This window comes from Macrotis lagotis, chromosome 5, assembly GCF_037893015.1.
Source record: "Macrotis lagotis isolate mMagLag1 chromosome 5, bilby.v1.9.chrom.fasta, whole genome shotgun sequence".
NCBI lineage: Eukaryota > Metazoa > Chordata > Mammalia > Peramelemorphia > Peramelidae > Macrotis > Macrotis lagotis.
The window spans coordinates 124,300,339-124,430,152 of NC_133662.1; the positions used below are offsets into that span (position 1 = coordinate 124,300,339).

At 34.2% G+C, this 129,814-nt stretch overlaps 1 long non-coding RNA gene across 1 annotated transcript; it reads left to right on the forward strand.

Annotated features, from left to right (window-relative positions):
* Window positions 1-42,392: 42,392 nt before the first annotated feature.
* Window positions 42,393-101,466, forward strand: LOC141489871 (uncharacterized). Its single transcript, XR_012469014.1, has 4 exons — window positions 42,393-42,477; window positions 62,360-62,492; window positions 75,482-76,082; window positions 101,337-101,466. It is a non-coding gene; the product is annotated as an uncharacterized LOC141489871 (long non-coding RNA).
* The last annotated feature ends 28,348 nt before the right edge of the window (window positions 101,467-129,814 follow it).

Genomic DNA, 129,814 nt, shown 5'->3' on the forward strand with positions numbered 1-129,814 from the left:
CTGTAATAGATGCACTATTGAAGTCAATCTTAAGCTAATCACACTGTCTCATTGATCTATAATTTAAAAGATGCTTTAATTAAAAAATAGAATAACAACATTTTGAAGATAAATAACTTTGAAAGTTCCAAGAACTCAGATCGATTTGATGACCAACATAATTCTAGAAGAGTGATGATCATGAACCATGCTAGCCATATCCTGAAAGAGAGGGAATAGCCTCAGTTTCAGAATGAGATGAATAAATTTTGGACTCAAGCAATGTGAGAATTTTTTTTAAACTATGCATATCTACCATAAGACTTTTTCTTTTAGTTTCTTTTTTTAGGGGAGGATGTTATGGAAAGAAAATAGGTTCTTAACTAAAAGTAAAATTTTAAAGAGTCATCTTACAATTCTATTGATATTTGGTTTTACATAACACATTTTCTTGGTACAATCCTCCCTTTTACAGTAAACTAATATATTGAAACCATGATTTCAAAAAAGAAAAATAGTTTAAAAACTTTATCTTTCATGATAAATGAAAATTTTCATTTTAATTGGTGGTCTCTCAATTGGTGAGAAAACACCTACTTTTACAAGATTGTTTCTTTTTTTGTAAACTCTATAAAGCTTATCTCTAAGTAGAGCTCCTCAGCCAATAAGTGTATGATGTAAGCAAAAGTTTATTTGTAAGTCAGTTATTTGGAACCCAGAGCACATTTCCCCATGGAAATCACATTATATATGGTGATTAGATTCCCAGGATAGCTCACAAAAACCTATTTAGGTTAAAATGAACAGTCACAAGGCTGCCCCTGACCTTGGGAAAAAAGCAGAGTTTTTCCTCACCAGCTGTCTCCTCTTATTCCATATGGGTACATGAACCTTAGTCTAAATAGAAAGGGGAGAAGTCACCCCTTTTCTTTCACATAGGACTCACTTGCCACTTATGTCCCCTGCGAAATGTCACTGGTGCTGGAAGGTAACATTATTAGAACATTGTTTCTGTGTGAAAACATAGGAACTATGGCTAGTTCCTAACCCAAGATGTCAGAAATGAATATCATCTTTCCTGCTAAAACCAAAGTAGAGGGATGAAGTATTCTCTTACCTCCTTGGGGATAGGGCCTCACTGACAGAAGGAAATCTGCAGTAGTTGCGCAGAGTAAATGGGAAGATCTGAAGAATGTGTCAAAGAAGTCAAGTTCACCTGGGTCAGATGTTTACATGTAAAGGTCATAAGTATTTGTAGTTTGGAATAACTAGCACATATTTGGGGAGTTCTTTATTTTTAAAAAAATTTGGGGAGAATCATTTTGTAAGATTAGAATGCTTTGGCTAGCAGGATAATCATCTTTTACTGAATACTTTTTTGAGTTGACAAGACTTTCTGAGGGTCAAGTAGTTAATGAAATTCTTCATAGGGATTTGACTGGTAATTCCTGACTCCAAGTACACTATAACATAACCAATCATTTTGTTTTGTTTTAAAAATAGATATAAACCTTGATTTAGAACTGTGTATTGTTTTATAGAAATGAAAACATTCTAAAAGGTATAGAGCAACCAAGAGAATTTTTAAAAAATTCCTTAAGAATTTACAAAGCAGTCATGTTAAGACATGTTAATATAAATTCTATTACTTTAGTTTGGTATCTTGAACAATGCTTCATTCCTATCAGTCATCTTCTCTCTCCTATCACAACTCTTTAAAAGAGACAGTCAGCATTTAAAAATCCAAAGAATTTTGTGGAAGAGAATTTATACCATTTTGAAATGCATGCTAGTAGCTATCCTTTAAAGCCACAGCTGAGAGACCAAAACTAGAAAGACTGATGAGGGGAGATGAAATCTATCATTCGCATAGCAACTACTATTTGGAGAGCAATGATCTTATATGGAAATGATCATTATTTCTAGCTAAAAGAGAGACCTTCATGGCATGTTCCATGTAGATCTCTCTAGTTTTTTATTGAAAAAAATAGAAATGTGATTTTTGACTGCCTATAAAAATAAAAAATGATTTTATTGAATAGCCAAAGGTTGAATATGGTTGTATCTATGTCTTTATTTTTATGTCTCTAAACTACAAACATCAGGGGGCATTCATATTTTCAAGAATTTAAAACTGTTACTGAATACAGAACAAGAAGTAAGTCATTTATCTTTTTGGCCCTAAAAATTTTTATTTTAATTCTTCTTTCCCACTACTCTCAGGAGTCCAGTGTCCTAATTGCTATTTCCAGGCTACTTAGGACTTATAAAGCAACAGTCCCCTGGGCCCTGTGTACCAATATTCTGCTCTCCTTTGCTAACCCTAGTAAAAATATAACTCTTTTGTTTCCTTGTGTTCTTTCTTTATGCTAATGGGATAACATATACTGGTAAGTTTGTGTGTTTCCTAGTTTCAATTTTTTTTCTTCAGTGGAAACTTGGTTCAAGAACAAAAATGACTAGGTTAAAGTCCAAGTTCTATCATGTATGTGACCTTGGACAATTTATCTTACCTTTAAGGGACAGATTCTCCTTAATAAAGTTAGGATCTTGGTTCATTGATAGACTATTATTTATTCAGACTTAAAGAAGTGAATTTCCTGGTGAAAATTCCAGGTGTTGCAATTCAGTTCAATTCAGTCTAATCTATTTCAATCTAATTCAGTTCAACATGCTTTCTATCAACAATATGAAAGACACATCTCAGGTACTGGGGGTTAACAATAAAAACAAAACTATCTCTGCTCTAAAGGAACTAACAATTTACTTAGGGGATTACAATACATATAGAAGAGGGATAGGGACTAGACGTGTGATTTCATTGCTATAGAGAATTCTCAGATGAAGATGCTCCCTCTAGTGATGTAGCTTGTTAACTTCTCTGCAATTTATAGTGAGTCATGCCACAGGCATGAGAAGTTGTGTTCTACCTAGAGTCACACAGTCTTGGGTCTAAGTCTTTCTGGCTGAAGCTAGCTCTCTACTTTGTCATACAACACATATATATGCTAGTAAATACAAAGTATCTATAAAGCTATTTCAAGAGTATCTTCTAATAAATATGAAATTTTATGGAAAAAAGTATCAGATTTTGATTGAAATAGCGAGTCTATAAAAGGGTGTGATGTACAATAAAATTGCAAAAGTAGATAAAAGTTACTTGTAGCTTCCCCTGGGAGGGGAATTGAGGAAGAATTTAAATAGGCTGATGATTTTGTATTTTTTTTCCCCTAATAAGAAAGAGGGAACCACTGAAGATTTGAAATGGTTGGATACATTTTTTAGTATTATCAGTGTTATTCCTGTGATAAATATATTTAAATTATTTCCAAGTTGAGCAATGAATATTTAGCAGGATTCGTTGTCCATAATTGTTTTTGTCTTTGATTTAAAAAAATAAATTCCTTTTTATTTTTCAGATTCACATTCTCTTCCTCCAACATTTTCTTTTCCTCTTTCACAAAGCGAGAAAAACAAAACCTATTGCAAACATGTATAATGAAGTAAAATAAATTCTCACATTATTGACCATAAGAATTGATCAATACGTATTTGGTGATTGATTTATAGAATTCTCAAGTCAAACCCTTGTCTACTCCTTCCATGAAGAGAGTCCATCATTGTTATCAGACTTATTTATCTCTTTGTTCCTAAATGAATTTTGAGTTGGAAAAATATCACATTTTCTGAAGAAGCATTGGCAAATTTCTTGGCAAAGCAAGCTTGATTTTTCAAAATAGGTCATGTTTCCATATATATATATATATATATATATTATATATATATATATATATATATATATATATATATATATGGACTATAACCATGGTTTAGCTTCATCTGTTGTCACCTACACTTAAATTACTTTTGTAAAGCCCTTGATGAACCAGACGAAATGTCAAAAGAGAAAAAGAAATTATAAGGTGTCATGGTCCTTTGTATTCTAGTTGAAGAGTATCAGTCAGCTATAGCTCAAGGTGAATGGGAAATGATGGTGGTGTTCATAGTAGTTCTCACTGAAATGAGCACCTGGTTTATTTGATTTAGTTTTTTTCCCTTTGTAAATCTCTCTAGGCCAATCAATCCTCTTCTTGCCTCACTTCATACTTGTTGGAATAAAAAATTAACTTGCCTCTTTTCTGAAGCTATTCATTACTTTCTATTTTCTTCTAGTTAGTGAGCTTCAGTGTTATTCAGTAGTTTTAGTCATGTCAAACTCTGTGATCCCATTTCAGTTATTTGTTTTTTTGCAGAACTATTTGAGTAGTTTATCATCTCTAGCTCATTTTACAGGAACTGAGGTAGAATCAAATGACTTGCCCAGAGTCACACAACTGATAAGCTTCTGAGACTAGATTTGAATTCATAAAGATGAGTCTTCGTGACCCCAGGCCAGTGTTCTGATGCAATGTGTCCACCTAACCACCTCAGTCAGTAAGCTAGTAGACCTCAGAATAGTACATTTAAATCATTAGTGAAGGCAATACTTTCCAGAAATGAAAGACTCAACTTTGATTGCTACATATATAAATAGTAGAATTCTCATGTAGAACTGCTGCATCATGGGGTACTTTAGAGCATCTGGTGGGAGGAGGTCCTATTCAGGTTTTTCAATTTCATTTTTCATGGGAGGATTTAATTCAAAAGCTTGTGGTTTTTCCCCATTATGATATAGTTAAAGTCTAATAGAAGTCTTGGATATACCTCAAATGAATTAATTTCTTTTCACTGGAACTTTTATTAGCTTGAATATAGTCTTAATTTTCAAATAATCTGTTTGCTACCAGGGGAAAAAAAGAAAATACTCAAATGGTGCTGAGGTGATTTTCTTTGATAGACTGGAAAAGAGGCCTATCCTCCTTCCTATAATCTTCTACATGCTAAGTTAATATCATCACTGCTAATTATGAGTCCATAAGATTGAGTGACATCTGGTTCTACTTCCAACTTAGCCATCATCTCCTGAGTAGATATGGACTGACAGCACCTTCAGAAGGTGCTATATAGCCATAGCTACTAGAAAATAATAAAAAGAAAGTTTGTGCTACCAAAATCCTTGGCATTTTCAAAAGATTCAACATCAGAAACAGATGTGATTTCAGCAATGGCAATGACTTTAAGGAGATATCATATCTATTTTCCTTTGTATCCTAAGGACATTGAGATCTAATTAATTTTCATCTGATTTACAGATGAAATTTTCTTTATACATTGCCTCCTCCCTTAAAAGAAGGGCCTGTCTTTCTTTTATGCTTCTACTGCACATAAAACTGCATGCTAAATTTTGTTCTTTCTTTCTCTCCCCTCCCTTCCTCCCTTCCTTCCTTTTTTCTTTCTTCCCTCCTTCCTTCCTGCCTTTCCTCCTCTCCTTTATTTCTCCCTATCTCTCCTTCCCTTTATCTTCCCTTTGCTCTATTTCTGCTTTTCTTTCATATTTTTCTTTTTAATCATGAAATGGCATTTACTAGAGCATGCTTAGTAACATGCTTTAGATGAATAAGCGTGCCAATTTCATCATGAGCCGTCATTAAGATCTCAGTTCAGGGTATATTATCCCAGTGGAAAGTTATGAAACAACAATGTCATGGTCTGTCAGGTTGGATGATTTAGTTTCCAAACCCAGAGTAAGTAGAGCAGTTTCCTATCAGGAGTTTCTGTGAATTAAAACCCTTTATCTGATTGAACATTATGAGCAGGATTTTTCCATGGGCATACTGGAGCCACTTCTGAAACTTTTATCTCTCCCCTTTATTCAAAGTCATTTCCCACCATATCAAGAAGCACCCATCCACAGAGACATCAAATGTTTTTAGAATTTATTTTCCTTAAAAAAAATGACAAACACAGAGGAATGCTTGACTTAAATGATGCTAGTTGAATTCAAGGCATACAGTAGTATCTTATTTTGAAGTGCTAGTGAACTCAACCATTTCAGAATATTACATTTATCCTGGAAATAAATGAAAAAGTCTATGCAAATCTGAAGTATTCATCAAACTCTTGACTCTAGGAAATATGCTTTATTCACAATCTGAGGCCTTCAAATCAAGACATTAAAAACACACATGTCTGGAAAAGCTTGCTTATGTTTTCCTAGGCCCTAGAAAATTTTCATAATCATAATGGATACTTGTATAAGAACAAAATACTTACTTAGCACCTCAAGTATTCTCAAATGTGCTTGCATACATTGTATTTGGTTCTCAAGATAATCCTGTAAAGTAGGCATTGTAGATAGATATCCACTTTACAGGTGAGAAGAATGAGGCTGATGGAGGTTACATGGCAGATGACTCAGTCATTTGAAACTATTGCTTCCCACTCCAGGGCCAGTTACAATAAAATGTAAATTCTGAGGCAGTATGGTAAATTGAATAGAGACCTAGACTTGGAATCAGCAAGACAAATGTTTAAATCTTGTTTCAGATGCTTAATAACTGTTTGAACCAGTGCATATTAGATACTACTTAACTACTCTAGGTCCCAGTTTCTTCATCTATGCAATGAAGAGGTTGGACTCAGTGACAATAAAGGGACCTTACTTAAATATTGAACTAAACTAACTGCATTTGATATGTCATGCTATATGTGTAATAATCATAGTTGAGTCTTTGAGAAAAGTTCATCTTTGTTGTTCAACTATTTCAGTTATGGGTGACTCTCTGACCCCATTTGGAATTTTTTTGGCAAAGATACTCGAATAATTTGTCATTTTTTTCCCCAACTTATTTTACAAATGAGGAAACAGAAGCAAAAAAAGGTAAAATGACTTGCCCAGGATCACACAGCTAGAAGATTTGAATTTAGGTCTTCCTGACTCTAGACCTGGTGTACTGTGACATTATTTCATCTTTAGGAAATGTAATGTAAAAGGAAAGTTCATGTTGTGTTTCATAGAATCATGGAATATAATATTTGGAGGAATTTCAGAGATCATATAACTCTAATTCCTGCCTAATTGATGCAACTCTTTTACTCTGGATCCTTTTGACTCAAAGAGAAGATCCATGTGTTGTAGTAGCTAAAGGGGATTGGTTGTCCTTGGCTCTTTCTAAAGAAAGAGCACTTTGTACGAGTGAAGGGCAAAGGTATTCCTGGAGGTGCAATGCTGAACCCACTTCATCTTCCACTCCCACTCCTTTGCCACATTTTGCTTAGGAATACATAATTTGCTTTTACCTTTACTTATTACTTCAGCAGAACTTATGATCTTCTTCTCTAGGCTCACTCTATGCTATTCCATCTCTGGGTTCTAGTTAGCAACAACAATAATAATCATAGCTAGCATTTTTAAATATACTTTAATGTTTGCAAAATACTTTTACCAATATAAATTCATTTTATCCTCTTAATGACACTGGGAGAGAAGTACTATATTTAACATGCTCATTTTAATGAGACAGATGACAGTTAAGTGACTTGTCTGGGGTCTATGATCACAAATTTAACAAGTGTCCTAGGCAGGATTTGATTCCTGAATCCTGGACCAGGGCTCTTTCCAATTTAGGAGTGCTAGCTTAACCCTAAAGCAAAAATAGCCCATTTATAAAGGCTAGTGTGAATGTTGTTTAGAACTTAGGAATTCTAAATAAAAGATGTATATATACAAGAATCTGAACAAACTTCAATGGTTAACATTAAAAATTATTTTTTAGCATTCAAAACAATAAATTATTGTGATCCCTCTCATTCTGTGAATATGTGATGTATAAGTGATGCACAAGTATATTTGAAATGTTCTTTTTGCAGCCAATCACTCCTAACCTAGCATAATCACCGAAAGGATGCTAGATGACTAAAGTAGAATGTTTGTCCTTCAATGAAAATCAAAGAGCCTTTAGAATCAATGTGGCACAGTGGAAAAGGAAAGGGGTTGAAGAATTAGAAGATCTGGTTCTAATTCCTGTGTGATTTTTGAGCAAGACTATGCACCTTTCTGTACTTTTGCTTTAATATACTATAAAATGTAAGATCTACAGATCCTTGAGGTATTTTCTAATGATAAAATGTTGGCATTTCTGACTTCGCCTAAGTATCTGTGTGATTTGGGGCAAGTTAATTTAGTTATCTGTGTTTCAGTTTCATCTATAAAGGGGAGTTAGATAAACTGATCTCTAAGGTATTTTTTAGTTCCACCAAATTAATAATTTTGTGATCCTTCCCACCTTACCAGTGATGTTTACCACTGTTGACAAATTGTTGAGTGCACTGATGAGTCAGGGTGGCATGTATCCTTTGCCCACATCTCTAGGAAGTTCAGTCACCAACCTGGCTGACTGCTAAGCTTAGCTTGGCTTACTTCAGCAGCCTGCCTGATGTTCCAAGTTCTTCTAAGAGGCCCTTGAATGTTACTCATTCAACTAAAGTTTTATTTGAAAAAAAAAAAGAAAAAGAGTCAAATATATACTTCAATGAATCTTCGCTCTTATTGATCTGACTTTTCATTCCAAAATTGCACTTTGAAATACATTCATGCCTGCCAGTCCTGTGCATTTCTTCTTCATAACTTCCAAGAGCTTATTGTCTGATTTCCACTCTGAATAAAGACTTTTCAATTTTCACATTTTCTTTTTTCTTAAAGTTTCAATGATGTCTCTTGAAATGTCACCTTTATTTTCCAAGTATTTCTCCACATCCCTTCCCTGAGAACTATTACTTACAAGAAAGACTATTTCTATTGTTTAATAGAAAACAAGCCAAATTTCATCAAAAGTAAACATCTCCTCCCCCAAATCTGATATATATATATATATATATATATATACATACATACATACATACATAGCTACATATTTATTATTTGCCACCCCTTCAAAGAAGCAAACTTTTTTTTCAATCTCTTTTTTGTGGGATCAAGTTTGTTTATTGAAGGGCAGCTACATAGCACAATGTATAGACCACTGGACTTGGAATCAGGAAAAAGAATCATGGATTCATATGCAAGCTCAAATGCTTACTAGTTGTGTGATCCTGAACAAATTATTTAACTTCAATTCCTCAACTGTAAAATGAGGATTCAGTTTGCTTCCATTTCTCATATGTAAAATGGGACTGGAGTACAAAATGGCAAACCTCTCCACTATCTTTGACAAGAAAATCTCAAAAATGATCATGAAGAGTTACACCTAACTTAAAAGACTCAACAACAGCCAGCAGCAAATGGATCATTAGAATTTTACAGAATTTAATTTTCATTGTTTCATTGTTAATGTTTTGTTCTTTAACATTGTTGTATTCAATTGCTGTTTTCCTCAGTGGGCTTATTTCATTTGTTATCAGTTCCTTTAAACCTAAGGAATGAAAACTGCAATCAAATCCTTATTCACAGCCTTTTATCTTGGTTTAGTTGGCACATATGACTCAACCATTATGATGATTATTGAGTAGGTGTGGAGAACTTCCAGTAACATGTCAAAGGGTATAACACATATTCAAAAAACAAAAACAAAAAACAAAACCCTTTCTTGCAGAAAAAAAAATTGTACAAGAGTCAGTAAGAGCTGCTTACTGATAACTGCCAAAGAATTAGAAATCATATCTAGCCTGGGCACCACTTAGTTCTATGTAAATAGAAGTAACATCCAACGTGGCATGTGTGGTCATTTGAGAAACTTTTTATCTTTCCTTTTCTCCCAAACTTTCATTTATTAAAGTCATGAGAAGAAATGTCTGAGAACAATAGATAATTAACATAAAATTGCTTTCCCATGACTCCTGTTTAACAATAGGCAGCCAATCCCTCCCACCATCCCTTTTTTAAATGTAGTGATACTACTAAAGAAAACTGAGAAATTGACACCTGCATTTGTCTCTTTTATATTCACGTGTCACTTTTATATTCACTCAGAAAATGTTAATTCTTCATTCCTGGGGCAGGATATGAGAGTGATGATTTTTCCCTGCACAACTGTGTGAATTTCTGTGATTTGTCTGAGTCCTAACACAGGAGCATATCATTATCGTACCTAAAACTTGGCCAAGAACCTTCACAGGTATTTTGAAGCAAAGTATTTTAAAGCCTGCCCTTTTAATAGAAAGAAATGGAAAAAATGTCCATAACGCATCTGATTTCATATTCCGCCTTAGATATTTCTCTGCTCTTTTTTTTCCTCTGGTTTTAGAGGTATTAGATTCTTTGTGACCCTAAGAAGGCCCTGAGGCAAGTAGGGTTGAGTGACTTGCCCAGGGTCACACAAATAAGAACTGTCTGAGACCTGATTTGAACTCACAAAAAGAAGTCTTCCAAGCCTGGCATTCTTCTTATGGTGCCAACTAATAGCCTGGTTTTTTGTTTTTGATTAGAATTCTATTTAACAATGCTGTTTTAGTTATGTCTTTGCATAGGTTATATAATGCATATTACTGGTATATTATAACTTGTTAGACCCCCAAGATCAGGGTATGCTTTCCCCTCCTATATCCTTTCCTCTGATTCCTCTTTCCTTTGTTGTTTTTTAATGTACTTTTTTTTCTGTCTTCCCTTTTGCTTTCCTTATCCATCCTTACTAATTTTTTTTCTCCATCTTACTGACATCTTCTTAATCTGTCTCCTCTTTTCATCCTGATCCCCATGGTATCTCTTATGTTTACTTTTTTCTATTCACCCTTCTCTTTTTCTCTCAGTCCTCTTTCTCATTATACACATTCTAGAATAAAATGGATATAATGAGAAAGGGGATGAAGAGCAATAAAGTAGTGGCAAGGGATACCAAGTAGGGTAAGCTGCTGTATTTTCTATAAGCTTAACTGATTTTTGTTTGCTTCTCAAGAATAAGAACTAACTCAGGCTTCAGAGGAGGTAAGTTTAAATTACAAGAGTATATGATGACAGGGTAAAAAGTTGAAGTGATAGAGACAGTATATTCTGGTAGAAGACTGGAATTGGGGTCCATCAGGTTTGCATGAAGGTAATCTAATGTCCTTTAAATACCTGGGTCAATTTTTATCTTTTTTTCCTAAAATCAGTTTATTTTGTGACTCATTACCAAACATACCAAGCCCATTGTTTTGAGCAAATCACACCCTCCTTCAACATTACTCTAAACCTCCTGATATGTCAAATATCAGTTCTGTCCATGAGTATAAAAACTCTTCAGCACTTGCTTTCAGCTTACCTATATATGTTGATTTTTGGTCACACCCATTAGCTTTTCTTTCCTCTCCTAAGTCTGAGTCTTTCAGCAGCTTTTCCCATGACTGAAATAGTCTCTGTGAACCCACCCCAAATTCTGCCTCAGAAATATCTTTTTTTTTCTTTCTCAGGTTAAGTAAAGAATATTTATAATAATCACTCCATGGAACCCATGAGCCCAACTCTCTTCTTTATTGGAAGACATAATTTGACATACAGAAATATAATAGAAAGTGAATTTATTTAAGATATGAAATAATAGAAATAATAAGGAAGGGTATCACTTTTCTACACATGTAAACAAATAGGTCTAATGTCATACACATCTTCAAATGTGTGATATAAAAGAACATTTCTAGAGTAACATTTTAAGAGGATGAGTATTGAGGAAATTATTCTTTAGTCCATAGATGCTTAGGGAGAGAAAAATATCAGTCTTCATCTTCTCTTAGTATACTTTTAGTGATCAGCATATAGCTGAATCAGAAAGTACATGGAGAACAGTAGAGTTTAAGAAGAATGGATAAATGGGTAGAAACGAGATCTTGAGAATTTGAGTATAAAAGATCCTGGAGTTAATAGGAAGCCGGTGGGGTTTATTGAGTAAGAACATCACCTTGCAGCTTAGTTCAGGATGGTTTTGAGTAAGGGAGAGACTTACACTATTAAAATGTACAGGTATATGACACTTAGGGCTCTCACCAGAATGGTTGTGTGATTGGAAAGAGATGAGATGAAGGTAGAAATTACAAGATATGAAAACAAATCAATTATGTCAGTGTGAATGAGGAATTGAGTCATCGTACCTTGATTGGTCATTGTGACCAGATTGGTGACAGATTGGTCATTGTGAATGAGGAATTGAGGATGATAGCTAGAATACAAATCTGAGTGACTAGGAGGGTAATAGTGCCCTTGATAGTAATAGAAAGTTTGAATAAAAAGAGGATTGGGCAGGGGGAGATGAATTTTATTTGGGACATGCTGAGTTTGAGATGCCTATTACAATTGGTGAGATAAGCTTGCAACTCAGATAAGATATCATGGTTCTAAATATAGGTCTGAGAATCATCTGCATAGAGATATAATTGAATTCATTGGAGCTGATAAGATCACCAAGCAAGACACTTCAGCTGAAGAGAAGAAGAGGGCCCAAAACAGACTTTTGGAAGATTATCAGGATTAGTGTGCATGACCTGAATGAACTCTAAAAGAGAGTGATTGACAGTATCAAAGGATGCAAAGAATCAAAAAGGATGAAGATGAAAAAAACAAAAGCTATTATATTTGGCAATTAAGAAATCATTGATAATTTTGAAGAGAGCACTTTCAGTTGAATTATTGAGTTCATAAGTCATATAACTAAGACTTTAGAATCAAATGAAAGGGGAGGAAGCAGAAGTTTAGTGTAAATGGCTTCCTTAAGGAGTTTAACTGAGAAGGGGAGGAAAGATAGGGACAATGGGTAGTGGGGATAGCTCAATGAAGTGAGGGAGTTTTAGCAATTGTGGGAAGAGAGACATAAATGAATATGTTGCAACAAGGTAGAGGCTAAGATCAAAGATTAGAGATAGTGGGAATAATAGAAGAGGCAGTTTGCTGGCAAAGTTAGTAGGTGATGGGATTAAGTTCAAATATGTAGAGGAATTTACTTTTGCAAGGTAGGAAGGTAGATTACAAGCATTTAAGTACTTACTATGTGCCAGTCACTATACTAAATACTAGGATATAAAAGAAAGCAAAGAAACAGTCTTTGAACACCCTCAAGGAACTTATGTTCCTATGAGGGAAGACAACACACAAAAAGAAGTGAAAGGACAAGGAGGGGGAAGGGTAGGAAAACTGGAGGAGTTATGAAGAAGGATTAATTTTTTCCTATTTATATAAAGCTAGGTCATTCTCTAAGATTGTGTGAAGGATTTTTTTAAGGGAGAAGATTGTTAGCCAATGAATGTCACTCATTTTTTATGATGAAGCTATAATATCCATTTCTCCTGAGAAACATTCTTTGATAAATGCAGAACTTTGTATAGTCTGAGAATTTTCATTATTAGTGTTACTGTTAAAGATTAGTTATTATAATCTCTGTTCATACAAAGTTGAGTTCTATGTTTGTTTACTTAATAGATTGCAAATTCTTTGAATTTAACTAACCTTCAAAATATGCTGATAATTCTCAATAAATATTTGTTTATGATGACAATGGAAATTCTCTTTATATAAATTTATGGGAATAAAAATAGCCATAATGTTAATGTGCCAGTTTATAAACGCTACTTTAGACAACAATTCTGAGAATTTATAGTCATGACTTTTTAAGAGTTATTCTCTATAAAAAAGACTTTTCTTATTAGTGTCTTTATCCAAGTGAGCTGATATGAAGTTCCTCTTTCTAAATGTGTCAAGGTAGTAATTTATAATGACCATCAGAATGAAAGCAGCACCTGCTCAGTGCAGCTCATTTAGGAAAAGAATACATTTCTATCAAAGGACTTCTTATTTTTTTATTCATTGGAACAATTCTTTGTATCAGTTTCTGGCTTTATTTAAACATCATTATCATATGGGTATTGAATGTACCTTAGTGAATACCTCACTTGGGGAAGCCAGATGTTTGGGTGTCATGCCTGACAAGTTTTATTCTCTGATGTTGTACATATGCTGGATTCCTCAAATAGCCTGCTACTGAAGTAATTAATATTTATTTAGATTTGAAAATTTAGTATACTACTCTCCTTATACTATACCCCTAGGATGGACATGTGGATTATTCTTCTAACTTTTTATGTATTTATTATTTTGGCTTAACATTTTCTTTATCTTTGGACCTATTTTTATCTTTTTTTCTGAAAGATTTCTTCTTGATTTTGTCTGTTTGATTTTCTGCTTAAATTTTTAACTTTCTGTCCCCATATACATTTTCCTCTTCCTTCTTGAATAGAAATGAAAGTGATTATAGAGATTAATTAATCCAACACCATTTAACAGATATTTTTGAAGAAAATCTCAAAAAGATTAAGTAACTTACCTAAGGTTATATGTAAAAGTAGCAAGACAGATTTGCACCCAGGTTGTCTGATTGAAGACCAGTGTTCATATGTTACACAGTCATACTTTGATACTTTAGAGATGTTAGGAGTCTATCTTCTAATCCATCTTTGGCAATATTACAATAATATTGAATACAATAATACTTTTAGGGCATTTAACATGACTTCAATATATAATTGGTATCATATTTTTTGTCTTCTCAATGGGCAGAGAAGGGTCTAGAAGAAGGGACAAAATTGGGCGGCTAGGTGGCCTAGTAGATAAAGCACCGTCTCTGGAGTCAGGAGTACCTGGGTTCAAATCTGGTCTCAGACACTTAATAATTACCTAGCCGTGTGGCCTTGGGCAAGCCACTTAACCCTGTTTGCCTTGCAAAAAAAAACCTAAAAAAAAAAGAAGGGACAAAATTTAGAACTGGAAATAAAAATTTAAAAAATTGAGATTGTGAAGTTACACTCTAGCTATTTGGAAGTATTCATGTTTGTTTTGGTATTATATGAAGAGGGATTTATTTTTCCTTCTTTTAGTTCATTATTTCTTAATAACAAGCATTTTTATTAATTAGTCCTATTTCCCTATTGAGAAATAAAAAAAACCCCACCACAATACATAACTAAATATTCCAACAAAACGAATCCCTGAATCAGCCATGTCAAAAAATATGTTTTATTCTGCACTTTAAGTTGTTCATATTTTATTAGGAGGCAAGTATTGTTTCATTTTCATCTCTTTGGTCTTTGGGCCTTCATTGAATTAATCAAAGTCCTAAAAATCTTTCAAAGTTGTTTTTCTTTATGATGTTGTAATAGCATGAATTATTCTAGCCCTAGTCTAGAATATTGCTCTGTATCAGTTCATACATATCTTCTAAGTTGCCTCCAAAATTGTGCAGTTCATCATTTCTTATGACAATAATTTTCTGTTACATTCATATAACACAATTCTTTCTTTATTTTCCTTTCAAAATTAGCAGGCACGGCTTAAAGACACAGATCATTTGAGGTAATTTCCCCCCTCCCCCATTTGTCCTTTTTCTTATCTCTCTTTTTTCTTTTTGGTGGGCAATGGAATAAGGATCAGTTGCTTCCACTTCAATGCATTCAGAAGAAAAAAGAATCTTAGCTATTCTTTTTTTCCTCTTCCTTCTCTTCCCATTGAGTTGAGGAGCCTGTCACTGAACACTACTGCTCCTTTTTCCTTCTCTTGAGCAGTTTTAGTCCTCAGCTTGGTTTATCTCCTTTTCTATAATGGCTGAATACATGAGGCCTCTCAGGGTCTAGGACAGGTATTGATTAGTAATCTTTTTCCATCTTCCTTTCAGAAATAATTGTGTCTCATATATTTAGGGTTATTGTTAAAAACTATTTTCATTGCCCAGAATTCAATTCTGATATTTGTGTATGGTTGAACTGAACTAGTATGGGATAAAACATCAAAATAGACCATTTTGACTGGAAAATAGTATGTAGGCTATGTAATAATGTGGCATACATCTGGAAAAAAAGTTGAAGTCAGATTGAAAGGACTTTAAATATCAGATAGAAACCTTTGTGTTTTATCTCAGGGACAATAATAACCAGCCACTGAATCTTTTTTTTTTTAACAGTAGAGTGACATGATCATATCTCTACTTTAATGACATTAAATTGGCAGCTTTGTGGGGATGGATTGGGGAAAGGGAAAGATTGATCTGTAACTCATTTGAAGTACTAATAGCTAGCATTTAGATAGCACTTTATGTATACCATATCATTTGATCCTCAAAGCAGTCTTGTGATCCAGGTTCAATTATTATCCCCAATTTACAGATGAGGAAAGAGACAAAAAGAGGTTAAATGACTTTTTTATGATCATTTAGCTTGTAAATATTTAGGATGAGATTTGAAATCAGGTCTTCTAGATTTTAAACCCAGTAAACTATTGACAAATCATTGAACTGCGACATACGCAATGTGCTCTTCATAATTTACCTTGTTTCAGTATTCCAGCTTTCAAATAGAAATTGAAGTAAATTCTAGCTATATATCTAGCATGAAGATTTATGAAAAAAAGTATAGAAAGTTAATGTTCATAAAAATGAATTATTAAATGATCAAAGCTTCAAACTGATCAGGATCACACTGAAGCATAGAGAGAAATTGATTGCTGCAATTAGTATAGATATTTAGTGAGAAGTAGTGGACAAAGAAATAATCCAGAGCTTAAAAAAAGAACAAAATAAAGATTAGGGCCAAAATTGCAAATATAGAGAAACTACCAATCAGTCAGTTAGATTTATTGCTCAGTTGATCAGTATTTTAAAATATATAATATCTTTTGGTTAATTACATATTGAAAAAAATTTCAGTCATTCTAGTAGTTAACACTTGTATTATTAGTTTAAAAAGTTTTTCTTCCATGGATTTTTTTCATAAAAGGCTCAAAATAGTCTAAATATTTTTAGTACTTGAGGTGCTCATATGCCAATAGAGAATTTTTGACTATCAAAATGTTTCTCTGAAAATCAAAATTATCCCTTACGCACCTGCATAGTATCTAACTTTAGTAGCAAACTATCTCCATGAAGCCAACATGTAGAAACCAAATACTAGGACTGATCACTCAGAATTACCAAGTCAAGAAAGATATCAATTATATTTATGAATCTAATGAAAAGTGATGATCTGAGAATCTTTCTTTGGAGGAATTTATGGTGACCAAAAGCAGAGTAGCATGATGGGAAAAGTAATCATTTCTTGGGTAGTAACTATACCACCATATGGAGATATATAGGACATGCCATTTGAAGGTATCAACTCCTGACTAGAACACCTCTGGGAGTGTCTGATACTGGATCAGAGACTATCTTTTTCTTATATTTCCTTTCTTGGTAGAAAATGGGTTTAGGATTTGAGTTGGCCATGTTCAGGCAAGTAACTTACTGATTAGGGAAAGAGCAGAGAGTGGTATAGCCATGGACAGCATTGTCATAAATCTGGGAGGGGGGCATATTAAGGCACTCTCTTGGAGAATAGGGACTAAATTAAATTGAGTAGGATATTAGTTCAGTCATTACTTTCTTCACAATTTATAGTCTTAGAGGATTATCTGGAGCATTGATGGGTTAAGCGCCTTGTCCAGACACATATACACAATATGTGCCAAAGACAGAATTTTAACCTAATTTCCCTGACTCTGGGCCTGACTCCTCATCCAATTAACCATTTTGCCTATTAAATGTAAAATGTAAAATGGTTGATGGTCAAGTGAGCTGAATGGGGTAGAATAATAATGGAAATTGTGACAGGCTGACATTAGATGAGTGGAGGCTGAAGTTAGGGAGGAATGTTGACTGGAAGAATCTCTTTCTATGCTTTATCCTTGATTCCACTAGTTCCATCAGTACTACTGAAAGCCTTATAAAACTCAATTGATAAGTCTAGGGCTCAAAGGTAGTAACCAGGGACAGACAGTGAATAGAAAATCAGTCCTGGTTTCAGTTATATCAACTCATTGGACTTAGATCAATTGGAAAATCATGAATGGAAAACCAATAAAATAGTTGTCATTTCCCACTGGGAAAACAGTCAATTTTACTCCTCTTCAGAAGGCCCAGTTTCCTTAATTCCTCAAAAGAACTTTTTTCTCTTCTTTGAATTAACTTTTATTCCTGAAACTCTTCACTGCTGCTACTGCTCCTTCAGATTACTACTCTTCAATTTCATGTAGAAATCTTTCTTTCAGAAAACTTATAATGCAGAGAGATGTTCTTTGAGTATCTTGCTCACTTTTAAAAGGGAGACCAGACTGTACTTTGAGCAAATACTTTACTATGACAGAAAGATAAGCTTGTCTGTAACCCATGGAAAAGTTGCAGGATTCCTTCTAGCTTCTCTTGACTTCCTCATCCCCAGTTCCTAGTTCATGTTAAGAGTCTTGTAGCCAGCTCCTATTGGGAAATGTCCTTTTGTTAACAGCATATTACCTCATTAGTGCCTTGACAACTTTATCTACCAAGCTGCTCATCTTTTTCTAACCATATTCTTTTTATTCCTCATCCTTAAGGTTTTTTTTTAATTTTCTGGTCCTCTCTCTGATAAAATTATTACTTATTCAACTCCTCCATCCCTTTGAGTCCTTCTTTCATATTTTGAGTCTGCCACTTTGAATTCTACCAAATTTCTCCTTCTCAATTAAATAATTTAACCCTTTCCCTACAATTTTCAATCCTTCAAATATCTTTATAATAGCTTTTAAATAGCTTTAATAGCTTCCTTTTATTCTTTTCTTTTAGCTCAAGTTCTTCTGCCTTTTATCTCACTTTGGAAGCAGAAAAATTAACATTAATTTATTGAAAAAATCTGGGAGTTTTAGGGAAGAATTTAACATTTATACATACCTACCGTGAACCAGGCAATTTTCTAAGTATAAATATTATCTCATTAGATCCTAATAACCCTAGGAGTTAGGTACTTTTTTAAATTCCCATTTTAAAGTTGAGGAAAATGAGGCAAAAATTAAGTGAAGTATCCAAGACTTAGTTTGAACTCTGACCCAGAGCTCTCTATCTATTGCACAGTCTAGCTAAAAATGAATCAATAGTGTGATATGAGGTTTCTAAATACTAAGGACATTTAGACTGTATCAAGAGAACCACAGTATCTAGGACTAGGGAGCCAATAGTATAGTCTCTTCCCTTGTCAAGTCTCATCTGGCAGATTGTTTTCACCTCTGGGTACCACATTTTGTGATTGGTATTAATGAACTGGAATATCCCTAGGAGAGAAAGTAGGAGGGTATCAATATCATATTATATGAGAATTGATTGAAGGAGCTGGAGATGTTTTGCCTGAAGATAAGAAACTGTGGGTGAGAGGAATGATAATTCTTTTAAAGTACATGAAGGGCTATCATGTGGAAGAGAGATTGGACTTGTTATTCTTGGCCCCAGAAAGCAGAGCTGGAAATTACAGTTGGATTCAGGTTCAATCTATTTTTTTAAAAAAGTTTATTTAGTTATTTTCATTCATATGTATGTGTATATTACAAAATTTCCTGCCACTCTCCTTTCCCACCTTAGATCCATTCACAACTCCACCAGCAATGCATCAATGTCCCAATCCTCCCACAACCTCTCCAACATTGATCATTTTCCATTTTTCTCATCTTGGTCAATCTGATATGTGTGAGGTGATACTTCAGTGTTGTTTTAATTTGCATTTCTCTAATCAGTAATAATTTGGAACATTTTTTCATATGATTATATATAACTTTAATCTCTTCATTTGAAAATGTCTATTCATATCCTTTGACCATTTATCAGTTGGGGAATGACTTGTAACCTTTTAAATTTAATGCAATTCTCTATATATTTTAGAAATGAGACCTTTATCAGAACTCCTAGTTGTGAGGATTGTTTCCTAGCTTTCTGCTTTCCTTCTAATTTTGGCAGTATTGATTTTATTAGTGCAAAATATTTTTTATTTATTATAGTCAAAATCATTGATTTTTCATCATAATATACTCTAATTCTTGTTTGGTCATAAATTTATCCCCTTTCCATAGATCTGATAGATAATTTATTGGTTTATTAATTTATCTATAGTGTCACCCTTTATGTCTAAATCTTGAACCATTTTGACTTTATTTTGGTATAGGATGTGAGATGTGGGTCTATGAAAAGTTTTTGCCATACTATTTTCTGGTTTTCCCAACAATTTTTGTCAAATAGTGAGTGCTTATCCCAGAAACTGGTATCTATGAGTTTGTCAAATAGTAGATTGCTGTGGTCATTTACTATGATTTCATTTGAACCTATTAGGATCCACTGATCAATTCTATTTCTTAATCAGTACCAGGCAGTTTTGATGACTGCTGCTTTATATGATAGTTTTAGATCTGGTAGAGCTAATCCACCTTCTTTTACATTTTTTTCAACAGTTCCCTTGATATTCTTGCCCTTTTGTTGCTCCAGATGAATTTTGTATTTTTTCTAGCTCAGTAAAGTAGTTATTTGATAGTTTGATTGGTATGGCAGTGAATAAGTAATTTAATTTGGGTAGAATTGTCATTTTTATTACATTAGCTTAATCTAACCATGAACAATTGACATTTTCTCAATTATTTAGATCTGACTTTATTTCAGTGAGAAGTACTTTATAATTGTGTTCATACAGTTTTGGGATTTGTCATGGGAAGTGGATTCCCAAGTATTTAGTGTTTTTTATAGTGACTTTAAATGGATTTTCTCTATCTCTTGCTCTCGGTGGGTTTATTTCATTTCCAGCTACTTTGCTGAATTTGTTCATTATTCCAAGGAGTTTTTAGATGGATTTTATTGGGTCCTCTAGGTATACCATAATATTATCTGCAAAGAGTGAAAGCTTTGCTTCCTCATTGTTGATTCTGATTCCTTCAATTTCTTTTCTTCTCTTATTGCTATAGCCAGCATATATAATACTATATTGAATATTAATGGTGATAATGGACATCCTTGTTTCATCCCTGGTTTTATTGGAAATTCTCTGAGTTTATTCCCATTACAGATAATATTTGTGGATTGTGTTAGATAGATACTATTAATTTTTTTGAGGAATAGTCCATTTATTCCTAAATGTACTAGTGTCTTTAATAGGAATGGATGTTTTATTTTACCAGCATCTATTGAGATAATTATATAATTTCTGTTGTTTTTGCTTTTGCTATTGATATGTTCAATTATATTCAGTGCTTTCCTTATATTGAACCATCCCTGCCTAGCAGGTATAAATCCAACCTGATCATGATGTATTATGCTAGTAATAACTTGCTGTAGCCTCATTGCTAAAATTTTATTTAAGATTTTTGCATCAATATTCATTAGGGAGATTGCTCTATAATTTTCTTTGTCTGTTTTGGTTCTTCCTGGTTTAGGTATCAGCACCATGTTGGTGCCATAAAAGGAATTTGACAACTCCTTCCTCTCCTATTTTTAAAAATAGTTTATGTAGAATAGGAATTAATTATTTATTAACTGTTTGGTAGAATTCATTTGTAAATTCATCTAGACAAGGAGACTTTTTCTTAGGGAGTTTATTGATTGTTTCTTCAATTTCTTTTTTTTCTGAAATGGGATTATTTAAGTAATCTATTGTGTCTCCTGTTAATCTGGAAAGCTTGTATTTTTGCAAATATTCATTCACTTCACTCAAGTTATCCAATTTATTGACATACAGTTTAGCAAAGTAGCTCTGAGTTATCTCTTTAATTTCCTCCTCATTCAGTTTCACCCTTTCATTTTTGATACTGGTAATTTGGTTATCTTCTTTCTATTTTTTAAGTCAGATTAACCAAAAGTTTGTTTATTTTATGGCTTTTTCATAAAATCAACTTAGTTTTATTTGTGAGATCAATGATTTTCTTGGTTTCAATTTTATTAATTCTCCCTTGATTTTCAGAATTTCTAATTTGTTATTTAATTGGGGATCTTTAATTCTTTATTTTTCTAGCTTTTTAAGTTGTATACTCAATTCATTTATCTCCTTTTTCTCTATTTTATTCATATAGGCATTTAGAGATATAGAGTTTGCTCTCAAAACTGCCTTAGCTGCATCCCATAAATTTTGGTATGATGTCTCATTAGTATCATTTTCTTGGATATGATTATTGATATTTCTATTGTTTGAAATTTGATCCTACCATTGTCTAAGATGAAGTTATTTAATTTCCAATTTGTTTTTGGTTTATTTTTCCATGGCCCTTTATTACATGCAACTTTTATTGCATCATGGTCTGAGAAATGTGTATTTATTATTTCTGCTTTTCTGCATTTGATCAAAAGATTATTGTGTCCTATTACATGATCAGTTTTGGTATAGGTACCATGTAGTGCCAAGAAAAAACATATATTCTTTCTATCCCTATTAAGTTTTCTCCAGAGGTCTATCATATCCAAGTTTTTAAAGACTTCATTCACCTTATTAACTTCCTTCTTGTTTATTTTGTGGTTAGATTTATCTAGTTATGAGAGATGGAGATTGAGATCTCCCACTATGAAAGTTTTGTTGTCTATGTCTCCTTGTAATTCACTCAGCTTTTCCTCTAGGAATTTTGAGTGCTATACCACTAGGTGCATAAATGTTTAGTAATGATATAGTTTCATTACCAATGGTGCTTTTTCAGAAGATGTAGTTTCCTCCCTTATCCCTTTTAATGAGATTGATTTTTGCTTTTACTTTAACTGAGATAAGGATTGCTTCCCCTTATTTTTTTTTTACTTCAGCTGAGGCATAATATATTTTGCTTCAACTTTTTATCATTACCCTGTCTGTTTCTCTATGCTTCAAATGAGTTTCTTGTAAACAACATATTGTAGGATTGTGGTTTTTAATCCATTCTGCTACCCACTTCTGTTTTTAATGGGACAATTCATCCCAGTCACATTTATAGTTAAGAGTACTAATTCTATATTTCCCTTTATGTAATCTTTCTTCATTTATATTTTTCTCTTTTCTTTCTTTGTATTCCTCCTCATCAAAATTTTGCTCCCTTTCCCCTTTGAGTTTTCTTTTAAAATTTAACTTTCAGTTTTTTTTTCACTTTTACCTTTGCCTTCCCTTTTATCAATCCCTTCTTCATTTATTTTTCCCTTTCCCCATTCCCCCTTCCCTGTAGATTAGGATAAATTTTCAAACCCAAGTGGGAATGTATCTTATTCCCTCTCTGGACCAAATCTATTACATAGAATTTACTCAGTTCATACTCTCCCTTCTTTCTCTGTAAAATTATAAATATTTGTTCCTCTTCACTTGGTGTTATCATGCTAATACTATTAATCAGATATTATCAATCCTAGTTGATTTCTTGATAAACTCATATTATCAAAGTATTATCACAGATTGCTTGATTGCTTGATAAGCAAATTTTATCCAATTATATTTATAATCATTTTTTACCTTACCCCCTTTTCAAGTACCCTCCAAGGTCACACAGTCTTCCTCATGAGTCAAAGTATCATCCAAAGCCAAATCATTTTTTGAATTATTTGTGCCCCTCTCCCAGGTCTATTTTCTCCCCCCACCCTGGGTACTTAACCCTTTGCTAAGTGAAGGGGGGGATTACGTCAAACTAATTAACTGTAAGAATCTTAAAGATCTCTAAGTACTGGGAGGCTCTGGATGTCTCACTTGAGAACTATATAAATGATTATAAGTTACAGAGACACTGACTCAGGCCCTCCCAGTTTATGATGCCCTCATTGCACAAAGTGCTAAGCTTTGCCAGCACATCAGAATTAAAGTGGTTCAAAGGATATTGAAACACAAATTTAAAGTTACCACACCTGCTTTTCATCAGGACTTTTTTGTCTCTATCATAGTGAATGGATCAAATACACACATATCTTTTAAGTCCAATCTCTTCAGTTATATTCAACCTTTTAATTATCTTAAATCAAATAAAGTTCTCAAGAATAAGAAGTGTTCTATATTCCCCTTTATGGTTGTATACAAATTGATGGTCTTGACTAACATTTGTTTTGTTTTGTTTTTTCCTTCCCCTTTTCATTTACCTTTTTATGTAACTCTTGATTACTGTATTTGGTGATTGAATTATCTGTTCATTTCTGGTATTTGTGTCAGGAAATTCTGGAATTCCTCTATTTTGTTGAAGATCCACCTTTTTCCCCCGACAGTTATATGCTGAATTTTGTAGGGTAGCACATTCTGGATTATAATCCCAGGTCTTTTGCTATCTGGTATACATTATTCCAGGTCTTCTGATCCTTCAGTGTTGAAGCTGATAGGTTCTATGTGAAATTGATTGTGTTTCTTTTGTATTTGAATTGTTTCTTTTTGCTGCTATATTTTTCCTTTATCTGAGAATTCTGGAATTGGCTATAAGGGTCTTTGGAATTTTTATCCTGGGATCATATTCTGGAGGGATTCTGTGAACTTTTTCAGTGGTTATATTGTTTTCTTGCTTTTGCAATTTTGGACAATTTTCCCTTATAATTTTATGATGATTATGTTTCCAGGTTCTTCGTTATTAATCTAGACTTTCTGGTAATCTGATGATTCATAGATCATCTCTCCCGGATCTATTTTCCAGGTCATTCATTTTTTCCTAAAAAGTACTTCACATTTTCTCCAATTTTTTTATTAGATGGAATTTTATTTTGTTTGATGGAAACTTGTAGTCTTGTAGATTCATTGGTTTCTATTTGTTTAATTCTAATTTTTAGGATTTTATTTTCTTCAATTAGCTTTTGTGTTTCCTTTTCCAGTTGGTTATTTATACTTTTAATGGAATTGGTTTCTTTGGTCTATTTTTCATAATTTTTCTGAATGACTCTAATTTCTTTTTTCCGTTTTTCTTCTTCCTCTCTTCTTTAGTTTTTAAATTCTTTTTCGAGCTCTCCAATGAGCTTTTGTATTTGAGTCCAATTTAGACTGTTTTGAGACTTCCCCTGTGAGTGATTTTTCACAGATTTCTTCTTCAGACATGGCTTTGCTGTCATCTTTGTCTTTAAAGTAGTTTTCTCTAGTGAGTGCCCTTTTAGCTTTTCTGCTTATCTTTGTTGTTTTAGCTTTGCTCCTGGGGTACAGGGAGTGTAGATCCAAGCTTTTATTTTTGCTGGGGCTGGGGTCTGATCCCTGGCTTATTGTTGGCCAAGATGTTGCCTGTGCAGTCCAGACCTTGCCTTTGCAGAGGTTTCCTCTTTTATGTCCAGGTTCTGACTTAGCAATGGTTTGTTTCTGACCCAGTTCTGTCTTTTACCCTGGTGTTCCCAGGGTTCAGGCTTTGCTTGGGTTTGAGATACTCCTAGCTGGCTTGCTATCTAGCTGCTGGACCTCTGCTGTTGTCAAGCTGTCAGAACCTGGATAGCACTGTGACTTCTGCTTGTTTTTCTGCTCTCCCGCCTGCTGGACTTTACTTCTTTTCCTCAAAGAGACAGACCTTTACTATAGATCCTCTATGATGTCTACCATTGAAAACTTTTTAAAATCTTCTCTTTTTCTTGGTGGTAGCTGTAGCTTGAATGGCACAATAGAGGCTTCATTTATCTTTGGTAGGGAAAAGCTCCAGGAACATGTTAGCTTCACACTGCTATCTTGACTCTGCCCCAGAGATCCCAGGTTCACTCTCAAGAGGAATATTTTCCTAAAATTTTGAGCAATTCACAAAGTAGAATGGGCTGCTTTGTAATTTGATAGATTTTTATCCCAGGATGAGGTTCTCCAAAGTCTAGATGATCATTTGTGGGGATATCGTGGTCAGAAGAATTCTTGTTTAGGTATAAATTAGATTAGATTTCTTTGGAATGTGTAAAGATTGAAATGAATATATTCTCTGATTTCTACTATTTTAATTTTACAATGTCATTGATTTTAGGCCATATTGATTTTTTTAAAGATTTTATTTGAGTTTTGAGTTTTACAACTTTTCTTCCAATCTTACTTCCCTCCCCCCCCACCCCCCATGGAAAGCAATCTGTCACTCTTTATTTTGTTTCCACGTTGTACATTTATCCATGAGTGTGATGAGAGAGAAATCACATCCTTAAGGAAGAAAGAAAAGTATAAAAGATAACAAGATCAGACAATAAGATATCTGTTTATTCCCCTAAATTAAAGGGAATAGTCCTTGAAATTTGTTCAAACTCCACAGCTCTTTATCTGGATACAGATGGTATTCTCCATGGCATATAGCCCAAAATTGTCCCTGGTTATTGTGCTGATAGAACGAGCAAGTCCATCAAGGTTAAATATCACCCCCATGTTGCTGTTAGGATGTACAGTGTTTTTCTGGTTCTGCTCATCTCGGTCAGCATCACATCATGTGAATCCCTCCAGGCTTCCCTGAATTCCCATCTCTCCTGGTTTCTAATAGAACAATATTGTTCCATGACATACATATACCACAGTTTGCTAAGCCATTCCCCAATTGAAAGACATTTACTTGATTTCCAATTCTTTGCCATCACAAACAGGGTTGCTATGAATATTTTTGTACAAGTGATGTTTTTACCCTTTTTCATCATCTCTTCAGGGTATTGACCCAGTAATGGTATTGCTGGATCAAAGGGTATGCTCATTTATGTTGCCCTTTGGGCATAGTTCCAAATTTCTCTCCAGAAAGGTTGGATGAGTTCACAGCTCTACCAACAGTGTAATAGTGTCCCAGATTTCCCACAACCCTTCCAACAAGGATCATTATCCTTTCTGGTCATATTTGCTAGTCTGAGAGGTGTAAGGTGGTACCTCAGAGAAGTTTTGATTTGCATTTCTCTAATGATTAATGATTTAGAAGTCCATATTGATTTTTAGTGATAGCTTCTGCTTAAACTCACCGTGATGGAAAGCAATCTTCTACTTTGCATTGGCTTAAAAACTTGGTTGAAAGGGAATAATGTAATCATTCCTAAAACTAGCCCCTGGGACATTTGCTTGCTTATTTGTTTAACCCAGAACTACTGTTTATGGCTAGAAATAACCCACCAGCTTAAGCTGGAACTACTTCCCTCCAAAAGATGTTTCTGCCCTTATCTCTATTTGTGAAATTATAGTTGACTTCATGAAGATTAAACTAAGAGTTTCTAGTCACCTACCTAATATTCTAAGAGATAGATGAATCTAATAAAGTAATTAACATTCTTTGAGGGCCATGATCATTCACACCTGAAGACAAATCTATCTTTCTCAGTTCTAGCCAATTATGACATTCCCCAATTACCCAGAATATCTCCTTTCTTGGGTTTTCCCTTCTCATCAGGTTTGCTGATCTGACCGAGGTGGTCAGTTTGACTCATTTTTAACAGTTATATGCATCACTGTTAATAAACTGATCTTGCTTGGAGAAACATGCTTCAGTTTCTCTAACTCATTTTATTCCCTTACTTGTTTCCTCCTATAACTTCCAACTGATGCTGTACTTCTAACAAAACCAAATGAAATTAAATGAATGAAATATTGCTGTTGCAAGTTGAAGAAAAAATTAAGAAAATGCCATAAAAATATAGAAACAGGCACAATCTATAACCTTAGTCTTAATCTCCCTCTTGATCTCCTAATCTCCAGTAAAAACTATGACTTATCTTAGTATATAAATTTGTATCTGTAGGTTCTCAGTATCACTGGAATGAAATACTTGAGAAGAGGTGGTATGTCAATGAAAACATGCTGGACATAAAGACAGGAGATCCATGGGTAGAAATACTGCCTCAAGCTCAAATAGCTAGCTGTGTTATTATGAGCAAATCATTTAACCTGAGCCTCAATTTCCTCATCTGTGAAATGAAGATAATAATACTTATGCTACCCCAAGGGTTGATGTGAGTAAAGTATTTTGTAAACCATGAAGTACTATGTAAATGTTAGTTATTTTTGTGAAGGAAACTTTGAAGATAATAGAAGAAAAGAGTATCAATTTATAAGGTAGTATGGTAGCCAGGAAGATATTTGAAGGTATCATTTAAAGGATCATTATAGTCCCAAGTGCTTCTCACCCAATTTGGTTGTAATAGACAAGCCATCACATTTACTGGTAGACTTTTCAATTGCAACACATTATAAACCAGTGATGAGGTATGAAGAAGGACACCTAGCAACTAGGCAAAGGAAAAAAAATGAAAGAATATAAAAGTAGAATATTGAAAGATTTTTTTATTCTACTTAAGACATCAGAATAAGAATTTCAAGGTAGATTTTCCAGCAAATAATATTTAAAAGAATTACATGAAGTTTATAAGGAAAGCATTATCTGAATAATAATTAACATGTCCTGTCAATGAAAACTTTTGTCATCTATCCCTTCCTTGAAAAAGAAAAGATGGAACAAAAAGGGATGCACACCCCAAATATTATTGTAGATAAAGTGTGCCTTGTTTCTGTATAGAACTGGTTCCCATGTCAGGGCTTTGTTTATTAAACTGTAATCTACATCTCAGAAAGGAGCCTGGAAATAAGGGTGCAGGTGTTACCTTATTCCACTTATGTTCCCAACAGGAAAGTTGTTGTGTTTTGCTGGAAGCATGTTTGTTGAACTCAAGGAACCCATGCACAGATTATGTCATATTCAAGTTAATTACAATGTACTTTCTTAGCAGCGGGAATTTTCTAAGGTAGAGAATTTGGTCTATTGTGTCAATTTATAGAGGTGACTAATTATTTTTGAATATATCTATTTCAGTTACTAGTTTGAACACAGATGTAATAGGTTTTTTTTTTAAATCCTGAATGGTCAATGCTATGTCTTGATTGATATGAATGAAGCACACACAAAGTGGTTTTAGGAAAATATTCATTTTCTCTGTGAACTGGTATGCTCATTCATTCAGACAGTTAATAAAATTTCATTAAGTGCTTACTATATACCAGGGACTTTGCTAACTTCTAGCAATACAAAGAAAGGCAAAAACAATTCTTGGCCTCAAGGAACTTACATTCTAAGGATGAAACAACTTCTAAATAACACCTTGTAGGTACCTTGACTCCAAAATATACAGAACTTCAAAATACAGACATTATGGAAGGTAATCTGAAAGGGAAAGGTGTTAGCAGATGGGGGAGCTAGAAAAAAGGCTTCCTCTAAAAGGTGACTCCTCCAAAAGCATTGAATGAATCCAGGGAAACTAAGACATGAAAGTAAAAGGACAGCATTCTATGCATGAATGTAGTCAGTGTAATGAAGATAGGAAATAAACTATTGTGTTTACTGAAATGCTAATTCAGCAATGTTTTAGGAATTACCTCTATATTATTAGTCATTGCACACTATTTAATAATAACAATTAAAAAACTCAACAAAAATCCTTATATGACTTGTCCAATTGGATAATTTCAATATTATTTTCTTTTATCACCATCAAATCAATGATAGTTACATATGTTTTGTATATAGTTATTTCATGTGTTCTTAAACAAATGGGTGCTTGATAATTTTTCCTTCAAATCATGCACACACACACACACATTCGCACACACAAACACATATAGTATATACTCTTTAAAAGTAACATATTTAACATAATTCAATTAACAAGCATTTATTAAGCTCTTATATAATAAACATGGTGCTAACCACTAACCACTAAGAAACAAAGACAGAAATCAAAAATCTCTGTCCTTAAGAAGTTTACATTCGATTTTAATGAAATAATGTCTCTATAGAAAATTTATATAAATGTATACAAAGTAATGTTGAGGGGATGACACTGGAACTTGTGTGGATCAGAATAAAATGAGGTGGAAGAGGCAGAGATGATGACAATGATGATTATCAAAATAATAAAGACAAATAGTCTTCAATATCTATCTGTTATTCTGGTTTCTCATGTAGCAAACAGTGAATATATTTCATTTGAGCTGCCTCAGTGGCACAAAATAGCTGTATTTACCATGAAAGAGATGCTTGTCATGGCAGAGACTTAAAATTGTCTCCTGCTGCTAGATAGTTGAAACCCATTTTCCCTGAAGTAACTTCTCCATTTTCACTTCTCAGAACAGACTGCATCAGCACCCCTAGAGACTTTTACATCTTCCCTAATAAATGAAAAGTTTGAATCTGAAGTCAGGTAACATTTTTGCCTTAAAGCACTATCTTAAATGGATTTTTCTTTCCTGCTTAAAAGAAAGTTAGTGAAGATTTATTATAAATGCTCTCTGGGGAGATCTCTTCTAAAACTCTTCCTCTTAAAGAGGAAGTCACAAAAATTAGTGCTAGACTCTCCAGATCACTTTGTGGGTTTGTAATAAAGTTATTTTAAAAAATTAATGCTATATTTTTAACATTACTTTCATTTCTCAATATATCTCTCATCTCTCTTGGGATTCATCTGAATACAATACATATTTACTCTGGAAATTTGAGAAGAAATTAGTAGTAATTCATTTTTAATGGACCAATTCCTAAATTAAGAAAAAAAAGGTAAAGCGAAACAGTTTGTTTCTATTTCAGATTATATTTATAGTTTCCTACAGTTTAAAAATCTTTATCACTGTAAGACATAATGACCAATTTGAGATCTATTTTATAAATTATATTTGACTTAAATGATTATTTTTATTATTTACTTCATTTGCCTTTTTTGAGACTCTGCATTTTTCAATCTTCCTAGATTTTCAGTCATGAGGGATTTTAGGGACAATTTGGTATCTCTAACTTCTGATTCCCCCACCCCCAAATTACAGATTGGGAAAGTAAGACCTAGAGAGAGTAAAAAAAAACATGTCTTGGTTTTGAAGCTAATAAGTGACATACTACATTCAAACCTAGTTCTTCTGTCTGACTTAAGATCTTTCTATGAGAAATTGCACAATTTTCAGACAAGCTTTTAGCTTTTTGTTCATGGTAAGTTAGATAGACTTTCTTTGGTTTTTGTCTTGGTTTTCTTCTTTGATGCCCTCTAAATTGGATGGTTTTTTAAAAACTGTCATTATGTATAAAGAAATCTTGGGTAGAGCAGTTAGATTCTCTAAGCATTGGTTGCTTTTTCTCTAAAGCGAAGGAGTTGGATTAGACCAAGATATCCTAATAAAGAGCCTGTGAACAGATTTCAGTGGCACTATGAAGCTGAATTAGGAAAAAAAATGGAAAGAATATGTATCTTCATTTTACTCACCTTTGGTTTCCTTTATAATCCTAAGTATTTTATATTTTTTAAAAACTTTATTCAATGAAGGAATTCATAGGCTTTACGAGACTGCCCAAAGTGTTCCTTAATAAAAAAAAAATAGCCAAGAACTTTGGACTGGATAGCTTGAAAGCTCCTTTCTATGTCCAAGCATTAGATTTCTATGCTATAGCTGATTATACTGACATTCTGTTAGAAATCAAATTGTTGATTTTATTGGTCTCCAAAGTTGGGGTAGAGAGAGCAGAAATCTTTGAAGACTTATAGTACTTGGGTAGTGTTTGGTCAATCCATTGGGTTGGACAGTTTCAGGGACTGTTTCCAGAGTAATTCCACCACTCAGTTCAGTTATCATTGCTCCAAACTCTCCTACTCTTCCCTTGTCTTACTATTACAATGTAAGTTCCTAACCTCCTTCGTTTAGCAGAAAGTGTCAGCATTTTGAAAGTGATTATAACTGAACTATAACCCAGATACCTGAAACTGATAGGACAATAATGTTGGGCAAATTTCTCTCCTCCCTAGATTATTCATATCTTGCATTCAGATTACCTGATGATTTTGACAGGTTTCCTTCAGCTCCTTTTGGCTCCTAGGCAGTAACAAATAAGTATTCTGTTGTCTCTTCTTGACTTCTCCTAATCCTAACCTTTCATTTTTGATGAGATAGAGAAAATTATAACATGAATTTATATGTATAGGTTGTGAAATTTGGTTCAGAATTAACTTTCCCTCCAAATTCATCCCTCTTCCAAACTTTCCTATTACTATTAAGGTTGTTACCATCTTTTTAGTCACTCAAGGTTCATTTCTGATTACTCACTTTTATTCTTCCCTCATACCCAATCAGCTGCCAAACACTATTTTCTCTAGTACACATATTTCTAACAGTTGCTCCCTTCTTTATATTCATACTATATCCTAGTTCAGATCTTTGTCATCTCTCACCTGGGCTACTGCAAAAGCCTTCCAACTGATCTCTCTGCTTCAAATTTCTCCCCACCCTAGTCCATCCTCCATACAGGTGCCAAAGTAATTTTCCTAATGATGATTGGATTTGATCATGTAATGTCACTTTTATACTCAATGAACTCTGGGTACTCCTTTTTGATTCATAGATTAAATATAGACTGCTCTGTTTAGCATTGAAAGCCCTTAACAGTCTGGTTCCAACCTGCCTTTCCATATTTCTTATATCTTATTGCCTTTCCTATATGTTAAGATCCAAATAAAATGGCCCTTTTGTTCTTCTTCACATAAGATATTACTTTTGTCTCTGTGCCTTTGCATTGGTCATCCACTATTCTCAGAATGTATTCTTCACTGATCCTTGTCTCTTAGCATCTCTTGTTTGCACATAGCTTAAGTACATATCCTAGAGGCAGTTTTCCTCTCCCAATTATCATGTATTTATTTTGTGTATATCTGGTATATACTTATTTGTGGAATATATATGCAATATCTATGATATATATATATATATATGTATATATATGTGTGTGTGCTTTATAATAGATGGTATATTCTTTTTCATAATATATGATTATTTATGCATATATTTTATCTCCTCTTAGTATGTAATTTTCTTGAGGCCATGAATTGTTTCATTTTTGTTTTTATATCATCAATACCTCACAAAGTGTCTGGAATATTGTAGGACCCAACTAAATAGCTGCTGGTTGATTGACTTATCATTGAAGGGAACTTTGAAATTGAAGTACTCACAGATCTATTTGGAAACTTGAGTATTTGAAAGTAGCACTTTCTTGGTTTCAACATTGCAGATTTAGTTTAATCTCCAGATTAATGAAGCAAGCATAAGGCACACATCTGAAAAAGAAGATATGAGAAAATATATGCAATGTACTGCAAATATATTTGAAGACTTCTAGAGTTAATTATTGGAAAATGCAAATATTTCACTATGAAATATTTATTTGTAAAGTTATGCCAGAAAACAAAACAAAATAAAGATTTGAACTCTTCTAAAACCTTCAAAGATAACATGTGCCATCTTTTCTCCCTACAGAGATTCATGGTTTATCTTCTGGCAAAGTACTTGAAAATGCTTAAAGGCATTATGCGTTATTATTTTGCAAAGAGCAAGTTTCTTAATTTGCTGGCCTGTTCTATGCAAGTAGTTCATAGTAGTAAACTATGTAGTAGATATTTAGTGATAAATTTATTTAATCTCTCCTTTTATTATAGAAGCAATGTTTTATAACAATCTTTTATATCACCTTAATACCACCAATTTCTCTACCCCCCATTCCCTACATGAGAATCATCAAAAATAACAAAGAATAGATAATCAATTGAGGGAAAATTATTCAATAAAGTTAATACATCAATCAAGTCTTACAATATATTCTGTGTTCTACATCTATGGTTATCTACCTCTGCAAAGGAGAGAAATAGGTGCATTCTTATTCCTCTACTACAGAGACAAGTTTAGTCATTATATTTGTATAACATTCAGTTTTGATTTTGTTATTTTCATACTTTCTGATTTCGTTGCTATAGTTATTCTGTGTATTATTTTAATGACATAAAAAAAGAAATTGGGAAACCTTTTTGGGCAAAGAAATCAACCTTTATTTAGAGAAACAAAAGTAGGTTCTGCAATCTATCCAGTACAGTTTGAGACCTCAAGCTACAGAATTCAGTTATTTATAGTTCCTGTTTGGTGTAATAGGGTTGGCTAGGGTTCAATTAGAAGACCTATCCTATTTTAGAAGATTTGACATTTGCATCATTCAACTTGTCACAAGTATCTTTTACATAGTAAATCAGGACATATGACATCATAAACCTAGGCAACTCTGTATATTTTAATATAAAGATAATTATTATGATGGCATGATTTAGTAATTATATGCCTTCCTAAGGTTGATACAGTATTTACCTGGGACTATAGCACATTGGTTATGCAGGCTTTTATCCAGGACTATGTTCTTTAAATCATAATTACTTCTTTTCCTAATGAATATAGCTGATAAGAGATTAGCAAAGCAATACAGAGCAAAGCACTAAAGGCATTAATTATTGACGTTTTTCCTTTCACTGATTTTGATTACTTCATCTTATACCAGTTCTTATAAATCTTTCTATGCCTCCTTGTATTTTTCGTATTCTTGTATAACATTTATGTATTAAAATCTATCCAGCCATTCTTTAACAGATTATGAGCATATACTTTATTGCCAGTACTTTGTTACTACAAAAAATGCTACTCTATATATTTTAGTGTATGTTTGGACCTTTCTTTTTTATATTTGATCTCATTTGGGCATATATCAGTGGGATTTTTGAATCAAAGGGCATAGATATTCTGGTCACTATCAACATATTCCAATTTGTTTTCCAAAATGGTTGGACCAAGTCAGTGTTCCGTCAAAATGTATTAATATCATCATTTCTTACAATTTTTCCAATTTGAATATTTCTCTATTTTCATTTTTGCCAATTTGCTACATATAAGCTAAAAGGCAAATTGTTTGATTTTTTTTAGGGTTTTGCAAGGCAAATGGGGTTAAGTGGCTTGCCCAAGGCCACACAGCTAGGAAATTATTAAATGTCTGAGACCGGATTTAAACCAAAATACTCCTGACTCCAGTGCCAGTGCTTTATACACTGCGCCACCTAGCCTCCCCTGATTTTTATTTCTTTTACTAAAGACAATATTTCACATGTTAATAGCATTAAGTTTTATTTTTTGAGAACTCTGTTATATCCTTTATTTTTTCATTTTTTGCAAAGCAATGGGGTTAAGTGACTTGCCCAGGGTCACATAGCTAAGTAAATAATGTGTCTGAGCATGGATTTGAACTCAAGTCCTCCTGACTTCAGGACTGGTGTTCTATCCACTGTGTTACCTAGCCATCCCAAGCATTTATTTTTGAATGAACTTGTGCTATAAAGAGTAAATAGCTGTTTAGATATGTTTTCATTATTGTGTATATTTATATTATGAACATGTGATTATCACCCACAAAACTTCCATTTCTGCATACTTTAAAAACTGGGAAACAGCAAAAAAAGCTGAAGTTACAGATTTTCCAGGACAAGAGTATCAGTATGCTTTGAAAAATTTGTAAAAATTAATTTATCAGAATATATGGTTTTTATCAGGGAAGATGAAAAATGATTAGTTGAATTTTAACAAAAAACTTTTTAATAATTAGTGAATCTAATTGAAAAAAATCATGCTAAAATAAATGTCAATGTAAAAAATAAATGTATCTGAATTCTTCTATTTGATACCATGGATCATTTTGAAATACCATTTCAGCTATGACAACCTTTAATTCAATTTATCAATAAATTATATTTATGTAACACTTATAAATATATCTATAATATATAGATATAAATATAGCTATATCTATAATAAATCATACTTATATATCATTTATAAATATAATTTATAAATCTATGTATATGTAATTTATAAATATACATATATTGGAGTACATATTAAAATATTTTACTGAAATGAATGTCTGATCAAAAAAGTTTGAAAACCCTCATTTTTTGAACAAATTAGAATTAGATATGGATTTATAACCTTTATAGTTCCTTGAGAAGAAATTGTCTTATATATCTCTCTATTTCCAAATTGTTCATTTTATGTAGTATACTTAATATTTATTGAAATCAACTTGAGATTATACTTGTAAATTGCTCTATAAACCTTAATGTGCTATGCAAATATGAGCTATTCCTCCTCCTCCTCCTCCTCCTCCTCCTCCTCCCCCCTCCTCCTCCTCCTCCTCCTACTACTACTACAACTACTACTACTACTGCTATTACTACATTGTTATCATTGGGTTTTTCACTTTATTATTTTTAAATAATCTTTTAAGTAAAATATTGGATAGTAAATGTTGTTGTTGTTGTTGTTGTTTGTCCTTCATTTCAATGAGGGCCAATGACATCATAGGTTGATGTCTTCACTTGGATTTAAGTGGGTTTTTTTCTCAGTCATCAAAGTTCAGTGGCAAACCAGAAGTCAATATTATGGATAATGGTCTGCGTTGCAGTGGATGACCTTGGTATCTTTGATGCCTGACATGCTGTAAGCATTTCACAGCACTTGCTTCAGTCACCTTCATTAGCTAGGTATATTAACTTTCAATTTACTCTCATACTTGCATCCTGCTTGGGGAAGTCTTCAAAAACTTGAGGCAAACATTGCTTTAACTCATTGACAGATTTGAGTACTGTCAGTTAGTCTCAACCTAATTTAGCCCATCTGCCAAGATGGTTTACCTGTGTGGCTGCTGTGTTTCTTTGAGTCACAGGTGAGAGTTGGGCGAAAGGTAGATACCAAAGATAAATGAGCAGCCCTGGAAAGGACTCAATAAGCTCTTAAATCAGAAGTATTAGTTTTTCTTGAACACTTCATCTACCCTTGGTTGGTAAATAGAAAGTTAATATACCTAGATAATGAATGGTGACTGATATTTAGTTGAAACACAAATACATAGTTTCCCTTATTTTAGGAGGAGTTATACTTTATATTTAAGAAATAAATATCTACTATTATGAGACCACAGAAAAAGTATCAAATTATCTTCTTTTTCTAAAGATTACACATCACTTGATCATATGATAAAATGTTTTATAGATTAAAATTAAGTTAGTTTTCCTTTGTGTCTCCCTTATATCACCCAGTTTGCTATGGTTGAGGCTATAGGATTGGAGACTGGAATCATGCAACAGTCTAGTTTCCTTTTTACCTTCTCCTAACTTTAGATAAAAATTCCTTCACACTTGTATTCCTGCCATCTTGGAATAATGGTCATTCTTCTTGCTCACTCAATTTTCTTTAGAAAAGGACTCTTAAAGAATGACACCCAGTCTGGTGTAATGGGGAGAAAAATATCTTTAGGAAACAGAAATATATAGATTTAAATTTGCTTCTGCTATATATATAAGCATATGGCTGTGGAAAATTTACTTAATTTCTGTAAATTGCAGTGGCTGAATATCTGCTTTGACAGAAGAAGCTTTCCCATTGGGTAATTGACTTTTACTAAAGAAATTACATTTCTTGGTAAATGTTTAGTTAAAAAAATTGCTTATGGTACTTAGATTTTCATTTCAAGAAATATAAATCTACAGCATAGTGCCTTATTATCAGATATCATCTTGTTATATTAGCTGCAATAAATCAAAAAATATGGATTATATAGGTGCTTCTTCAAATGTGTCAAAAAAGGGAAGTCCTTCAAATCAATATGTAGAAGTCTCAATTCCTCTGTGTTCTTATTACTCCTTTATAGGGTAGGGAGGGAAAAAGCATTTTTATATAATATCTAGTATGTGACAAGAACTTCTAAATGACTTTCAAATATTGTCTCATTTGATCACCATAACTTTTTGTGGTAGCGCTTTTATTATTATTCTCATTTTGCAGTTGAGGAAATTGAGGCAAACAGAAGTTAAATGACTTGTGCAGGGTCACAAAACTAGCTAGATTAGAACTCAGATTATCTTGATTCCAGATTACCAAATGAGTACACCTAGATGCCTTATGTAACTATCTGAAATCTTAGAATTTAACTATAAAAATTATAATTTTGGAGTTTCAGTTAGTATTATAATAAAGCAATTATAATTTGAATGAGAAAAATAAGCTCATTTAGGCTATGTGGATGCAATGATGCACAATCAGTTTAAAGGAAATGTTTCACAAAGAACTGAAAGCTTGTAGTATTTGTGTAAAGTGAGACAGCATAAATAAAGACCAAATAATGACATTACTTTCAGTAATATATAGTTTGATATCACCCTTCATTTGGAAAGTTTCCAGAAGGATGTTTTAAAAAATCATGCTGTTATTGATGATGATAGCACAATGCAACTAGAAACAAGAAATGACAAATGGCATCTTTAAATGAAGCTACAAGAAGATAAAATAGTTTTTAGAAACATATGGAAGTTCCTAAATAAGCAAATATTTCTAGTGACATGATGCTAATAGTAATATTGGCATCTTAGTTAATGGTTTGTGTGTATGTGTGTTTTTTTTTTAAATGGTGTTGTCATCCTGCAGGCCAATTCTATCATCTTACTTTGCCAGGCTTCTGAGCTCAATGATTTTGACACCTAAAGAAGAGGAGAGTAGTTTTTAATTAGGCCTTTTAAAAAAATTGCTAAACATAATTCATAATTGTGTACCTTCTGGTATGTTCCATCCTTCTTCCAGAAAGAGCAGCTTATCATTTAAGGAAATTACAGAATCATTCTCTGGGCTATAAACATCTATCTAGTGACTTGGAAAGGCCTTTGTTCAATATTTGCTACCCAACTTAATTTGGAGATTTCTTTTCTCATAGATAGCTTTAGTCTATAAGGGTACATCAAAAAAATCAGAGAATATTCAAATATGGAAGCACAAAATAGGAAAGATCATAATGATATCTAATTTTTATATATTATAATGTAGATATATAGTGCTTTGAGTCAGCAAAAAATTATTATAATTTCCATCTTTCAGATGAGAAGACAAATGTTCAAAGGTGAAATGACTGCTCAGATTTATGGATAGTAAATTGTAGAGCCAGGACTTGAACTTCAATCTTCTGTCTTAAGTAATGTTTCTAATATACCCTCTCTCTCTGCCTTTCTGCCTTTCTTCTCTGTTTATCTCTGTCTCTGTGTGTCTGTGTGTCTGTCTGTCTGTCTCTTTCTCTCTCTCTCTCTCACACACACACACACACACACACACACAATTTTGAGTGTTTATTTCAGAAATAGATTGGGAATATGATTAGGTTGACAGATATTTAATACTATGACAGAAGTACATCATTTTAAAAAATATTTTTATTTTCTCAAATGTATGTAAAAATAATTTTCAGCATTCATTTTTGTAAAGTTTTGTATTCCAAATTTTATTATACCCTCCTCTTCACCCCTCCCAAAGATTATAATCACTCTGATACAGGTTTCACAGGTGCAAGCATGCCAAACATTTCCATATTAGTCATTTTATATAAGAAGACAAGAAAAAAAAGAGATAAAAAGAAAAATAGTTTACTTCACTCTGCATTCAGACAGCAATTCTTTCTCTGGAGGGCATATAACATTTTTCATCATGAATCCTTTGAGATTGTATTGCTGTGAATAGTCAAATCATTTGCAATCCTTTATCGTACACTATTGCTATTACTGAGTATGGTGTTCTCCTGGTTCTGCCCATTTCACTTTGTATCAATTTGTGTATGTCTTTACAAGGTGTTATAAAATCATCCTGCTGGTCATTTCTTATAACACATCAATACTGATATAGCATCCAAGACCTTCTTCATGTTTGGATTCCTTGAATGTTACTGCATATTTGATACATATTTGTATCAATATCCATTCAAAATCAAGTTCATAAACCCCTACCTATGCATTATTTCACAGATAATCAAAGAAGACATTATTTAAAATAAAAAGACAGTTAATGAAGCAGCATAACAAATAAGTTACTCAGTAACAAGAACACTGTATGTTGATCAACTATCATTAACTCTTCTCAACAATATAATAATTCAAGACAATTCAAAAAGACTTATGAGGAAAAATTCTATCTATATCAAGAGAAAGAACTGGTGGAATCTGTTTTGTTTTGTTTTGTTTGGCCAGGCAATGGGGTTAAGTAGCATGCCCAAGTTTACACAACTAGATAATTATCAAATATCTGAAGCTGGATTTGAACTCAGGTCCTCCTGACTCCAGGACCAGTGATCTATCCACTGTACCACCTAGTTGACCCAAACTGATGGAATCTGAATCCAGATTATAGTATCCTATTTTCACTTTTTTTGTTTTTCACATGGTTTTTCCCCCCCTTTTGTTCTGTTTCTTTTTTCACAACATAACTAATGTGTTTTTTCATTATTAGACAGGTATAACATATATATGTATGCATATATATATATATATATATATATATATATATATATATATATATATGATTGCTTATTATCTTGGGGAAGGTGAAAGGGTAGAGAAAAAGTTGGAACTCAAATCTTTCAAAAATGAATGTTGAAAATTATCTTTACATATAATTGGAAAAAATAAAACTCGTGAAAAAAAACATTTTGTCTTTGAATTCCTAGCACCTAGGTACTCAAAGCAAACAAGCAACAACAAAAAACAAGTAAGTAACAACAAATTTGCTTCTCCTTTATACTCTTCTAAAGACTATTTCAAACATCTACGCACTGTTGAAAGATATGGAATATACATCATGAATAACCTTGTATAAGGAACCCATAAAGAAAGGAAAAGCATGGCCATAGAAATTCATGTTCTGATAGCAATATCCCAGCTTGAAAATGCCTCTACCTGCAATGCTGCTGCTGCTTGCTTTCCTGCAGAGATGGCAGTATCTTTGGCAATGTCATTTGTTTGAATGCATAGTTATGCTGCCATCTTCTACTGTTCAGCTGCTGTGTGCCTTCTTCTCTTATAAGGAGAGGGTTCTGTCAGATGTTTTGCTTAGAAGGAACCATTTAGCCAACTATCTAGACAAGCCCTTAGACACAACTTCTTTTAATCTATTCTTTCCTCTCCAAGTTCTTTGTCTTTGAATCAGAAAATTAAAAGCAACTCGTGTTTTACTCTTATGCTCTCCCCATTTTAATATAAAATACCAGCATCTTAATGTTGTTCAGTAAATATTCAATTTCCAACTCTTCATATCTTAACAAAGATAGTTGAATAGTATACCATTTTCTCCAGTTGAATTTATAGATGAAGGTTGAATGATTTACCCAAGGTTTCCCAACTAGAAAGTGTTTGAGGCTGGATTTTTAATTCAGGTCTTCCTAATTCCAGGCCATGATTCTATCTGCTGCATAGCCTAACTTCTTAGCCTCTTAATAGCAAGCATCTAATTTTATTATAAGAATTACAGATGTGGGTAAAATTTAGATATAAAAGAGTTGCTTTTGAATCATTCATTGCTGTCAACTTGTGTATGTGATTATGCTAAGCAGTAGGAATACAAAGATGAAAAACAATATAATTCCCAGCTCTCAGGGAGTTTATCATTTAAAGAGGACAAACTAATGGCACTGATATTTCCAGATACCTACCCTGTCCTCTGTCATTGTATTACCCATAAAAACAGAAGCCATTGCCTGGGCCCCTTTCAGACATTTAGATTGGAAACTTTTTTGATTCATAATTCTAATAGCCCATCTTTTAACTTAGTATCAATAATTATAAGTACTTAACTTTGTAGGTAGAGAACAAAGCTATTCAGGAGAAATTATACACAGCTACTATCTTTGCAAATATTTCTGATATAGACTGAGCATGAGAAAACAGCTAAAGTCTATCACTGAATTATGTTGGTCAGAGATGGGGGAATGAAGTGTTTCATATAACTGGAAATCATCTTTACCTGATTCTTGTAAGCATTCTGGTGCCAATATCATAATCTCTCAAAAATTATTATGTAGGGAGAAGAGTGTAACCACAGATCCACCTATTTACTGTCATGAAATAGTGACCTTGTCTTCATCATACAACCTTACTGAACCCCTCCCTTGCACAGGTCATTAAACATCTATAATCTCTACAAATCAGAGTTACTATCTACCTAAGCAAATACTTTATTTTTGCCTTTCTACATCTTGCATTTTTATCATATTCAACTTAGCTTAATGTTTTTGCTATCCTCAGTCTTCCACTGATTTCCCTTTTACTGTGACTTGTAGAAAAATCTGTGATTAAGAAGCTCCTTTTCAAGGACTTTTATAATTTGGGCCCACTCTACCTATTTCCCTACATATTTCCCATTGCTATCCAATATATATCATCTTTTCTAGATTACTTGGTTTCCTCATTGACTTAGTAGTAAGCCATATGTATTTGTACCTCCTTAATATTTTCTCTTGAACATGGAATATCTTCTTTTTATATTTATATCACACTCAACCTTAAGGCTCAGCTCAAATTCTAAATGCTACATAAAACTTTTCCCTTAATTACCCTATTAATATTGTGTATCATTGGCTTAGATGATGATGATATTGATGATGATAACAACTAACATTTGTAGAGAGTTTCAAGGTTTATAAGTCACTTCACAACTATTATCTCATTTTATCCTTATAATATTCTTGTGGAGTTGATGCATTATTATTCCCATATAGTAGTTGAGTAAGGGATTTCTGGCTAAGGTGATGGAATGAAGAAGGAATACTCTGAAGCTCTCCAAGATTTCCCCTACAAACAATAAATAAACATCTCAGAACTGATCTAGGAGTAGGGAAGACACTTACCAGTATGACAGCAAAAGTCTTCCTTACTGGGACAGAAGGGAGCAAGTTCAAGAGAAATAGTAGCAGTCAGCCTCACATTAGGGGACTTTCAACAAGACTATAAACCTGGGGCAATTTACCAGTGAGGCCCCATCCTCCTGAAAAGCAGTAGCCTTCAGGTAAGTGAGCAGTTTGTGCCCCACAGTAAGATACCCATTCAGTGACTCCACACCTAGCACAAACTACCACTGAGACCTTGACCTTATTTATGACTAGTAATGAAGCCTTGTCTCTGGGTTGACTAACAGTGAGACTCCACCCCTGGGATCCATCAGCAGAGAGACCCCGTTTCCATAGCAACCCAGCAGCCAAGCTCCATCCCGGGGCCAGACCAGTAGCTATACCCCACAAACAGGAGAGATCAACAAGGAGACTCCCACCCCAGTACAAGTCAGAAGGTAAATCTACTCTCCAGAGAAAGCAAGCAGTTAAACCCTGAAACCTGGTGAAAGCCAATAGTAAGATCCAGAGTCCTAACACAAAAATTTTGAGACAATGCAGGACCAGAGCCCAATTCTCACATTAAAAATACCAAGTCACAAAAAAAAGACAGAAAAGTGAACAAAAAACAAACAAAAAAAGGAGCTTGACTATAGAAAGTTACAATGATTGGGGAAGGGTCAAACATAAACTTAGAAAGAGACAATTATGTCAAAACAGCTACATGTGAAGTGTCAAAAAATGTAATTTAGTCTCAGGCCCACAAAGGATTCCTGAAAGAGCTTAAAATTTTTTAAAAAATGAATTAGAGGGGTAGCTGAGTGGCACAATGGATAGAGCACTGACCCTGAAGTAGGGAGGACCAGCATTCAAATCCAACCTGAGACACTTAATAATTACCTAGCTGTGTGGCCTTGGGCAAGCCACTTAACCCCATTTGCCTCGCAAAAAAAAAAACAACACCCTAAAACATGGATCCAAGAGAGATAATAAAAAAAAAAACCTTGAAAGAAAGCCATGATTTAAAAAAATGACTGGAAAACATCTTTTCAGAAATTATCAAAGAAAACTGACCTGATTTATTATAAACAGAGGAAAAAACAGAAATTGAAGTAATACACCATTCAACACCTGAAGGAGATCTCAAAATGAAAATTGTTAGGAATATCAAAGGCAAATTTCAGAACTCACAGACTAAAGAGAAAGTATTGCAAGTAGCCAAAAAGTAGCAGATTTGGCAATCTAAATGAAATGAATGATTATCTATAAAAATATAAATTACCTACATTAGCAGAATAAATAAAATAAATAATTCAATATTAGAAGAAGAAATTGAGCAAACTATCAATGAACTTCCTAAGAAAAAAATCCCAAGGAACAAATGGATTTACAAGCGAATTCAACCAAACATTTAAAAAAACAATTGATCCTATAATACTATGTAAATTATCTGAAAAAACAGGTAAAGGAGTCCTACTAAAGGTAAGAGAAAATGGCATTCAGAAAAGGGATTTAAAGTTTGGGTTCTTTGGGGGTGAAACACAAATTCTAACTGAGGAGGGTAAGAAAGCTTGACTTTTAATTCACAAGTTGCACAAACTCTTTACAAGTTGCTACAAAACCTTCACAGATTACCTCAAAATTTAAAGATTAGGTTCTTTAGAGTAGCAGGAAAGTAGTGAGAATTCTTCCTGACTCCCGGGCCAGTGCTCCATGCACTGCACCACCTAGCTGCCCCCTGATAGTGAGAATTCTTAAATGACAGTCTGATTAAAAGATGTGATTAAAAAGACTAAAGTACTTAAAAGGAAAAAAGGAAGGAAAAGAAGCTTTTATCAACATAGAACCAGGCATATGGAACTAGGGTCATATTGGTCCAGCAGCCTGGACTAGACCATATGGAATCAGAAAAGAAAGAGAGCAGCAGTATGGAGTCCAGGAGAGAAGAAGAAGGCTGTTTAAATTCAATTCTGTGGTTGGTGGAACAAGGGTGGTGCCTGAGGAATGATTTAGTACCTGGCTCCAGGTATTTTCCAATGTGCATGCTACAGGGCTAATCTCCTGGGAGGAGGAAAGGCTAAGGCAGCATTCAATGCACTTGGGTGATGTTGCATGTACTACCTTCTACAAGCTACAAATTAAGCCTTCTCCTGCTTGAAAGGGTATGACCAAATGTCTAATAGGACTTAGGAACTAGAAATCGCAAATAGTCATTACAGAATGGAGAACACCCTCCCCAGTAAAGCAAAGTTTCAAAAGATTGCAACATTTCCTTTGAGTCCTATTTTACTACTAAAATTCCTTTTATGACACAAATATGGTGCTGATACCCAAACCATGCAGAGTCAAAATAGAGAAAGAAAATTATAGACCACTTTCCTTAAGGAAAAATGAGACAAAAAATTTAAATAAAATACTAGCTAAGTTATTATAGCAATATATCAGAAGGATCATCTACTACATCCAGGTGGAATGCTTGACAGGTTCTGTATTAACTATCAGCATAATTGATCATATCAGCAACATAACCTACAGAAATCATATAATTATTTCCATTACATGCAAAAAAAGCTTTTGACCAAATACCATCCATTCCCATTTAAAGCAATAGTGAACATGGAAATTAATAGAGCTTACCTTAAAATGATAAGTAACACTTACCTAAAACCATCAGCAAGCATTATCTGTAACTGGGATAAAGTAGAAACCTTCCCAAAAGTATCAGGGATAAAACAAGCATGCTCATTATCACCACTATTATTCAATATTGTATTAGAAATTCAAGAGAAAAAAAACAAAAAATTAGAATAGGCAGTGAGGAAGCAAAACTATCATTTTGTAAATAATATAATTTTATACTTAGAAAATCATAGAGAATCAACTAAAACTACTTGAAATTATTAAAAGCTTCAGCAAAGTTGCAGGATATAAAATAGTTCTACATAAATCATCAACATTTGTGTTTATTACCAACAAAGTCCAGCCACAAGAGATGAAAAAAAGAAATTCCATTTAAAATAACTGTAGACAATATAAAATACTTGGGAGTTTACCTACCATGGTAAAACCCAGGAACGATATGAATATAACTATTAAGCACATTTCACACACAAAAAATTAGATATAAACAACTGGAAAAAATATTGATTGCTCATAGGCAGGCCTAACAAATAAACAAACAAACAAACAAACAAACAAACAAACAAATAAATAAATAGACAAATAAATAAATAGACAAATAAATAAGTACAATAATTCTTCCCAAATTAGTCAATTTATTCAGTGCCATACCAATCAAAATGTTAAAAAATATTTTAAAAATAAAAATAAAATTCTACTGGAATAACAAAAACTCGAATATGTCAATGGGGAAAAAAAGATGTAAAAGAAGTTGATTTAACCATGCCAGATCTCAAACTGTATTATATAGTAGCATTTATCAAAACAATCTGGTACTGGCAAAGAAATAGAATGGTGGATCAGCAGAATAGATTAAGTACAAATTGCTTTACAGTAAATGATTATTGTCTAGTATATAATAAACCCAAAGATCTAAGTTTTAGGAACAAAAATTCACTATTTGACAAAAGTGTCTGGAAAAATGAACTAGAAAACTGGAAAATGGTATGACAGAAACTAGGTATAGACCAACATATCACAACATATACCAAAATAAGTTCAAAATGGGTATATGATTCACAGATAAAGAGTGATATCATAAGCAAATTTGAACAGCATGGAATAGTTCATCTTTGTGATTTTTGGACAAGGGAAGTATTTAGGATGAAGGAGAGCATTATAAGATATAAAATAGATAATTTTGATTTTAAAACGTTTAAAATTGCACAAATGAAAGCAATAGAAACAAAATGAGAAGGAAAATAGAAAACTGGAAAAATATTTTGCAACCTGAATCTCTGATAAAGGCCTTATTTCTCAAAAATATAGATAACTGAGTCAAAAGACATCAAAACTATTTATAATCATGGAAAAATTTCTAATCATTATTGATAAGAGAAATGCAAATTAAAACACCTCTTAGGTTGCTACTTCACACCTATCAGATTGGTTAATTTGACAAAAAAAGAAGATGATAAAAGTTGGAGGGGATATGAGAAAACCGAGACACTATTGCATTATTGATGGATTTGTGAAATGATACAACCAATTTTTGGAAAGCATTTTAGAACTATGCCTAAAAAGTTATAGAACTGTGCATACTCTTTTATTCAGCAAGATTATTGCTAGTTCTATATCCCAGACATTAAAAAAAGGAGAGAGGACCTATTTAATATAAAGAATATTTAAAGCAACTCTTTTTATTAAGAATTGGAAATCAGAGGCAAGTCCATCAATTGGGGAATAGCTAAACAAACTGTGATACCTCCTACCTGATGAAATATTATTGTGTTATAAGAAATGATAAACAATAATTTCAGAAAAATCTGAAAATACTTTGATGAACTAATGCAAAGTAAAGTGAACAGATTCAGAATTTTGTACAGAGTAAGAACAATATTGTTCTATAAAGAACTATGAAAGACTTAGCTATTCTCAGACCATTGAATCCAAGATAATCCCAAAGAACAATGGTTGAAGTATACTATCGAATCCTGAGAAAAAAAACATACTGATTGAAAACAGGTTGAAGTATCCCATTTTCTACTTTCTTTCATTTTTTTCTTTTATTTGAATATCTTTCTATAAAATTATTAGTATGGAAAGTTTTACACAGTTGTATTTGTATAACCTATATCTGATCACTCACTATCTTAGGGAAAAGAGAGAGTAAGGAGGAAGAGAAGAATAAAATTTGGAATTCAAAATTTTAAATGAAAATGCTTAAAAATTGGGAAAAATAGACAAGGAAACTGATATAGCCAGTGATTTCCTCAGGGTCATATAGTTAGTAAGGACTGGAACTCGGTTCATCTGGACCTCCAGTCCAACACCCTTTTTACCATGTTATTTAGTTGTCTCTAAATAAATTGTTTAGCAAATTTGTAGATTAGAGAGCTAAGATTAATCAGCTAGGCAATAACAATTTTTCATATTTAGAAAAATATATACTTTGCTTAAAATAAATTGTAAAAATTAGATAAAACTTCATTTGAAAAAAATTACAAGGGTTTTTGTTGTGTTTTAAACTCAATATAACTTGCTATCAAAAACCTAATGTGACATAGGTTCTTCAAAGCATTGTTAAAGGCATCAGGATACTATACTATAATTCTATTGTTCTTCTCTGGTCAGGCTACATCTGAACTGCTATATTCACTTCTGGAAACCACATTTTAGGAAGGACATCAACAAACTGGAGAGTCTTTAGGAGATCATCTGAAAGGACTAGAAATGAAGATTGCAATGAAGGATGTAGAGATACTTAGCCATAAGAAAGAAAATTGTAGGACTTGATAATTGTCTTAGATAGAAAAGAGATCAGGTTTCTTATTTTCCTGTTTTATTGCTACTTCTTATTACCAATAATCTAAATTATTCCCTAAATATGAGTGTTCCCCATTACTCTGGTTTGGATACTCTTTTCTTTTCTCTCTATATTGTTTTCTCATTTAGTGGCCTCATCAGCTTCCATAGACAAACCATCATCTTTGTTCAATTCTACAAACATAGCCCTGGTTTTTTCCTTGAGCTTCAATTTCACATTACCAACTGACTATTATATCTAATAATCAGAATTCTTTAGGCATCTCAAAAACAGCATCCAAAATTGTATTCATTCTAGATGCTCATAAACTAACCTCTTTTCCAAGTTTTCTTATTTCTTTCAAGGTCACCACTATATTTTTAATTTCCCAGGTTCACAAACTCAGAACTATCCTTGTCATTATTCCCACTTAAGCAATTAGTTTCCAAATCTGAACATTCCTTTCTCTTCAAGTTGCATCTGTCTACTCACTACTCACACAACTACCATCTTAGTTCAGGTCCTCATCACCTCTTTTTGGACTTTTGCAGTGGCCTTTTTATTGAGTTTTCTATCTCATCTTTCCCACTTGAATCTATTCTTCACCTATCTGGAAAAGTGATTTTTTTTTTTCTTGAATGCCAACCTGGTCATGTCACTTCATTGTTCAATAAACTCTATTGACTTACTGTTCTCATTAGGAGCAAATATAAACTGTTTTATCTTTTTTCTTTCCTGAGGTTTGTTAACCAGAATTATAGACAAGTCTGAACAAATAATTGTTTTGTGTAAAGGCAAGATTATACTTTCTGTTGCATTAGCGGTATTGATCTTAATGCTTCCTACCATTCTCTTACAGTCCCTTACAGTCTTTTCTAACTTAACTTCCTTAAATATTATACATTACTACCTTCAACATTAACTTCTTGCTTTCATGCCATCTCTTAGTTCCATGATTTCTAATTTATATATGTTACTTTCCCCCTTCCTCATCAGAATGTAAACTTCTTGAAGTTAAAGATTGTTTTGGTTTTTTTTTTTTTTTTTGCTTTACTTTGTATCTGTAGCACTTAACACAGTGACTGGCACATAGTAAGTGACTAATAAAAGCTTGTTTGCTTGAGCTTCCTGTCTATGAAACTACACTCCTCACACTAATTACTATGTGTGACAGCCAATTAAGAATCTTTCATCTATAAAATTACCTAACCCTTTTTTGAAGATTCTTTCTATTTTTAGCTTTTTCCACTTCTCAGTAAAAATTAATTACTATGTTTGCCCAATCATGAACAAACACTTCTTTTTACACATTCCAAAACTACTTTCCTTCAAGTCTACTATGATTGTCTGATACTTCACAATTTGGTGAACAAATCTGTATCTATTCTAATTGTAAGCTTCATAAATTTATACTTTTGAATCTCAGCTTTACTTTTCCAATGTAAAAATACCTTACATTTTAAAATCTACCTTTTCAGGATAATGTCTCAAAATAAATGGTTATTTTATTTACTCTTCATTGACTCCCAGATTCCTGTGACTTTTGACATAAACACATCCTAGAAAACTTAAAAGGGTCTACAGGGTATTGTCAAGGATGTAATTATCACTGACTTTGTGATGCCAATCTGCTATTTGATCACCTATCAGTCATTTGCTGTACCCTAAAACCTCAGGCAGCACAATGTTATACATAAGATTTCTTTAGAGGAACATGCAAAATAGTGTCAAAATACTGTTCTTTCATAAAGAGTTTCACATGAAAATCTTGTTTCCTCTAATTTTAAGGCCCTTGGTTCCAAAACTGCTGTATATAAACAATACATACCTTTGAAGGGGTTCTACTTTTCTTTCTTTCTTTCTTTCTTTCTTTCTTTCTTTCTTTCTTTCTTTCTTTCTTTCTTTCTTTCTTTCTTTCTTTCTTTCCTTCCTTCCTTCCTTCCTTCCTTCCTTCCTTCCTTCCTTCCTTCCTTCCTTCCTTCCTTCCTTCCTTCCTTCTTTCTTTCTTTCTTTCTTTCTTTCTTTCTTTCTTTCTTTCTTTCTTTCTTTCTTTCTTTTTTTTGGTTCTATGGTCTTAATCTAAAAGAAATCCTTGAGGTATTGTTAAAGACATCAGAAGTGGCTGCTTTATGCTCTTGAACTTAACTGTCCCCTCACTCTGGTTATGTTAGGAATATCTCCTTTAAAGATCCTTTAAGCATCTTCTTTCAGAATGGTGTGTGACATGATATTCCTAAGTACAAAGAAGAGGTGACTCATTTATGCAAGAATATAGGCATTCTTCCTCTGGTCTGTTTCCTTGCAGTAGGGTTGACAATATTGTTTGAAGAGATTGCTTTTGGAGTCACACTAAAACATTAATTACCTTCCCCAGTGCCAACTTTTCAGAATAATTGGACCCTTGAATCTTATCTTGTCATGTCTATCACTTTCTTACTAGGGACATCCTTTTTTACTTATCTTGTTGAGGTCAGCTTTGTGCTAGGAACCACTTTTGTTGCTGTTACTATCCTTTTGGCTGCATAGTTTAAGACCTGACAAGAAAGATAGAATACAAACTCCTTCACTTCTTTTCCTATGGTTTCTAGGGGTAGTGTAGAAGCATGAATTCAAGTCTCCAAGTCCCTGAGTCTTCACTGTCCCATACTTAAATTCTCTGATTTAACCTATTTACTGACAAGCTGATGATGGTGAATTAATTCTTTTCTACCTCTGAACCTCCTTTAGAATTTTCTACGGTGTTTCTTGTCTTGTTCCTTTAAAATTGACATCAACTTATGTTGGTGGAACTGTGGGCAGAGGGGTAGCCTAAGAGAATGGTACTTTTTTTTTTTTTTTTTTTTTTTTTTTTTTTTTTTTAGTTTTTTGCAAGGCAATGGGGTTAAGTGGCTTGCCCAAGACACAGAGCTAGGTAATTATTAAATGTCTGAGACCAGATTTGAACTCAGGTAGTCCTGACTCCAGGGCCAGTGCTCTATCCACTGTGCCACCTGGCACAGATGGTACTTTTTGATAAAAGTGGTGATTGTTGCTTTCTTCTTCTTCTTTGATAAAAGTGGTGATTTTTGCCTTTCCTATATGTGGCAACATAGACTTTTCTTTTATCCATGTCTTTCTTGAGGTTTGTTAACCAGAACTATAGGCAAGTCTGAACAAATAATTGTTTTGTGTAAAGGCAAGATTATACTTTCTGTTGCATTAGCAGTATTGATCTTAATGTTTCCTACCATTCTCTGAGTTGTTTTTTACCCCACTCCACTACATTAAAAAGATATATCCTTGAAGTAGTAAATCAAAAGATCCCTTTTCTAGGTTACAGAAGTTCAAGGTCCACCTTTTGGTAGGTGAGACTGGAGAAACTAAGAACAAATTGAGATGTTTATTTCTTAGAGAGAATTATAAAGAAGTGATAATGAGGAATTTATCACCCGTTTTTGAAACAGTATCTGAATATAAGACAAAATCAACTAAGCCTTAAATTGTGAAAATAACGGGACAACTTGGAGGTAAAAGAAAAAAGAAACAAACAGTTATTGTACAAGTGCTGACAACAGTGAAGTTGAAAATGTGTGCTTGAAAACTTTTACTTTATTTCAAATGAAAAGTGAACTAATTTTTTATATAAAACATGAAAAAGCATATCAAATAGTATGTCAGCAAATATTTAATAAGTACCAACTCTGGTAGACACTTTGCATGAAAAATATGGTTCTTGTTCATATGGAATTTGTATTCTATTGAATATATATGCATTATGTATTTATATACCTATATATGTAAGTATTTGTAAAATAAATAGAAAATATTGTTTGCCCATAAGAGCTAGGGCAACTGGAAAGGCTTAGTGTAGAAACTTACACTAAGTAAGCTTTGAAGGAAACTGAATTCTAAGAACTGGGAATATGGAAAGCACCCAATTCAGTCTGAGGAGATAGTTAAAATGCATGGAGACAAAAGGAATGTAGTGAAAGAAAACAATTTTGACTGGATCATGAGTTCATGAAGGAGAAGAATGTTTGATAAGATTCAAAAGACAGATAAGAACAAAGTGGGGAATGACCTTAGGTGATAGCAGGGGAGTTTTCATTTGACATTAATGAAAATAGGAAATATTTTTCCAAAGTTTACTGACTTGGAAAATAACTTTGGAAATCAGACAGTCAATATACATACATTAACAACAAGTCCCAGGCACTATGCTAAGTGCTTAGGATACAAAGAAAATCAAAAGACAATCCCTGCTCTCAAGGAGCTCATATTCTAATGGGGGGGATAATACACAAGTAACTATGCATAAATAGGAAATATAGGAGATAAATCAGGGATACTCTAAGAAAGAAGGAAATAAGATTAAGGAGTATTTGCAAAAGGTGTATTTTTTTCCCTTAAGTCTGAGAGGAATCCAGAGAATCCAGGAGACAGAAATGAAGGGAGAGGGAATTTCAAGCACGGGAGGCACTTAATAAAACTAAATGGAATTGGCAATGTCCCAGGAATATATCCTAAGCAAGGAACAGCAAGGAAGCTAGTGTTCTTGATCTAGAATATGATGTGAAAACTGGGAAGATAGGGAAGGGCCAAGTTATCAGGGGTTTAAAAAGTCAACAGAGGATTTGTATTTTATTCTGGAGGTATAAAGGAAGAACTGGAGTTTATTTAATGGGGTTGGGGAGTGGGGAGTGTAGGAAGATGATTTTATTAGATCTGGCTTTTAGAAAAATCTATTTGATTACTAAGTGGAGATGGACTGGAATGGGATAAGACTTGAGACAGAGAGACCAGAAGGCTAAGTGAGGAGAATTCATTGGAAAGAGAGGAGATTTGAAGGCAGGAAACCATTTAGGTCCCCTTAGTGCTGTAAAATAATTCTAATATCTTTGTCTGCATGTAACCTCTGGGTAGCTACCAGAGATGAGACATAATACATGGGATTTATTAAAAATATTCTCTAGAATTTTCTTTTTAGTCTAACCCCCTTTTAACTTTAAAAATATCAGTAGAATTGGAATTCTTGAGGTTTTTAGAGATATTGATTAGTGTACTGGTTTGGCTGCCAGCCACCTTGAAAAAAACGAAGTGCCATCAAGGTGGGGAGGTACCAAAATGGATGGCAACAGAAGTCCATAGTAGACATAGTAGAACTAGGAGGACTGTTCCAAAAATGTATCTCATATGCTCTGTCAAGAATGGTGAGGTATATTGCTCAATAGATTTTAGTGGAAGAATTGAAGTAATTATAATTAATAGTAACTCCAACATTTGCAAAAACAAATCTCTTTCTCTTTTAACAATTTCTTAGCCTATAATTACACAAACTGGATGTATGTGCCAAAGGAATACAGAGAAAAAAAATCATGTTTTTTTTTTGGGGGGGGGTCATTTATTTGACATAGCTCCTTTATGGAGTCATTTAGAAATATGTGCATATGCCCATACCTATTTGAATACCTTACTTCTCAGAGTCTTAACTGAATTAAACAAATTTATCCCCTTTCCCCTTTTGTGTCAGAACTCTAAAACATTATAATCTTTTATTTTTGCATTTTGGCTATGCTCGCTGCTTCTGATCTCTGCTGGCTTGTTATTTGGCCGTGGCAAAATGTTTTGCCTCCAGCATCACTCACTTCTGTCACTTCATTACAACAACCATTGCTCTACCAGATTGCCTGACACAGAACCAGCCATGTCAGCATTGCAGTGCCTTCATGATAGGCTCTTGGCTATAGATCCTGGGTGTGGCCAGAGTAAAAGTGGGAAGAGTGAAATGTACAAATGAGGTTTTAGCAAGAAAAAGAACTAATACTAGGATGTAGGCAAGAGAGGTTGGAAGCAAAGAGGGCAGATGAGAGATGGGGGAGGCCTTGCCTCAGTGGTCATGGGTTGTTTTTTTTTTTGTTTGTTTGTTTTTGCTTTTTAGGTTTTTGCAAAGCAATGGGGTTAAGTGGCTTGCCCAAGGCCACACAGCTAGGTAATTATTAAGTGTCTGAGGCTGGATTTGAACCCAGGTACTCCTGACTCCAGGGCCGGTACTTTATCCACTGCACCACCTAGCCGCCCCATGGGTTGTTTTTTTTGTTTCCTTGAGGGAAGTGGAGTTTTGATTGAGTTGGAGGGTAGGCAGAGATTATTTGGAGTCACTCAGTGAGGTGATACAGAGTCACTTACATGTGCTCCCCCCAATTAGACTATGAGATCCTTGTAGGTAGAGATTGTGTTTTTTTTTCTTTCTTTTTTATACTTTTTGTATCCCACTTTGCTTAACATAGTGACTGACACATAGCAAGAACTTGATACATGCATTTTGACTGTTAACTGAGAGAGGGCAAGAAGCAAGGGAACTCAGAAAATAGGAGATGATGGAGGAGTACATTGTAAACAACCTACTTTGCAATTTTGCCTAGGGCTTTAAACATACTATGTCATTGTTATTTTTATTGTTCATATTTTCATGTTGCTAGTGCAGTAAAGATGGCATTTCTTATTTAAAAAAGAATATACAAACTAACAAAAGATTACTTTACAAAGCTAGAAAAAAATAGTAACAAAATTCATCTGGAAGAACAACAGGTCAAGATATCAAGGAAACTAATGAAAAAAATGCAAAGGAAGGTAGCCTAGTTGTACCAGATCTAAAACTATCTTATAAAGCAGCAGTCACCAAAACTGTCTGGTAGTAGCTAAGAAATAGAGAAATGGATCAGTGGAATAGATTAAGTGCAAAAGACATAGCAGTAAATTAATTTATCAGTCTACTATTTGAGAAACACAAGGCTCAAGATTCTGGGATAAAAATTCACTATTTGAGAAAAACTGCTGGGAAACCTGGAAAACAGTAAGGCAAAAACTTGGCATAAACCAATGTTTCACACCCTATACCAAGGTTGAATTGGCTTTAGGACTTAGGCATAGATGGTTATATCATAGACCAATTAAGAGAATAAGGAATAGTCTATCTGTCAAATCTATGGAGAGGAGACATGTTTATGAGCAAACAAGAGATAGAGAACATTATAAATTGCAAAATAGAAAATTTCAACTATATTAAATTAAAGAAGTTTTATTCAAATAAAACCAATGCAAGCAAGATTAAAAGAAATGCAAAAAAGCTGGGAAACAATTTTTACAACTAGTACTTCTGATAAAGGACTCATTTTTAAAATACAGAGGGAACTAAGGTGAATTTATAAGAATACATGCCATTCACCAATTTGATAAAAGATATGAACAGGTAATTTTCAAATGAAGAAATTAAAGTTATCTATAACCATATGAAAAATGTTCCAGGTCTTCATTGATTATGTAAATTTAAACAACTCTACCACCTCACATCTTTCAGATTAACTAAAATAACACAAAAGGGGAAATGATCAATATTGGAGGGGATGTGAGAAACCTGGGACACTAATGCACTGTTGGTGGAGTTGTGAACTGATCCAACCAATCTAAAGAGCACTTTGGAACTATGCCCAAAGGATAATAAAATTGTATATATCCGTTGAGTCAGCAACAACACTACAAAGTCTATATCCAAAAGAGATCATATTAAAAAGGGGGGGAAAGATCCACATAAACAAAAATATTTGTAGCTACTCATTCTCTAAACTGGAAACAAAGTGGAAACTGAGGGGACATCTATCAATTGAGGAATGGCTGAACAAATATTGGTATGAATGTTATGGAGAGCTATTGTTACATAAAGAAGCATGACTGACAAGACTTTAGAAAAGCCTGAAAAGATTTACATGAACTGTTAGAATCAGGAGAATACTGAATCAGGAGAATGCACACTAACAACAACATTGTGAGATGATCAGCTATGATGTATGCAGCTCTTCTCATCAGTTTAGTGATAAAGGATAATCCTAAGAGAACTATTAAGAAAAATGCTATCCATGTGCAGAAGAGAAAAAACTACTGAGTGCGAATGCAGAGCAAAGAAAACTCACTTTTTGAAACGTTTTGTTAAATTTCTTTTTCTCATAATTCCTCCCCCATTCTTATTTCTAATTCTTCTTTCACAACATGAAAAATGCAGAAATATGTTACATACATTGTACGTGTACAATCTGTAACAAATTGTTTGATACCATGGGAAGGAGGGAGGGAAAGGAGGTTGGTTTAAAAAAAAAAAAACTTGCAAAAGGATGAGTGTTGAAAGCTATCTTTTCATGTAATTGGAAAACAAAATAAAAGCTTTGTTGAAAGCTTTGTTTATAAAAGGACATAGATAGTTGAACTTTTTTAATCTTTAGGGTTAAGTCTATATGAAATATTCTTTTCCAATCATTCAATTGAATTGTGAAAGTTAAAAAAAATCTGAAAGTGAATATGTGTGTTTACGTTGCATTAGATGCTCCTTGAAATTAGGGGTTGTAATCTTTCTTCAAAGTATCTTAATTGTATATAGTTCATAGTCCCCAGTGTGCTGTTTTATATATAATCTTAGATACTTAAAACAAATTAAATTGAATTGAATTATTTGAGTTTAAGATAAGGGTTCATAAAAAGAGCAGCTTAAGCCTGTCATTTTAAATTGCAGTTATGATAAAATGAAACTTTCCATCAAATACTTAACCTTTTGAAGCTGTTTATTTTTAAATTTGTTTTAAAGTATGATGGAGAAAAGGGGAAATTGCAAATGAAAAAAACTCTTGCATAGATTTTGGAAACTACTGGTTGTTTCAAGTAGCAATAGATAGGAGTTTAAGTAAGGCATATAAGAAAGGTAGTATTGTTACAGTCTCCTCATAGTGATCAAGGACATTGTTGTTACATAGATTTCTTCTGATAATATAATATAGCAGAAATAAAAAGATTCCTCAATAACAATCCTCCAATATGCATATTGAAGGAAGTCAAATGATTTTCACAAGGTTATAAATTATCTCCAGAGGCTATTGCAGACTGATTTGTTAGCAAGAGAACAGAAGGAATTGATGAAGACTTGTTGGTGAGAATGGATTTTTCAAAAGATATGAAAAAGGATAGACAGGCATTAGCTGGCTGGAGATGCCCTTGCCAAATTGAAATGAGGCAAATGAAGAGAGTATGCTGTTTTGTAGGCTATTTTCAGAGCAAAGAGGGTGATGTATAGGCAAGCACAAGATGGATCCTTAGTCAGATGAGTGCCTTTTCCTTTCTTGTTGGTAGGACCCAAATGATACAATTCATTTTTAACTTGTTACTTGACAAATATGACAAATGTCGCGACATTTTTTTTGGCAAGACAATCTTCTGAGGTAGGTAGTAAAGGTATTACTCTCATTTTAGAGATAAAGAAACTGAAGCTCAAACAGGTGTGATGGACTTGTTCGTGGTCACAGAGTTAATAAGTATCAGATCTGGGTAGAAATAAAATAGTGAATTCTTGAATTATCCATTTGCCTACAACTTCTGGAGATGCTAATAAGAGGGGATTTTTTTGATTCCTAATAACATAAGTAGAAAAAACTTTATAAATTACCTCCCTAATTGTATAGATGAAGAAACTGAGGCCTACTTAAATAAATACATCTGCACCAAGATCATATGAATAGTAAGGTTCTTTGTTATCTACTTACTTCTTATTCTCTTTTTTTTCATAATTATTGAGAGGCCACCTCTTAGTTATGGGTCCTAGATTCCCTTCTCTTTTTCTTTTATACTATCTCACTTGGAGATCTAATGAGCTCTATGAGCTCTATGAATCCTCTGCTGAAAACTATCATGCCTTCTTAGCTACAAACCTGTATCATTTAAGACATACTGAACTTGATATCTCATAGGCATTTCATACTCAGGTCCAAAACCAAAATTTAATCCCCCCCCAACCCTTTCATCTTCTAAACTTTACAATCTTTACAATTGTTGTAAAGGGTATTGCCATCTTCTCTATCATTCAGGCTCATTTTCATTTTCTAGGTTATATGGTATTAAGAGTTTATTTCCAAAGAATTCAAGGATGCCTCTATTGTCCAGCTCTATAAAGGTAAATGGAATAGATTGTCCTGTGACAATCATAGGAGTATTTCTCTTTTAGTCATTGCTGGTAAGATTCTTGCAGAGTCTTCTCATTAGGCTAATGCTTCATTTTGAAGATGATCACCTCCCTGAGAGACAATGTGCCTTCAGAAAGGGTTGAGAAATAGTTGATATGGTGTTTGCTGCCCAACAACTCCAAGAAAAATGCCAGGAACAGAATAGAGGTCTGTATACAACATTTGTAGATCTGACCAAGGTCTTTGATACTGGCAGTCATGGGGTTTTTGGAAAATTATGTCAAAATGCGGTTGCCCGGAGAAGTGCATCAGTACTGTATGTCAGTTTCATGATTATGTGTTTGCCTGAGTTCTGGGCAGTGGACGATGCTTTCAAGATTTCCCAGTCACCAATGGAGTGGAACAAGGATGTGTAAATGCTCCTATTCTTTTTAACATGATGTTTTCAGCCATGTTAGCAATTGCATGCCCTGAAACTGAACATGGGCTCAAGGTCAGGTACTACACTGATGGCAAATTTTTCAATTTGTAAAGGCTACAAGCCAAGACAAAAGTGGAGGGAGTATTGGTGCATGATCTTCTATTTGTAGATGTTTGTGCACCCAGTGCAGCCTCTGAAGTTGAGATGCAACAAAGTATGGATCAATTCTCCGCTGCTTGTTGCATGTTTTAATTGATTTTTATTGATTGATCCCTATGCTCCCAGGAAGGTACATGACTATATATTTAATCCTGATATTTCTCCTAATTTCTAGTCCCACATTACCAACTGCAAAATGAAAATAATAATATCTACTTTACAGAGTGGTGAGTGAGGATCAGATGAACTTATAAGACTTATAAAGAGTAAAGCACAAAGCAAAGTGCTTGGCATACAGTAGGAGCTTAATACATGCTTTATTTATTTTCCCTTCCACCTCTACATACATGCTATATTTTGAGCTAGATGTTTCAAACGCTTTTCAAACTTAAAATGTCTTATAAACTTTTCCCAGAAGTCCAGCCCTCTTCTTTCCTTTCCTATTTCTGTTGAAGAACCACGTTATCCTCCTCTTAGTAACTCTGATTTACAACCCTCTAGTGTTCCTAAACTCTTCCCAACCCCAGATATCTAGTTTGTTTGCCAAGTCTTGTCAATTATAGCTGGATAATATTTCTCACTGATGTTCTTTTTAGTCACATGGCTATCCCCTATTTCAGTCCCTCTTCATTTCTTGATTAGACTAATTATAATTGGTCTTCCAGACTTACATCTTTCTCCTGATCTTTCTAATCCATTCTCCATATCCTAGCCGAAAATTACATTTCTAAAAGGCTGCCTGTGTCACTACTTGGCTCAACAAGCTCCCTATTACATATAGGATCAAACACGCATGTTTTTGTTTGACATTTAGTCCTTTACAATTTGGCTTCAACTTACCTTTTCAGTCTTATTGTTATGCTTTTTTCTCATTTGGTGTACTAGATAAACTAACCTTACTATTCTTTTTACATGACAGGTGACCTACAATTTTTACTAAGCTTTTTCTCCATTTCTAGGATGCAGTTTCCTAATCTCTGCCTTAGAATACAAATTTCCTTCAAAATTCAACTGTCCTAGATGCTAATTTATTTCTTCTCCAAATTATTTTGGTTTTATTTTGTTATGCTTATGGTGTTTTCCCCAATAGAATATTAACCCCTTGAGAACAGGAATTATTTAATTTCTTTTCATATCCATAGCCACAGAATGATATCTACCATATAGCATGTATTTAATAAATGCTTGACTGAGAGTGAAGCTAGATTTTGAATCCAGTCCTTTGACTTCACAATACTCTTTCCATGACTGCACCATAATGCCTAGCTTAGTGTTCTCTGTACCAACCAACCTTAAGAAGGTGGAAGGTGCATTCGAATTTTGAAAGGAAGGATTCTCAATTTGTTCCAGGGGACCCACCTAATAAATGCTATGGAAAATTGATACTACCTAACCCTATGTATAGACACATTTAGTATCTGGACAGGTGAGTGAAATTTCCTTCGTTTATAGCAACATCGGCCGGAGTAGTAAATTTCCACACATTTATTGAACATTTTTCCAAAGCAGAGCTATCCATTAGGATTTACAGTACAGCAAGATGGTTGTGGCTTCAAAATCTTAGTTGATGACTGAAATAAGGGAATGGCAGATGACAAGTTATTTCTAGCCCTAATCTTAAAAATGTTTATTCAAATATTAAGGAATCAAAGAGGTTTTGGTTTGGAAATTATCAAACAAATACAAAAAAGATCCTCTTCCTGAGAAGTCCTAAGAATGATGTTAAGAACCCACAGTAGTTTAGGTATTCCAATCTTGATGTTACTTGATAATGAAACAATTTAATCTTCTACAAATGATGGGCAAGGCCAGGTAAACATGAAAAGGAGAATCTGACTAAATAATTTCATTCTTTACAATTATACTTGCTTAGGATTTCAAAAGTGGATTTTGATTCTATGATCTTTACATAGTAGAAAGACAATGGTAAACCAATGTTCATCTGCTCCAAGGGTCCAGGTGAAAGTTCATCAGTGATTATTATCAGAAGAGTGAATCGGGATCCTCAGAAAAGTTTGTTTTCAGTTTATTATGAAACCGAGATGATTGAGGATATATGTTCCTCCGAATACTTTAATTGCTGCTAACTGATGAGGAATAACTGATATTAAAAAAATTCCACCTCCACAAACCTTAGCAAATCATTAAATGAACAAGCTCTGATTAATTCCAATTAATATTAGAACTTGCAGATGTGAAGCTTTAGACTGGTTCTGGGATTGTGATAACTGATTTTCAATTATATTCTCCAAAGTTTATTTGCTTAATTTTGTTTCTTTCAAATCTGGGTCTAAATATTACCAATAAGCTCACAAATTCTGTAGACTCAAAATCTCAGACTGTGAACTTTGAATTTTTGCAAATAGTTTTCATCATATTATTTAAGACTTTCTCGACAGCAAAACCCATAGTAACCGTTTACTTTTTAGTGAAGCTTTAGGGTTTGTAAAGCCTATATATTTAACATACTACAAAAGACAGCTCAGATTTAAACTTTAATAACTTCAAACTGCACTGACATCTCTATCTCTATATTATAACTATCTCTTTATGCTTTTCTATTTTAGATATAGTATATTTTTCTCATTGATGACATTGATATAGCATTGTAGATATATTATCTTATCTGATCTTAACAATCCCAGGATACATCTCCTGTTTATATATGTAAACTGAGACCCAAAGAAACTTAAGAAACTTTCCCTAGGTCATACATGTGACCAGTGTCAGAGGTAGAATTTGAATTACTTTAGAAATAGAAACATCATGGGCAGCTAAATGGCTTATTGGTTAGAACTCCAGTCCTGAAATAGGGAAAACCTGAGTTCAAATATATCTTCAGACATTTAGTAGCTGTGTGACCTTGGGCAAGTCCTGATTGCCTCACATACAAGTTAATCTCCAGAATTGTTTTGCATCTGACCATTGGACCCATATGACTCTGGAGGAGAAAGTGAGGTTGGTGACTTAACACAAAACACAAAGACATGGTATTACCTCCCTGATATCATCATCATCATCATTATCAACATCATCATCATCGTTATCATCATCATCACCATAATTAGAAATTATTTCTTCCTTCAAGACTAGCATTCCAAATCTGGTCACATATTTATTATGGCTGCTTTTAGAGTCCTATATTAGAAATTATTGGAGTATTCAGGGAAGGAATAATATAGTTAGAGAATTAAATTAGAAGATGAGAAGTTTATTCTTGGAAGAACTAGATTTCTGCCAGAAGAGAAGTAACAAATATTAAAAAGCTTGAAATGGAAGTCTAGTCTATTGGAAAGTTCATGGGACTCAATTAGACAATTTGAGTTCATTCCCCAATTTTTCTAATTTTTAACTGTCAACTTGTGCAAGACTAGGGAAGATTCTAAGCCCTGTAAAATGAATATAATAACATTTGGAATACTTTCCTCTTGGTTTTTGTGAAGATTGAATGTGATAATATTTATATTTATATATATATATATATATACACACACACATATATATATATATAATGTTAAAAGTTATATATAAATGTAATTGCCTATGTTTGTCATTACCACTCTTTGATTCAAATCTTTAAGATTTTTTTTTTGTTTTTCTTATTTTTTGCAAGGCAATGGGGTTAAGTGACTTGCTCAAGATCATATAGCTAGGTAATTATTAAGTGTATGAGGTAAGATTTCAATTCAGGTCCTCCTGATTTCAGGGCTGGTGCTCTATTCACTGTGCCACTTTGCTGCCTCAGTCTTTAAGATTTTAATTACACTGGTTGGATATTTCTATTACTGAAATACATGGCAACCCCTCTCTACCTTAGAAAATGTGGTAGAGTATAGTGGCAAGAGTACTGGATGAAGAATGAGATCTGACTTTTAAGGTACTGTCATTAATTGTATATCATCTCAATCTGAGTCTCAGAGTCTTTAGCTATGAAATGGGTATAGTATACACTGAATCCCTCATAGTATTCTTGTTGGAAAAGTACTTCCTTCCTATTCCTTGAGGTGCTAGATAAATGTAAGTTATTGCTGTCACTGTGGCCAAAAGAATTCAACACTGGGAGGTAACTAATGATAAACCTCTCTGAATTTAGTTTGCCTGGTCTTCAGATAACAGATCTGCAATTTGATATCAGGTTAACATTTAAAGTCTTTCTAGGCCCAACCTACCAGAGTTTATGCTCTCTTAGCATTGTCTTTATGGAATCAGAATTATCACTCTCAGTATCACATCTCTGGGTCTTTCCAAAGGCCTGGAATGCATTTCATCTTTATCTCCATCAATTAAAATCCATAATTTCTTTTAAAAATAAACATGTCACTTAATATATGAAGTTTTTTCCTCCTTATGTTCTCCAGATATTCTTCCATATTACCTTCTATTTATTTTGTATGTATATTGGAAACTGTGACATGATAGATCGAAAGCTAACCTTAAACCAGAAGGACATGGGTACAAGTACTATCTCTGACACCAACTGAGTGACTGTGGGTAAGTAACAATCAGTTAGTCTTCTAGAAAACTCAAATGCTATGAGACAGGGGCAACATGTGACACAGGAAATTTCTTCAACTGGGAGTTCCGATGTTATCAAAATCACACAATAGTCCATAGTCCCTATTATTATGCCTTGTATTACACAAATCAGTATGCATTTATTAACAACTATTTTGTGTTAAGTATGACAATAAGTGCTAAGAATATTAAGAATATGGAAAAGCAAATGACTCTCCCTGCTTTCAAAGAACTAATTATTTATGCAATTGTTGGCTCCATTGATAGGTTATAAGCTACTTGATTTTAAGAACTGTTTCATTTCTATCTTCTTAAATTCATCAACTATTGTATGTACAAAATATGCATTTAATAATTTCTTGTTGATTGGTTCAATGTAAACAATTATTACCAGAAAGTCGCTATCAAAATAGTCCAATGGTATGAGTTGCTGTGTTGAACTGGGAAGGAGGAGTGAGTTCAAGAAAACTCCCTTTCTTATTCAGCTGTATAAATGCATCAGATATTTGCTAAAAGTGCAATGACCCAATTTTCTGATTGAGGAACACAGGGTTTTTTGTTGTTTTTTATTTGTTAGAGAGTTTTCACTTTTCTTGATGTCATGTCAGTTAAGAAATGATCATTATCATAGACTATTTCTATAGGTCTCATAATCTTATACTCATTTTGGCCTTGGGCAGGAAAACAAAATACAAAGGATTAGAAACTACTTGAAAAACACAAGGAAAATCTAATTCTGTGTTAGGTGAGTATTTTAGATTTTCTTTTTGGAAAGTACTAATGATAAGAGGTGGAATTTTTTTCCCTTAAAGAATGATAGTTATAAAGCCTGATGTAATCTATTCTGGTTTGGGTACAGAAAATACAGATCCTTGGAGAGATATTTTTTCTTACAAATAAGGAAAAACATATCCCAACTGAAAGATGAGTTTGAGAGTAATTGCTTAGTGACTGACATTAGATCACTCATCATCCATTTTTATGAACAATTAAGTAAGTACAAGGATGAGATGAAGAAGATTTATGAAAACATCTTGAATTCCTTAAGGCTGAAAACATTTTTAAGACTGGATCTGCTTTAGCTGGAGCAGTTATTTCAAAGACCTGAAATTTTCTCCATGGTGTTCTAATTTCAGAATACTAATTCACTTTCCCTGTCCAAGGCAATTGCTTGGCTTCTATAGCCCTCTGGGTGAGACAATTTTTCTTCATATGCACAAAAGAAAAAAAAACAAGCAAAGCCTCATCTACTTAATGTGTGAGATGATGTCTTGTTTTATTTCTAGATATTGTTTTTAATTAGCTTTATGAAGTTGTCTTGTCATGTAAGGTCTTAATCCATAATGGTTCTTTGGAATAAGAGTATTATCTTTTTAGCAGGAGTGCTATTTAAGTGACTGTGTGTACTATGTTTATTTACATGGTTGATCTAAATACAAAGACAAACTCACTTAATGACAGACTCTGCTACCCACAACCATGCCTCACTAAGATAGAAGGGAGGAGAAGACTCCAGTAGGCACCCTAAATGGGGAACTATACTGGACCAGATGTACTTTCCCCTTCTAAGAATTTCTGCAGCTGTGTGGGGGCTGAGGAAGGGTGGAAGGAGGAGAGAACTAATGACACTTATCTTGGGTGAGTGGGCACCAATATCTATATACTTTAAAAAGAAAGTGATAAGTAATTGTACTTCCTATTTAAATATGTGACCAACTGCTGTGCCACTTTTGAATCCATGTCAATGCAGGTGCAGCTCAACCCAGTGGGCATGCCCCTGGCAGCAAGCTCTGGATCCCTGCTGATAAATTTGGTTGAAGGGGCAGTTTGTCATTAAATGTGGGTTAAGAAACTGAGAATATCTCTAAATAAACTCTTATTCTAGTTAAACCCTGTTTAGAGGGATAAGGATGAGGGAAAGTGGAAACAAGCTAGCAAAGCAGCCTATTTGGGAGAGTGAGAAGACAGAAATAATTCATGTTTTTATAAAGTCTTACACTAGATGCACTAGCTACATCAAATGACCCCAAAATTTGATTGGTCCTTTGTTGTATTCTTAAATTTCAATCCTTCGATTTAAGACTTACAAAGTGTTTTTGACAGTTATTTGTTGTGATGGATGGTGTCAGTTTTATTTATTGCCTTTTCATAGTTGGGAAAACAGAGACTCAGTGAGATTGGGTGACTTGCTTATTAAAAGTGTCTAATGTGGCATTTGGAATTGAGTTTCTTGCTTCTAGGTCAAGATTTTTTTTTAATCATAATATCAAGGGGTACAATGGAAATAGTTTTGTGGTGTGGCATAATGGGGAAAAGGGTGTAAAATGAAGGTGGGGGAGGTCACACTAAATTGGCTCAAGTACCTTACAGATCAAAAGCCGTTATCTTATGAGGTTGCCAGTAATTGATTATGGAGACCAGGGTGAACAATAAATCTAAACAATCAATCAATATTTATTAAATCTATTATGTGCTAAGTGCTGGTGATACAAAAGGAGACAAAAGCTAGTCCCTGCCTTCAAGAAGCTCACAATGTCATGGGGGGAGACAATATACAAATGAATATATACCAACAGGTTATACACAGGATAAGTGGGAAAATAATTAATGGAGAGAAAACACTGAATTAAAATGGCTTAGGAAAGACAATATTTGGCAGGTATCATTACCAGCACTCCTTCTGATTATCTATTACACAGGAGCTGCTTGCATACAATAAAAAGGCTGCTTTCCTAGGCTATTTGGAGGTGATGTCTAAGCTCAGTCATTAAGGGAAAGTAAAGTACATTCCGGGGATGGGAGAAATCTTGGGCAAAAAGAGAAAGAGAGAGCAGGAAATAGTATGTTGAATTTGGAGAATAATTAGTCATACAGTTTGGCAAGAATGTGGAGTATATTTATGAAGGAGAATATTGTCAAATAAAGCTGGAGAAGAATGCCATGTTAAGGATTTTGCACTTTGTTTAGAAGAATTGGGCAACTTCTGTATTTTTTAAAGCATGTTGATGTCATGACACTTATCTTAGGAACATCATTTTGGCATCTGTTTAGAAAATGGATAGGGTAGTGAATAGAATCAGGGATGCCAATTGTTGTTATTGTCTAAATCTTTGACCCCATTTGGGTTTTCTTGACAAAGATCCTGGAGTGGTTTGCTATTTTCTACTCTAACTCAATTTACAAATCAGGAAATTGAAGCAGACAGAGTTAAGTGACTTGCCTAGGGTAATACAATTAGTAAATGTTGGTATTCATATTTGAATGAGCCACCAAGTTGCCTGAGGAATATTAAATAGGAGACTTTTAAAATAGTTCAAGGTGAAAGGTGAAGAAGGCATGAACTAGGCTGGCCATACCTTTGAATGAAGAGAAAGAAATGGGTGCTATCAATGTTTTGAAAATAAAATCAATAGGCAAATGTTTAGGGGAGAGGGAAGAATCAATCAAAGTTGCCTCTGAGGGTGGTGGTTCTAAACACAACTAAGGAAGTTTGGATGACAGTTAGTTATAGGAAGGAAGATGATCAGTTATGGTTTGGATGAATTAAATTCTAAATGCTATTATGTAACCATTTCCAACAGGTAATCAGAGATACAGGATTAGATCATCAGAGAGATTATGTATAGATACAGATTCTGAACTCATCTTCAAATGGATGATATTTGAACTCATGAGAATGAGTGGGATGATAGAGACAGACTTACAGAGACACAAAAAGAGAGAGATAGTGACAGAGGAAAAAAGATAGAGCTGGACAGAGAAGAGACAGAGAGAATAAAATAAAGAAGAAAAAATCATGCAAGACAGAACCTTCTATACACACACTCAGTGGACAGGAAACTGATTATGATTTAGAAAAGAAAACTGAAAAAGGTTATTAGTCACATAAGAAGAGACAATAGATAGAATAGAGCAATGCCAAACAAACCAAGAAAGGAGAAATTATCCAAGAGAAAAAAGATTGTCATTAGTATTAAAAAGTATAGAAAACGATGATGAAGATGAATACTGATATGAAGCATTCTTCTCACTTTGTAGAAGGAGAGGACAAGGGGTTATAAAATACTGTCCATGTCATTGAACACAAGTTTTATGGGTTTAGTTGAATGAAGTCAATAAACCTAAGATTTTCTTTTTAAAAGTTAGCCTTGACAGAACAACTTTAGTTGAGTAATAAGGCTATAATTCTAGATGCAAAGGATTGAGAAATGAACAGAGAATGAAAAAATGGAGACAGTAGATATGCAGTATACTATTCTTTCTGGAAGGGAAAAGAAGAGACAAACAATAATTTGAAAGCATATGCTGAATTTAACAGGTTTTGATCTTTGCATGTGTTTGTGTATCAGTCTGGAAATTATAATAAAGAAGGTGGCAATGGCTCAGGTTTGATAGTTGCCAAGGTGGCAGGTTGAGAAGGTAAAGTTACAAGTATAGAGGACAGTACATAATTAAACTGAACAACTATGCATTTGAGAATGTGAAGTGAGTATCGAATTCCTTAATTCACATTCTCAAATGTATAGTTGTTCAGAGTAGAATTTTGAAATGGCAGAGCAGGGAGAAATACAGGGACTAGACATCAGTGAAGACAAATAATGGGATTAAGAATAAGAGAAATGGAAGAACATGAAATTTTTGGAAAAGGGAAAATTCCAAGGTCTAACTTATGAAAATAATTTGAATTGATAATGTGATTGAAGCTGTAACTACCCCAGGAACTGAGTGTGGTAAAATGGAAACAGAAGATGAGAAATGGATGAATGTTAGTTCACAAAATGAAGGCAGGAGTTGTAATGGAAGGAGAGATAGATAATGCAAATCCTGAAGCAATAGGAAGAAAGATCTGTTTGCTGGTAGTCACAGTAAGATATGGATAGGGTGATCTAGATGGATTGTGTGAATTTCAAAGGAGTAGCTGGTTTATGAGAGGACATGATATACGGAGATCAGTTGAGGGAATTTGGGGTAAGGAAATTTCAATACTTCTATAACAGTATGTCATGTGGAAGAGGGGAGAAAGTAGATGGCACAATAGAATGTTTGATGTGAAGAGTCACATTTTGGGGCAGTTAGGTGGTGCAGTTGATAGAGCACTGACCTTGGAGTCAGGAGTATATCTGAGTTCAAATCTGGCCTCAGACACTTAATAATTACCTAGCTGGATGACTTTGGGCAAGTCACTTAACCCCATTGCCTTGCAAAAGCAAACAAAAAAAGAGTAACATTTTTATTTGGTAGCAATTGTGGTAGGGATGGTGGTGGTAGGTGAAACATAATTCCAGAGATCCTAACTTGGATATAGGTGTACTATAAAAAACAAATTTTATCTAGATATGAGGAGAAACTTCCTGATAATTAGAGTTGTCCAAAAGCACAATGGGCTGTCTACAGACCTATTTAGAGGTATTCAAATGGAAGTTGGGTGACTATATTTGAAAGATATTTTAAAGGAGGCATCTTGTTTCAAGTTTTGGTTAGACCAGAGTTCCTTTCCAATTCAGATCCTATAATTTGATGATTACAGAATAATATTCACTTTAAAAAACTGAGTTCTGTAATTTGAGGAAAAGTCAATCTAATTTGAATTTTCTTCCCATTCTAGGAAAAGTAGAATGGTTATCCAAAGGATGACAAAACTTGGTTGCTGGATTAAAGTTTGTTTAATATGTTGTAACTAGTTGGATTAGCTGGAAAATATAGGCATTGTCAAAATAAAATATATCAATAATTTTAAAAAATAGATATAAGAAAAAATTAAATAAATTATAGAAATAAGATGATACATTTCTTTGTCTAGGTAATTGCTGAATGGTAATTTCAAATGATTCCTATTAAGAAAGGGAATAAAATATGCTTAGGAATGTTCAGACATGGTCAAGATGAAGAACAAATACTGGATTGTATTTTTTTATTCCTTGAATGAAAGAGAATCTATGCTATCAAAATGGGAATATATATTTTGCATGCTTTTGGAATTTCAAAAATCATCATGTTAAAAGTGTTCTCTAATCATGAACTAGATGGTTTGGTAAGATAATGACTTGATAAGGATTAGTTCAAATGAAATCTTGAAGTAAGCTATTTTGTTTATGTTGTTTGTTTTTTAGGCTTTTGCAAGGCAAAGGGGGTTAAGTGGCTTGCCCAAGGCCACACAGCTAGGTAATTATTAAGTGTTTGAGATCAGATTTGAACCCAAGTACTCCTGACTCCAAGGCCTGTGCTTTATCCACTATGCCACCTAGCCGCCCCCTGGAGTAAGCTATTTCTAAAGCTCATTCAGGCTGTACTGTTTTTTTCAAGTTATCTTAGATGGGTGTTTGTCAGTTATGGTTGGGTGGAAAGGATCTGAGGGTATATTTTTCTTAGCCAACTCATACTTGTGGTTCTTTGAATGTAATAAAAGTGATAATTGAGCTGTTTAACTCAAGCATGAACTTTTTTTCCCCATTGAGCTTAAAAAGGACCTTCTCTATCTTCACTTCATTGAAGAAGTGCATTTGGAAGAAAGTTGAATACTCTTGAATATTTGATAGCCTAAGAAATAAAATTTCCTCCCCATTTCAAATAAGACAAAAAAAATTGAAAAACTGGGCAGTGAGGTGGTATAGTGGATAGAGTGGAGTAAGGAAGACATCTTCTGGAGTTCAAATTTGGCCTCAGGCACCTACTAACTCTGTGATTTGGATAAGTCACTTAACTCTACTCAACTCACTTTCTTCAATTTTCTAGAATTTCTATCAAGAAAATCCCAAATTGAGTCACAAAGAGTCAGGCACACCTGAAAAATGTCTGGATAAAAAATTGGAAATTAGGAAAATTATTACTATATCTTTAACTAATTAAAATTTTGTATTTAAGATCAAGATTCAAGTCTTGAAAAAAAGGTAGCTAACTAAGAAGAATATCCTAGAGTTGTTCAAAAGCTATGAGGTTCACGAAATAGCTGAATCCCTGGTGAATTCTTATTATTGACTAGAAGGAAATTCTACAATATTCTTCTCCTGTGCAGTCAGAAAATTTATTGAATTGCTCCTGAAAGTGTACAGCAAGTCATGGAATCTTCCCAGAGGCAATTATGCTATACTTTACCAGGGAACTTTTCTAACTCTTTCCCTAGTGTGACAGGATTTTTAAATGAATGAAAGAAAACAGAGTGGTGAAGTATAATTTCAATGTTTTGATCTTAGATTTAGTTCCCACTCACAAAGATTGTTTAGAATTATTGGCTATATAAAACCTCCTAGATTTTCATATACCATACTCTCTTAGATTCAATGCTCATCTAGAGAAAACTTTGAGGAATGAGCTGAGCAAATTTGAAAGAGATAATAGAGGCTGATGCTGCATACCTTATCTTTCTTTTCTTTCCTTCTTATGCCTCCTTCCCTCCCTCCCTCCCCCCTCCCCCCTTCCCCCCTTCCTTCCTTCCTTCCTTCCTTCCTTCCTTCCTTCCTTCCTTCCTTCCTTCCTTCCTTCCTTCCTTCCTCCTTTTAAATTCCTCTTTCTTAAATTCCTTTACACAAGCCAATCTTTTGATAAAGATTTTAAAAGCCATAAAAGCTATGGTGTCTGACATCATATGTTTGATAGAGTCTTTGATAGAAGCAGTCATAATGAAAGTCAATTACACAGTTATTATGTATCTGTTACATACTTGATACTGCTCTGGTGATAAAAAGCCATTGTCTTCAAGGATTTAACATTCTATTAGGGTAAGAGAACATACAAAATGTATACAAAATAATTTTCTAGGGGAGGGCATTAGCAGCTATCCTTGATAAGGGGGCAAAGAAAAGAGGGATCAAGAGAGTTTTTCTTACTAAATTTTTTGAAATCCTCTAGTCAATAATTTTATTTTACAGATAAAGAAATTAAAGAAGAGAGTAGTTAAATGATTTGTCTAAGGTTACAAACAACAACAACATCAATAACAACAACAAAAGATTATATCTAAAACCCAAAGATATTTTTTCTCATATCCATTACTCATCTCATGCTTTAGATTGCATTTCTTTGCATAAGCACATTTCTTTTCTCATATGTAGTATCATCCTTGACAGAATTGTAATCCAGTCAATAAGTAAGCATTTTTGAGCAATTACTATGTCAGACACTAAACTAAACTCTGGGGATTCAAAGAAAGACAAAAACAGTTCCTGTCTGTAAGGTACTCATGCTATAATGGGGGAGATAAAATACAAATAACTATATAATATTCAATATGTAATATTGAAAGGTAACCTTAGAAGTTAAACGCTAAAAGTTACTTTTTTTTTTCCTATTGAGGACAGAGTTACATGGGACTAAGGCTCACTGGATGTTTTAGAATACCTCTTTATTGGACTAAGTTTCTGTTTAAATTGCATACATTAAACTTTCTATAGTGCAATAATTACAGAACATCTCTCTTATAATTTACTTTTCATTGTTTTCCAGAACATTGTGACATTGGAAAACTAGTCAATTTTCTATATAATTGAGAAAGAACATGATGGTCTCAGCTGTGGGTGTGGAAGGTAGAGATCAATGATTGTTAATTCCCTGCACCCTTGCAGGCTGCTGTCTTTAATATAGATTAGGGTTATGCCTCCATTATAAAAAGAAGTCGCTTGATGACATGATTCTTTGTTATCATTTTGTTTCAATTCAGCTACTACTCTGAAATCTAATCTAGTCCACTTTCATCAAATTTGGATTCAAGCTCCTATTGTTTTTGGATTATCTGGTTACTGATGTTGTTAAAGCTAAGAAAATACACTAATATTGACTAGTCAACAATGACCTCCCCCCCCCATTCATATAATATTTTATTTCACTTTTCTCTATTAGACTGATCATTAATATTGCATATCCTGTTTATTTATATTTATGGCATATAATCCTTCCATTTGCCAAACTCTAAGCTACATAGACACAAGTGATGCCTTATTTAAACGTTATAGCTCCCCACAGAGCATATAAATAGCATATAGTACTTGGCAAAGAGTAGGCATTAAAAAAATGCTTGTTGAATGTTGCCAAATATTCTCCACTTGTGTTCATCCTTGCCCCACCTGCCACCCTTTGCTCCCTTGTTGATAATTTACAATTATCAAAACCAAAAGGCTGGATCACAGAGACCTCTCCATTTCTCCTAAGGCAGAGGCAGATATGGGACTGGCAATACTCCTCAGTGCTACCTTAACCTAATTAAAATATGACTAGGAAATATTTAACAACAACAACAATGAATATATAAAAATAAAATAAAGCTTAGGAAACATTATTATATGATTTTCTAAGTTGATCTGTGCTTTAGTGGTCTCTGTTTCTATTTGAGTTTGACACTAGTATTAAGAGATTTACCTGCTCTGAACCCATATTTGAATTAGGTTTAGTTCCAGGGGAATCAGAACACCCCAAAATAGGGTAGGCTCTTTTCTTTATACTTTTAGGCTTATCACACAGATCAGCTTGGTGGTATGCTGGGAAATGTCATGTATTGCTTGGACTTGAATTATGTCAAGAGTCTCCTCCAAATGGTTGGAAGAATGATACTTAATGTATAAATAGAAAATAGGTATAGGATAGTCATTTGTTTTTTTACTCACAAAACAAAGGCCTAAAAGCAAAACTCTCACAAATGAATGCTAATAGAAAAGTTACCCATGAAGTAATAATGATAATTATTACAATTATTATAAAACTTTTATGTTTCCAGTAACTTGGAGACACATATCAGAACATGAAGAAGTTTGTAGGTCTATTAAAAAGGCATTTTATTCTTTACCTTGTTCTTTACTATCCCCTTGAAGACAGCTGACTTTTGGCAAGAATGGACAGAGACTTAGGCTATAAGGTGTTGAAGTGGACTGAATACTAGATTTCATGTCATGAAGGCCTGAGTAGGTATGAATGCTATCTCAGATATTTTCTAGCTGTATGAGCCAGGGCAATTCACAGTTTCTCTTAGTTTCAGGTTCATCAAATATGAAATGGATATAGAAGTGACCACATATAGTTTTGTGAGGATCAAATTAGATTATATAGGTAAAATACTTTGCAAAACTTAAAGTGTCATATGCAAGCCAAATGTTATTATTTATAATCATTATCACCATTGTTAATAACTTTAGGTGGTACAGTACAAAGAGAACTGTACTTGGAGTCAGGACTACCTCAGTTCAAATCCTGAATTTGTCCTATATTAGCTATATGACTCTGTACTAGTCATTTAACCTTTCTTGTTCTCGGTTTCTTCATCTACAAAATGGGAGGCTAATAAGAGTGCTGTTGTGAATTTTAAGAAAAATAACACAATTGAAGTACTTTGCAAATCTTGATCAAAAAGAGTCACGTAAGATGGGAATTGGTTGCAATTTCTATCAGTGGAGGGAACTCACAAAGTGAGTCCTACTTCATACTTAGACTTTAATTCAAAGCTTATATAAGGAGAATATTTCAAAGATATGTTGGAAAATAAATTTAAGGAATAAGAGGATACTAGTGAATTACACAGAAGCATCATTAATAACTTCTACACTATATCATGAATATTTTCTGAAGGAAAAGTCAGGAGACACAAAGCATTGAATAATATCAGCAAAATGAAGTTGATTATTGAACAGAAAATTATTAGTTAGCAATGGGAGATTTCCAAATCAAATGTTGGTATATATTTGGATTAGTAATTTGTTAGTACAATGGATTGATACCCCAAATAAGAATAAAAAATGGGAAGACTTTCTGATATGAAGTTAAAAATAATTCCACCTGACCTATGTAAGCAGGTTATTGATATTTGAAAAAGGCAAATGAATAAGAGAAACAAAATTTATAGAGAACATTCCTATTTTACAAGGAAGTTTAATTGATATAATTCAATTACCACAAGGAAATCAAGTAAGCTTTTATAACAATTTAGTCAATAAAGACTTGATTTCTTTGCTAAATGATATCAAATGCCAGTCAAAAGCAAAAGTAGTTTAAAACAAAATTAGAAAATTTCTCCAAAAATTTTCATATGAGATTTTGTTCACCATTAGGTTTAGTTACCACACTTGAAATTTTGCATCACAATTTCAGATGTACTTTCATGAGGAAGTGGCAATGGTACTAGAGAAAGAAAATAATATATTTGGATGCAATCCAAAGTATATATTTTGTTGAGGTCTATGATAGAGATGACATAATTTTGAGAAAAATGAGGGAATTAATTATCAAGGTTTTTGTAAGATAGGAAGATACCAAATGTGAATATATTTTGAAGATATCTATGATGAAAGTATCAGAAGAGAAGACCTTTGCAAAATATATTTTATAGCAGACTATGTCTTTATAGTCATATAATGCCTAAAAGGTAAAAAGAAAATAAGATTTCACTGAGCTTATTATTTTTTTTAAAAAACTTTTAAATTAGTTGAGGAAAATATAATCTTCATAGCACCCTTTCTGGGAATTCTTCAATTGCCAGTGGGAAGCTTTCTAATTCTCCCTTTAGGGTTCTGAGGATAACCTTGAATGTCTGGTATTTCTATTACTATCATTCATGAGCCCCTGTTTAGCATGCTTTCCACTTATTAATCAAGCTGTGAAATTGTTTAATATTTGCAAGTGTATTTGCTAAGAACATGTACAAATGATCAAAATTATAAAATAGTTCTCCAATTTGAGCATATTTCTCCCTTCACATATTGTAACTCTGGGGAGAATGAACTCAAACTGAAAAGATGGTGCCAATAAAGCATGTAAAGAATATATTTGGTCAAGGAGTATATTCTGATTCCTAGATCTGGAAGTTTTTATCCTATTGTTGAGGCCCCAAAGAGTTCCTCCTGGGTGTGACTCTGTACTGGGCTCTAAAGTTTTGTGTTCTTCTTAAGTCTTTAACTGAAATTTCTCTGCCACAATAACCAGGATCCCTAAAGCTACTATCATTTTGAGTAGATCTTTATATTTCCACCTGGAGATGCTTTTTCTGTTACTAGTCCACCACTCTTATAAAAAGTATGACTGGAAAAAGATATTGAAAATTTGTATGATTCAGGCTTAGAAGTGGGTCATGAATTCATATATTAACTTTACCATCTACAATTTGGGTGATTTTGGAGAAGCCATTTGTCATCTTTGGACCTCAGTTTCCACATCTGGAAAATGATGTTAATGGTTAAATGAACTCTAAAGCCCTTTCCAATTTTAAAATCCTATGTAAATACCTGAAGTAAATAGTACATTACTACTTTTAGCTATTTGCATTTAGTAGACATGCCTCAGAGCTAGTTATATTTTTAGATGGTAGTGGCTATAGGAAATCAATTGAGACTGGAAGTGAGCTACAAGTAAGAGAGATGAGCTAAAAGATATCTGTGATAAGGATAATGAATGATAAGTGCATTTAAATAATGATGCTGCTGAAATAATTCCACATTTTTACTTGCCAACTAAGGGGATTGAGGGATTTTATATAGAGTTCAGAACCATAAAGACTTTTGGGAGGATACAGTAGGGAAGTGGACTTAAAAGTTACACCATGGAACTTGCCCTCTCATTCACCAAAACACATAGTTTGTTCTGGTTATTTGTATGGATGCCTTAGAATCAAACCTGCTGGTAATGCTTTTAGTTAATTAGTATGCTGTGTGGGTTGCTTGGGGGTAGTTAGATGTTGTGGTAAATAGAATGACGGGCCTGGAATTAAGAAAACTTATCTTCCTGAGTTCATATCTAGCCTCAGACACTTAACCCTGTTTGCCTCAGTTTCCTCATCTGTAAAAAAATGTGCTGGAGAAGAAAATGACAAAACACTCCAGTATTCTTTCCAAGAAAACCCCAAATAGAGTTACAAAGACTCAGACATGACTGAAAAAATGACTAAACATTTTACTTTGCTAGAATACTAATTGACAGATCAACCAGTCAATGATGGGGTTTGTACAGATATGGAAGGATACCAGTTCATTCTTCTCTTTCTCTTTTCTCAATAGGCATGCTCTTCTGCTTTGGGAATACCACAGAACTACCATGGACAATGGATCCAGACCAGAATTTCATTGTTGCCTAGTAAAGCCCCATTGATTATTCTTTCCTAAGGACATGAAAACAAGTTCCATGGAAACTCCAAACAATGCCCAATCTCACCTTGGTGAATCCACAAACCAAACACATCCTCTATGGAGACCCCAACAACTCCCAGTTCCTAGAGAAACCATCCCACCCTGCCTCCTATATCCAATACCCCTTTAAAGACTTGCTCTCCTCACTACCCACCACTGGAGTCTGTTTGGACTGAGCCTGCTGTACCTTCAATAAACAGCCTTTGCTGTTTATTTATAGTGCTATCTTCATTTTTACAGAGGGTTCACCGTTGGACCTTTCATTTGATGCCAAAACCCAAGAGAGGAGTAGCAGGGAATCCTGAAGGCTCCTTGTCAGTAAGCCATGAGCTCTGAGCTCTGGCTAATACCTTGATCTTGCCTAAGGGAAGCCTTGCAACCCTCTCTTGAACCCACTGAACCCTCCAAGGAGGACTGCTATCAGTCCTCCCACTCATCCAAGCTACTTCAGAAAATGAGACTAATTTGAAAGGTAAGAATCCTTCCCAGGCACTCCCCTTCCACCCTTCCAGGACACGCAGAGTGTTCCTTGACAAAATCCTAGCTAGGTGGGGAACTGCCTCGATACAGTGAAACCAAACTGGGACACCTCTTTCTTTTTCTGTTTAAACTGAACTAAATGACTCAGCTGGTAGGGATGCCCCCTTTGTAGAGTGTTAGTTCTAGCCACTGGACTACTCTGTGGACATTAACTTCTCCTAGTACCTGTCTTCATGAGGACTTTAAATTCCAAAAATACCCCAGATACTCCATTGGCATGTACCCTACAAAAATCTGAAACAGATCTCCAACTTAAGCCTGAATGGCTTGTCTTTTTTTCCCCCCACCATATAGTGGCCTCATTATAAATTGGATAATGGAGAGGCATGACCACTTGAGGGAACTTTTGACTATGCTATCCTCACTGACCTAAACAACCTATGTAAGAGGCAAGGCAAATGGAGTGAGATTCCCTATGTTCAGCTATTTTTTTGGCCCCCTTCTTTATGTGAATCCAGCTCCACTACCTAAATTCTTCTCCGTCAACCAGAACCTCCCAAAAGTGGTACATCAGACCCCTTCAGCTCCTTCTACAACTCCTCCAGCTGATCCTTTGGAAGATGCCCTCCCTTTCAGTCCCACTTCACTTTCCCCCTCCTTATGCTCCTTCTCCCATACCTGATTCCACCTTAGGTCTTTCAATGAGTGTGGTCCCATCTCTTCTTCCTTTTGTACTGAGCGTTCATCTTTTGACCTTTCAGATACTATTCTTACTTCATATCTTCCCTATTCTCATATGTTTGGGTAATGGAGGATACTTTTCATTGAAATTGATGGAGGTCTCTAATGTAGCTGTGGTCCTAATGTGATATTTCTTGAGGTCAAATTTGTTAGCTTTATGGCACAGTGGATAGTATTAGATTTGGATTCAAGAATATTAATAGCCAACAATTGTATACCCCTTTAAATTTCAGAAAGTGTTTTACAAACAATATCTTTATTCTCACCAAAGAACTCTTATAAGGAGGTACTATTTCCATTCCTTCTTTACAAATAAGGAAAGTGAGGCAGACAAAAATTAAATGACTTGTCCAGGATTATGTAACTGGTGTCTGAGGCTTGATCTGAGTTCAAATTTTCCTTCTTCTAAGTCTTTATCTACAGTTCCACCTAGTTGCCTCAGAAGAGATAGATTCAAATCCTGCCTTTTTTTTTTCATTAGCTGTGTGACATTGAGACAACTGTGTGGAATTAAAGAAAAAAGTGAAAATAGACCAAAGAGAGGTAGCTAGTTGGCAACTGAAGTTAGGAAAACCTTAATTTAAATCCAGTCTTGAACAATTACTAGTTTTTGGCCCCTGGGCAAGTCACCTCTTTCAGACTCATTTTTATTTGTATAATAGGAATAATAACATCTACTTCCCCAGCTTGTCATGAGTTGAATAAGGTAATGAATGCAAATTCCTTTGTAAACCTTAAAATACAAGAAAATTGTCAGTTATCATTATTATTCTTCAGATATTTTTATTATGTGACATCCAGTTTAATAAATAGCAAAAATTAATATTTCAGGGTCTCTGTAAGACTTGTACATTGCCCCATTTGTGTAACCATTTGTAGCAGACTTCTTTTGGTGGGCAACAACAATCCACAGTTGAGAGAATTTGCTTAAGATAAATCTCTTGGCTTATGTTACATTAAATTAGATCAGATCAATTTTTTTTCATTCTTAATTCCTTCCACATCCCATCCTGATGCTATTGGAAGAAGATGCCTGTAAACATTGCCTGCTCCTTTAGGGAGATGAACAGATATGAACACAAATGTCAAACAGGTTTTGGGGAAAGGAGCTCTTTCTTTAAAACAATCAGCCAGGGGAATACAAACTTTTTTTTAATGGGGATACTTATGGAAAGAAAAAAAAGAAAAAAATAAAAACTAGAGTATCCCAAAGCAATTTAGAATTTTTAATACCACAAACTTGCCAGACCTGTATTTTAACCTCTATGAAAAAACTGCTGTCACTTCAAATAAACAAAAGGGCTCTACATGCAAACATATGCTTAGGTTATTAAGAAGATGGGAAGCTAAGTAATTGGTACAACACTTGTAGGCCACCTATAGGTATATTAATTCATAAAGTTGATTTCCTATGCGTATATGTCAGTACACATGAATACACATGCAGATCGGCTGGGCCATCTGTTAAAGCTTTTAAATGCCAGGAAATGTTGATATAAATTTTCTTGACCATGCTGATTTAGTGACAATCTGTGACTCTTCATAACCTTCTCAACAGAAAAATAAGCCAAGGGAGTGTAATTAGGAAGCCTCTCATGAAATGTAAGTGCTTTGTTTGAGCAATATCTTCTTCCTTTAAACTTACAAGGTACTATTGACTATGCCACCTACCACATATTACTTTGCATTTTTTTGTGTGTATGTGTGTTTTAACCTGTAAATATATTACCATTTATTTAGAATCACAGAATATTAAAACTGATAGGAATCTTTGAGCTAACCCAGTACAAACCTCTCATTTGACAAATGAGGAAAATAAGCCCCAATAGCTAAAATGTCTTGTCCCAAATCACACAGTTAGAAACTGATATGGAACTAGAAACCAGTTTTCCTAATTTTCAATTCAATGTTCTTGCCCTACACACCTAATTGTAAACTCCTTGAAGGCAAGGGCTATATTTAATACTATTTAATACGTGTGTGTGTGTGTGTGTGTGTGTGTGTGTGTGTGTGTGTGTGTGTATGTGTATGTGGAGAGAGAGAGAGAGAGAGGTTCCATTTCACCGTGCCTAACTGTACCTCACCCATTGTAGCTATTAAATTTCATTGACATGTGCTCAAAATTGCCAGCGACTTGCTATGGATTCACAGAGTAGATTAGCTACAATTATGTGTCTTATAGTCTAGTGGGAAGATCTGACCTTTTGGCAAATATGAATAATGTAATTCTTTATCTTTGCTTTCTCTAATTTCTAGTGAACTGTTTTGTATAGCTTATGTTCTTACTAAATGTTGAATTGAACTGAGGCAGAAATGGGAAGATGAATGAAATCAGTAAGTCATTTTTTATTCTTGGATGCATTGTAAGTATAGGACTCATTTTTAATTACATGAGATTCATTTAATCAAATGTGTATATTGACCAATTTTAATGGTAAAATGAAAAAGATACAATGGGGAAAGTCTTGTAGTTCAGGAATCTATGATATCATTAGAGTAGCAGACCTATCAAGAACACTTAAATTTTTTTTTTAGGTTTTTGCAAGGCAATGGGGTTAAGTGGCTTGCCCAAGGCCACACGGCTAGGTAACTATTAAATGTCTGAGACCAGATTTGAACCCAGGTACTCCTGACTCCAGGGCTGGTGCTTTATCCACTGCACCACCTAGCCGTCCCCAAGAACACTTTAAATTTTAAAGACCTTTTTAATAAATTTTTTAAGGAAACAATTCAAAGATCAACATGGGAAAAACAGCAAATATTAAAAAATCCATTACTTGGCCCCTCTCTGGCACTAGGGAATAATCTCTGTGTGCCTTGGACCGTTGCTACCAGTCACAGGGAAAGACAGGATGCCTTTTTTAAAATGAGTAAATAAAATTTTTCCGGGTGTATTTTGATTTACCTGTTGTCTCATTTCCAAAGAACAGGTCTTTGCCCTTCTTTTAAGAGCAATGATAAATGATAATACTTTTTTATTAGCATCAATGGAATACCTGGGTATAGTAATATTTTTCTTGCAACGACCTTGTGAAATAGATAGTATAAGTATTATCCCAGCTTTATAGATGAGGAAATTGGCCAAACAATTGGAAATGCTGCATTCCTTCCTTTTCACCTTCCCCCTACATGTATTCCTGAAGATAAGATCAGGTCTTATATTAATTTTTGCTCCAAAAGTTGCATTAGGGCTTATTTTCAGGGGATGTCTGGAGATAGGCAGTCATTCCTGTGGGAATCATTATTTGATCTATTTTTCTCTCTGTAAGGAAATTCCTCATGTCTTTAGCATGCTGAATGATGGCTGATTTCAGACTAGCAGACCTCTTTGGACACCTTACAAAACTAGTGACAACATTAAATGGAGCTACTTCCTTATAACTGCTTGTGTACCAGGCTTTTTCATTTTCAATAGCATAAATGCCTAAAATCTGCTCAATCTTCTTTCTTGCCCTTAGAGATGATTAGAGATGAGGCTTTCTTTCCATCCAGACCTTATCAAGTGCTGTCCTTATTCATGTATTGTGTCTGTGGTCTGATTGGTCATTTGGCAATAAGTTAGTTAATTGTTTACATTGGCATTTACCTCTTGTCCAAAGGTACCTATTTTAATTATTAATATCAATAATATTATTTAGATTTAATGATATATTAATATTATCATTTTTATTAAATATATTTGTTGTGTGTTGCAATGGAAATACTAAATACATCTGTCTGACTGATGATGTTAACTGGGGCTTATTTTTGGGATAAGGCTTATATTATGAGGATCCTGAAAAAATAATACTAGGTCTTATTTTCTTCCCTTCTCCTATCTCCTTTTCCCCTCCTTCCTTCTACTCATTATCATATATTCTGCACATAATTATTGATGATTCTCCTAAAGTGTAGGTCTGATTATGTTTTTGTCCTAGTCAGTAAATTCCAATGGCTTCCTTTATTCATAGGATCTCCTCTGGCTTTTTTTTAAATCCTTCGTAACTTGGCTTCCATATTCTTTTCCTATCCTAGTCACCCTAAATTTTCCATTGCTTCTTTCTATCACAGAACAGTCCATCAGAACTGTCCTTTTTGATCTTTATACATGTTATTCTATCTTCTATCTTTGTGCCTTTACACTGACTGTTCCCATTCTGGGAATGCACTCCCTCCTCACATCTAAGAAAACTTAGTTTCCTTGAAAACTCACCTCAAGCATTACTTTCTATATGAGTCCTTTTCTTATCCTCCCAACTACTACTGCCTTTAACACCCAAAACTATCAGGTGTGTATATATGCATATTTATGTATAGTATATGCATTGTGTAGTATATACATTGTGTATAGTATATACATTGTTTTGTCATTTCAGTTATGTCTTACCCTTTGTGATTCTGTTTGGAGTTTTCTTGGCAAAGATAAAAGAGGGGCTCATCATTTCCTTCTCCAGTTCTTTTTACAAATGAGGAAACAGATACTCAGGGTTAAGTGACTAACTCATAGACACAGCTAGGAAATGTCTGAAATCAGATCTGAACTCAGGAAGATGAGTCTTCCTGATTCTAGACCCAGTGCTCTATCCATTAATACACAAACTCCCTTTTTACATCTAGTATCTAGCACATATTTGGTGCTAAAAAATATTCATCATTTGAATCTTTTCTTCTTTTTCTACTTCCATTTCTTAGTCTGTTCATCTCTTTGTTGCAGTCATAACAAAGGAAAAACTTCAGAATGACAATAATGCAACATAAAATAGACTCAAATTAAAAGTAGGATATGGTCACTTTATTTAGTCAATGGATTGTAAAATTAACCTCCATTGCTGCACCCAAGTGGGTGACCCCTAAGAGGACTTCTCTGCTCTTGATCTATATATTAGTCTATACTGTTTTCAGTTCTGGTGGAATTTACCTTCCCCTCTAATGAGATGCATTAGACTCACTTCTCTCAAATTCTTCTATATTACCCCTTCCATCCCCATAACACTTCTGGGAAAAACTACTTCTAACCTAGTTTTTGTCTTTTGTCTAGATTCTATTTGAAAGTCAGGGGAGTAAAAAATACGATGTAAATTAGGTATGGCATGGAGTTTTTTAACTCTTTCCCCACCACACAAATAAAATGCTAATAGACACAAAAGAATACATTCAGTAAACAAACAAAAGACATCTTTTAGATACTGTGTGTTCACAGCTACATAGTAACCAGAGAGGGGATAGATCAAGTCATCACTCCCTCCTCACTGTTTTGAAGACGTGGTTAGGTATAGATCTACAAATGGAAGGGAAGAAATTGTTAAGGGATAAGTCATCCCCTTTTAAATATCTGCTGAGACATAAGATCTTCTTACATCATGGTTAATAAGAGACTAGCTTCTTTATTCCAAACCTAAGGCAGGTACATGTGCTTGGTCAGAAGAAAGGTCAACTTTGCATATACTCTGTTCAATCCATGTTTGTCAACACAATCTAGAAGTTCCAATGACTAGGTTAGTTTCTGATATATAGTAGGCACTATTTGTCAAACTTTGGTTTTATATTTTGAGAGTTTTGGGGAAAATTCCCTAGAAACAAAGTTATACTTCCCAGAAATGAGCGTCAGATAGTTTAGGGGAAAAATTAAGAAATAAAATCTGCCCAAAAGATTATGGAATTTGATATGAAACTTTCTGAGCTATATAATGGCAGCAGGATTGCTTATTCTTGCAGGGGATGGTTTGTTAGACTTTAGTTTAATTCACTGACCTCCTCCTAGGTCTCTATGAAGTATTAACCACCCATGTGAATGACCCTGAGAATTGCATTTGACTCATATGCAGCTGGCAACATATACTGTGTGGATTCTTTGTCATGTCTATTAACTGTTTTAGACAGTTTTTAAAAGCTTTGTTTCCTTATATACTTCCAAGTTACAGCTTTATACCATCTCATTGGTTCCTTCTATGACTAGGAATTCATCATTGTTCTTAATTTAATGAAATTCTATGATTATAATACTTTTCTTTATGTAGTTCCAGAATATGGGAAGCCCCATTTTTCCTTCTGGTACAGTGTAATGAAATTTCCATACTTAACATCAGGCAATGGACTTTAATTAGCACAGTCTCATCTCCTTACACAGCAACATTACATGTCTAATTGAATTTAGCCTGTGTATATTATTAATGATACTAATCAATGAATAGGTGACTGATACCTATATCTTCCAGCTTCTGTGGCTTTTTAAAATTCCATTCTTTCCCTGGAATGCTCTTCCCATCCATCTCTAACTTTTGCCTTTTGACATTTTACCCATGATTCAATGTCACCTCCCTTTGTTATCTTGATTATTACACTGATTTACCTAGACAGAATGAACTTTCCTTTTTAAATATCTTATTACATTATACTACAGAAACTTTATTTTTATTATTGTGAACAGGTTTGTGCTTACAAGTGTGTATTTTTGCATGTTTCTGTGTAATATTTATGTCTGAAGATACAGTATTGGGTAGGCAAGGAAGTTTGAAGCTGGAGTCATGAAGTTATTGTTTCAGTGTTGACTCAAATACCTTTATAGCTGTTTGATCTGAGAGAGTTGCTTCATCAATCTGAACTTCATTTTATTCATCTCTAAAATGAGGTTAATAATGCTAACTTCAAAGGATGAAATAAGATAGTATATGGGGAACTTCACAAACCTCAAATCATTATATAAACATGAATTACCTTAATAATATAATGATTATTCTTCATGTCAGACTATAAGCTCCATGAAGGCAGGATTCACATTTTCATACTTTTTGGGACATACTCAGTACTTATAAAAAGAATTGCCCATAAAAATCCCATGATATGTGATTCTTGTATGAATAGATGATTATTTGATTTGTTTTTTTCCTTTTTATAGAAACAAAATTTACTGAACTAAATGAAACTTTCCTTGCCTCAATCCCTTCCAGTTACACACACACACACACACACACACACACACACACACACACACACACACACAGACAAACACACAGACACAGACACACGGTCTTACTAGCAAAAAAGGCAGTAAATTAGATCAGGATGTTTTATTATTGATTCAGTTATATTTTTTCTACCTATTTTAATTTTTATTCATTCTGACCTTTCCTCTGTCCAATTAGATTTAACAAAAATCAAGGAAAAACTTTAAAATTAAGGAAAAGATGTTCATTTAAGACAGCTCAGGACTGAACCATTTAAATGAATAATTGACAATGAAAAAATGGGAAATGGATAACTGAGATATTTTGGATAATATTGGACAAACTTTTCACTGTCAAGAATACTAGAACTACTTTGTTTGAATTCTATCATCACAGTCCAAGAAGGGCTTTTGAGGAGGTAGAAATGACAATGAAGAGGGAAACAATCAACTACCTACCTTATTCTCTTCTCTTTCACTCCAAATTCCCTAGTTCTAATATTCTCCTTTAAAGTTCTTCATACCATGAACAGTGCTCTTGAGAGTTACCCTTGCTTCAATGTTCTGGTGCTTATAACTGATTTATGTGTGTATGAAGAACTGTGTTGGAAGTGACAAAATTAATAGTCGTTGAGGGATATCTGAAGTAGAGGAAGATATAAAGGTGAGTGGAAAAAAAAATCCTCAGAGAAAACAAATATCAACAAATACCAATCTTATGCAGAGTCAATATAGAAAATGATAGTATACTCAATGAGGATAGTAGTAGTAAATAAACAGGTCTTCTAAAGTTATGCTCAATATGCATCACATTTTTACTGTTCCACAATTGACTAAAAAATATAAAGAGCATGATAGCCTGTGTTTATATTTATTATTTGTTGATTATGAAAAAAGATGATTTAAAAATATGAAACATTGTCTTAATGTTTGCTTTCTAATTTAGGGGCATCTTACCTGACAATAAAACTTTTAAAAGTTCTTTGAAACAAGCAACAATAGAAATAATCCTGTTTAATAATTCTTTGGTCATAAATACAAGACAACACATTAAATGGAGATATATATTAGACAACATCATCTTCTATCATTGTGGAGGAGATACAATACAAATTTCAAGGTGAAGAAGGATTATTTATGTTTGGCATGGTCCTTGAGATATTCCTCTTTGCAAAGGGCAAGTTGCTAAGTGTATTATGTCCTGTAACATTTCAGAGGAGGTTCCTAGGCCCAGTGGGGACAAGGAGGAGAGTGGTTTGGACTGCTATCAGGAAATTGCAAAGCTCCTTTAATGATCCTCAATCTTCTCCCAGAAGCAAAGGTTCATCTTTTTAATACCATTCTTCTACTGGTATTTCTGTATGATTGAAAGAAATTAGATTCAAAATTTTTCAAGGTGCAGATAGTGAATATCATATAGTGGACAATGGAGAAGTTGATGGTGGGTATGGAAAAGCTTCAATAAAAAGCAATGAGAAATTTTGAAGGATTAGACTAAAAGCTATTATATATGATAGATAGGTAAGATGGGTCTGTTCACATGGTAAGGGAAAAGAATGACAGAAAGAAAATGTGGCCTCTCCACTGATGTACTTTTCATATCAAGAGAAAGTGAGGAAGGGTGACAATGTGTTCAGTGGATCCCTTATAGTGAACTTCTCAGAATAATGGGCAAGAGTCACATAGCCTAGGTGAATTGTGTTCTGATCACTGGAGGGAACTTATAATAAAGGAGATCAGAAATTCATTTGAGATCTTTTGATCTTTGGTGATTGAGGGATAGTTGTTGATTTTATTAAGATTACCACTCTAATTGCCCTTCAAACTAGGCATTCTTAATTGCTCATCATCCTGACATGTACTGGTTATTATTTTCTATTTCATCTTTATTTTTCTTAGAAATTAAATATTTTGCAATACCCTTCACCATAAGAGTATCTGACATTAAACTAGTAAACATTTTTGTCATTTGTGATTGTACCTTTTGTCCATTTTCACCTTTCCTTATTTCAGTTGTGGATTGTACATACCTGTGTTGACAATCCAATTATAAGTATCATAACTTAAATTTTCAGCTATGCCCCATGGGTCAGAATTTTCATTATTTATTATCACTTTGAGTTTCCTATTTATTTTGCATGCAGTGTCAGATGGTACAAAGACATAGAGCACACTAATTATAAAAGGAATAGGGTCTACCATGTCTTGCAGAATAACTTCATTTTCTGTCTTATTTTTTATGTGCTAGGAATAATAACTGATGTGTTTGTTAAGCTAAAAAGAAAATTTATTTTTCTCTCTCCCACCAGCTGTCCTCTCAGCATCCTTACTGATTTAGTTCAGAACCTGTATGTCAAGCTCTGATGATTTCAAGCTCAAAAAGACTGGTACACAATATATTAGACTTAGCCACTATCTAGTATAGGTCATTTGATTCAAGTGACTGATTTTCTCTTTCAAAAGACATCTGTCACGTTGAACTGCAAAGGTGCTCTTCCTCTCCCTTAGTATGGGTATCAGATGGCTAGTCAGAAGCTACTGCCTTAGGTTCTTTCTTTCAGTGTCAGCCTCATCATAGGCTGCTTTTGTTTGTTAATTCCATCACCCAAGTTTCCTAGCAGATGAGCCCCTTATTTCAGTATAAAGAAATAAGTGAAGTTTCATAAATAGATCCCACTCTCAGGGAATATAAGATTGGTCTGACTAAGAGCCAAGGGCCACCACCTACAGCATTAACCATCTTCCTGTCTTGCCTCCCTGACTCTTATAGATGGAACTCATTCAAATTGTGCTATTCTGATTGGTAAGAACTCATTATATCTAGCTGACTCCATATCCAAGATCATATTTGACTCGACCATATTCTTGTCCTGCTATCGATACATCTCTATGTTTTTTCCCTGCTGACCCCAACTTTCTTAAACATTATCCATCTCATATACTAGAATAATAATCAAATCATCAATATCATTATTTCTGGAAAGGAAATGTGCTGTTTCTCCATTTATTACCCCTGGGATGTTATAGAACAGCAATAAAAACAAAATCAAATCCTCTTATCTAATTTCTAGTTTCTTGCTTAAGCTAGATTCTCCCCCAATTAAAACATAATCTCTTTGAGGCCAGGGACTCTCTTCTGTATCTGTATCCCCAGACTTTACCTTAGTGTCTGGAAAATAATAAGTCCTTAATAAATATTTTTCCTTCTTTCATTCATTCAGTTACTTATTCAGGAAAGATAGATTCACATGGTAAAACAGAACAAAACAAAACAATTCAGATTGAATCTCCAACTGCTATAAATTGAGAAGGTCAGGAGCCTAAAATTCAGATTTTAAACTGTGTCACAAAATAGGCTGACAGCATAACATAAGGGAGAGAAAAAATATTTTCCTATTTCTCAACAAACATCTACTATTATTTTCAGCACATAAAAATGAAGTTATTCTGCAAGACATGGCAGACTCTCTTCCTCTGCTAACAATAGCATATAGCTATGGCTGATGACATCCAAAGTCATTGTAGTGCATTGGAGAGACGCTTGGTCTTAAAATGAGAAAATAACTAGGGCCAAGAGAGTCCTCCAGCTCCCTTCAGGTTATTTACAGTAGCACTGCTTCAGGGCAAGTGGTGACTGCTTTAATTTCCCTAGAGGAACTGGGAAGATTCCGGGATATAAGTATGGCTTGGTCGAGTCTAAATTAGAGGTTAGGAGGAGCATGGAGTGGTTGGAGTGAGCCCCCAAACTTTTGGCAGGAACATTGCTGAAGTTATTATCTCTGTTTTGTCCATCACTGTGGGCCAATAGTAGTGGCCAATAAAATTGGCATTAGCCCCATAGAATTCAGAATGTATGATTGTGATATTCCATTAAGTCTTATTTGAAAAAGTGAGGTCTAATCACTCCCCTTCCCAGAAGTTATGATAATGTTTGTCCTTCATTTTTCAAAGTAGACCATGACACTAGGAAGATGATGCCATGCCATGCATGTGAATTGGATTTGAGAGAGAAGGGGTTCTAAGTCCCCAGCTTCACTCTGGAGCTGTCTTGGTGCAGTAGCCAGATTTGAATCAGGATGACTGGAGACAGTCCTGGATGCAAGGCAATCAGCGTTAAATGACTTGCCCACAGTCACATAGGCATTATCTGAGACCGTATTTGAACTTAAGTGTTCCTGACTTCAGGGTCAGTGTTCTAACCCTTGTGCCAGCTAGTTACTCCAGAAGTACTTGAGACAAAGAGGACAATGAATCCATAGAAAATACACAAAGACTGATAATGCAAAGAGATCTATTTTATCTTGAATGCTTCGATGTTTTTACCACTACAGTAGGAAATATAGGTTGCTAGGTGGTACAGTGGATAGAGTACCAGCCCTGGAGTCAGGAGTACCTGAGTTCAAGTCTGGCTTCAGACACTTAATAATGACCTAGCTGTGTGGCCTTAGGCAAGCCACTTAACCCCATTGCCTTGCAAAAAACTTAAAAAGAAATTAAAAATAAAAAATAGAAAAATAAGAAATAAAACAATTGAGGTGGGGTTGAGTGGGTAGGGGAGTAATAGAAGTAGAAAAATAGAAGCTGCTATCAATAGCTAAAAAGTTAGAGCCAGTCAATGTACTGTGCTCAGTGGCTCTAATGATTGATGTATTGCTGTTCTCTCAATGTCAAAGAAACTCAGAGTCAGAAGATATTTTGTATTTAGAATCAAAGCATGATAGATGTAGAGCAGATGTATCACTTTTGTGGGTATATGATGGACCCTCTTGGTAGTCTTATTAAGTCTGTGGGACCCTTTTCAGAATAATATTTTTAGATAATTGAAAGATATGCTAAATTTCAGGTAGAAGTTAGTAAAAATAAACAAAATCCCCCCCCCCCATGCAGGTCTATGTGCTGCATAAAATCTATTCACATATGCAAGGTTAAGGACCACTACTTTAGTAAAATCTTATAGATCAAAAAGTCCAACTCTTTCATTTAAAGGCACAAAAATTGAAGCACAGAAGCAACCTGCTTCCTATTACATAACTAGTATGAATATGATAACAAATATTCTTCATTCAAGTTTACTGCCCTGCAAAATACCCCATTCAATTCTTGAACGAGGAATTGTGAAGTGATCCAAACATTTTGAATAGCAATCTGGAATAATGTCCAAAGACTTATTGAACCACCTATACACTTTGATTTAGCAATGCTTCTATTTAGCCATTTCCAAAGATGATTAAGGAAAAAGGAAAAGAACCTTTATGCTCTATATATTTATAGCAGTTCCATTTGTGCAGGCAAAGAACTGGAAATTGCACAGATACTCATCAATTGGGGAATGACTGAACAAGTTGTAGTATAGAATTGTGATGGAATACTACCATGGTATAAGAAATGATGTGCTTAATAATTTTAGAAAAATATGGAAAGAATTTCTTAAATAATGAAAATTAAAATGACCAGAACTAAAAGAAAATTGTATACAATAATAGTAATATTGTATTAACAATGACTTTGAGTCATTTCCTCCTCTAGTTCACTTTACATATGAAGAAAATGGGATAAACAGGTTTAAGTGTCACACAGTTAATATGTGTCTGAGGCTAGATTTGAACTCCAGAAGATGAGCCTTGACTCCAGACTCATTCCTTTATTCACTGCACCACCCAGCTTCCCCAAGCAACTCACACAGCATAATAATTAACTAAAATCACCATCAGGTCTGATCTCAGGGCTCCAAATTCAGCACTCTATCCTTTGTTCCACCAAGAAGTCCTTTAATATAGGCTCTTATTAGGTCATACTTTGATTATTATATTAACATATATAATACATATTTGATATATTACATAATACTATGATACATTATTATACAATATGATGTTGTCATTTGTCCATTCTCAAAATGGACCATGACACCAGAGAAATAATGTGCAGTGAATTGGATTTAAATGAGAGAGGACTATGGAGAATAACCAGGTTTCCTCTCCTTAGTCATCTGAGTCTAGTGGTCAGATATGGATCAAGATGACTGGAGAGGGCCCTGGATGCACTGGGAGACCTTGGTCTTTTTAAGCTAAGGCCTTTAGCAGTTCTCAGTTTGACTGAGGCAATGATTAAGGCTGGCCAGAAAGAAAAAAAAAGCAAATATTGGCTCCTTTGGAGTAGTCAAAAAAAATCAATCTGGGAGGGAAAGTCTCAGGGTTTTTGGCCAAAACAGAAACCATTGCTATTTACATTCACTCTGAATCAATCAAGGCCCAAATAATATCAAAGTAAGGCTTTGCCTGGCATATATTGTTGGCCGATCAAAGAAAGTCAGAGTAATTTGGGACTGATAAACCCCTAGATATCTTGCCAGGTTTCAGGAATCAAAATGTTTGGGCAGAGCATCCACAGGTAAAAGTGTATACAAAGAGAGAAAGGAAGAAAAAAATTAATTGTGCTGCCCAGCTGGGCAGCAGTGGGACAACTCGTGTGTCCTCACATATGCATTTGAAGAGAATCATGATAATATTTGTACATGTGTATGCATACATGTATGTGTATGCAAGCATATGTGTATGTGTGTATATATTTTCTAATTGGACTCCTAGTCTCTAGTTTGCTCTGAATTGAACACACACACACACACACACACACACACACACAAATACATTTTCCCTGCCTTAAGTATCTCTCCACTTCAGTTCCTAGTTCTATCAGGCACCAAACTGTAGGTCTATTGTATCCCCACTAGACTCCACCAACCCAATAAACTCCCCAGCTCCTATCACTACTATGAATTTCTCTGAATTTTAAAGCTCTTCATATCTGTCTCTAGTTTGCTCTGAATTGAACACACACACACACACACACACACACACACACACACAAATACATTTTCCCTGCCTTAAGTATCACTCCACTTCAGTTCCTAGTTCTATCAGCCACCAAACTTTAGGTCTATTGTATCCCCACTAGACTCCACCAACTCAATAAACTCCCCTCTCTCCTAACTATCACTACTATGAAGTTCTCTGAGTTTTAAAGCTCTTCACATCTCTGGACCCTTCCTATTTTTAAAGATTTTTTTTTTACATTTTTCTCTTCACACTTGTCTACTCACATACGATACTCTTATTTTCCCTTCTCCACTACCTTGTACAGATCTGCCTCTCCCTCAGGCATGGACTTCTTTGATTTCTTAGTTATACCTTAGCTTCCCAGTCTTCAAGACTCACATCAAATTTACTTTCTGTAAGAAGTACTACCGTTCAACCCCTTTGGTTCTCTCCCTATCCACCTCCCACCTGTCGCAACCTGCTGCTAATTTTGTCTTTCTTAGATTGCCTTCTATCTACTCTGTAGATATCATACATGGCCTTAGTTATTTTACATGTTATCTCTTCCATTAGAATGTGAGCTCCTTGAGGACAGGAAATAATTTTGATTTTGATTGTATACCTAGGGATAGCAGAGTATCTGACATATAGGAACTGCTTAATAAGAACTATTTTATTCCATAGATGTTTATTGTATGTTTATGACCCAAGAGCTTTAGTCCTGTAACTATAATGCTGTCCTAGGAATGACTGACAGCTCAGACCAGTGGGGTTTGGCCTACTTTGAGTCCCATTTAACTTAATCTAGGCTATCTTTGTAGGCTATTACAAATTTTACTTGAAGATAGATTGGTTATTCCTGATGATATTTATATCTCTATGGAATCCACTGAGGAATTTTCATAATTTACTTTGACTTCTTTTTGATGATTTTTATTCTAGCTTGCTCGTTCCCTGGTGGTAAACCTTATTCAATAATTCAATGATTATTACACATTAGGTAGGTATATCTAGGAATTAACAGCAGATGGGGAAGGTTGGTAGGGACTGGGAAGGGCCTCTTACAGAAGGTAGAATTTGAGCTAAGTCTTGAAGAGTGGAAAGCTAAGATGTAGATGAGAGGTCAGAGAATTCCATGCATGGGAGAGAGGCAATTCTAAGCAACAGGAAAGGTTAATTGAATATTATTTAATATTATGATTCAAGTTTTTTTTTTTATTCCTGGAATTTTCTTGTAGTTACTATGCTAACATAGGTCAGAAGCTCTATGAATATTTTCTTCATTTTCAAATAGATTCCTAACTGGTACATGCAGCTCAGATTCACCCACCTATTCAATTATACAAGAATAAAATGTATTCAGATCTTTTGACCTAACCCACATATAAGTAGCTCAAAATTTGCAAGAAGAATATGCAAATGCAGACAAAAGTCCTGCTTTCTCATATTAAGAGCTGAGAGACAACTGACAAAATGAAATATGAACACTAGATCACCAACATTGTTCTCTGAAGGATGGAAACTGACCAGAATTATACTTTTTTGGGGAAAGGTTTATTGATCTTGTTTTTGATTCTACCAATGGTACTTCTCCCATTCCCTCCCAATTAAAAAAAATCTGAGCAGCTAAATTAAACTGCATACTTTAGTGTTCCTGACTATACTTGTAAATTTCCATTTTTGTAGTTTATTGCTTGTTAACTGAAAGAAATAATTTGGATTTTAAATTTAGTAATTCGGAACAAGAATCAACCATTTTACTTGGCCTATTTTCTTGCTTTTTAGTGATATCTTAATTTATATTGTTGCAATCACAGTGCCTATTTGTTGTTTGGGTTCTATTTTTTTCCTCTTAGGTTGGTACATTGGAATGAAGAGTTGAGCTCATATTTCACTTCTAATATATCATGTGTGACCTTGGACTCCTTATCCTCCTTGGACCTCAGATCCTTAAACAGTAAAATGAGTGGTTTGGATTAGTTGTCCTTTGAGGTATCTTCCATATTTAGAGTTATTATTGTAGGTCATATAGTTTATTTTCCAGTTGTTTTGTCTTCAAAGTTAATATTGCTGGGAATATTTTAGTACTTATATCTTTCTGTCATTGACCACCTTAGAACATATTAGAAGTGAGATTGTTGAATCCAAAAAATAGTTTTGTTTTGTCTTTTTCTTAATTCCAAATTTCTTCTTTTTGGGGTATGCCATTGCTAAGAACCAAAAGAATGACTTTTAATAGGTCCTTTCTGAATAATTAATATCTTAGATAATGTACACATGTTGAAGAATTCAAGTAAAATGCCTTATATAGCCCCCTCCCTTGTTCTGTTCCTAGATGACCAGACAATTGCTCCTGTGAATTTGGTGGATGCTGTGCTTCTCTAGCCAGGACAGAGGTTTACTAGATTTAGTAAGGAACCCTCCCTCTTTTCTAACTTGTTTCAAGCTTTATCCTCAGGTACTCCAGCTTTGATTTCTAGCTTGCCAGAACAAATATATCTTACCTTTCAATTTACTCCTTACTTTTCAATTGACTCTTAGGAACCTACCTGTTATTACACTTTCATTCAGAACTCTAGCCAGCTCAACCTTGTTCCATTTATTCTGGGCAAAGAATAATTCTGATAACTTTTCATTCTGCTGGATTCCTCAAAATTTATTTTTTCAAACTTTTGATTTAGAAGAAATTATTATTGTGATTTTTATTATCTCCATATTTAACCCCTCTTTAACTACCACCTTCATTTACTTCTTCCTAACTAGTAACAAGAACATTTTAAAATTTTAAGGATATAATATTTTGATGTCTTTAATTGGTGATATATATTTATTTTGTTTCAAACTAGAGTGTTTTATAGCTATGATGGAGCTGAGGGGAACCTTTTTAACTATGTCTGAGAAGTCAATTCAATGTAACAACGATTCCAAAAATGAATATTTGCAAAAGCAAGCTTTAATCCAAAGCCCTAGTGGAAGATCCAATAGATCTCTCATTGTGTTCCTTCTAGAGAACTCTCAAGAGTCAAGAATGATTGTAGGAATCCTCCAGGAATTTAGTTAAACATTTGTTGAAGTCATAGGAACCAGTCTGGGCTCTAGTATAGACACAGACACACATAGATAGATACACGCAGACAGACACAGATACACACACACACACACACACACACACACACACACACACACACACACACACAAAACTCTCCATTCCTCCCCAATTTATAAGGTCCCATATTGCCTGGCAGCCTGTTATGTAGTTCCCAGCAAATACTCCCTCCCTCCTACCCCACATATACTAGGGTTCCAAAGTTTGCCACCTCTTGCAATTGGTATTGATCTGGGTCTAGTCAGAGTTTAGGAAGTATATTTGGATAGTGTTTAGACTAGAGTTATTTGTCATTACACGACTTTGTTCCAATTCCAAGAAAGGCATTGGATTTTGAGGACTTCCATAAGTCTATAGGTTCTATTTTCTGAGATCTGATCTCCTTTAATCTCTCATGTATCTTGGCTTTCTTCCCTTCTTGCAGTAACTTTTAAGTCATGTCAATAACAGTCAAGTAATTTACTCTTCAAACTTCAAGGTAACTTGTTTCCTATCTATAGAACAATAATGAGAAATTATCTCCCAAGATATGAAACCTATACAGGTACTTGCCTGTTTTATAATAGCAAGTTGAATTCATTAGCATTTAAAGAATGACCTGTGAAGTGCATTCAGAAGGACTATTTGGGAATGTTGTAATCATTTGAAAGCCATTTAGCTAAAGAAAAACATGATTTCAGAAGTGACAATAATGGAAATAAGCATCATGGGTTCAAATGTGGATATAAATATTGTCTGTATTTTCCATTTTGCCTTATTTCAGGTCTTATGTTTTATTTGGCTAATATACCTTTATTCAGTCATTGAGCTTGTTTTTACAGATGTTTCAAGTAAACTTATATTTGGCCTTTCCTTCTCCTCTACAGAAACTGTTGATTTTCAAACCAAAATACAAGACATTTATCTTAATTAAATTTTATCTTACTAGCTTCAATTCATTATTCCAGTCATTTGAAATATTTTTGGATTTTCTTTGATATTAAATAAATTGAATATCCCTCCATGATTTTTGTCATCTTCAACTTTCTAAGAATATTGCTTAGTTCTTTATCAAAGTTATTAATAAATATGATGATAACAGAGGACCAGTGACAAATCTTTGATGTGCTCTACAGAAGATCCCTCTCCAACTTGACATTGATCCAGTCTTTTAGATCTATTCATTCAATAAGTTCATAAGCCAATAAAGCAACTTCCATCTATCTCAAAAATCTTTACATGGTCTTCTGTTAGCATGAAAGACACAGCCAAATGTTGGTTGCAATTCAAATATATGATCAATTCCTGCCCTATTCTCAGTTAAAAGGATATCATGGGTTACAAGGGAAGGGAAAGATCAGGGAAGAAGGGACTGATAAAAGGAAAGGTGAAGGTATAAGTGAAAAATAAAAAGAAATTAAAAAAAGTTAAGCAGGAAAGAAGTAAAATTTTAGTGAGGAGGAATGAGGAAAAGGAAAGAGAAAAATATAAATGGAGAAAACACAGAGGGAAATATAGAATTAGTAGTTTTAATTATAAATGTGAATGGGGTGAATTGTACCATAAAATGGAAGTAGATAGCAAAATGGTTTAAAAACCAGAATCCTACTATACGTTGTTTACAAGAAACATATTTGGAGAAGAGAGATAAACACAGGTTAAAGATAAAAGGATGGAGTATATCATGCTTCAGCTGAAGTAAAAAAAATGAGTAGTGATTCTATTCTCAGATAAAAGCAAAAATTGATCTCATTAAAATGGATAAGAAAAGAAACTATATCTTCTGAAAAGACACCATTGGAAATGAAGCTATATTATTACTAAACATGTATGTACCTAGTGGCATAACATCTAAATTTCTAGAGGAAAAGCTGAGTGAATTAAAAGGAGATATAGACAACAAAACTTTAATATTGGGGGGGTCTCAACATCCCTCTCTTAAGAAGGAAGTTAAGAAGGTAAATGAAATCTGAGAAAACTTAGATATAAGAGACGCCTGGAGAAAACCATGAAAATGGAAAAGATATAGCTTTTTCTTGGCAGTACATGGCACCTATACGAAAATTGACCATGTACTAGGGCACTGAAACTTATAATCAAATGCAGAAAGGAAGAAATAATAAATACACACACTTCTCAGACCATGATGCAATAAAAATTACATTTAATAATAGGTCATGTAGACCAAAAACTAATTGGAAGCTAAATGACAATGAATGGGTAGATCAAACACCAAATAATAAAAATAATCAATAATTATATCCAAGGAAAAAGATGCTAATGAGACAAAATACCAAAATTTATGGGATGCAGCCAAGAAAATTTTGAGGGGAAAATGTATATCTCTAAATGCCTAGAGAAAGAGGAGATCGATGATTGGGTATGCAACTAAAAAAGAGGAAAAAAAACAAATTAAAGATCTCCAATTAAATACCAAATTAGAAATTCTGAAAATCAAGGGAGAGATGAATAAAATTGAAAGCAAGAAAACTATTGATCTCGTGAATAAAACTAAGAGTTTGTTTTATGAGAAAACCAATAAAATAGACAAACTTTTGATTAATCTGATTAAAAACAAGAAAGAAAACTAAATTACTGGTATCAAAAACAAAACAGGGTGAACTACCCACCAATAATGAGAAAATTAAAGATATAAATAGGAACTACTTTGCTGAAGTATATGCTAATAAATTGGATAACCTGAGTGAAATGGGGGAAAATGTACAAAAATGCAAACTGCCTAGATAAAGTACTTCAATAACATCATTTCAGAAAAAGAAATTGAAGTAATCATCAATAACCACTCTAAGAAAGACTCTCCAGATGAATTTACAAATGAATTCTAGCAAACATTTACAGAACAAATAATTCCTATTCTACATAAACTATTTTTTAAAATAGGAGAAGTAGTTCTGCCAAATTCTTTTTATGACACCAACATGGTGCTGATTCCTAAACCAGGAAAAATCAAAACAGACAAAAAAAATTATAGGCCAATCTCCCTAATGAATATTGATGCAAATATCTTAAATAAAATTTTGACAGTGAGATTATAGCAAATTATTACTAGGATAATGCAACATGATCAGGTAAGATTTATACAAGTAGGCAGGGATGGTTCAATATTACTAGAACACAATATTATTGAACTTATCAGTAGCAAAACCAAAAACAATCATATGATTATCTCAATAGATGCTAAGAAGTCTTTGATAAAATACATTCCTATCAAAACTACTAGAAAATTTAGGAATAAATGAAATAATTAATAGTATCTATCTAAAATCATCAACAAATATTATATGTAATGGGAATAAACTTAGAGCATTTCCAACAAAATCAGGAGTGAAACAAGAATGCCCATAATCACCATTACTTTTCAATATAGTATTAGAAATGCTAGCTTTAGTGATAAGAGAAGAAAAAGAAATTGAAGGAATCAGAATGGACAATGAGGAAGCAAAGCTTCTACTCTTTGTAAATGTTATGATGGTATACTTAGAGAACCCCAAAAAATCATCTAAAAAACTCCTTGAAACAATTATTATCAAAGTCAATAAAGTAGCAGTATATAAAATAAACCCACATTAGCCAGTAGCATATGATTTTATATATATGTGTATATATATATATATATATATATATATATATATATATATATATATATATACCACAAAGCCCAAGAGCAAGAGATAAAAAGAAAAATTCCATTTAAAGTAACTATAGACAGTATTAAATTCTTGGGAATCTACCTCCCAAGACAAACACAGAAACTGTATGAACACAATTATAAATCACTTTTCAATCAAATAAAATCAGATATAATTAATTGGAAATATGTCAATTGCTCCTGGTTAGTTCAAGCTAATATAATAAAAATGACAAATCTACCCAAATAAAATCACCTATTCAGTGCCATACCAATCAAACTACCAAATAACTACTTTACTGAGGTAGAAAAAATAGTAACAAAATTCATCTGGAGCAACAAGGTCAGAAATAGCAAGGGAACTGATGAAAAAAAAAAGTTAAAGGAAGGTGGTCTAGCTCTACTAGATCTAAAACTATACCATAAAGCAACAGTCATCAAAACTACCTGGTACTGGTTTATAAATAGAATAATGGATCATTGGATCAACTCTTTTGAGCCTAGGGTAGGTTCAAAAGAAAGCATATTAAATGACTACAGCAGTCTACTGTTTGACAAGCCCAAAGATACCAGCCTCTGGGATAAGGAGTCACTATTTGATAAAAATTGCTGGGAAAACTGGAAAATAGCATGATAAAAACTAAGCATAAACCCATATCTCACATCTTATACAATATAAGGTCAAAATAGGTACAGGATTTAGACATAAATGGTGACAGCAAAGATAAATTAATAAAACAAGTACTACTCTATCGGATCTATGGAAAGGGGACAAGTTTATGACCAAACAAGAAATAGAGTACATTATAAACTCCAAAATGAATGATTTTGACCATATTAAATTTAAAAGTTTTTGTACTATTAAAATAAATACTGCCAAAATTAGAAGGAAAACTGAAAGCTAGGAAACAATCTCCACAACTAGGCATTCTGATAAAGGTCTCATTTATAAAATATATAGATAATTGCGTCAAATTTATAAGGCTACAAATCATTCCCCAATTGATAAATGGTCAAAGGATATGAACAGTTTTCAAATGAAGAAATTAAATCTATATATAACCATATTCAAATATGCTTCAAATAATTATTGATTAGAGAAATTCAAATTAAAACACCTATGAGGTATCACCTCATACCTATCAGATTAATAAAAAGGAAAATGATCAATGTTGGAGAGGTTGTGGGAGTACTGGGGAGTACTGTGGGAGAACATTGATGCATTGCTGGTGTAGTTGTGAACAGATCCAACCATTCTGGAGAACAGTATGGAACTATGCCCAAAGAACAATAAAACCATTCATATACCTTGATCTAGCAATTCTAATTCTAGGTTTATCCCCAGATGAAATCATAAAAAAATGGGAATAGTTGCACATGTTCCAAAATATTCATAGCAGCTCTTTTTGTAGTGGCAAAGAATTGGAAAATTGAGGGGATGCCCATCAATTGGGGAATGGTTAAACAAGTTATGGTATATGAATACTATGGAATATTATTATTCTATAAGAAAGCATAAATGGTCAAACTCTAAAGAAGCATAGAATGAGTTACAGGATCTGATGCTGAGGGAAGGGAGCAGAACCAAGAGAACAACGCACACATTAACAACATTGTGAAATGATCACCTTGATGGAACCAGCTCCTCTCAGCTCTTCAGAGAGCTAGGGCATCTGTAATAAGACTGGCTATGGACAATGCTATTCCCATCCAGAGTAAAACAAAACCAAAACAAAACAAAAAAAAAACTCTTCAGAGTTTGATGAACACTTTATAAAAATGATCTCTTATGTATTTCTTTCCCTTAATCCTAATTCCTCAGCCTGAAAATGTTTATCAAAAATACGTTTGTAAGATGTTAACCTGTTTACCACTGAAGGTGGGGGTGGGAAGGGAAGGTGGAAGGAAATTTTGTAACTTAAAAATATACATATGCATGTGGGAAAAAAAAGTTAAGAAAAAAGGAAATCCTCGAATGATTTATCCTTTTTTTAATTGACATTTTATTTTTCCAGATATATGTTATAAAAGTTTTCCAACATTCATTCACATGCATATGTATATTTATAGGTTACATATTTTCCTTCCACCCTCCCTTTACATGCCCCTCCCCTCAGTGGCAAATAGTCAAGTTAATGCTGAACATACACATTTCTGTTAAACTTGTTTACATATTAGTCATTTTTGGTATGTGGAATTAGGATTAAGGGGAAAGAAAGAAAACTATGGGATAGGAAAGAAATACAAAAGAAAAAAAAATTTAAATAAGTGAATGTATTATTCATCAGATTCTGAAGGGTTTTTTGTTTGTTTTCTTGTTTTCTTTTTGTTTTTCTTCTTCTGGATGGGAATAGTATTGTCAAAAGTCTAGGGTTGTCCTAGGGTTGTCCAAGCTCCAGGGTTTGTCCAAGTTCCCTGAACTGCTGAACTGCATTTAACAAAGCCGATCAACTCACAATGCTGTGTTAATTTGTATGTTGTTCTCTTGGTTCTGTTCCCTTTGCTCTGCATCAGTTCCTGTAATTCATTCCATACTTCTCTAGAATCTGACCATTCATAGTTTCTTATAGAATAACAGAATTCTATAACATTCATATATCATAACTGGTTCAGTCATTCCCCAATTTTTTTTTTTTTAGTATTTTGCAAGGCAGATGGGGTTAAGTGGCTTGCCCAAGGCCACACAGCTAGGTAATTATCAAATGTCTGAGACCGGATTTGAACCCAGGTACTCCTGACTCCAGGGCCGGTGCAGTCATTCCCCAATTGATGGACATCCCCTCAATTTACAATTCTTCGCCACCACTAAAAGAACTGCTATGAATATTTTGGAACATGTGGGATTTTTTCCATTTTTTTATGATTTCTTCTGGATATAGACCTAGTATGGGTCAAAGGGTATAATCAATTTTATTGTTCTTTGGGCATAGTTCCATATTGCTCTCTAGCATGGTTAGGTCAATTCACAGATCCATCAGTAATGCATCAATGTCCCAATCCTCCCACAACCTCTCCAACATTGATCATTTTCTCTCTTTGTCATCTTAGCCAATATGATAGGTGTGAGGTGATACCCACATAGTAGTTTTAATTTGCATTTCTCTAATTGGTATTGATCTGGAACATTTTTTCAGTGTTACATATAATTTCTTCTTTTGAAAACTGATTGTATTCTTTGACCATTTATTAATTGGGGAATGACTTGTAACCTTATAAATTTGATTTATATATTTTAGAAATGTGGCCTTTATCAGAGCCCCTAACTGAAAATTGTTTCTCAACTTTCTGTTTTCCTGCTAATTTTGGCAGCATTGATTTTATTAGTGCAAAACCTTTTTATTTTAATATAGTAGGGAATGATTTATTACTGATTTTTCATTATTCCCTCTACTTTTTCTAAATATTACAAATACCATATCTTTAGAATTGTCTTGGAATTTTGTCAGTAATCTAAATTAAGATCATTAGCATTTAATTTGAAGTTTCTATAGTCTGTTTTTTAAAAATATAGTGATTGTTTTTTATTCCTCATACTGTCCTGTTCCTCAGAATCTTTCAAAAATCAAACACAAAGGTTCAAGTTACTTTTATTAGATTTGTTTTTTATTCAAGAGTTAAAGATATAATTTATTCAGGCCTGTTCACTCTAACCAGTTAATTTGAGATATGTTCTTACTATCCTGTTGTTTCTCTTGGTTTAACTCTTTTAAAATTATTTTTATTCCAAATTTTCCAGTCTAAAGATAAAGATAATTTTCCTTGATAGAGAAAACAGAAAGAAAATAAGAGTGGAAGAGTTTCTCTCTCTCTCTCTCTCTCTCTCTCTCTCTCTCTCTCTCTCTCTCTCTCTCTCTCTCTCTCCTATCACACCAGATCCATTCCAGACAATAGTACTATAATTTCTTTGATTTGTCATCTTCCCTGAATGAATTAAAATGATCTTATTTTGTTATCCTTAGCATTTATCATCAGCCTCTTTTTATTTTCAGCTTTAGCACTTTTATCACTATTTTTTCTTTCTTTTTTATTTTCAGGAACTCCGGGGTTGAATGGCTTTTCCAGGGTCACACAGATAGTAGACAGCTGAGAATGGAATCGAATTCATGTCTTCCTGACTCCAGAACCAGGACTCTATCCACTGAACCACTTAGCTGCTCTATATCACTATTGGTATGGTTATCATGTTGCTCTTTTTTTAATCTAATTTTTATTACTTCATTTTGCTTTCATCTTCTGCAAATATCTTTTAAAAAACCTGCCTTGGTTATTGATTTCCCTAGGTATCCATATCAATTTCCCTAGATGTTTTCTCATTTTTTCCTCATTAATTTCTTTTTTATTTGTTTTAGAATTTCAACAATCACAAGATAACATTTATAGCTAGATGGACCTTAGAGATAAAATAGTGCAGCCTTCACCACTATCCATTTCTTTCTTTTTTTTTGGGGGGGTTTTTGGCAAGACAATGGGGTTATGTGGCTTTCCCAAGGTCACACAGCTAGGTAATTATCAAATGTTTGAGGTTGGATTTGAACTCAGGTACTCCTGACTCCAAGGCTGGTGCTCTATCCACTGGGAAACTTAGCCTTCCCCACCACTATCCATTTCATGTATTTGGAAGCATCAGCAGATAAGGCTTAGTCAAAATAAGAGACTTAGTTAAGATGCTTGAGGGTTCTTCATTTTTGTTTGACTGACTTCCTACATATAATTTTAAGCATAGGGAACTAGTTTTCTTTTCTCCGAACTTTTAAAAATATATTTTCCCAATTCATATACATTTATATATTAATATTCCTAATTTTTCTTTTTCTTATCATAGATTCTGAGATGGAATGATAACTTCCCTTGAAATTTCAGTTTTCTCAATGAGAATCAGGTGAAGTATAACATCCTGTTCTCACTTTTGAAGGATGAAATTATCATTAAGCAAGTCAAGAAACTTTTATCTGTTATGCTTTTGGTAGAGAGAAAGTACACTATATGAGTAATTGGAATGTTCCCATTACTATTTGATAATGACTCTGTGATCAGTGTCATGAACCACTCATTTTCTTCCTCCCTTTATATAGGTGGTTTGTAATATAGTATAGTCTATTTATTTCCCCATAGCAATATCATATTTATTTCTCTCTCATCTTAATCATCAAAATCTTCCCCTTTCTTGTTCCTGAATTTTCTCACAAATATCAATGGAAAGTCATGCCTTATTCAAAAGTAACATTATTTTATAAGAATTGTACCTAAAATATATTAACCTTTGTGGAAATTTTTGAACCTAAAGGGGAAGTATAATGATGATAATTAAAGAGTGTTCTTATATCACAGTCTTTGAGGCCAATTTAAAAGGGGTATGTCTTATACATGGGGAAATATGGTAGATTAAATGATAGAATAACTAGACTCAGAGTTTTGAGCACCGGAAAGAAGTTTATTTGGAGATAGTTAATTCATGAAGTATTGAAGGGTTCCTTGGTCATTGTCTGTTCAGTTTTTATTAATGCCTTGGCTGAAGGTATAGATGAAATAGATTTCAGATTTGCAGACCTTATGGAACTGGTCTTCATTGACTTGTTATTTTTAGTACACAATTTCTAACTTGCTAAGATCCTCTTATCCAATGTAATGAATTTCATATAAAGAAGTGAGAAGTTCATGTATTTTCACTCATTGAATTAGGCTTTGAGTATTTAAAAAATGTTTAGTGATATTATTTCTAAATTCATATCCTTTCATTTTCTATCTCCAAAGAGGATTTTTATTTTTCCTCTGGACAAAGATATTTGTTTCTAAGGATATTAAATGACTAAATTGGTATCAGGGTCAATATCTTTTAGTCAAAATATTGGTTATTTTTTCTTGTAATGAGGAAAGGAAACACTTAATAAAAAGAAAAATTTGTATAACCTTCAATGCTATTTTTATAAACCCAATACTTAATTATTAATATTTTCATTATTATTTAAGACTTACCCTTATTAATGCATATTTGGGCTATATATTGTTATTTATTTTGCTTTATTATCACTGCTATTTAAACATTTATTCATTTAACAAATAAAACTATGTTTCTCTCTTGTTAAGACTTCATGGTATTATCACATTTTTGCAGTTTTTAAAAACATAGTTTCCATGATTTCTGAGTTTGAAGAATCCTTCTCTATAACCTAACTCAAAAGAGTCTCAGAGTGATCATTAAGGTTGAGAGTTGAAGTCTAAGAAAAAGCACATACATATATATATATATATATATATATATACATACATACATACATACATACATATATACACAGATTAATGCCTATCCTTTGGTCTCAAAGAAGACCATGACATCAGGGAGGTGATACCATGACAAATACATCGTATAGATTTGAGTGAGGGGGTGCTCTGCGAAGTTAACAGACTCACTTTCTCCTCTAGTCATGTGGATCTAGTGGCCCAATATGAGTCAGGATGAACGGAGATGGCCCTGGATGCGAGGAAATCAAGGTTAAGTGACTTGTCCACGGTTATGGAGCTAGTAAGTGTCAAGAGTCTTGAGGATGAATTTGCATTCTCTTCTTCCTGACTCCAGGGCCAGAGCTCTGTTTATTGCATGACCTAGCTGCCCTTTTACACACACACACACACACACACACATTACATATGTGCATATATGTGTGCGTGTGTGTACATTTGTTTATGGAGGTGTATGTATTTATATACATTAGTTGTATATATAGGCATGTGTACACATATATGTGCATGTATATATGTATTTTTGGAAGAGTGAACTTTTTCTAGAACAAGTTATAGTTGCATCTTGAAGCAGGGGTTAAATACTGAGCATTTCTGGAGAGACATATGACTGTAGTTGATATATGTTCTCTAATATGGTCAAAGAGAGGAATAATTGGACAGTTTTTCTGAAGTTCTCAGTTAGGAGAAAGGAGCATTTCCTAAGCAGGATGGATAGGGTCAATCTTAGGTATTAACTCATGAGTAACCCCAAGTGCAAGAGTTTGGGGATAGTGTTCTCTTGAGAGAAAGGAAATGTTTTAGTTAATGCATTACATGGGGAGAGAGGATTTTTCATATGATTCCTAAAACCAGTTGGAGTAGCATCAAGGGTCGAAAGTCACAAAACAGGTAGCATAGAACATGCAACTCGTCCTCTGTTATTACTATGAGTTATTCATATGTGGCTTGTCTGATGGGAAAAAATCTAAGGGACTATTGCATGGGTAGTTATACTGGTGGAAATGCTAAATTTATTCTCATTCTTAGTAAAGTCCACATCATGAAGTGGTGATGAGTATATAGTGTATAGTATAGCTTTTGAGTGTTTAAGGCAGGTTTTGATCTCAGGTCTTTCTAACTCCAAGAACAGTATTTTGTCATGTAGAAGATCTCCATGGCTCTTTCCAGAACTCAAATTTTATGATTCTGTGATCTAAGTAGGTCTATGTGGTTTATGTCATTTGTGAGAAGGAAGGGTAAGAAGAGACAGGGAGACGTAGAATTAGTGCCTCAATAAGAAGTGGGGAAAAAGTCCTCAATATAACCCTGAAAAGTTACAAAATTTAAAAAGACAAATTAAAGTTGATGTTGCTTTGAAAACTACAAATAAAAAGACTTGGTAATAAGTAAACCTATAATGTTTAGATTGAGTTTAAAGTGGTATGATAAAATAGCATTGTCAGTAAAACAGTTTATGTTCTTTGGAGAAAATGTAGTTACACATGCCAAGTAGCAATGTTTAATTGTTTGATTTCTCCCTAGATTGTTTTCTCCATCTGTACATGTTAGTGAACTGAGTAAAACAGAACCTCCCTTTATGAACTCCCATCAAGGTCATAGGTTGGAGTCAGAGCAGGTGTACAAGTTTTCTGACATGGCACATCTATGAGATCTCTTTTAGACCTTTAGCTTAATTCATTTTCTGTTTTGCTGTAAAAAATAAATACTCAAAGTAAACAGTTAAAGAGGAAAGAGGGAGCTGTCCTTGTTTACATTTCATAGAAAAGTTGTTTATTCAAAAGTAAAGTCAATGGATGGAGACTTCAGGAAAAGTAATTGAAGGAAAAACTTAGAACATAACAAACTGCTGTTGCTATTGGGTCCAGGTTGACTTGGTAAATGAGAGTGAATTTTATTTCTACTCTGTCACCATGCTAACTAGGAAACATTAAAGAGGAATTTTAAAATTTGCAAAGTATGTTACAGCTGCTGTTTCGTTTTGTACTACCAAAAATCCATAAAGTAGGTGCTATTATTCTATTTCCATCCTATAGAGGTGGCAAATAAAGACTAGGAGAAGTGAAATAATTTGTGCAAAGTCACAGAGCTAGTAAATATCTGAAGCTGGATTTAAACTTGGTTCTTCATTAGTCAGTCAGTTAATAATAAATATTTATTAAATACCTACTGTGTGCCAATCAAAATAACTTTTACTAGCCTCAAAACACAATGTGAAAGGCACTGTGCTAATTGCTTAGGATACAAATACATGCAAAAGTAGTACTTGCTCTCAAAGAGCTCACTGCCTTATGATAGAGAGAACATACAAACAAATGGGCTTCAGGCAAAATTGTAAATAATCAAGAGTGAAAAGGCACTATTCAGTGGGTCACCTTATGAACTTCATCAAACTATCTAGAAATGAAGTTTTGTGATAGTCCCACATAAGGGAGGATTGATGTACTCTTAAATCTTAGCATCTGGGGCGGAGCCAAGATGGCAACAAGAGAGCAATGTCTCTTAGAAGCTCTCTCATAAAACTTCGATACTAAGGACTCTAACTAAAGTTTTGAGAGACAAAACCCACAGAGGGATGCAGTGCAGAAAGGCTCTGCTCCCCAGGGTTGGAGGGGCGGCCTGCCAGAGGGGTGGCCCCCCAGAGTGAAAGAACTTCAGCCTCCTAGAGGCAGCCCCAGGGCACTGGGAGCTCCGGCTCACAGCAGCGGGGTAGTTTCCTGAGCTATGGGGGAGCACCGAGCACAAAGTCGGGGAACGGGGGACCTCTGCCAGAGCGAGCACGTGGAGCCCAGCCCTCAGGGCACACAGGAAGCAAAGTGGTCTTTCCGCAGCCCAGATCCAGGAACAGAAGCAGGCCGAGCTGGTAAGCAGGAGCCCCCAGGTCATGAGCCCATTGAACCTAGGGAGGAGAATGAAGAGAGAGAGACTGCCAAGCTCTGTCCTCTTCCCCTGGAACAGGACTCTGGGGTTCTGACCACATTCAGATCACAGTCTAGGCCCCCCATAGAACAGCAGTGCCCCCTCCACCACAGCCCCATGGCAGAGGGGCACGCATATGGTCAATCACAGACCAGGAGGGAGGACAGAGCCTCACACACTGAGAACCTTGTGGGAGTGTCCCAAAAGCTCAGGAAGCACCCCAAAACCAGGCTCAGGCTGGGAAAATGAGCAAGCATTGAGAAATATTTTGCATATGAGCCCAAGAAGTATCAAAATACTCAGTCTGAAGATGAGGAAGCACAAGCTCCTGCATCTAAAGACTCCAAGAAAAACAGAAATTGGGCTCAGGCTGTGACAGAGCTCAAAAAAGACTTTGAAAATCAAATGAGGCAGTTAGAAGAAAAATGGGAAAAGAAATGAGAGAGATGCAGGAAAAACATGAAAATGAAGTCAGCAGCCTAGTCAAGGAAATCCAAAAAAATGCTGAAGAAAATAGCATGCTAAAATTCAGTTTAGGTCAAATGGATAAAACAGTTCAAAAAGTTATTGAAGAGAAGAATGCTTTAAAAAGCAAAATTGGCCAGATGGAAAAAGAGATAAGAAAACTCTCTGAGGAGAACAAATCCTTCAGACAAAGAATGGAACTCAGGGAGATTGATGAATTTATGAGAAACCAGGATTCATTATTTCAAAACCGAAAAAATGAAAAATTAGAAGAAAATGTGAAACATCTCATTGAAAAAACAACTGATATGGACAACACACTTAGGAAAGATAATTTAAAAAATTATTGGAATACCTGAAAGTCATGATCAGGAAAAGAGCCTTGACATCATTTTCAAAGAATTACTACAGGAAAATTGCCCTGATATTCTCGAAGAAGAGGGCAAAATAGAAATGGAGAGAATCCACCGATCCCCCAGAGAAAGAGATCCCAAAAACCAACCCCTAGGAGTATTATAGCCAAGTTCCAGAACTCCCAAGTCAAAGAGAAAATATTACAAGCAGCCAAAAGGACACAGTTCAAATATCGTGGAGCTGCAGTCAGGATCACACAGGACTTAGCAGCAACTATATTGGAAGCTCGTAGGGCTTGGAATATAATATACCGGAAGGCAAAAGAGCTTAGAATGCTGCCAAGAATCAACTACCCAGCAAGGCTGAATGTCCTCTTCCGGGGAAAAAGATGGACTTTCAATGAACCAGGGGAATTTCAAATGTTCCTGTTGGAATGGCCAGAGCTAAGCAGAAGGTTTGGTCTTCAGATACAGGACTCAGGTGAAGCATGGAGATTGAAGGAGAGGGGGACAATATGAGGGACTTGATGATGAACTGCATGTATTCCTGCATAGAAAAATGACACTGATAATACTCATATGAACCTTCTCAGTTAATAGAGCAGGTAGAGGGAGCTTTTATAGTTGAAGCACAGGAGAAAGCTGAATTTGAAGATAAAATAAGGTGTAAAAATGGAGTCAATAGGAAAAAAAGGGAAATGTAATGGAAGAAAGAAAAAGGAGAGGGGGGAATAGGCCAAGATATCTCATATAATAACATTTTTTTCTTTATTACAATGAGCTATTGCAATGATATGGAAGGGGGGAAGGCAAGGGGGAAGGAGGGAATCTTCGCTCTCATCAGAGGTGGTTAGGAGAGGAAACAGCATATATACTCAATGGGGTACAGGCATCTGGAGTAAGAAGGGGGGGGCAGGGGGAAGGGGTGGATGTGAGTGATGGAAGAGAGGATGGACCATGGGGGGAGAGTGGTCAAATATAACACATTTTCCTTTTTTACTTCTTGAAAGGGGCTGGGATTGGATGGCCTGTCTGGGACCATAGGGCCAGGTGGATGCTGGGCCTAAGGGGTGGCATGGGGGCTTGGGGCCTCTTGGCCCCAGGGCCAGGGATCTGTCTGCTGCGACACTCAGATACCCTACAGCAGTGTCAGAGTGAGAGGAGAGAGAAAATATAGTACATGGTAGTGGAGAAATACAAAAGGAGGGAGTTGCGATCAGCAATGGCAACAGTGGAAAAATATGGAAATAACTTTTGCCATGGACTTATAAAGAATGTCATCCACCTGTGACAGAGTTGTTGGTGTTGGAGCAAAGACTGAAGCACATTTATTATTATTATTATTTGGGGGGGGGTGCAGGGCTGGGTGGCCTGCCTGGAGCCACATAGCAGGGTGATCTTTGGGTGTCTGAGGCCAGATTTGGATCCAGGTGCTCCTGGCTCCAGGGCCAATGCTCTGTCTACCACCCAGCCACCCCTACTATTATTACTATTTTATTTTATTTTGGGTCTTTTTTCGGTTTTTGCAGGGCAGTGCAGTTGGGGTGGCTTGCATGTCACATGGCTGGGTGATTGTTGGGTGTATGGGGCCAGATATGGGCTCGGGTGCTCCTGGCTCCAGGGCTGGGGCTCTGTACATTGCACCATCTGGCCATAACTACAATTATTACTGTTATTTTTTTAATTTTAATTTTTTCTCTCCCCTTTACTTTATTGCTCAAATGAGTCCATATTTTGTGGGGGGAGAGGGTATTCTGTTTACTCTTAAACAAGAATATTTTATTAATGTATAAAAAATTGTTTGTACAAAAAGACAATAAATAAATATTAAAAAAATCGTAGCATCCATGTTCAGGTCACAGTTGAGAAAAATTATGTAAAAGAAAGGCAACTAAGGACAGTTTAGAATTCACCAATAATGGTATACTCAATGGAAATTGAAAATCAAGAGGTCATGAAATCAGTTATTTTTAAACTGATATTTTAGAAGGAATAATGAGATAATTCAGCAAAATAGCATATAGAATTTCTGAGAAATGTTGAGCTTTTTCTAGTGAAATTTAGATTGGAAACCAATGCAATGCCAATGCTTCATACTGATCAGTAGTTAAGCTCTTAAAAGCAAGTGGTAAAACTTGAGTTGGGTTCACGGATCTGGATAAGCTGCCTAGGTCGTAGAAAAAATCTGATCTAACCTAGTTCATTTCTTCTATACTTGAGTGAAAAATTCCTAGATCCTAGGCTTGAGCAATTTCTTCATTTTCAACTCAATATCTTTAGGTGGCAACTCTCTATTTCTTCAGGTTTTCTGTCTACAATATGAGTATTCCCAACAATAAGTCAAAATTTACAAAATTTAACTGTCACCATTTCTACAGAATTTTAATATATCAATTTTGCTAACCTCCAATATTATTTTATTCACATATAGATTGAATATTATTTTCCATAGTGAAAATGAAATTGGCAATGCCAGCATTAGAGAACTAAAACATTGACACATGCTAATTTTACTAGATAAAAGGAAAGGCAAATAAAAATGAATGTATAAAGAAAGCATCTTGATAAGGAGTCACTGACTTTATACATTTAAATAATTTAATTTGAATGTAAATAGATATTAAGAAATTTTAGGTTATTGTATATAGATTCAATGTTAACATATTAACAAAAGATGTTTTAAAATTTCATTTTTAAAACTCTGGCACAGTGGCAAATCACTTTTATTAGTGAAGTCTTTTAGGCAGTGGGGTAAGGCAATGGGGTTAAGTGACTTGCCCAAGGTCACACAGTTAAGTAAGTTTTAATTGTCTGAGGTTATATTTGAACTCAGGTCCTCCTGACTCCAGGGTCAGTGCTCTATTTAGCTACTCCCTATTAGTGACATCTTCTATATCAATTCCCTCCATCTTTTGGGGGGGGGTTCATGGTACAAAAGACTATATTACACTTGTCTCCTATATATTAAACTGCCCACACTTTTCTATATATTTCAGTTTATTCTGTGGAGGAATATGGTATCTCTATGTATTTTCCCAAAGGTTTTTAGAGTATTTTTTAGTTTCCTCCATTATCTCCTCCATAAATCAAAAGTTTAATATGTTTTCTGTATGGACTCCTTTCAAAATTTGATAAAGCCTGAGGACTTTTCAGATGACGTTCTAAGTCATTGAAGGAAATGTTAAATTTCAGTGAGATGTTAGTAAAAATAATATGCATTTATATATTATATATTTTCCCCCATCCAGATTCATGTAGTCTCTGAAATCTATCCATGGGCCTTTTGGAAGTCAGCAAATTCTGATTAAAATAAACTCAATGAAGTCATAGAAAACATAATTTAACCCCTATAGGATAGATAATTTTCTTTTTTTAAATTGGATTTTTTTTTACCATTTACATCATAACAATTTTTAACATTCACATAAATAAGATTTTGAATGCAAAATTTTGAATTTTGAATTCTCCATCTCTCCCAACCCTTTCCTCTTTCCGAAATGGTAGGTAATTTGATATATTATATGTGTTCTATGGTGTAAAGCTTATTTTCATTTTAGTTATAGTTGTGAAAGATGAAATAGCTCAGAAGAATAAAATCCATGAAGATGAATAATACTTCAATCTGCATTCAGAATTCATCAGTTCTTTATCTGAATGTGATTAGCATTTGACTTCATGAGCCTTTTGTACTTGTCTTGGATCATTGTGATTCTGTGAAGAATTGAGTCATTCATAATTGATCATCACACAATGTTGTTGATTCTGTTTATAATGTTTTCCTAGTTCTACTCATTTCACTTTGCATCAATTCATACAAGTCTTTCCAGGCTTTTCTGAAATCTGCTTGATCATCATTTTTTATTTCACAATGGGGAATACCCTTAATTTCCAATATTTGCCACCATGAGATAGATTGCTATAATTTTTTTTGCACATGAGAATAGATAATATTCTTAAGAAAGAAATGATATTTCTTTGGACTTGTGCAAATTGAGGATGGATCCTTTTTGTTAAAAAAGGTATGGATTTGGTGATCCTTATCTCTCACCGTTTTGTTTCTAACCTCCCTAAATTTACGAAAAACTTTAACCTTTTCAACTTAGCTAAATTACAAATAAATTTAATCCCCTTTAATTCTGAATGTATGATATTTTATATCTGGTCTGAAGTTTGCTTGTGAGCTGATTTACTTTGGAATTCATTTTATAATTCCTCACTAACTTTTACACTTTAGCCTAACAATAGTGGAAGCCAGGTACAGTAGAAAGAAAAATATTTCTGGAGTCAGAAGACCAGGGTTCAAATCCCTACTCTGATGTTTAAGTCCTATATGACTCAGGGTAATTTTTTAAATTTCTGTTGTCTCCAATTTCCTCAAAAATAAAAAAATAAAAAAAATCTGCAAAATAAGAAATAGAGGTAGGACTGTGAATTTTCTTCTAGTTATAGTTATAGCTCTATGATTCTATGGGATTTTGTGTTGTAAAGTGAATGGACATGCTAAAAAAGGTAAAATATTGGGTATGAGCATAGGGATGATAAGCAGTTAGAACATCATTAAAAAGCTAATTTAGGGTAGAGATATGTTATAGACTGGACTTGATTCAGGTTTGATATAAAAGAAAATATTATGAAAATGAAATTATCTTATGAGAGAAGGATATTCAATAAGAATAGTTATTGAGGACACCTAGAGTTGATTCAGCTGAGTGAATCTCCTTTGCCTAACATATTCATAATGACCAACTACCCAAACATCAGAGAAAATCTTCAGTTAGTTGAGGCTGTTGTATACTTTTATAATGAAGGAGTGATGTCAACGATTTAAACCTCTAATCCTTTAAGACAATAAAGTCTCAAGAAAATGCAATAACTTTTAAAGAAAAACTAGTCTAACTTGGAGGTGAGGACTTAACCTAAAGTCGTCATCATCATCATCATTCTCATTATTATCATTAAAAATTATTATAGATACTGTCTCTTTCACCTGTAGTTTCCTTATCTGTAAAATGATTCTAACAAATAGTTCCTACTTTACTGTATTGTAGAGAAGATCAAGTGAATTAATATTTGTGAAATGCTTTGAAAACTTTAAAATGCTATTATAAATATGAGTTGCTGTTGCAACTAGAGTTATCCTCACACATGGACTTCCTTGGCAGGTTTCTGTAATTGTGTAGCTCACTCTCAGAGAAACTAAATGCACATATTTCTCCAGTTTACTACAGTTTGCGACAATCAAACTCTTGAGTTAGAGTAACTGATTATTTTTACTCAGAGCAAATCTATGTCCCAAAGAATCATTATACTCATATCTATTTTATATGTATCTTATAAACAATTAAATGTGTATGTATTGTTTTATTCATTAGAATATAAGTTCCCTGAGTCCAGGGATTTTTTTTAATTTTTAACTTTGGGTCTCCAGCATATAAGAAACAATGAACAAATATTTGATTGCTTGATTTTCTTGGTCAATTTTTCTATATTTCCTTAGTAGAGCAGCAATATTCCCCTTTCCACTGATGCCATTGATCTCAATTTGAATATAAGAAGTAATTACTATAGTAACTTAGGAAACTAAAATTACCAAAATAAATATTCCTCTGATAAAAAGGGGTCCAGGTTTTTAATATGCCTGTTGCTTGTATAAATATATTTAAGGCTTTCAAGTATTACATAAAAACCATAAGGAAAGGTATTAGATCTCTGATAAAAGAACTTTTTTTTCACATATATAACTTCAAATGTTATTTTTTTCCATGGTCCCTCCCCTCTGCCCCCCACCTCAGGATTGGAGTACCTTTTGATACACTAGGTTACATTTTGTGAAAGACAGGACTTTCCCAGAAATGTCTTACTTGCCATGCTTAGGGTGGTTGTAAAGACCCTGGAATACCACTCTTTGCAAAGGAAGTCAGAAACCCTTCTGGGGAATAGGGAGGAATATCAGGGCAGATATGACTATAGAGGAAGGGGAGAAGCTTTAATGTGATAGTTACCATTTAAAGTATTTTTTATTTTTACTAACTATATGCTAAGATTACTTTTTTCTATACAGTTAGATTTTAAGTATTCTCTGCATGTTACTGTCCTGGGTCAGAACCCATTGACCTCAGTATAGTTACTGTTCAGTTCTTAGGACAGTGTACCATTTCATCAGATGGATGTTTTTCTCAGAGTGACCATGATTGCATTTCCTCATCTCCAATATCTTTGTGGTTGTGTAAGGGAATATGGCAACTACATGTGCAATGCTGACCCCAGAGGCCCGTGGGGCTCCAGTGCCATGAATTTCCTACATCTAAAAACAAACAGTACCAAAGGGAAAACTACAATTTCCATTCATTACAACCGAGTTCATTTCATTCTGCCCATTAACCTGATACCTTTGTTCAGAGTAATGCTGCATAAAGCCAAGTTATTATGGTTAAGGTTGCATGCTGCTGGGCTGGTAATTAGGAACCTTACAGCTTTATGTGACCCAGTGGAACAAGGAGGGCCTGCTGGCATTTTGTTAGTGTAACTCATTTTCCTTTGGAAGGAAAATGACACAGGAACAACATTTTCTCTTAACTCTAGGAAGGTGAATTTTTCTCTCTTGATGTACAATGTACTTGCTTATATCATGCTAAAAGGTAGTAGCTCCTGTTTTATGAGAGGGTCAATTAATAGAAGTTACTTAGTCCAACTGAATAATTTTTGAAATAACCTAGGGAGATGGAATTAAAACCCAAACAATTTAAGAGAGTGAGATATTTATGATCAAATTTTAACTTTGAATTGAGTTATCAACAAAAAAGTTCTATAAGTGACAGCAGAAATAATCATTTTAGCAATATTTAAGTCAGGCTTTGAGGTGATAGGATAGTTTAGAATTTTGTAGTGAAATTTTGTACATTGTTGACCATAATTTTCTTAGGCTTAAAATGAAATAACAAAAGTTAGTTTTATAAATTAAGTTTTAGTCTCTTGGATCTTATTGGAACCTATAGGTAGATGGCATATTATAGATACCAACTCTCAATCAAAATTTGGGGGGCATTTTATACAGAAAAAAACAAACAACCATAAAACAAAGGCAGCCAATGAGATTTCATATAGATGACATAGTTATACATTGTGATCCTCTCATAAGTTTTAATATTTGCTTCAAATTCCTATTGATAAGAATCTCACTTAGGCTGGAGAGGGAATGTTTACAAATAACAATAGGATTGCTATCTCCTTTTACAAGATGTCTCTTCTCTTGTGGCTTGTTGACCCAGGTTAAGGAATTTATTGGAGCTATTATAAAACTGACCAGGTAATATTATCACAGGCCAGGTCAACATTTAGATTTAGGAAATGCCTTGGCATGGAAGATTGACATTTTTACATACAGAAACATCATTCAAATTTATAACTATTAGTTGGAGGCTGAGAAACAAATTTTTTCATGAGAAATATAGAATTAAAGATTATCTGACTTAAACATCATATAAAATCATATTTTTTTTAATTTATAAAAATAACAACTCAGAGTTGCTTACAGTTTTCTTCTCCACCAAAATTGTTTGCAGTCTCCTTTCCCTGATAGAATATAACGTCCTTGAAAGAAGGGGATGTTTCACTTTTTCTTTGTATCCTATAGCATCTGAATTTTTATTGTACTTAATAAATGTTTGTTGACTCATTGTCAGTGGTATTTACTAGTGATCACAATGTCACAGGAAAGAATGGCAAGATTTGTACAAACATATACCTAATACAAAAAATACACGGGAAAGCTAAGTGGTTCAATGACTAGAGTAAAAGGCCTAGAATCAGGAAGACCTGAGTTCAAATTTTACCTCAGATCCCTTCTAGCTTTGTGATACTGTGCAAGTCCATTAACCTTTTTTGCTAGATTCCTCATCTATAAAATGAGCTGGAGAAAGAAATAGAATGTCATTCTAGTGTCTTTACCAAGGAAACCTCAAATGGAGTCTTGAAAAATCAGACATGACTGAAACAGTGAAAGCAATTCAAAGCATACAACCTACTGATAGTAAGCTAGTAGCAGGGGTGTGCTAGTAAATGTTTAACAACCAGCTCTCTGAAAAAAAGTATGCATGATATACATTTAAGTTTAATCTGCATTATCAACATTTTCTCCATCACTTTAAGTCTAGACAGTCAGTAATACCATAAATCAAGATCTTGATTTGCAGCCTTCCTAAGACAATTTAAATGGAAAGAATTCAGTTTTCTGACATGTAGCACTGGTATATTGTTCTCAGGAATAAAGCAATGAGATCAGCACAACAGATCTGTAGTCCTTCAATTTGGTAGTCAGTCTAATACCCCTTCTCTCCCACACTGTCTTTGGGAGCCTCCCAAATACTGAGCTAGGTCTAGCAATGCATTGTGTCAACCTCATTGTCAGTATGTGCCTCCCTGGAAAGGATACTGCCAAATAAGTGAACTTGTCCACAGGACTCAAAACTTCTCCATTTGCTGTAATCTATAGTTCCACATATGGATGGTTCAGTGCTAGCTGATGGAGCACCATTACTTTCTTGATGTTAATTGTTAGACCAAAATTAGCACAAGCAGCAGATAATCAATCCATACTTTGTTGCATCTCAGCTTTAGAGGTTGTACTGAGTGCACAATCATCTGGAAGCAGAAGATCATGCAACAACACTCCCTCCACTTTGGTTTTGGTTTGTAGTCTATTCAAGATGAACAATTTGCCATCAGTGCAGTCGATAACCTTGAGGCCATGTTCATCCTCAGTGAAGATGTTTGATAACATGGCTAAAAACATTATGCTAAATAGTACGGGAGCAAGGAACAACCTTGTTTTACTTCATTGGTGACTGGGAAATCTTTAGAGCATCTTCCACTATCCAGAACCTGGGCATGTATGTCATCATGGAACTTACATACAATACTGATGAACTTCTCTGGGCTACCACATTTTGATATAATTTTCCAGAAACATTCGTGACAGACAATATCAAAGGTCTTGGTCAGCTCCACAAATGTTTAATATAGATCTTTCTGTTTCTGGCATTTTTCCTGGAATAGTTGGACAACAAACATCATATAGACTCCTCCTAGACCCTTTCTGAAGCCTTACATGCTCTCAGAGAGGTGATCATCTTCCAGGTGAAGGATCAGTCTCTTGAGAAGGACTAAAAATTTAGCTCTGACTTTCCCAAGTCAGTCTCATCTAGCTCCTGCCAATCCTTGGCCCAGTAGCATTATCTTTGTTTGTCAGTTACTAACTGAACTGCCATGTAGACACATCCATTCTTGTTTGAAATGAACCAAAGAATCTTAATCTTGCTGCTTCCTCAACTTAATTATAATGAAGCATGACATCAAAATGATAGAATCTTGGAAAGAATTAAAAGGGGTAGTATGATTCAGGTTCTGTTTGAATGAAGAAGAGATGGTAGTAATTAATAAATTATCAATCACAAAGAAATTGCTATTACATTTCTAAGGCCTCTTCCAGATCTAACATTTTATTTCACTAAGATTTAGAATGGCTAGTTAAGCCTTTGAATTCTTGTATTGAGTTTGATTCCTAGACCATGATATGGTGGATAGGGTATTGAACTTTGAATTCAGGAAGATCTGGGTTCAAATTCATCCTGAGACATTTACTAGCATTGTGACTCCTGGGCAAGTCACTTAATTTCTGTTACTCAGCTTCCTCACCTGTAAAGTAAGGGGACTGGGCAACTAGGTGTCACAGTGGATAGAGCACTGACCTTGGATTCAAGAGGGTGTGAGTTTGCATCTTGTCTCAGTGACTGTGTGACCTTGGGCAAATCACTTAATCCTGATTGTCTCAAATCTAGGACCATCTCCAGGCTGAGATGATTCAAATCTGGCCACTGGATGCAGAGAATTCCAGAAGAGAAAGTGAGGCTGGTGACTCAGCATATCACTCCCTCACTCCAATCTGATTCATGTGCTTATAACAGCACCACCTCCATGATGTCATGGTCTTCTTCAAGGATGAAGGACAAATATCAATCAAAATAAGGGTGCTGGACTCAATCCCTTTACAAATTTGGTAGAGTTTCTGGCACCTAGTAGGTACTTCCTATATGTTTCTCCTCTAAGTTCCATTTTAGCTATGAATCTAGGATCCTATTAAATTTTCTAAGAGAGTCTAAAGTAGCATAGCATCATGCATTTAACTTTACTGTTGAGGTTTTCACATTTTTTGATCCTTTCTCTTTCTTTCTTGAAAGCATCTTTCCTTCAGAAGCATGGAAAAGGAATAGAGAAAGTCCTTAAGACCTTAAATGGAGTAATGTCCAATGACCTTGCCCATAATAACTTTAAGAATGTGGGCAAGAATCCTTTGGTCTTTTTAGATAAAGTTCACAGACTGACTCCAAAACACTAAGCGCATTTCCTTTTCTTTTGTATTCTAGGCTTCCTTGTGTTATTGTGAGAAGACCAAAATTAAGCAGGAATGCTATGCTTCAGACAAGAACAGGCTGTAGACTGGTACTCATCTCATGACAACTTGTCTCCACTGTGACTGAGTTTCTTCTATTGGACTACTTCATGTTTTGTGACATCATTCTCCTATTCTCATTTTTCTTTTCCCTTGCCTTGTTTTACCCCATGTCCAGTCTACCAGCCTTAGATTTAGCATATCTGGTTATTTGTTTACCTCATAGTCTGGCTTACCAAGGAATTTTCTGACCTTGATTATGTGCTTTCTACTCCATGTTATCCAGACTTCAACAATTCTTTGGTCTCTGTTTAGTTTTTCTCATAGAAAGAAGGAAGGAAAGTTAGAAGACTACTCCATTCATATGATTCATCAATGCTTGGATGATTCTGATTTTAAATATTATTATTTTTCACTTTTATTAAATAAACTTTGAAAAATTAGTGATTATTTTTCTATTACCATGTAAGTAGATGACATTTTTCCTAAGAAATGATGATGTTGGATTTCATATATTTATTATTATTATATTCATATCTTTTTGGTATGATCCATAAATGATCATTTATGTAGAGCACCTTATTGGGACCATCTGTTAAAATGAAGGCAAATTCCCATCTGGACTGAAGGCCTTATTTTTCTTGCTCATGTCTTTATTGTTTATGCTTTTTTGTCAGTTCAATAGTGACTATTAATGATTCCACTTGATCTTCACTTATGTTGGAGGATATAATCTAAATTATTCAAATAAAACCTGTCAACTTTTCCTTCTAAGTCTCTCCTCAAATATCTTCTGAATTTAGATATCTGCCACTAAGCTTAACTTAGCAAATGCCTGTAAGCATTCTCTCCATAGTTATAGTTTCCTTTGTTGATAAAGTTTTAGGGCTGTGTGCATTTGATGACAGATAGCTGTGGTTTTTTTCGTCAGTAATCAAACTCACAGGCCTTGCTGTCAACTTCATTTCATCTTCATCAAAGCTGTTTGACTTTTCAAATAGCTTTGTTATTGACTAGGCCAGGTCCAATTCAAAAGTCCTTGACAGTTTTTTCTCTCAATTCCCTGGTAAGTGAATTCTTTTGCATGGGGCACAAAAACTATAACATAGTGGATTCTAGACTTTGTAGAAGTTAGATTTTTAGTGACACTCTCATAGATGTCTAGTCAGTCTGTCTCATCAGCCCTTCATAGATGATATTTTATTTGCCTCAGAGTAAATTTGATTCAGAATAGTTTATACCTTAGATGAATTTACCCTTGGTTTTTACTTTCTTTTAATAGGCAAGAATATTGCATTTTTTTATGTTTACAGAGACATGGTATAGCATAATGTTTTTCTTGGGGTCAGGAATATCTGGGTTAAAAATTCTATCTTTGGCATAATTTGACCATGTAACCATATGGAGGTTGACTCCTGTTGACTCCTCCAAGCATTTATCTAAGATGATAAGTTCTTGATGAGCTGAGATCTGCTTCAGCAAAGTAGTTCCACACTGCATGTTTCCATCCTCACTATGTTCTCCACTGAGGATATAGATTCAAAGAAGGAAACAATCCTCTCTTGATAGGAGTTTAGAGATCAAATCATGAATCTTTGATTTATGCTGCTTGAAATACAATCCTTCTGTTTGGTCAGGTCCTTCTTTCACAGTTCTGTACAAGTCTTGTAGACCTGGGTTAATGGACAAGTATTTCCTCAATAAAGTTTTTTGGAGATCATATCTTCAAAACAGCATTAATTCTAGGTTAAGAAATCTAGTAATTCTTTACTTGTTCTCTCATCTTATTTTTTGGAACTGCAAACTAAATTGTTCTCTCCAATGAATTCCTTGCACAGTTGCTTTTTTTTCTTCATTCTCAGCTTCATTATCTTTTTTTATAATATTTTGATTCTTAAAAATGGATGAAATATCTTTTGTCCTTTTGAGTAATCACATATTCATTATATTTTATTAAGTTGCATAAACTATTCACACAGCTAAAGAAGTAAGTGTAGAATCAGAAACTTCCAGTGTTTTTTTTGTGCCATAATCTGATGCTTAGTACACTGGTGAACAGATAGAAGGTAATGCTATGACTGGTTGATATGGTTTGCATGTACTTATTAATGCTTCAAGTTATGAGTGAGTAAGGTAAATGATTTTTCTCTTAGTTTGTGCATGAGAAAAATGCAATTTAAAAAGTATGTGCAGTTCATTTATCTGCATTTAGTTAATTGTGACTGTACTTCATTAATAAAGATGAATTTCCATCTTTATCTCTAAGATCTATTCCTATTTCTTCACTCTTTCCTCTCTGGGAGAGTTCCATCCTTTATTATCTATGCCTAGAATATGCTCTCTCCTTATCTCTGCTGTATTGCCCCAAAGAAATATTCAAACACCATCTTCAACATTAAGTCATTCCTAGTTCCTGTGAATACTCTATCATCCTTCTCAAATTACCTTGGTTTAACTCCTCTTTAGATATTTTTATTCATTCTTTACCTTTCAAGTCAAGCCATTAAAAAAAATTAAGCCCTGGTTTTGTGACAGTCTCTATATTAAATTCTGGGGATACAAAGAAAAACTAAAATCAGTTCCACTGTCAAGGAGTTCACAGTCTAAAGAGGAGAAAACATGTGAATCAGGCCATGAAGGCAGTAAAAGTAGGTGCTATGGAGCACCTAGAACTTGGTCAGACATTGAAAATGCAAGCTCATCCACTATATCCTGAGTATTTCTCTTGCCATTGTACTCTGATGATCCTGGTAGAAAAAGTAAGGCTGATGATTTTGAGCAACTCTGCCTCACTTAAATTCAGTTTATGCTTGAATCAAAAGGTACCTAATAATAATAAGAAAGTTTAGAGTTATAGAAGGATTTGTGGTAAGAGAATGAGTTCAGGTTTGGTATATTGAGTTTAAGATTTTGGTGAGGCATGTACTTCAAGTTGTCCAGTAGGTGGTTGGAGATGTGCCTGGAAGTCAGGAGAGATATTAAAGTTAGACATATAGATCTGAGAATCATCTATGTAGGGGTGATAATTGAATCCTTAATTGAGATCATCAAATAAAATAGGTTAGAGGGAAAGGAGACAGATCCAGAACAGAGACCTAGGAGATAGTGGGATTGAGGAAAGAATGGAAGCAGAAAGTAAACATAGATAAGTTTTGGCAAGGAAAGATTATTGATAGATAAGAAACAAGTTACTGAGAGAGTGTGGGCAATATAAAGTTGAATAGGTTTAATAAGAGGTCAAGATGTAGTAGGGAGGAGAGTATAGCCAATTCAGTGATACTGGCCAAGGAAAGAATTGAGTGGTATAGGAAGTGAAAAACATGATGAGGATGATAAAAAGAATTTGGAGTTACAAGGAAGAATGAGAAATGAATGACAACATTATGATCACATGAGGAGATTTCAGAGTTAATGAGCATGGAAGTGATATGTTTTTCCATGATAGCAAGATCTATAGTATTATCATCTCTATCTTTAGGTAAGCTGGTATGGAGGACTAGATCATGTGAAATGAGTTATTTGAAGAACTGTGGGTTTAAGATATTTGAGGAAGTATAATTTATGTTGAAGTCCCCTAGTATGAGGGATGGAGCTAGGGAGGGTATGACTATGAGGAAAGAACTGAACTCATTGAGGAAGGAAAGAAAGTGCCTTGAGGGTAGTCACCAGTTACTGGAATCTTAATTAGCTAATAAATATGGATTAATGTATCTCAAGAGAACTGGGCTTACTGAGTGATCTTGGCAGAAGGAGATCCTTTAAGTGGTAATAAGAAGCATGCAAATTCCCATACTTCACCTTTGATTAATAAATTGTCAAGTATGAGTAAAGGCACAACTAAGCTGTTAGCAGGAGAGGAGTTTTCAATGAGTTCAAGAAGATGGAAGGACTAGGAAAGGAAAAAGATTTGAAATAAATGCTAGTTTGTTACTTATGGAGGAGACATTCTGGAGAAATACATACACACATGAACACACAAAATCATACATATATACATGCATCCTTCTTATTTCCCCTGTGAGGAAGGGTGTTGGTCTTCACAGGGTATGGAGTAGGAGCCCCCTAGGGAATCCAATATAAAGGGGAAATGGCCCAGCCAATCACAAGACAGAGTTTTCCTAATCCCATTCCAGAGATGGCAAACTCAAGATTCAAAGAATCCCATTCCCAACAGATCAAAGAATGACCTAGAGATCTTGACTTAAGGCAACTGAGTTTGTACAATTAGGTAATTGAATATTATTCTACTCACCCCCTATGACAACTGGGGTTCATCAGCATATCATACTTCATATGATACTATGGGGAATCATATTAGGGATATATGTCATGGAATGGGTGAACCTCTTAGATTGTAATTCAAACTCTGAGAGCCTATCAAAGTCCAAGAGGGAGGGGAAAGAGTTTCTGAAGACTATAAATGACCTGATGTTCCAATGCGACCTTGTGCCTCATGCCAGGTGAGGTACCCATATCCTGCAGCATTCATGGATAAAATCTACAATTTTCTCTCACTTAAGCAGGTTTTTCTTTCATTCATTTATAACATTCCCCATTAGAAAGTAAGTTCATTGGAAGTAAGGATTTTTAAATCCTTTGTATTTATTTACATCCTCAGAATCTACCACACTGTCTGGAACAAAGTAGGTGTTTAATAAATGATGGTTGATTGAATGATCTTTTTGTCTTTCCTTTATATCAACTTTATTAGCAAAAATTTAAGTTGTAATTTCTTAGTACTAAACTATACAAGTTTGTTTTCCTCAAGAGCCAGAACTATCTAAATTATTTCGGAATTTTCCAGGAAAATTTCTTCAAATTCATAATTATTAGTTCTTAACACTTTCTCATTTTCTATATTTTTCCAATGTAATTATAAGAAATAACAGTAGATACTAGTTATTTTGATTTCTACAATTTGCTTCTTCTGTAACTTAAGTATTACTACAAATTTAAATATGATTTGGTGATCTTAACAGCTCCCATGGATTTAATTATCTCTAAATAGATAAATCTCAAATCTACCTATTCTGACCCAAACTCTCTAGCTCTAGTCTCCTACTACCTTTCAGCATCTCAAACTCTAGGTCCAGTAGACATCTTAAATTCAATATGTCTAAAATGGAATTTATCTTTTCCCCTAAATTATTCCTCCATACTTGCTTCTTTCCTTATTACCATAAAAAGCAACACTATCCTACTAGTCCCTCAAGTTCGTAACCTGTATGTAATCCTCAAATTCTCATTATCTCTCACTATCATACCTGATAGATTGTGAAAACATTTTTATTTCTTCTTTGTAATTTCACTTGTATAGACCCTCTCCCTCTAAACACTGCCACCACTCTGATGCAGACCCTCATCACTTCATGCCTGTACTATAGTAACAGCCTCTTTATGGCTCTTCCTGCCTGAAGTCTCTCTCCACTCCAATTTATTGCTCATTCAATCATCAATGATTTTCTTAGGATGCAGGTCTGATGATATCAATCTCCATATTCAGTAAGCTCCAGTGTCTTCCTATTATATTCAGTAAGCTCCAGTGTCTTCCTATTACCTTCAGTAAATATACAAATGTTAAGTTTGTCTTTCAAAGCCCTTCATAACCTAGTCTCTCTTACCTTTCCAGTAAGCTTAAATCTTACTCCTCAACTCTTACTTTTCAATCCATTGGCACAAGAAACTAATCTTTCAGCTCCAGGCTTTATTGGAAATCTGCTCTCAGCTCTCTCTCTCTCTCTCTCTCTCTCTCTCTCTCTCTCTCTCTCTCTCTCTCTCTCTCTCTCTCTCTCTCCAGACAATGGGATTTTGCCCAAGGTCAAAAAGCTAAGTAAGTATCAAGTGTCTGATTTGGATTTGAACTCAGGTTTTCCTAATTGGTGCTTTACCCATTACATCACCTGGCTGGCCCACCTCCTCTTTAATTGCAATGCCTTTTTTCTGTTATTTCCTGTTTATCCAGTATATAGCTTACTTTATTTAGATTTCTTTGCAGGTGTTCTACTCTATTAGATTGTAATTCCTTGAAGGCAAAGATTGTCTCTTGTTTCTATTTTTATTCCCAATACTTACCACTGTATTTAACAATTAGTAGGTATTTAATGAATGTTTATTGTTTGATTGATTGATAATAGCCTCCTGGCTGGTTCAGGAAGAAAACATTCCATCTCTCAATTCCTGTCCCTCAAGACTAAAATGCTCTCCTAGTTCAGTTCCACCTATTGATTTTTCTGACTTCATTTATATTCAAATTAAAATTCTATCTGGAAGCCTTCCCAAGTCCTTCTAAATTTCAGGGCCTTCTCTCTGTTAAATATTTCTTATTTATTTTTGTATATAGCCTTCTTTGCATATATTTGTTTAAAATATAAGTCCCTTGAGGACAGAGACTATCATGTCTTTTTCATCTCTGAAATTTAACACAGTGCCTAGCTCAAAGGTACTTTTATTGATTGCTTAAAACATTTATTGATTGACTCACAATTCAATGATGCACATTTCCCCCCTTTTTTGAATAAAAAAGTTTAGCAGAACATTGACTTAACTGTCTGAATTTCCAACCTAAGTTGTCTTTTTTTTAAATTGTACTGTGAACTTGTTATTCATTTCCTCACTGTTCACTGAAGTCCACTTGAATCACTGATATCTTTTCCAAAATGTTTCTACTACCTTTTCTTGCATTTAAATACCACTAGAGGACACCTTTGTCAGTACCTATTAACCTTTTAACATTTTATTGTCTGTTAAACAGCTGGAGTTTCCTCTAACAACAAAATCGAACAAGACAAAAATGTTACATGGATGTTGACCTTAAAAATAGTATTGGCTGTTCTGTAATTTTGACCTGGGTGAATAAGTGATACTGTTTTCCTGTTCATGAAGTCTTACAGTCCAGTGAGAAGACTTTAGTTAATACTAAATAGATCTATTGCTGTAATTACCTAATATAGAATAGCATGTTGTTGATGTAAGCATGACTGCCCAGCTAGCTTAGTTGTTTACATAAGGGAATGATGCAAATAGAACATATGTCCAGACATTGTTAAATTAACAAATCAACTAGCTTCATCCTATTCTATGGCTGAAGAAGTTTAAAAAGTTTTGAGGTGTAGTTTAGTTTTTGGTTCAACTGTGTGACAAGTTCATGAAAGGTCAGGCTCTGACCCAGAAATATCTCGTGACCCACAAAAAAGATTTAAGTATTACTGTGGTTTGCAGAAACTAATGGAGAAAGTACAAACAGTTGGGGTAATTGGTGGTGACCGATCCCTTAAGGTTATTAGCAGCAACAGCAGTAGCAGGACTTACCATCAGGGTATGGGCAGTGGCTTGTTTTCCCAAAGGAATCTGCAAATCAACTGAGGTAAGTTTGGGCTTTTAAAGGGGTCAGGAAGATGAGGTAATTAGGGATAGGTAGATGAAGGGTTTAACTCAAAATCAAAGATAGGTAAATAAGGACTTGGATCCATAGTTTTGATGATAGGGGCTTTACTTTTTCCCTGGGGGCAGGGATTTATTGATTCCTTTACTGAAGTTCATTGACCTCATCTAATAGGGTTAGGGGTGTCTAGGTAGGTCAATGGCCTAGAGTAATGGGGTGGAGGTTAGGATTAAATGTAAGCTTCATAGTCAGCAGAGGGAACAAATTAATTATAGACCACATTTCTATATCCAATATTTTTCTCTAATTCAGTCTTTAGCTAGTCATCTTGTATCATTAACCCTAAAATGGTAGGGAAGCAGAAAGCAACCTTCCTAAAAAAAATAGGAAAAAAAATCTCAAAACATTCAGTTCCATATTGAGGAAGTGAACTTTTTCCTCTTTTTATTCAAAGAATATGATATTTTGTTTCATGGGCTTGAAGATTCTTTGGAACAAAGGACCTCAAAACAATTGAGCATAATGAACAATTTTGCCTCCTGCAAGGACAAACAGATTCATTCTTATGCCAGGCACAAGTTGTGGGAATTGTGCCTAGGACAAGCAGCACAAAATGTGTCCTCAGCTCAACTGTATAATTCATGATATGGGAACATTAAAAAAAGTAATTAAGATACAGTCAGTTGGGTGGAAGGAGGAATAGTTTCTATACTGCTGGAGTAATATATATGACTTACATTGTATGACTTCTAAACTTCAGTGTCCTGGGAAAAACCTATGCACTTCTACCCTAGTTTTAATTCTATTCAGAGTCTGAGAACTAGGGCCAGGTATATCTACCACAATATATCTTGAATTTATTTTTGTGTACACAAAATGTATTTATACATTTAGAGAGGAGAAGAGTTAGGGAGTTTCAGAAAACAAGACTGGTTGAAAAGATGGTTTTACTTCCAAAAGCATTGGGTACAGAAGGTACTCAATAAAGAATACTTATGGTGAAGAGAATGAGGCTCTTGGTGTTTTTATTCAGCTTTAAATCCCAGACAATGTCTTATTCTTCAGTTATGTTCATTCATTATTTCCCCTTTGGAGCAATTGTCATATGTAGAGGCTGACAATTTTTTCTTTCTCACTATTATTTATCCCACCCTGTGTTCTGAGTTGAGTTTTAACAGTTTTTTTTCAAGTGAGATGTTTTTAAACTTAGTAAAGGAAACAAAAAACAGCAACAAAAACAAGAGAACAAAATTTACTTTCCAGTTACCTGATTCTGAGGGTTGACACTGGAAATAATACATTAGGATGTGGGAAACAATTCTGTTGAAATTTAAAAATACCTTTCTCTTTAGGTGGGCCTAATTTTAGAATCTGAGTGTAACTAGGGTTATTTCTTAGCTGACTTCATTTGCAAAGAAGGGAACTTTAAGAGAAGTTGGAGACATGGTTTGATTTTTTTTTGTTCCAGGTATATTAACTTTATACTTTTTTCCCTTATTATATATCTGGCATGCTATCTTCTGTTTCTGAAGTTCACGTTTTACCTTTTTGTTTGTCAACAAAAGTGTATGTCCTTAAATTTTCAATTCTCCACAATAGACTATAGGGAGAAATCCCTGTGTGAACATATATAAATATCTGTTGGATTTGAGGCTAGGTTGCTAAAGACCAAGTGCAGTTAGACCAGGATCCTGGGGTGTAGGGGAATAGAAGCAGTGAAAAGATCTGGGTTTGAAGTTCTACTCTGCCACTTACAAACCATAAGACCTGTGCTAAGTACTATGACACTCAAGTCTTTATAGAATTCTAGTGCTTCAAGGGAACTTTGGGGATATAGTCTTCCTTGTATCTGAATGGTCATTGCCTCTATTAATACTCCTGAAAAGCACTCATTTTGCTTCTGCTTGGAAAAAATCTAATGTGAAACTTACTATCTCCAGAGGCATCTCATTACCATATTGACAACTCCAATTTTCCCTTATCTGGGTCCCAAATCTTCCTAACTACCTCAATTTTCTCATCTATAAAAGTGGAATTTTTTAAAATTTCCTGTCTCATATGATTGTTGTGAAAGCTGGTTAAAATAATGTGAATAAAGGGATTTTAAAATCTTCAAGTATGACATATGTATTAACTAAAATCTTTTGTTCCTAGGGTTGATGGTTTTCATGATTTTAGATAGTCAAGGATGTCTTAGATTCTTTCACTTGGTTTTTACTCCTCTTTTACCACACCCTTCATAATAGCTGCTGGAGAAGGAGGCAAGATATCAACTTTCATTCTCAGATAAGTATAAGCTAGAATAGGATATCAGGAACCAGGGTGATGTAAGATATAGATTCCTAAGAACAGTTGCATGTAATTTCCATACCAACAGATTAGTTAAATAAGCATACTGTATTGTCAAACTGTTCACTTCTTGGTGAATGCTTTTACATCATCTTTCAATAAAGAATAGGATTTGCCCTTAATTTTTCAATTCTTCAAAATATAGTCCAACTTTTTTTCTAGCTACTTGTTCCTTTCCTTTAAGTCTATTATCTTTTAAATGAAAACAAAAGGAATGTAAGCATCATTTTATCTTAAATCATACAAACTCAAAATTTCCTTCTTATTTCTTTTTCAAAAATATCCGTTATTTTTGTTTTACTGCACCTTAGTAAAATTCTATATTCAATTCATGCCTACAAACATATATTAAATACCTACCATGTCTAAGGCTTGAATAGGAAGAGAAAAGTGGGCTTGATTGCTTTGCAAACAGCAGATTTATTTTCATGACCCCAGGCTTTTCCCTGAAAGAGTCCCACCCCTGCCAAGGCTCCCTTTATAACATCAACATTCCACCAATGATGTTGTAGGACTCTAAGTCATAGAATATTAGAATCTCTAAAGATCAGAGAATGTGCAACACTCAAGGGGATGTGGAGAGGCACATGTTGGATGTGAGCTTTCTGTAATGCATTACAAACAAGAAATTATGCAGGAGAAATGGTATAAAAGATGCCATTAGGGAAATGTATCATAAAAAACTCAAAATCGATTAATCAGTCAATACACATTTATTAGACACCAGCTATGAGTCAGGAACTGGAAATACAAAGACAAAAACAAAATTGTACCCAACCCCTAGCAATCTGGATAACTAATGAATTGCTTATGCACTCCACTGGTATAGCAATGTCAGAAGCCTCCTAAAATATTGGGTCAATTCCCTCTGTTGAATTTTCAGGACATAATTAGAGTTATTAGAAAATATTACTTGCCTCTGTGGCAGGAATATATACTTACTGGAGATTATAAATCCATTGGACTATTTGGAGACCTAATTTCTGAACCTCTTCTTTGAAGTAGAAGTAAACCATTAGGAGTTGGTGCTACATGATAATGCAAAGATAAAGAAAGAAATAGTTCTTACTCTCAATGATCTTACATAAAGAAAGATGATATATAAATAGAAAAATTGAATACAAAACCAAGTGGCATAGGATCAAAAAATATATTTGAAGTGTTATAGGAAAATTTGAAAGGGAAGAAAATACTTTTAGATGGAGAAACTAAAAAAGTTTTAAGAAAGAAGTGGTGTGGGTAAGACCTTAAAAATAATCATAGATAGAGATGAGGAAACAATACATTTTAGGAATGAGGGAAATTAGGATGGAGACCAAAATTGGTTGGTTGAGGAAAATCTAGTAGTTTGATCCATCTCAAGATGTTGAGTTTGTGAAAGAAGACTGGAAAGGTAATGCACTTTGAGTTCTAAGTTCTAAAACTGAGGGGTTTATACTCTGAGTTCCTGGAGACATTTTAAAAATAGAAGTAGTATAGGCAGACCAGTGCATTAGGAATATTATTTCTGCAGTTGTATGAAGGAGGCTTTAGAGAGGGGAGAGTCTGGAAGCAAGGCAATATCTACTCTGTATTTCAGTCCTGCTTCAATTGGCTATGGATATTTCTACCTGTATATCCCAGAGTCATCTAAAACTCAACAGAACCAAAATGGAATGCCTAAACTTCTGTATTCTAAAATCTCTATTTTGGTTTAAGGTACCACCATCTTTTCAGTCCTTGCCTATAACTTTAGCATCATCTTTGACTCCTCACTCTCCCACCACACATTTCCTATAAGTTACTAAATATTGCTATTTTAAATTACCTAATACCTCTTATATCTTAAACTTCCATCCAGCCCTCATCACCTTTCTCCTAGATTATTGAAAAAAGTCTTCTAGTCAGTCTCCCTGACTCCTTTGCAAGTATTCCAGTTGATTATGCACACTACTCTCATAGTAATTTTCTTTAAGATCAGTATGACCATGTGCCAATCAATTCCTGCATCTTCCTTGGCTTGATGAAAAGCTGTTTAATTGGTTTTTGAGATAGAACTAAATCTGTGTACAATATATAGATGCATGAAACTGATCTCTTTTTTTTCTTGTGGTAAAACAGAACTATTCAAAGCTTTTGGGTGGGATTAGAGGTAGCAGGGGTAGAAGTGCTTCTTATACCCTGCTCCCAGTTGTCAGCTGCATTTTTGTGCCATTCTGACCACTCAATGGTTATAAATGCATCATACTACATTTTTTTGATATTTGTCTTATTTACAATAATAACAGTAATAGCTAACATTTACATTTGCCAAATACTTTAAAAATATTATATCATTTGACTTTCACAATCCTCATTTTATAGTTGAAGAAACTGAGCCAG